Source organism: Leuciscus leuciscus, assembly GCF_965113295.1.
Source record: "Leuciscus leuciscus genome assembly, chromosome: 20".
Classification (NCBI taxonomy): Eukaryota; Metazoa; Chordata; class Actinopteri; order Cypriniformes; family Leuciscidae; genus Leuciscus; species Leuciscus leuciscus.
Genome location: NC_138744.1, coordinates 19,629,624 through 19,773,802, shown reverse-complemented (window position 1 = coordinate 19,773,802; position 144,179 = coordinate 19,629,624). Strand labels below are relative to the sequence as shown.

At 37.9% G+C, this 144,179-nt stretch overlaps 6 protein-coding genes and 4 long non-coding RNA genes across 13 annotated transcripts in view; 5 read left to right on the top strand and 5 right to left on the bottom strand.

Moving 5' to 3' along the window:
• The window catches only part of LOC309483928, a 32,375-nt gene extending 19,381 nt beyond the window's left edge, over positions 1 to 12,994 (top strand). Inside the window, exons 2-4 of one of the 2 annotated variants that reach the window (XR_014200667.1) lie at positions 5,028 to 9,029; positions 9,210 to 11,630; positions 11,822 to 12,994. This is a non-coding gene — a long non-coding RNA (uncharacterized lncRNA). The remainder of the gene's footprint in view (positions 1 to 5,027; positions 9,030 to 9,209; positions 11,631 to 11,821) is intronic. The other variant, XR_014200666.1, reaches the window with a different exon arrangement.
• LOC309483933 lies at positions 5,937 to 25,482 on the bottom strand. Its single transcript, XR_014200672.1, has 2 exons — positions 23,341 to 25,482; positions 5,937 to 6,585 (listed from the first exon to the last, which is right to left on the bottom strand). It is a non-coding gene; the product is annotated as an uncharacterized lncRNA (long non-coding RNA).
• On the top strand, positions 22,405 to 27,554 carry crabp2a (cellular retinoic acid binding protein 2, a). Its single transcript, XM_082150041.1, has 4 exons — positions 22,405 to 22,780; positions 25,489 to 25,667; positions 25,985 to 26,101; positions 26,223 to 27,554. The coding sequence occupies exons 1-4, from the start codon at positions 22,699 to 22,701 to the stop codon at positions 26,271 to 26,273; spliced, it is 429 nt and encodes a 142-aa protein (XP_082006167.1). The 5' UTR covers positions 22,405 to 22,698; the 3' UTR covers positions 26,274 to 27,554.
• A 9,482-nt stretch (positions 27,555 to 37,036) lies between these two features.
• On the top strand, positions 37,037 to 85,883 carry itga10 (integrin, alpha 10). Its single transcript, XM_082149968.1, has 31 exons — positions 37,037 to 37,377; positions 37,931 to 38,183; positions 48,091 to 48,202; positions 48,418 to 48,527; positions 48,627 to 48,715; positions 51,971 to 52,085; positions 52,179 to 52,306; positions 54,945 to 55,093; positions 62,446 to 62,596; positions 68,398 to 68,563; positions 70,929 to 71,002; positions 71,120 to 71,264; positions 71,394 to 71,542; positions 72,963 to 73,106; positions 73,421 to 73,624; positions 75,868 to 75,998; positions 76,170 to 76,336; positions 76,460 to 76,602; positions 76,796 to 76,906; positions 77,044 to 77,129; positions 77,378 to 77,519; positions 78,259 to 78,351; positions 78,460 to 78,536; positions 78,985 to 79,074; positions 79,330 to 79,414; positions 79,506 to 79,619; positions 79,701 to 79,808; positions 80,328 to 80,441; positions 80,597 to 80,692; positions 84,705 to 84,818; positions 84,960 to 85,883. Exons 2-31 carry the CDS (start codon positions 38,132 to 38,134, stop codon positions 85,014 to 85,016), a joined length of 3,516 nt encoding a protein of 1,171 aa, XP_082006094.1. The 5' UTR covers positions 37,037 to 37,377; positions 37,931 to 38,131; the 3' UTR covers positions 85,017 to 85,883.
• On the bottom strand, positions 41,708 to 43,137 carry LOC309484350. Its single transcript, XR_014200853.1, has 3 exons — positions 42,770 to 43,137; positions 41,980 to 42,699; positions 41,708 to 41,881 (listed from the first exon to the last, which is right to left on the bottom strand). It is a non-coding gene; the product is annotated as an uncharacterized lncRNA (long non-coding RNA).
• Positions 85,884 to 86,025: 142 nt separating the features above from the next.
• polr3c (polymerase (RNA) III (DNA directed) polypeptide C) lies at positions 86,026 to 97,487 on the bottom strand. Of its 2 annotated transcripts, none has more exons than XM_082149996.1 (15): positions 97,340 to 97,487; positions 95,686 to 95,832; positions 95,309 to 95,573; positions 93,691 to 93,891; positions 91,274 to 91,356; positions 91,079 to 91,180; positions 90,792 to 90,884; positions 90,606 to 90,686; positions 90,463 to 90,514; positions 89,793 to 89,853; positions 89,568 to 89,718; positions 86,824 to 86,925; positions 86,695 to 86,744; positions 86,455 to 86,604; positions 86,026 to 86,351 (listed from the first exon to the last, which is right to left on the bottom strand). In XM_082149996.1, the coding sequence occupies exons 2-15, from the start codon at positions 95,830 to 95,832 to the stop codon at positions 86,270 to 86,272; spliced, it is 1,620 nt and encodes a 539-aa protein (XP_082006122.1). In that variant the 5' UTR covers positions 97,340 to 97,487; the 3' UTR covers positions 86,026 to 86,269. The 2 variants fall into 2 exon arrangements, with proteins under 2 accessions (XP_082006122.1, XP_082006121.1); XM_082149995.1 differs by having other exon boundaries at positions 97,286 to 97,411.
• A 403-nt stretch (positions 97,488 to 97,890) lies between these two features.
• rnf115a (ring finger protein 115a) lies at positions 97,891 to 106,640 on the top strand. Its single transcript, XM_082150020.1, has 9 exons — positions 97,891 to 98,045; positions 99,096 to 99,154; positions 101,851 to 101,905; positions 102,043 to 102,311; positions 103,259 to 103,327; positions 103,639 to 103,711; positions 103,800 to 103,893; positions 104,151 to 104,266; positions 105,654 to 106,640. The coding sequence occupies exons 1-9, from the start codon at positions 97,968 to 97,970 to the stop codon at positions 105,771 to 105,773; spliced, it is 933 nt and encodes a 310-aa protein (XP_082006146.1). The 5' UTR covers positions 97,891 to 97,967; the 3' UTR covers positions 105,774 to 106,640.
• A 59-nt stretch (positions 106,641 to 106,699) lies between these two features.
• gba1 (glucosylceramidase beta 1) lies at positions 106,700 to 112,716 on the bottom strand. Its single transcript, XM_082150000.1, has 10 exons — positions 112,424 to 112,716; positions 112,125 to 112,319; positions 110,681 to 110,827; positions 110,474 to 110,607; positions 108,714 to 108,886; positions 108,363 to 108,600; positions 108,053 to 108,277; positions 107,521 to 107,684; positions 107,145 to 107,261; positions 106,700 to 107,045 (listed from the first exon to the last, which is right to left on the bottom strand). Exons 1-10 carry the CDS (start codon positions 112,476 to 112,478, stop codon positions 106,940 to 106,942), a joined length of 1,554 nt encoding a protein of 517 aa, XP_082006126.1. The 5' UTR covers positions 112,479 to 112,716; the 3' UTR covers positions 106,700 to 106,939.
• Positions 112,717 to 112,862: 146 nt separating this feature from the next.
• dap3 (death associated protein 3) lies at positions 112,863 to 121,043 on the bottom strand. The gene is made up of 13 exons (XM_082150015.1): positions 120,881 to 121,043; positions 120,539 to 120,580; positions 120,281 to 120,406; positions 120,061 to 120,162; positions 119,803 to 119,911; positions 119,619 to 119,711; positions 119,409 to 119,539; positions 118,135 to 118,215; positions 117,794 to 117,967; positions 117,629 to 117,688; positions 117,087 to 117,176; positions 116,726 to 116,843; positions 112,863 to 113,051 (listed from the first exon to the last, which is right to left on the bottom strand). Exons 2-13 carry the CDS (start codon positions 120,575 to 120,577, stop codon positions 112,966 to 112,968), a joined length of 1,209 nt encoding a protein of 402 aa, XP_082006141.1. The 5' UTR covers positions 120,578 to 120,580; positions 120,881 to 121,043; the 3' UTR covers positions 112,863 to 112,965.
• Positions 121,044 to 123,918: 2,875 nt separating this feature from the next.
• On the top strand, positions 123,919 to 138,596 carry LOC309484685. Of its 2 annotated transcripts, none has more exons than XR_014200938.1 (4): positions 123,919 to 124,433; positions 128,418 to 129,090; positions 129,826 to 133,342; positions 137,721 to 138,596. It is a non-coding gene; the product is annotated as an uncharacterized lncRNA (long non-coding RNA). The 2 variants fall into 2 exon arrangements; XR_014200939.1 differs by lacking the exon at positions 137,721 to 138,596 and adding an exon at positions 135,240 to 135,672.
• The last annotated feature ends 5,583 nt before the right edge of the window (positions 138,597 to 144,179 follow it).

The window sequence follows — 144,179 nt, the reverse complement described above, 5'->3', positions numbered from 1 at the left end:
AATAAATGGTAAGCTGATGTTGTGGTCGACCTAAGACATGTCCAAATATGGTAATGGTACAGTTAACTATTATTTTATTGAATTTACATACTAATGTGATAGTGTCTGTCTTGTGTTTTCTCCGCTTTTATTCTCACACTTACCAGCTAAACTGAATTTGCCGGTTTTAGTTGAGAGTGTGTGAAATGTTGTCTTGAAACCATTTCTACACTGAGCAAGGTAAGATGAACTTTTACACTTTTACTCACAACCTCCAAGCCAGACCAAAGCGTTAGGACAGCTATGTCACCTTCTGGGTTAGGACAGCTATGTCACCTTCTGGGTTAGGACAGCTATAGGTCACCTTCTGGGTTAGGAAAAATGTCCACTTATAACTTAGAAGATGCAGTGAGGTAAGTCCATCAATACACCTGGGACATTTGTATACAATACAACATAGAGCATAAACTTACTTTTTTTTACAAATCTACAGTAAACACAATTAATATCATTACAAGTACCTCCTACTAACTAGAATCACCAAATAGGATTTAATACTGTATTTGTCTAATTAAAATGTCATTTTCATTTTCATTGGGCTAATATAACAAATCCCAAAAAGGTAAAAGATAAAATAACAGATATTTCTGTTCAAAATAAAACTTAAAAGTATAAACTTAGCTGTTCAGCTGAGAGTGTGTGCTTCTCTGAAATCTTGTCTTTCCTACTTCTCAACTTACTTAAGTCATATAGATGGTTACCGGAGGAAAAACTTGTCATTCTCACCTTTGACCATAGTATTACTCTGACTCAGTGGGAAATCATTTTTGAGGTTTGAAGGTGCTGAAGATTGTGGGTCTACACAATCATGTCGGTTCTAAAAAGAAAAAAAGAAAAAGAGTCTGTGGCTCAGTAGGTGCACGTACATTTACAAGGTGTTCACGTGTCTGGCATGCTTCTTCTTAGCATCCATTTCCATGGTGATCCCAGAAATCAGTGATCCTTTGGCAATGTCTTTATGTACTCACCATGCATGCAACTTAACTCTGGGTTACCAATTGGAAGTTAATTGAACTAACTTTTCACAGGTCTTTTGGAACTGACATAAGCAAGGTTTAGGCTAATCAACCAAGAGTTCAGATTAAAGTAGGTTATACAGTATGTGGCCTTGCTTTCTGGAATATACCCCTGACCAATGAAAACTCACAAGCCAGGTGTACAACAAATACGTACAAGACCAGACAAGAGCACACACGGTGACGGAATAAACACTCGAACTGTGTGCTCACAGCAAAAGACAAAACATAGAGCATGAATGGCTAGACCTCGACACTGAACCAAAATCGAACACTGAATTCTGTGACCATAGTAGGCGCTGTAGTGATGCTAGGGTTAAGGACAGGGTTGGGGTTAGGGTAAAGGCCCCGATATACTACAAGCGAAATCGAAGAGCGAAATGTTGTGACATAATTTCGAACAAAATTAGGCTAAAATGAAATTTGTTTTGTGTTCGTTTCGGGAATTCAAAACAGCTTTTCTTACCAGCTCTGGGTGGTAAACACCTTCAAACTACCATTGGTCCATGGGGATTATATAATAGGTAGGTGTGGCTCTGAAGCTCCGCCTTCTTCGACGTGGAAATCTTCTCCAGTTCATTTCTACTGTTCAGTCCAATTATAACCAACTGCAGAACCGCACTGTTTACTGTACACTTTTTTTTTACTATAAAGCTGATTGCTTTTAAACAATCTATTGCATAAAGTGCTATAGATAAACATGACGTGACTTTGCTGGAGTGCCAGTTGCAGAGCTGGTGCAAACTTATCCACATCGCTATGATAAGATGCTTTCTAAACTGCTGTTCTCTCACCGCTGTCATTTTTGTTTTTTGGGGGTTTTTTTGTTATTGAAAGGAAAGCGTGCAGCACATATTTACATATTCATTTAAACGCCACTGTCAAAAGCGTGGGCGGCTTTGGGATGTTCGCTAACAGAATACTGGTCACGTATTTTGAACTTCTTTTTACCCCTAAGCAAAGAACTAAAAAGAACTTCGCAGTGAGAATATCAATGCCTTTAGGGTGACAACAGTGCCTTCTTCGGCCACAGAATTCGATAGGTCACAGAAATTAGTATAACACCGATCCGGACACCAAGCTCCGCACACACAATGCATTAGGGAGCACATGACCCGAGCAATTTCAAAGCCGCATGTCAAGTCAATTCACCTTTTTTTATATAGTGCTTTTAACAATACATACTGTTTCAAAGCAGCTTTACAGTGATAATAACAGGGAAAAAAATGCAACAAAGTTTGTTTCGGCTGTACAGCAGATCTAGAAGAAAATAGCGTCATAGTCCAGCTTAAGTAAGTTCAGTGATGGTTCATTTTTGTTGTAAAAAAGTTATTAATTTAGTCAATTAAGCCAAAGGCGACAGTGGCAAGGAACCAAAACTCCATCAGGTGACAGAATGGAGAAAACAAAAAACCTTGGGAGAAACTAGGCTCCGTCGGGAGGCCAGTTCTCCTCTGGCCAACAAACCAACAGTGTATGATTATGATTCAGGCAGCATTACTGGTCAGAAGTCTGATTGGATCAGAACATTCCCAATATTTATCCAGTTCCATCACACCGGTATGGAGACGGGTTTGTTGAGAATCAGTGCCGATGGCTGTCGTGTCGATGAGGCCTTCACAGGGGAGAGTCTAGTTGACACAATCTCTGCTGACACTTCAGGGATGCATTGTGCTCGTGTCTAGGCACAGGTCCACCATCTGATCTGGAGACGGCCTGGATCTGGCTGACTACATCATGCGTTGTGGTCATGTCTAGGCGCAGGTCCACCATCTGATCTGGATACGGCCTGGATCCGGCTGACTACATCATGCGTTGTGGTCATGTCTAGGCGCAGGTCCACCATCTGATCTGGATATGGCCTGGATCCGGCTGACTACATCATGTGTTGTGGTCATGTCTAGGCGCAGGTCCACCATCTGATCTGGATATGGCCCGGATCCGGCTGACTACAGTAAACCTCGGAATAAACAGAAAGACTATCATTAGCGTAGATGGCATTCTTCTTATGATGTAACGATTACATAATGTTTTATAGGAAGTGTTCCCGATTCCAGCTGACCTAGTTTATGCAGCCTAGCAATCTTTCAACTGGATTGAATAATATAAATTTATAATGTTCTATGTGTATCCCAGGTTAAAGAGATGTGTTTTTAGTCTAGATTTAAACTGACAGTCTGCTTCCCGAACAATGCTAGGAAGACTGTTCCAAAGTTTAGGTGCTAAATAGAAAAAGGATCTACCGACAGCAGTTGATTTTGTACTGGGGAGCTAAACCAGTTAGTGCTTTGTAAGTAATCAGCAATATTTTAAAATGTATACAATGTTTAATAGGGAGCCAATGCAGTGTTGACAGAACCAGGCTAATAAGGTCATACTTCCTGGTTCTAGTAAAAACTCTGGAGTTTGTTTATTAAGTGTGCAGGGCAACCACCCAGTAAAGCATTACAATAATATAGCCTTGAGGTCATGAACGCATGAACTAACTGTTCCACATTTTTCATTGAAAGCATATGTCGTAATTTAGATATATTTTTAAGATGGGAGAATGCGGTTTTACAGAAAGCTTTCAAATGAAAGTAGTGTAAACTGCTTGGGCATATTTACACAAGGTTCTGTCACCAAACTATGAATTAAACCAACTGGAGTGACAGACCCCTGACACATTGATTGTAATTGTCCTGTTTATTACTGTCAGAACCAGTCAGTATCTGGTGTGACCACTATTTGTCTCACGCAGTGCAACGCATCTTCTTTGCATAGAGTTGATCAGGTTGTTGATTGTGGCCTGTGGAATGTTGGTCCACTCTTCTTCAATGGCTGTGCGAAGCTGCTGGATATTGGCAGTAGTCTTTCCTATTTCTAAACTTTAACAAGTCATAGATGGTTAACAGAGGAAAAACTTGTCATTCTCACCTTTGACCATAGTATTACTCTGACTCAGTGGAAAATAATTTTTGAGGTTTGAAGATGCTGAAGATTGTGGGTCTACACAATCATGTCATGATGGTTCTAAAAAAGAAAAAAAGAAAAAGAGTCTGTGGCTCAGTAGGTGCACGGGTCAGTGTCAATACATTACAGATGGCCACTAATAAATTATCTGCCTTATTCCAGCATTTATATCATAAAATTAGTTTTTTATTCTCAGATTAATCATAGTCATTATTTTATTGTGTTACAAGGTGTTCTTAATCTAATACACTTAAACTGCAAACTTTCACGTGTCTGGCATGCTTCTTCTTAGCATCCATTTCCATGGTGACCCCAGAAATCAGTGATCCTTTGGCAATGTCTTTATGTACTCACCATGCATGCAACTTAACTCTGGGTTACCAATTGGAAGTTAATTGAACTAACTTTTCACAGGTCTTTTGGAACTGACATAAGCAAGGTTTAGGCTAATCAACCAAGAGTTCAGATTAAAGTAGGTTATACAGTATTTATAAGCCTTGCTTTCTGGAATATACCCCTGACCAATGAAAACTCACAAGCCAGGTGTACAACAAATACGTACAAGACCAGACAAGAGCACACACGGTGACGGAATAAACACTCGAACTGTGTGCTCACAGCAAAAGACAAAACATAGAGCATGAATGGCTAGACCTCGACACTGAACCAAAATCGAACACTGAATTCTGTGACCATAGTAGGCGCTGTAGTGATGCTAGGGTTAAGGACAGGGTTGGGGTTAGGGTAAAGGCCCCGATATACTACAAGCGAAATCGAAGAGCGAAATGTTGTGACATCATTTCGAACAAAATTAGGCTAAAATTAAATTTGTTTTGTGTTCGTTTCGGGAATTCAAAACAGCTTTTCTTACCAGCTCTGGCTGGTAAACACCTTCAAACTACCATTGGTCCATGGGGATTATATAATAGGTAGGTGTGGCTCTGAGGCTCCGCCTTCTTTGACGTGAAAATCTTCTCCAGTTCATTTTTTTCTGTTCAGTCCAATTATAACCAACTGCAGAACCGCAGATCCCTACGTCACAGCAATGTGAGGACAGCAACGCCTGGCCAGCAGTCTTATATCAGTGTTGGGGTGGAGCTTATAACATCATTAAGGCTAGGTTTAGTGGTGGGGTGGGAATGGGCATTTGATAAGGTAGAGCTTTTAGTTATAAAGAAGGGTAGGGTTAGTAGTTTGGGCGGGATATGGGTTCGTCAGCACCACACTAACTTTGGGTCTGAGGCTGCTGGCCTGGTGCTGCTATTCTCACACTGCTGTGACATGTGGTTCTGCAGTTAGATGTACCTTGTTCAGTCTGTCGAGGTCAGATATCCGCGATTAAAAACATGAATACACTGGAAAGCCGCTTTATAGTAGAAATTGAATTGTAATTCTACAACTGTAAAGAGACACTGTTTACTGTACACTTTTTTTTTACTATAAAGCTGCTTGCTTTTAAACAATCTATTGCATAAAGTGCTATAAATAAACATGACGTGACTTTGCTGGAGTGCCGAATTGCAGAGCTGGTGCAAACTTATCCACATCGCTATGATAAGGTGCTTTCTAAACTGCTGTTCTCTCACCGCTGTCATTTTTTTTTTTATTATTATTTTTTTTTATTGAAAGGAAAGCGTGCAGCACATATTTACATATTCATTTAAACACCACTGTCAGCTGCGTGGGCGGCTTTGGGATGTTCGCTAACAGAATACTGGTCGTATATTTTGAACTTCTTTTTACCCCTAAGCAAATAACTAAAAAGAACTTCGCAGTGAGAATATCAATGCCTTTAGGGTGACAACAGTGCCTTCTTCGGCCACAGAATTCAATAGGTCACAGAAATTAGTATAACACCGATCCGGACACCAAGCTCGCACACACAATGCATTAGGGAGCACATGACCCGAGCAATTTCAAAGCCACATGTCAAGTCAATTCACCTTTATTTATAATACATATTGTTTCAAAGCAGCTTTACAGTGATAACAGGAAAAAAATGCAACAAAGTTTGTTTCGGCTGTACAGCAGATCTAGAAGAAAATAGCGTCATAGTCCAGCTTAAGTAAGTTCAGTGATGGTTCATTTTTGTTGTAAAAAAGTTATTAATTTAGTTAATTAAGCCAAAGGCGACAGTGGCAAGGAACCAAAACTCCATCAGGTGACAGAATGGAGAAAACAAAAAACCTTGGGAGAAACCAGGCTCCGCCGGGAGGCCAGTTCTCCTCTGGCCAACAAACCAACAGTGTATGATTATGATTCAGGCAGCATTACGGGTCAGAAGTCCGATTGGATCAGAACATTCAGAATATTTATCCAGTTTCATCACACCGGTATGGAGACGGGTTTGTTGAGGATCAGTGCCGATGGCTGTTGTGTCGATGAGGCCTTCACTGGGGAGAGTCTAGTTGACACAATCTCTGCTGACACTTCAGGGATGCATTGTGCTCGTGTCTAGGCACATCTGATCTGGATACGGCCTGGATCCGGCTGACTACATCATGCGTTGTGGTCATGTCTAGGCGCAGGTCCACCATCTGATCTGGATATGGCCCGGATCCGGCTGACTACAGTAAACCTCGGAATAAACAGAAAGACTAACATTAGCGTAGATTCCATTCTTCTTTTGATGTAACGATTACATCATGTTTTATAGGAAGTGTTCCCGATTCCAGCTGACCTAGTTTATGCAGCCTAACAATCTTTCAACTGGATTGAATAATAGAAATGTATAATGTTCTATGTGTATGCCAGATTAAAGAGATGTGTTTTTAGTCTAGATTTAAACTGACAGTCTGCTTCCCGAACAATGCTAGGAAGACTGTTCCAAAGTTTAGGTGCTAAATAGGAAAAGGATCTACCGACAGCAGTTGATTTTGTACTGGGGAGCTAAACCAGTTAGTGCTTTGTAAGTAATCAGCAATATTTTAAAATGTATACGATGTTTAATAGGGAGCCAATGCAGTGTTTACAGAACCAGGCTAATAAGGTCATACTTCCTGGTTCTAGTAAAAACTCTGGAGTTTGTTTATTAAGTGTGCAGGGCAACCACCCAGTAGAGCAGGGGTGTGTTTGATTAGGGTTGGAGATGAACTGTGCAGGACAGTCGATCGGCAGGAGCAGGATTGGGCACCCCTGCAGTATAGCATTACAATAATATAACCTTGAGGTCATGAACGCATGAAAGCATATGTCATAATTTAGATATATTTTAAAGATGGGAGAATGCGGTTTTACAGAAACGTGGCTTTCAAAGGAAAGCAGTGTAAACTGCTTGGCCATATTTACACAAGGTTCTCTCTCCAAACTATGAATTAAACCAACTGGAGTGACAGACCCATGACACATTGATTGTAATTGTCCTGTCTATTACTGCTTTGAAACAATCTGTGGCAACACTGTATTTTGATGGTCCACTTTGGACATTCTACTGGCTACAAAAGTATCTTTGCAACTACATGTCAACTAACTCCCATTAAAGTACACTGAACAAAATTATAAACGCAACACTTTTGTTTTTGCCTCCATTTTTCATGAGCTGATCTCAAAGATCTAAGACTTTTCTATGTACACAAAAGGCCTATTTCTCTCAAATGTTGTTCACAAATCTGTCTAAATCTGTGTTAGTGAGCACTTCTCCTTTGCCGAGATAATCCATCCACCTCTCAGGTGTGGCATATCAAAATGCTGATTAGACAGCATGATTATTGCACAGGTGTGCTGATTTAGGCAGGCCACAATCCGGTCAGTGTCTGGTGTGACCACCTTTGCCTCACGCAGTGCAACGCATCTCCTTTGCATAGAGTTGATCAGGTTGTTGATTGTGGCCTGTGGAATGTTGGTCCACTCCTCTTCAATGGCTGTGCGAAGTTACTGGATATTGGCAGGACCTGGATACGTATACTAGTAGTTTACTATTTTAATACTACTACTACTGTACATTATTTTAGTTTATGAAAGTACACTTTGAAGTAGGCCTAAACTAGTTTAACAGTTTTATACTGCAAGTATACTTGTATGCTTTCTTTAAATGAACATAACATCATACTTATAATTTACTTTTTATATATTATTTTTGCACTTTAAGTATACTACTATGTTACTATTTATAATTTTTTAATACTTTAAAAGGATTTAACTGTACTTTAACTCTTTCCATTTTAAAATTTTTATTCTAGCTTCATGTGTCCTTTTTTATCGACACTTTAATGTTTTGTTTCATAAAAAGGCAGCATTTTTAACAAAAAGAAAATCTGCACAATAATTTTTTTTAAATATAAATATCAAAATGACATCTGAAATTAAATGAAAGAGTGTAAAGAAAGACTAGATGCTTTACAGCCCACTTCCTGATTAACTCATTTAATCATAAACCACACACAGAAAGTGAATCAGCGGAGTTAAAGATCTGACAGCATTTGATAGCATTTGAGTGGACAAAAATACTCACAAATATATATAAACCATGTGTTATCTACTATATCCTGTTATGACAATAGTACTGCCAAATTATCCTCCTGTAAAAATCTGAGGGTTTATGTCTGCTTTTTGTTCTTTATTTAAACACTACTGCTGTCAGTGTTACATCTTCCAATACATATCAGAATTAACACAGCACACTCAAATTTCACTAATGTCAAAATATCGATACTGAGACCTGAACGTTCAGTGCATATAGCAAAAGGTGATTTGACTGACCGTTTGTGTGTGAAGCAATCTTGTATCACATCATGAAACTGCAAGTTTTGTGTAACCTACTTTGCATTGGCCTATTGTATAATCTTTGCACTGTATTGGCTTCTATTGCTTCACAATTATATACACAATTATATATAAAGCACAGCATAGCAATTTAATTAAACTGACAGAGTTAAAGATAGACAAAATGCTTAATAAAAAAGAATGGTGGTGTCCCACTTCCTGTTGACTTCATTATCAGCTACCCATTTCTCATGCAAGACCAGAAGTGAATCAGTAAAGATCTGACTGCGCCTGGTGTGACGGTACACTTCTTACAATATGGTAATGTACTGTTCCTAATTATGCATTGAATAGATATATGTATCATGTAAGAGAATGTGTAACTGTTAAATGGTCGGAATTGGTTTTATAAGTTATAGTGACTATCTGTAATTTCTTCGACATATCATACTGTATATGTAACTTTTTTCACATTTTTGATTTGATACAAAAAATTCTTAGGTTCTAAAAATGCTGTCATTCGTGATCATCTTGAATCTCGTACTCCACACCTGTGTGAGTGAGATGGACACCCTGCACCCGTCTCAGCCCTGCACTGAAGCGGAAAACAAGAATGGTCACAACACTTTTCTTAAACGGCACGTACGGAACGACACACCAACCGATCTGAAAAAGGAGAACTGGAAGGTGTTCATTAACAAAATCGGCACCTGGAACAGGCCAGTTCAGTCATTCTTTGCCTTCGGTGAAAAAAACAATGTGACAGCTGTGTGTTCATCAGGAGGAAAGATGTATAAGGGCAACCTCTGCATCAGCAAGAAGTCTTTTTCCTTCATCACTGTTAACATTGACTGTAAGAATAAAATAGTCAAAAGTGTCAAACGTCAGAAACAGCATGTTATTCTTGCCTGTGATAAATTTAAAAGCAAATGTCTCCCTGATCATTTTCAGGTGAATACAAAAAATATGAAACCAAACAATAACAAACCAGACTGCAGTAAACTAAAGCTCAAGTCTATTTATGAGGAATAAGTGTTTTTCCGGCTGTAATGTACTGTAACTCTGACCTTTTTCTGTTGGTTGATGAAAAAAAATGTCATCTGTCAATTGTAAAATGTTAATTTCACAAGATATCCAGTATAAAGTTCTCTGAATGCCAAGAATGAATGTCTGAATTTTTTTGTGATAGCGCCACTATCCAATTCTACTCCAACAGACGAGACCTGATTCCAGATGCAAAGACTAGACCCACGGAAATTATTCATTTTTTATTATCTTTCCAGCTTATTTGGAACGTAAGAGCAGGCGTGACCATTTTGAACTTTCAAGGCTTTTGGTGTCAGCAGTCTCCAGTTATTAGCTGTGCAAAAACCGTTCATTGTGCTGCTGGATGTTGTAAACTGGTATTTGTTTTCAAATTATTTTAATTTATTTACGCACTTATTAAACACACTAGTCTGTAGAGCAATTTTTTACCGTTCACTGCGCTTTGTCAGACGTGAAGCTAAAGAATTGAAGTAGGAGTAAGCAAGTTTAGAACGCGTACAAACAGAGTCCATGCAGACGGATGTAGATGCAAACAAATGTCTTTCTTTATTACTTGTGCTCCATTAAACATGATCTCAAAACTTGTCTTAAAACTTTTTGTGGCCTTTCCTTGTTCACACGTACACAAAGCCATACCTTGTGGACAGCGTGACTAAAATCCACCTTGCGAGCTACTCTGCCGTGCGGTCAAAAAACTGTGTGCTTCCCAATTACCAACACACACTTGTTGCTCAGGTGCTCTAATTATACACAGCCACAGCACCAGCCAGTGGACAAAAACTTTACCACCCAACAAATGGCTCCTACATGCAACATACAAAGACATACAAAGAAAAATACTAATTTAGGGCCCTATCATACACCCGGCGCAATGTGGCGCCAGGCAAGTGTGTTTTGCAAGTTTTAGCCCGACACAGTTATCATTTTCACGTCATTTTCACGTCCTGCGCCACGTTGTTTAAATAGCAAATGCATTTGCGCCCATTTGTGCGCCGATGGTCTGAAAACGATGTGTGTTGTTGGCGCTTTGCTATTTTGAGGCAACTGCAACTGGCAACTTTAAATGTGTTATTTAAAGGGCATATGGTGGGTGCACAAAGCGCGTACACTTTGTCCCGTAGATGGTCTGCTCACACGCTTTAACCTCGCGCATGAGCAGATCCGTTTCCTCGCTAGAGAAGCGTTCAGTTTTTCCGCTTGCAAATTCCACCATGTAATAGCAAATAAATCCGCCATGGCGCGAGTGCAACTGGCTTTTAAAGGGAATGGGAGATGATGAGACTCTCGTTGGTTTATTTCATGTTGTGCCCAAAACACACCCATTACTCATTAAGAGAATAGGGACAACCCTTTTAGACCATGCACCGGATCCGCCGACCATTTTTCCCGCCATTAAACTATCAAGAGTGGATTTGGACACGATCTAAGTGCACTTGTGCCGTGCGCTTTAGACCAAGCACTTAGATCGTTAAAATAGGGCCCTTAGAGTTATGAATTTAAATGTGAGTTTATGTTATTATGAATTTAGGTTATGAATTCATTATAAAAAACTTAATTTGTCGATCTTTTCATCAAATAATAGATACTATGTTTTCTTTATATAATAGGCCAAACATTAATATCCAAATAATAGAGTAGCTAAACTATAATTTCTAATCTGCCGAAAAAAGACAAAGAGTCATCCTATGGCTCACTATCAAAACTGAGGGAGCTGATGGTTGACGTGTCATAACAAGATTCAGGCTTTTGGTCATACAGATTGAAACTCAAAGAGAGAAATAGCTCCACACTAGATGAAAAAAAAGAAGAAGAAAGAGACTGTCCAGCGAAGGGCTTCGCAAACGTAGACACCATACCTAGGTCTGCAACATTTCGGTAAGTAATCATTAAATCCAATGCTCAGTTTGTTTTTTAGGGAGTGAACCACGCGCGTTCCACAGACGCCTGCAGAGCTGTTGTTAGCATGCTATTTTTAGATGACTATATGAGTAGGGACCACTTGATCATTAGGAACTGACTGCTAAGCATAATAGTTTTGAGAAACATCTACTTTTCTCTCTCTTTAGGTCTTCAAAATGTTTCCTTTTTTGGTATTTTTGGCATTTGTTTTGCCTCAAAGTCACTCGGTGGATCCAAACTCTAAGCCTTGTATGCCAGCGAAGTACAACAACGCTCATAATGTTTTCCTCAAGCGCCATATTCCTGACGGGGTGCCAAAAACGTGGGACCAAAACGCGTGGGAATCTTTCCTGAGGAAAATTCGAACGTGCGACAGACCGACGCAGTCGTTTTTCCGTGCCAGCGAGAAGCAGCGGGTGGAAAATGTGTGTACTAATGCTGGGGGCAAGACGATGTCCGGTAACCTGTGTATCAGTAAAGAAAAATTCTCCTTCGTTACGGTGCGCATCGATCTCACTGATGGCGCGTGTGGGATCAGAAACATTCGCAATGAAACCAAACACATCATCCTCGCTTGTGAAGAGATAGGGGATGCCTGTCAACCGGTCCATTTTGAAGGAAACCCACAAAGCAGAACGCCAAGCAATAACCAGCTGGACTGCGGGGCTAAGGGGAGCTCGGGGACTAAAACTACCGTGATAAACGTACTTTCTTTTCTGTGTACTTTGGTAGTGATGGTTTACATTTTGTAAGACTCAGAAAGTATGTTTTTAGTGCTACACATATAAAGACCTAAAAAGGCATCCTTTGTTGTAGCCTATTTATATATATTTTTTTGTGTTCATTTCTTATGATAAAAAGGTTTAAAACATATTATATGGTTAATAATTGTGCATAAAAATAATAAATGAAGTACTTTTAAATCGACTGTAATTGACGTTGTTGCCACAAACGACTGAACTGAATAACAATATTTGTCTCGGATGGATCTTAGACGCTCTTCTTCTTTTTCTTCTTCTTTAAATGTTTGGCCATGCAGCTGAAAGACACTGGTAAAAAAAAAAAAAAAAAAAGTACTAAACCTAATTTCATTCACGAAAATTGGTAGCTATTGCACAATAAGGTCCATTGCTATGAGTTTTTAGAATTGTGGTTTTAGACTTAAGAGACGTTCATGTTTTGTTCTACGACAGAAATGATAGGCTACTCAATAATACATCGAATAAGAATTTTTGTAACAAAAGGATTAGCCACAAGGATGTGAGTGTGCCTGACGAATCTGTAGCGAATTATAAGCATATTACCATATTTTGTTCATAAATAAAAAAGTGAAATATTTCTATTTTTGGTCTAGAGCTGTCGATTACTCTAATTTCTGTCTTTTAAGGTTTTTGTGAAACAGGTGGGTTTTCTGTTAGGAAGTTAAGGTTGAACAGAAACCATAACTGAGACGACCGAGGTGAGAGAGAAAAAACATTAAAAATGCAGAAGTGATATGTTGTGGTATTGTGGAATGTACTTTAAAATATAATTGGGTCATGAATCTTTGATATCTGGTCAACGTGAAGAGATGGAGGACTGTTAGCCAATTACACATTTGTGACAAACAAACAAACAAAATGTAACACTGTAATTCAGGTCTTAATTGATCCAAACCTCTTCTTTCACTTGAAATCTGGCTGCTGCTGGTGCAATGTGAAATGTTTGTTTCCCTCAGAAATCTTGAACAAGAAGTCTTGTTATTATTTCATATTTGCCGCCAGAGGGCTCTTGTGCTCCGTGTAGGTTATTAGGCTACTGTACAAATCGATTCAGAACCTTAACAAAACGCAAAAAAAAAAAAAAAAAAAAAAAAAAAAAAAAAATCCATACAAATTTAGCTGCTTGAGCAGGATGTATTTTACAAGCAAATACAGCAGTTGAGTTGTACTAAGAGTTGTGAAAGTAGGCTACTGATGTGCAACAGGCCTGGTAGGCTACTAAGGGTGTTTTTTGTTTTGTTTTCCTTTACTAGGCCTTCATCAAACTTCTCAACACACAGCCCACATCCGATTGTTTATAATCAATGCATAAATCACAAAAAAATAAAATAAGATAAAATAAAATAAACCCAGATTAATACTATCTGTGTCTAAATTCTGATTGGGTGGGCAAGGCAGACACTGCAAACTCCCTCTGTAAAGACAGATTATGTTACCATCCACAAGATGACACTAGTGCTCAAATTTAATCGCACAGCACAAGACAGAATTTTCCCATTCACATTAGCAGTCGTCCCTATATTCCCTGAATAAAATTTCCGTACAAGGTCATTATTAAGACTGCTCGACTGATGGCAACAGGATTAGACTTATATAGTACCCTTAGGACTATTATGAATTTTAACCTCAATACTATTTATTTCCTTCTTTTTCATCACTTCTATATTTTTTATGTTTTTAAAGTGTTATCATGTGCAATTTCTGTGCCCCTACCATAAGCAAACATAATTGCAAAAATGATTCCTTGCATTTAAAATATAGCATGCAAACAACTGCATCATGTGAGTACGACATCCAAATACGCAGTATTCATGAAACAAGCAAACAATACCCCGATGACTGACTGTATTTGCTAAGATTCTGATCTTATAATCCACAGGAGCTGAGGAGCTACCAGGTATTACAGACCTCCTTCAGTTAGGCTGGTCGGGATGCTCAAACAAACAGAGCAATGTTTTTATAGCACCACAGAGCCACAGTATTAACACTTTTTCTGGGAAATCAAGGAAAAAACATACAGCACCTTTAACCTCTTCTTCAACTCTCCACTCATTAAATCACTTCCCTGGGCTCTCCATGTGCAGTTATTGTAATGTGGTTCAGGAATCTGGCCTTTCTTTACAAGCATTCCACATTTCCACCCTTTTTCTTTCTCCCATTGACTCTCGCCTATTCATTTCTTTCTTTTATCCCATATGGGCACACTAAATGTCTAACTAATGTCTTATGGTTCTACACTGTTTTGAGTAATTAATTTATATATATATATATATATATATATATATATATATATATATATATATACATACAGTATATATATATAATAATCATTGAGACTCAGACACAATGTTGCTGTACATTTTATTCACTGAGATACATTTGATGCATTATATCCTAAGCACGCACCAGTCTTCAAGAGAACTCCCTGTTCATTCCCTTTGAGACTGAACAACTATCAATCATGCCTTAAGCTCTGGCAAGCTGGCACTAACTTCAGTCAATAGGTCATGACACAATTATGACATTAGGCAAATCAATACATGCACACACCAGGCAGAGCCAGAAAATGTAACAAACAATTGGTTTGGAGGAGAAAGGAGGAAAGAATGAACTGAAAGAATGAGTGAAGAGTGAAAGGCAGGGGTGTGCTGAGGGGTGGCAGTAGGGTAGAAAAGGGTGGAGTGTTGGAAACCGGGCTTGCACTTAAATTGAACTTTTATAGCCACAGAAAAGCAAGAAAATAAGAGGTTTGTACATAAACTAAGGTGAGAGGCTGGGAAAAGCCTCTTGCTTTTCTTCCCATGTCAGTTTCTATAATTATAGTTATAATTTTATTGTCATATTACGCTACTTATTACTTATTACTTTTTAATGCCTACTTATTACTATAAGGATTATGGTGAGCTATAAAAGTAAATAAACACATAGAGATAAAGAGTTGGTTGTACATGTAAGAGCAATGATGAACTGACTCGGATCTTGCAGATCAATAAGTGAGTCAAGATTCAGTGTTGATTCGGTATCCATTCAGACTTTTAAGGAAATAATTCATTAAAATAATTGACTCATAAGACTTGTTTGTTCATTAACTGCACCGATGAACCTTTACATACTCTTTAGAAGACTGAAAGCTGCAGAAAGATGTGGGTGGAAGAGTTCATTTATACGGCATTTTGGATCTAAATGAAGGCACGAGGACTCATAATAAAATATCAGACTCAGAAATCCCCCATTTAGAGAGACAGAAAGAAAGAGAGGAACAGATCTACCATACATTATAATTAAATTTAATGAACTCAGGTCAACTGCCTGTTTTATTGGCAATAGTGACCAAAAATGTTTTAGCTAAGGTCCTATGATTCACGGACTCTTTACCACTATAGGTTATTAAACATCCCTGTTTGTTCTTTCTGCATTGTTCTAATATAAAAAATGCCTTTCAATCTGACTTTTAACCTTCAGACTAAAACCAACAGGGAAAAATAAACACGAAACAAATGCTTTGGCACAGAAAGCGGCTAACCTGGATGCCTGGTGGGTAAGGAACAAGCCTTTTCATTTCAAGTGCCAGTTGTAACGCACACACTTACCGCAGCCTCAGATGACTGAGGTTTGTTGAGGTAAAAGAGTTCATTTTATGCAGCATTTTGGATCACATTTAACAAACAAAACTGGAGAACATTCACTCTGGTATGTTGGATTCTGAAATGCCCCTTTTCAGAACAAGGGGAAGAAACAGCCTGATAGTAATTGGTGTCATAGGACACCAAGATCAAAGGTCGGGTCAAGTTCAGTGCTTGAGTGGCTGTGGTTTGCAAGAAGTGTGACCAAGAAGAAGGTGAACAACATTAACAAGACAATCAGCGTGTGTGTTTGAGCTGAGAGTTTTATTCAGATGGAAACAGGATGGAGAACCAAAGACAGTAGGAAGTGATTTAAAAGATAAGAAGCCAGCCAATAATGTGTAGACGAATGTTTGGCTATAGCCTCACTAGTCCGAGACTGATTTGACTGTAGGATAGAGACTTAATGATTAGAGGGAGAGAGAGGATGTGTGTGTGTGAGTTAGAGAGACAGAATAAAGGAGGAGGGAAGGGGGAGATGGAAAGTGGAACAGTTTGATAATGAGCAAAGGGTGGACTGAGAGAGAATGAACAACACATGGTGTGGAAAAAAGGGAGGAACTTGATGTAGTATATAGAAGGAGAAAGAAAAAGTAACAGCTTGATTGAAGAAATCATGCGGTTCATGTTAAATTTCAGTTGGTATTAATGGATATACTGTAAGAGGTAATGAGTCAAAGTAAATTAAATACTCAGACATGATCTACTTCTTCACCCAAATTCATTTAGCTTCATCCACACTATAAATCGGCCCTTTATCGCATGCATGATGCATGTGTGAGTGTTTGTGTGAGCAAGACCGAAAGAGAATTATTAAAAAGTACCATTTTTAATGTTGATGACGTATAAGTTAAGAAAGAAAATAAAAGATTTTTTTTTTTTTTATCTTTAAAATTAAATCTTTCAAGATATAATGAATGTTGAAGTTGTTGTGGAATGCATAACATTATAACATTTTACAACCTGAACTAACCTTGTCTTGACATAAAAAGTGAAAATGAAGTGAAAATTTAAATTTTAAGGGAGCTATTGATCTTTACACAAAACTATGAGGTTCTCAGGGGTCTCCACTTTGATTGCATTATTTTTTGCATATTGGTTGGACGACTTAATATTAAATAAATGATATATGTGTGTGTGTGTGTGTGTGTGTGTGTGTGTGTGTGTGTGTGTGTGTGTGTGTGTGTGTGTGTGTGTGTGTGTGTGTGTGTGTGTGTGAGTATGTATATAGTACACACACAATTATATTGTATATTATTATATAATTATATAAAATTTTGAGAATAAGGTTTTCCCTTCAAGAATTGTTTTCCCTTATTATTATGTAAGGACAATTGTTTCACCCAGACATTTTTTATACTTTATGCCCTTTCAAAAATATCAAAATTACTTTTAATGCAAAAATGTAAGACATGTTTCCAAGTATTTGAATGTGAATAGCTTTTTTAATGTATTTATGAATAAATGAATTGGACGAAAACATATGAGCATCACATCATTGACCTATTTGTCAGTCAGTGTGTGTGTGTGTGTGTGTGTGTGTGTGTGTGTGTGTGTGTGTGTGTGTGTGTGTGTGTGTGTGTGTGTGTGTGTGTGTGTGTGTGTGTGTGTGTGTGTGTGTGTGTGTGTGTGTGTGTGTGTGTGTGTGTGGGTTTGGCTACACTTGTGAGTGTCAAATGTTCTCACAAACAGTGAAATAAGTCGAGAATCAACTTGTGTGGACTTTTGAAGTGGTCTTCACTACTTGAAAGGCTGTTTAGCTTTCAAACCAATAATGTTGACAGGACGGTGTGAGGTTTTTTGGGGCAAGTTAGGGTTTTGGAAACACCATATAAAAATCATTGTGTCTGTATGATGCCTTTTATAACATAATGAAACCAACATACAGTATGAGTGTGGCGTCATGGATGAGAGAAGGTGCAATTGCATGTGGTGTTCCAGGCGTAAGCATGTAAACCGATGTGCTGGTGGCATGTGTTTGGGGTTATGTGAGTCCCCGGAGTGAGTATCACTTACCCTGCTGAGCTCTTGGCAAGACGAGTGAAAAGCAGAAAGAGAGAGAGGAAGAGAGGGAGGGAAAGTGAGAGAAATGTAAAATGAAACCCTAATTCCTCTTTCAAAGCACACAGAAATATTTATGCCCTCATTGCCAGGCACCTCTCCTTATTCCCTTCAACTCTCTCTCTCTCTCTCTCTCTCTCTCTCTCTGTCTTATTTGTCTCTCATCCCTTTCTCCATCTTTGTCATTCCCTGTTGGGCTTTGATCTCTTTCTCTCACATATTCTTTCCTCTTTTCACCAGGCCTGAACAAAGTAATAAAAAATGACCTAAGCACAAAAGAACAAAGATAAGTGGGTGGGAATGAAAACGGGTAAGGCGAAGAGGGGGGAAAGGGGGATGAGAATAGAAAAGAAGAGCGTGAGGGTGTTCGGTGTCAAGGGCCACCCAGGACAGGCAAGATATTGTAAATGTTAACCAGGAAACAACAATTGAAATGCTGTGCTAATTTCCCATTTCACCTGTTTTCAAATCACCAGTTTGTCCTTAGGTCAAAGTGTGTTTCCTATGCAAGAATGCTTTTATCTTTGAATTTTTTTTTGATGGTGGGCACAACCCACTAAGTGTCTTGACTGGGGTATTTATATACCGTTGATAACTCTTCTTTCTACCTTACAGGCCTGCAGCTAACAAGTCATTTACAAAGCAGAGACAGCAGTGGATGCCGTAGAGGGGAGATTAGAACAGCGATAAGATGACAAATAGCTCCATTGATATGAGAGTGTAATGACTATCGTCTGTGTTGTTGTACGAAGAGGAGCATGTGTGGACATGAAGCTATTGTGTGAACACAATCGGCAAGGTGTGTGATGTGTGACGCATCGCCTCGCGCTATCTCTCTCAAGTGCTTGTAATACAAGCGTCGCGCTTTGTACACATTCAGTGAGCGACCCCAGCGCTACATTCCTCTCTGTGAACGGGAGAAGTAAGTCCAACAATAAGAAACAACGTTGTGTGGGATGTTTCAAACTAATAATCGTAAAACTAAAGTGTGTGGGGGGCTGAGAGTAGAAAATATTTTGAAGCGTGCGATTGAGTGATTCGGTGTTGCCAGATCTCGCAAGAAAAAGCAGTTTGGTTTATGAATCAGGAAAGGTAAATTGCTTAAATTCACCGATCAAAATAGAATTATATATATATATATATATATATATATATATATATATATATATATATATATATATATATATATATATATATATATATAGCCTAGTTTATCAAAGCTAAGCTAAATTGTGACAAATAATACAAATCTTTTTTTTTTTTTTTTTTATAAATTAACAAATTTACAAATACAAATGGACACCTAAAGGTAGTGTAGGCAATTTTCGGAGAGGCTAGCAATAGCTTTGAAAGCATAAGATCCCACCCTCCCTTCAGAGCATCTCCAAAGCTCCAGAGCTCCTTCAAAACACATGAACGTATAGCAGGGAGCAAACAAAAGCGTCACAAGAAACGGGGTTAACTATGTCTCAAAGCACATAACATTACAATAATAATTAATGTAAATTACTGAAAGATCACTGACAGCTGCAGGCTAATTTCAGCGTTGATAGTGTTGCCACTGAAACGCATAATTTCAAGTCACGAACCGCTCCGAATTTAACGTCACTCTTCCCAATTACATTAGGTAGTAACGCTGCATTCACACGGGGCGTCTGCGTTAACACTTCTCATTTACTTTGAATTGGTGAAGTCATGCGTTGCAGAACTGAATTGTGGGTTCCATTGCGTCCCACTGGCATTGCTCATGGCAAAAGTTGGACAAATTTCAACTTTTCAAGCGCCAACCCGGGCGTCAGCCAATCAGATCGCCTATGCAAATACCCTAGTGCAGACGATAGCCAATTGCGTTCATGCAACACCGGAAAAGTAATGTGATTGGCTGTTGTCATGGTGGTCGGGTCAGCACCAAGCTTCAGGCACGCCCTCCGTCATGCGTCAACGCCCCGTGTGATTGCAGCGTTATGCCGTGAACGCAGTATAAGCTGGTTGTTTTGGTTCAGGAGGAACTGTAAAAGGTGGCTGCTGTTTTGGTTGCGGTGCTCAGTGACTGAAGTCTATCTAACTCTGCATAGCATGAAACTCGCTGGTGACGCGTGATGTCTGGGCGAGCAGGGTGCGCGGAGTTATGGAAACACATACGTTGACAGGCAGGAACGAATGCGATGATTGGACGAACATTGTATGGTCCTATGCCTTCCACAGATGATGTGTAATACATATAATTTAGATAGACCACTTAACTTAGTTATTGCTATCAGGAAGTGAAGAGACTTTCAACCAGCATAACAAAAAAATTCTGGAACAAATCACATTTACAACATTAATTAGCCTAAAAATGTATACCTATAAGAAATTATTTATGAATTATTAATAAATCATTCTATACATCTATGGTGACTTATACTGGCATTGCATTTAGAGTGCATGGCTTGAATAGTATGGGGTCTTGGGGATATTGGAAAGCTGCTATTAGTGGTCATACTTTATTATCAAACATGCACCAGCAATTGTCCATTTTTTGTGAACGACTTAAAAAAAAATTTTTATTCGTTTATAATAAGAAGACATGGCAACACTGGAGTGACTGCAAACCGCGAGCAGTCTATTCTGTCACCCGGGTTACCCGCACATTAAAATCTGCAGCTCGCTGTGGCTCGGAAGACCATCCATCAAAAGTAAATGGTTAACGGCTTCTTTGTACGACTCACATTCATCATCCAGTCTCTATGGCGCACGTCTTCATTAGAGACCCAAACTTCGCCTCTCCACCTTTTACCAAGCCCCTACCCCCCATATGCTCAGCTCTTTTCTTCCGGGAAACAGCAGGGGTGAGGGGAGACTATAAAGACCCTCGGGGACACTGGTGCAACCTCCTGGCCTCTACCAGGTCACCTTTTGTGCCTGCGTAATTCTCTTCCCTCGCGTTCTCTTGCTTCCGTCACCGTCAGGATCTCTGGAATTTCCACCTCCCTCAGAGGACCCTCCATGTCTCCCTCAGCCCCAAACGGGGAAGACGGTAACCACAACGGAGGCAGATCCAGTTACAGGAGCTTTGAGTGTGCGTTGATTTAGATAACCGCGGGAATGGACAAGAGGGACTGAACTTGACAGAGCTCTGTTTTAACAATCAGTCTGACAAATTGCCCTGTATGCTTATGCTCATATGTGTGTCCTACTTGTACACAGCTTGTCTGCCACAGAGAGAGACATCTGTACACTACATTGATATTGTGATGTCTAGACTTGTTGAATGTTTATTCTGTTCTATTCTATTCTATTCTATTCTATTCTATTCTATTCTATTCTATTCTATTCTATTCTATTCTGGGCCTACAGCTTATATAGTATTATTATTATTAATATTGAATGGAAAACAAACACGCCAATAAAGTAGGCTATATAGCAGGGAGGGTGTAACAACACCGCCAATAATTTCGTCTATTACGTCAGTGGGTCCCAAATTTCACCAATATTTTTAAATATCATATATTTTTTTATATTTTGTAGTCTATATAACATATTTGTATAAGTAAATCCCCATTTTATTTATTTTAATCATTACGTTGTCACCTTTTATTTTTTTTATGTTTGCCTACTACTACCATGGAGTGCAACCAAAACTCTTTATAAATAAATAAAAAATAAATAATAATAAATAAGATAAAGAATGTAAAGAAAGTTTAGTTAAATAAATCAATAATGTTAGATAACAACAAATGATAACAAATGGTTATATAATAAATAATAATAAATAAATACATTACTAAATTAATTCATCTAACAGTACAATGCTATAATGATTAGGGCAAAGTTAATAGAAACTAAATATATTCCAAATAATATTTAGACATAATATTTTTTTTTTTTACAGTATAAATGTATAGGCTATAGAGGCCTTTTAAATCGGGGGGCCCTCGCACGACTCGAGGACGATCAGGTGGCATCTAAAAAGATTGAATAAGATCCTTTGGCACAATTGTGAATAGCCTATGCCAGCAAAATAGGAAAAAAAAATAAAGTTTTAGCAATAATTTTCAATTTACAATAATAAACAAAGTTGTATTCATTTATATATTTAAGGAAAACTGTGCAAATAAATAAATAGGCTGCATAAAAATGAGCTCTAATGGGCGTTTTCAAGTGCGCACATGTTTTCAGCGGGGCGTGGTGTGGGCGGGACAAGATCATCTCGAAGTATCATTGGCGCCTTGATTTGACAGGGCAAATAGAGGGTGGGGTTTCTCAAAAAAAGGGGTGTGTGCGCTCACAGATTAAACGTGATAACTGGCCCAAATTTTAGGTTCAACCTATTCACCACAAGCCATAACGTTTGGAAGAACTGAATGAAAGTCTTAGACGGGTAGTAAAAGGCACCGATTGACATCTTCAGTTTATCTAGTCAACGGCGGAAGACAGAGAGAGCCATAGAAGGGTAGAGGAAGGAGAAAAATCATTTTAACTTTAGCAGTGGGAACACTGCTTTCAGAATCAAAGTTGCAGGTACTTTTAGAGGGTGTCAGGATCAAGGACCGTCACTCAGCCACACACCAGAGAGAATAATAGTGGGATACACTTTAAGGCTCGACAGAACGCACGATGGATCGCAAAATCCCCGATTTTGCTGGTACCTGGAAAATGAAAAGCTCAGAGAACTTCGAGGAGCTTCTCAAAGCACTGGGTAAGTGTTTATCATGATGCCGGCGAGCGCGCAGAGAGAGAGAGAGAGAGCGCGCAAATCATATATGGATTGCGCTACAGACCAACACATTCATTACCTCTCTTGTGTGAATGCAAACCGCTTTAATATTTATCCCGTAAAACTAGGCCTAACAGTATCTGTTTTTATGCAACTTGTTACTACTTATTTAATACGTATTATTTAGGCTATATACTAATTATATTCCAACTTTAGTGCGTTATTAGAAACAAATAGCCTAAATATTATTAGACACTATTCATTTTTTAATAGTTTTAATAAAACTAGTCAGGTTAAAAGCTTTTGGCATTTAGATTTGACAGTGCTGAGCTTATTTCACTTAATTTCCTTGAGCAATATGATACTATCCTGACTGGTGCTTTAAAGATCCATTCACTGTCCTTTGCGTTTTTGTGCAGGATAGAAAAACACCTCGTGCTCTCAATTTGTGGGTGCGTAAATTGCATATGTGTGTTTGGAAAAGTCGGTTCACTTGCTGTATTTCTCGGCCAACTCGGAAAATTCTTTTTTTAAATGCTTACCATTGCTCAAGCCAGAATCCAAGTTTGTTTGTGGGTTCCCAAAATTTGACTGACGTCCGATTTAATGAGGGCACCCCTCTTCAACAGTCTGTGTCGAACAAAAGAAGCAGATTCCCTAAGAAGGGAGAGTGGGTCCTTCATGTCACCATTCAAAAGAATGATGAAATGAAGCAGTGAGGTTAAAGAGGGCGGAGAAGGAGCACAATAGAGGGGGAGTCCCGCTGCTTTTGACATGGGAACATGATGTATTACCAGTATATGAATACGAAAAACTGCAGGAGATGAGATCTGCAGCCACACGAAGTTCTGAGGACAAATGTCATCGAATATGCATGGAATGTGGAATGAACTTTGCAACTTGTTTCAATGTTTTGCACAGACACACATGCACATAACTCTTAAATTCCCACGCAGTAAAATTCTTTTTCATCACACAAATGTTCCTGTGCACAGCTGGGCTCGACCTGTCGCCACACCCTGTCATCCACCCTCCTCCATCTCCTGTCCTCATCTTCATCCCTCTATTCTGAAATGCTTCCTTTGACCTTTAACCTATGACACTGACCCTGACCGTCTGACTCCTAGCATATTTTCTCGGTTAGTTGTGGAGTTTGAAACAGGGCTTGATCTGACAGGAGTCAGTCTAACTTTATTAAGGTTTTGCCTGCCTCAGTAAATTGTAAATAGGTTTAGATTTATGTTTTCTTGTGTTTATCACACAAATTGTGAATGTGTGTGTGTGTGTGTGTGTTAATGGATTCTGCTAAAAGTCATTTCCGTGTCTCTGCCTGAATGTGTGTCTAAATTTTGGCCTCCATCTTGTCTGCCTTCATGTGTATATATTTACCCATGGTGACAGGTGGGAATGTGTGTGAGGTGAGTAGTGTGAAATTCTACTCGATGCACAGAGGGGCACACACACACACACACACACACACACACACACACACGCACGCGCGCACACACACACACACACACACACACACACACACACACACACACACACACACACACACACACACACACACACACACACACACACACACACACACACACACACAACAGAGACTGGCCTCTTTATATCTAGCTGTCTTTTCCCACACTTGAATACCCCTTTTCTATGTCTTTGTTGCCTTTCTTGCTTCTTTTTCTTCTCTTGTCAGTAATCTTGCCCTCCCTCAACTGTGCCATGCTTTTTTTTTTTTCATTGTTGCCTCTGCCCTTCCCTACTTCCACTCTGCGCTCTATCCATTTCCTGTCAGGAAGGTTTAATAGATTACAGCATCCCCTGTGGCTGGTTGAATAACTTCCCCCTTTCAATGAGTTCACCCACCTACACACACACACACACACACACACACACACACACACACACACACACACACACACACACACACACACACACACACACACACACACACACACACACACACACACACAGCAAGAGTGAGCATTCTCCAAAAAACTTACCAATATTCAGCTTTTTTCTTGGTTATAGTTTCTTTAAAGGGATAGTTCACCCAAAAATGAAAATTCTGTCGTAATTTACTCACCCTCAAGTTGTTCCAAACCTGTATGAATTTCTTTCTTCTACTAAACACAAAAGATGATATTTTGAAGAGGATGAAAAAAAATTTAAATACTATGGAAGTCAATGCGGTCCCTCAGCTGTTTGGTTTCCGACATTCTTTAAAATATCTTCTTTTGTGTTCAGCAAAAGAAAGAAATTCATTCTGGATATTGGTGACTATTAAACTGGTATATTAATTAAATTGGCATATTAATGAAACATTTAAATATGTGTTAAATTTGTTGTGATTGTAGAATATCAGGCCATCTTTATATGTTAACATCATTGAAAGACTATGTACGGGTAGTACTGTGTGGATTACCATGCTTTTTCATTTTCATTTTTATGGGCACCTGACCTCATCTTGTCAAATTGCTTTCCCAATATATGCGGGATTATATCAGGTGATGTCATCAGACATTGTCGGCAGAGAGCGCAGATGTATGGAGCACGGCCAGTCTTAATAACATCACTCTCAAAAACTCTATAAATGAAGACTTTCTCATAGCTTTTTTTGGACGTCAGAGTTCTCGCTGTTCTTCAAGAGATTGTTCTGATGTGCATGTGTGTTTTTTCAGGTGTGAACGTGATGCTGCGTAAGATTGCAGTCGCAGCAGCGTCAAAGCCATCCGTGGAGATTACGCAGGACGGAGAGACACTTTCAATCAAGACCTCCACCTCTGTGAGGACCACCCATGTCACCTTCACAGTTGGACAGGAGTTTAATGAGGCCACTGTGGATGGACGTCCCTGCACGGTATATACACACCCATATAAAACACTTCAAACGTCATCCTACATTTGTCGATCTGTGTTTTCCTATTCCAAAATGTTCAAAAAAACAAGAACCATATGAAAGGTCTGTGTTTGCAATCTGATGTGGACTCAATCACACCCTCCATCTCAGAGGAGCTATCAAACTCAACACACACCCTTTCTCTGGAACTCACATTCTCATGGGCACTGATCTGTTTCTCAATCGTTCTGTCTCTCTTTTACAGTCACACATTAAAACAGACCAAAGAAAAGACTGAAAAAATCCTTTACATATTTGTCTGTCTCTGTTTCTCTCAGAGCTTGCCTTGCTGGGAAACAGACAGCAAAATTAGCTGTGAACAGACTTTGCAGAAGGGTGAGGGTCCAAAAACCTCATGGACCAGGGAGATAACCAACGACGGCGAACTGATTCTGGTAAGATTCATTCCTGTTATTATGTGTTATCCTTGTGATTCTTACACACACATTGGTCTTCGATCATATTTTTCCTTTTAATAGTCTTTTTTCCTTTTTTTTTTTTTTTCTTTTTTTGCAGACAATGACCGCAGATGATGTGGTGTGCACAAGAGTTTACATCAGAGAGTGAAAGTATGAGGAAAAAGGAAGAATATCCATCCAGATCACTCTCTTTCCTCATTAACCATTGACTGTGATTTTATATCATCCATTTCCTTTCTCCCTCATCTCTTCTTTCATGCTTTTTTTGTTGACAATGTATTTGAATAATACATGACAGAGCCATGCAAATAATTGATGCGAGGTTCCAGAAATCCAAGCAAAGATTTTTTTTTAACTGGGACCTGATTGGTCATTTAACAAATACATAATTTGGGCTCAAAAGCACTTTTGAGGTTTGGTCTGCACATAGATGAAGACCTGGATAACTAAAGCTTGAAAATCAGCCTTTGGTAAGACAGTCCATAATCACCACTGTAAAAATCTCAGAAAAGGTGCAGTCATATTTTTCATAAATCGCAGAACTTTCACAAACAAAATCCACATGATTGAGAATTTCGCAAGAGGGTGGAAGATTTCCCCATTCAATTTTCGCAACGGATTCAACTGACAGCGTTAACCAACATAAATGACTTGTGTGGGCTATGCTTCATACATCACCACACTGATGGCAATAGACAATGGACTTTTCTTTTTTTTGCCTGCAATATTTCGTGAATGTAACCGTACCTTAAGAATGTACATCATTGTACGATATTCCCTCGGAACATGTTATGTCTGTAGTTTAGTCCATCAGTTTTTTTTATTTTCTCAGTTGACCTTTTGCTTTGCTCCATCTTAAAATGTTACTGACCAATCCTAACTTACCAGCTGTTGCAGGCCTCCATTTTCTCAGACAGGCTTTTACTCTCTAACTCTATGGAGAATCTGTGTTTGGATAGCTTTTAAATTGAATTTTAAGGTTTGATTCAGTTAATTGTGAGAAGTGTATGCCTTCATTCTGATTTGCTGTGGCCAAAGTTTACACGTTACAGCATAATTTAACAATGTGTTTAAAGAAACATGGCTGATAAAATGCTTTTCCAACTTCAAGTCATTCCAGCCCAAGAAAGGACAATATTCAATCTATTAAAATCCTGCAGTTCATGGAAATCTCCAGTTCATTCCTATGTGACGTTCTGTAAATCTTGTAAGTTACAAAGTTACAAAGGGGGCGGAGCTAAGCAAATGGTCAATTGTGATTAGAAACCCCTGAATCTTCAATCCCAACCTATTCTTTTCCTCTTTATTTTTGTATATATTTTAATAAAAGCTGAATCTGAATTTACATCCAATTTTTATTTTTATGTATAAACAATTTCAGCAATCATTACTTATTTCTGTGCATGGACAATAAAGGTTACTGCCGAGAGTATGTGTCTTTCTGCCATTCAGTTGCATTTATCCACACAGAAGCTTAGTGGTGGTTCCATGATGCCAATGGAAGGAATGTTCGTTGATTTTATTTTAAAATAAGAAGAAATTAAAGAAATCACATTAAACTTTATAAGAAACCCTCACTCTTTCTCACTCTCTTTTCTCACTCAGACATACTGCTGGGTTCACATCTTATTTTAGTATTTCTGCCAGCTGGCTGTAACTAGAATAACTTGTCTGTCCCTCTCCACCCCTTCGTCTCTCCCTGATTTTTCCATCTCAGTCTTTCTTTCTCATCATTATTCACACTGTCTCTGGTTCCTGTCTTTCAGCTTTCTGTTTTACAAGACCCTACACTTTAAATTCACTAATCACTGTTCAAATTATTGGAATGTAAATGTATTGTAATGTAAAAATGGATGGAAAACCCACACAACAAGTCATCAAAGAAATGTCTCCAGTAACCTAATCTAAAACATTAACATTTCCATTTTGCCATGCCGGAAAGCATAGGATGTGTTGGCCAAGGGTCATTTATTGGAAACTAGATTAGCAAAAGGGATAAAGCTGTTAAATAAAATAGATCCAGGCAAAGAAGCCAACTATCCATTCTGAGCAGGAAATGCCAGTCGGATTACAAAGTGAAGATGATTAACGGCAGATGTGCTTTACAAGGAGCAGGATCATAAGACGGAATAGAAACTCAGGGTCAAAAAATTTAATGAGGACCAACAAACACCCATATGTATATATACTGTACATATATATCTATAATACACTGTACACCCATCCAGGACAGTTAAGAACATAAATATGAATAGACGTAATCAAGTGTATTCACACTTACAAAGAAAAACAAAGGTAGGAATGGATGTGATGGTGGAATGTGGAGAGGTTTAGGGGTGATGCCTGCAGCTGTACTTGGTTACTGTGTGACCCTAATAAAACCAACCCCTCTCTACCTCCTGCCCCTATAAAAGACCCCAAATAACTGGCTCTCTTTCCTCCTTTATTACCCCCTGGGGCAGTAAAAGGCAGCTGTCTCTCTCCTCTCGAAAACCACCCTAACATTTGCACACATATGAAACCAAACATGCACATTCTTTAGAACCTTCACATGTGCCATCAAACACTTTGGACACTGTGAGCACAGACCATAAAACCACACACATACACACACTCACACATGCGAGTGCCCACAGCCAGTGATTGGCCCTAATGTACCAGAAACACTCGCATATTTGGTCATTAACTTCAAAGGAACACAAGCAGATAGTCTAACAACTCATAAACACCCACACACACACATACATATGCTGATTTTGCCCAGCTATGTGCAGGGCAGGTAAATCTGGAATAACAATCTCTTCCCAACATCTATTCTGTTTGCTCTGGATTTGGCTGGCAGGCAATTTGACAATCAGATAAGCATTTATGCAGCAGAAAACACACACACACACACAGTTACTGTTGCAACTAGTGAGGTGACGTGAAGACCAAGTATGGCAAACCATACTCAGAATTTGTCCTTGCATTTAACCCATAGAGCACACACAGTGAATACACACTCACTGCAAACCGTGGACACACACCCAGAGCAGGGCATTCACTGCGGCACCCGGGGAGCAATTGGGTGTTAGGTGCCTTGCTCAAGGGCACCTCAGTCGTTTTCTGCTGGTATTAAGAATCAAACCCACAACCTTCAGGATACAAGTCCAACTCTCTAACCATTAGGCCACAACTGCCCCAAAATGATGTCCAGCATATGCCATTACTCAATATTGAAGGGACTATTTTCAAAGACATCCAAGAGCAGACTTCCAATTCTAACATTCAGCAAGTTCTCAAGACAATTTTCATATTTTGCAAGTAAAATCTGAAACAGCAGTAACCCCTTGTCCAGTAGTCAGGGCACTGATCAGGGAGTCGGCCATTTTAAGGGCTGTTTCAATTCCAGTGCACCAAAACGTTTGCTCCCTAAAAAGTCTCACAATGCACTGGGAAAACCAGGGAGCATCGATGATAGTGACATTGTAGGCTACAATGAGGATGTTGTCATGTCACAATCAGTGCGTAATGATTCACGACCTAGGAGCTAAGGAGCTGAATGAGACACCAATTGAAATACCACACTAAACAATTTTGCCCCAAATAAAGTTTTTTTGAAATATTTTGAACATTTTGTTCTAAAAAAAAGGCAACGTTAAATTTTCAGCAGCCATTAGTTTAGTCTTGACTCTTGAATTTTACATGATCTTTCGTAAATCATTCTAATATGCAGATTTGATGCTCATGAAACATTTCTTGTTATTATCAGGGTTGAATTTGTGTGTTTTTTTTTTATTTATTTTTTTACAAAGTTCAAACGAAAAGCATTTATTTGAAATAAAACATTTTGTCAAACCGTACAAGTTTTTACTGACACTTTTAATAAACGTATTGCATCCTTGCTGAATAAAAGCATTCGTTTCTTTAAAACAATATTAAATGCATAAAATCTTACTGACTCCAAATTCAAATAGGCATTTTTTTTTATTTTTATGAAAGATTAAACAAACCCGATGTTGTTAGTAACAGCTCTTTAAAAATCACTCTAATCTCTCAAATCATTTAAATGGACTTGTAAAATAATGTGTGTGTGGCATAGACAAACCATGGGATGTGAGCTTGTGATACTCAAACTATGAGCTGGCTGTCATACAAAGTCAGATCTTAATCTCAGTTGTTGAAAGATAACAGATATATCAGATCCGTGTTAAATCTGACAGCACTGTGTGATTTGGATCAGATTTATGCATGTAAATATATGGACAGACGGCTTGGTATGATAATATTTTGTGCCCTGCAGCAAAGACTGCACAGGACATTGTGAAAGATAGAAAGATTTATATGACTGTATGTATGGTTGTGGATATACAGGCAAAAACAATTTGTCATGGACACTGAGTGGCAACAGAGAGGAAAACTGAAGCGGAGGGTGTGTGTGCAGAAACTGTGTGGGCACAGAGTTTTCCAAGTATGACATGTACAAGCGTGTGTGTGTGTGTGTGTCAAACAGTTAACAGTAAGAAACGGCTAAGAGACAGAACACGCCAAAAGGCCCTGTGGGCTTAATTCAAAGCAACTACTGTCACCTTACAACCGATTGGTGGATCACAGCTGGCCCTGCTCCATGAACCTCGAGGGCAGTAGTCTGCGACATACTTATGCACACACACAAAAGTAAACAGGGTTAAGGTCGTATCAAATATGTTTTTCACACCCGTCACGCTACACATTTTGCTTGCACACTACCAAAGAGGCAATTCGTACACAGCTATACACGCATGCACTTGGGCATTTACTTCCAGCCGAAAAAGACAAACAGTCTAAAACATTTCTCACAGTGGTGCTGACTCAAAGTGAGCTGGTGGTGAGGATTCCAAGATTCCAGACGTGCGGAAAGAGTGAGTCCCGCACTGAGGTGTGGAGAGCAGAATCACACGGAAACAGTCACATCTCGTGCCCAGGCTTCTAGGTCAACTGTCAGTTTAAAGGAATATTCTGGGTTCAGGATGAGTTTAGATCAATCGACAGCATTTCTGGCGTAATGTTGATGTTGAAGCTTCACATTTCTACTTTTAAATCCTAAAATGTATATAGAAATCCACTTCCATTGCAAGTGACTCACTGTATAACCTCACTGAGTAAAAATTACTTTTGGTTAGTTATCATGTTGCAAATGCTGTCGACTGAGCTTAAAGGAATAGTTCACTTAAAATTGTTTAATTCTTTCATCATTTACTCTCCCTCAAGTTGTTTCAAACCAGTTATAATTTCTTTCTTCTGCTGAACAAAAAGGAAGATCTTTTGAAGAATGTATAGGTAACCAAACAGTTTATGTACCAGATTGACTTCCACAGTATTGTTTTCCTAATTTGAAGTGAACTATTCCTTTAAGCTGTATTTAACCTAAAATATTTCTTTAGACCTCTGGCTCATATGGATATAGAGATTGAAGAGTAGTTTTGCAAAGTGTCCCTTTTGCAACACAATTTAAAGAGAGCATACTCTTAAAATAGGATCAGATCCCTTGCAGTATTTTCAGCGAGAAAAACATATAGGGAAAATTACAGATGCCCGAAAGGGTAGATGAGATCAGCAGACATTACCAAAAGATCACAGCATTGACCCCAGTGACTCACTGTGGTTTTTATAGGGTAAGATATCATTACATGGAGCTCAACGCATGAAGGGGAAGAGTGCAGACAATAATAAGGTGACATTTAGGCTACGTTTACACAGTCAGCATTTGGGGCTGATATCAATGTTTAATTTTATTATGAGAGAGTCTTAAACTGTCCCGTTCACTCAACAGCTTTCATACAGCATTTGACTACGAGGTGAATCACAACAAACTTTAATTGAACCAAAAATGTTTTTGAAAATCTGACAAAAAGACAAAGGTACAAGACTGTGTAGCTTAATGGCTTTAGCGAGGCATAGAACTACAATCTCATTAAGCACTGCGAATAGCATAATCTTATTAAAAACGATGGAGAAATGTTCTCAAAACTATTCATTTACAAATGTTGAATATATGTATAAAAACAATATATTTTAAGTTTGTTGCAAAATATGCATATATACAAACATTTCAGCATTTTGAGAGCGTAGGGAGATCGACTTGATTACGTCATTTGCAGTGGAGTGGGCGGAGCTAAAGAGCTATTTTGGAGTGTTGCTTGACTCTGATTGGTGTCATTTTCTGTACGGCAGGAACGTGCACAGGAAGGGCTTCAGACAATTTTTTTTATAAATAAATGCTATTGGTCACCCTTTACTGTATGTCTGTTTATACAAATATTTAGCCAATGAAAGTTCTTAAAAAGAGCTTGTGTAAATCTTGTTCATCCTCAAACTGTCAGTAAACTGATAACTCCGCCCCCTTTATCTTGACTGAATGAACTGAAGTTCCGCAGCAGCCGCACCGCAGACAGCAGCTGAAGTTTTGCAAGGGTAAACAAAGATCTTGTTGTTTGAATAAGTACTAAACACTTTGTCTATAAAGGCTCATATTTGATTTATTTGATGTCTGACTGAGACATGTGGGAGAGAGAGGTCTAGCATTTGCCATCTAGTCATAGCCAATACATAGCCTACGTAGCATCTTTTACAGTCTATGCGTAGCATTCAACTTTTATAAAATGAGATTTTGGCCAAATGTATTTTACAACAGAAAAAACTGAGCACCCATATCAAACTCAAATGTAGTTACGTGGTTTTTGACCAGCGAATGTGTGCAAATGTGCATTTTGTCCGTCGTTAAAACGGAGCCGGCGGCAAGGCATCACATTAGATTTTCATTAACAAGTTACAAACTAGTTTGTTGTAGCTCTAAGTTACTTCTGTAAAATGTTAAAAATATACTGATAAGTATGCTAATACAACAACAACATATAATTTGTTTTTACCATCGGAAAATCATAAGCACAGGTTCGCCCCCGCGCTGTTTCGTACTGGAACTTCAGCGTGAGTGATTCTCCCCAGCAAACACGTTAGTTGTGGCAACGCTGTGACACGTTGCATTTCTGCTATGGCAACGTCGCTGTCTACGTGCTCGCAACATTGAAACAACGTAGAATTGTAAGACGCGACATTCAGCAACTGAGAGACGACGTTCTGACAAAAAAAATTTTTTAATGCTAGATAGGCCTATAGATATCCCATTCAGCATTTTATGTTTTGGATAATTTTTAACCCCAAAAAAGCTACGGACTGCAGCTTTAAATTATGGTTAATTCAAGGCTGTTAATGTGCACGTATTCGCTATCTAGCTATTTTTTTTATCTATAGTATTCTATACTCTCCGCTCATCTTCACATGTATAAATGTAGTAAAACATGTTTTTTTTTAGGCCTTTAGCCCTTTAGGGGTAAAAACACCCCCTGTATATTTATATTATTATTATGGTTGTTATTAATACTGAATAAATCTAAAGCTTTTGAGACTATTATTTTGTGTTATTGAATTTGTCATGAAGATGTGACCATCTTTTCCTGTACAGCATCATGTTCATGGGTAAAGTAGTTTTTCACCAGGAATTCCACTGTTTAAAAAAATAAGCTGAAATAATGCAGGCTCATGACTTCAGCAGAAGCAAATACCATCGATTAACAACCTTGTAGCTCACAGTAGGTCTGTATTTAAAGGTTTATAAGTTCTCATTAAAAATCTATTTTTCTTATGGAGAAAATGAATAGAGTTTTTACATCCGGAACACAGCTGTTACACTATACCATCTAAGTAATGCGTAAACCACAGATATTGACAGGAACAACTCTGGTTGAACACCTGACTGGATCTAAAACTTTAAGATGACACACATCTCCATCTTTGTATGTTAGTGAAACCACACTTGAAAAGCACGCAACACACACAAGGCTAGTTGTCAATTACGGTTGTGTTCAAAGAGCAGGGGTTTGCTGTAAATATGGTTGCGAGTCCTACAAATTCACAGGTTACAGAATGCAGCTGTCATTCTCATAAATAACCAAACTGTACATTAACTTAAAGTCGGCATGAAAAGTAAGTTGCAATAGTCTTTTCTTCCCTATTTGTTCCAACTGAAACAGCTTCACAAACAAGAAAAAATGTAGGGCGGTACTTGATTTTGTCCATTTGGGAATTGATTGGATCATCGGATCGTTGTATTTACTTTTTACTGTGATCTCATGTGATTGACAGGGTGTCCCGCCCTCACGCCGAAAAACATGTCATCAAAGAAGAGAAGAGATTGGAAGAGGGAGGGGAAGATATTTTGAATAAAGATTATGAGGGCATGTGAATTTAATTTAAAAAAGGTATGTGCACTGATAAATAATTCATAATAAATACTGCAATATTACATTAAAGAAACATAAATTGTCAATTTTGAATTCATGGTGACTTTAATTGTATTTAGCACTGAAATATAGGACTGACAACTGAATGCTTAAAGTTGAACATGTCTTTTTTTCTCTCTCTTTCTTCATCACTCACATACTGTACTGAATGGAGTCCCAGGTTTCATGCAATGCTGAATGGTACCATATCTGTGGGAAGCCACATTGCTAGTAACAGCAGGCATCTGGCGGGGTCAGGTGACCGCTGAGTTTTGATTAGTTCAGAGAACTGAGGCAGAAGACAAGAAACGGTCAAAATCTGTTCCTTTGTTAAGAGTACGTTTTGGCCTCAATGCTCACTCTTTAATGGCAAGAGAGTGTGTACTTGGAGAAGATGTGAACACCCAGTAAAACATTTATTTTTATTTTTTTTATTACATAAGTGTGAGTCAGAAGGAAAATCCTGCTAGTCCAGTTAATAACCATTGATTTGAATTGTAGCTTTTGCATGTACATGACTAGTGTTTGTGGGTACTTGTGTCCATGGTGGTGTGGTGACATCACTTTTGTTTTAAGACCAGATTCCTTTACCTCTCCAAAATGTGACAGTATTAAATATGAGCTTTTAATGCAATTATCTTTTTCTCTCCAAACATAGTCTATTTCACATTACTCACAAACTGTAAGCATGAACGCATCCCCCCCCCGCCCCCCTCCCGTCTTCTCTCTCTCTCTCTCTCTCTCTCTCTCTGTGTGTGTGTGTGTGTGTGTGTGAGAGAGAGAGAGAGAGAGAGAGGTTAATAACAGGGAGACATTTCATTCGTTTCCACTCCCACATAACTGTTACCTGTGTGACATTTCATAATGTGACAAGCAGTGCATCACATTCCCACAGGTGAATTACACAATTTTCTGCGGTTACAAATATTAAAATTTGTTGTGAAACTTAACACCCTTGGCAACGCTCCATGCTGAAGGAAGACTGAAGGAAATCATCACTCGTAACATACAATTACTTAAAGGGATAGTTCACCCAAAACTGAAAATTCTATCATAATTTACTCACCCTCAAGTTGTTCCAAACCTGTATACATTTTTCTTTGTTCTGCTGAACACAAAAGAAGATATTTTGAAGAATGTTTGTAACCAGTTGTGGGGCACCATTGACTTACATAGTATGGGGAAAAATACTATGGAAGTCATTGGTGTCCCACAACTGTTTGGTTGCCAACATTCTTCAAAATATCTTCTTTTGTGTTCAGCAGAACAAATCAAAATGTATACAGGTTTGGAACAACTTGAGGGTGAGTAAATGATGACAGAATTTTCAGTTTTGGGTGAACTATCCCTTTAACGCCGGTGCGCTCAGATCGAAAACTGCGAAATAGCGCCATCTCAAGGATTCTTGCTGAAAATGTTAGAAGAAACTAAATTGTTTCAAATGTGTTACTCTGTTGCCATCTGCTGGATGAATATTGCAAGTGCATGACTGAAATTCACTTCAAAGCACTTGAGTGCCAAGGTAGCAGGCAAAAAATAGCACATAATAATAAAAAAAAAATTGGTATGAAATAAACGTTCAATCACAGTCAGTTGTTAGTCAATAACTGCACCTAAAATGTTTTCAAACATTAGAGTTTCTACTTTGTTTACTTAAGAGACAACAACATTGTCAGTTAATAGCCTACTTAAAGTTAAAATATGACACATGAAGTGTGAAGAAAACAAAGAAAAATCAAGTTTTCAAAAAGGTCAGATTTCGTTGTTCATTAATTTTCAATTAAGCTTTAATTTTGTGTAGATATGCAAAAAAAAAAAAAAAATTTTTGCATATTGGCCTATGAAATGAAATTACAAACATTTTAAAATGTGGTGAAATTATATTGTGATGGAAATTTGGTGATGGAGAGGAGCGAACAAGCAAATAAATTACAGTAATAACCCTATAAGTAGGAAAAAAGAAATAAGATACAATTGTTGCTTTTTTCATAGACCTCTTACTCAGGCAAAACTAAATGAGTTTTCTGGGTTGTGGTGAACCCAGACATGACCCAAAGCACTACAATGTTTTGACAAAGTCTTAACATAACAGAGCTGATAATATATGTGGCGTGACTGTGGCGAGAGAACAAAATCAACCCAATCTTGCTTTTTTAAATAGAAGGTCAGTCTGCTTTTCATGTTTCCGATGCTCTTTTATTGCGTTAATGCGCATTGATGCGTTGGAAAACATGTGACAACACGATTCTGTTATAAAAACAAAAGGTTTATCTAAAGGGAAGGGCAAACTAATTGGTCTCTGTTATCGTAACCAGAATCTACTTGGAGTTGGCAAATCCATAATATATTTGTTATTCGATTCACTCCGGTTGGAAACTGTAATACTATTTCTTTTCCCCTCAAATCTTTCCAACAAAACCGCATCTGATGTAGGCTACTTCATGTACAATAAGAGTAAAATAAAGCGTGTGTGTGTGTGTGAGAGAGTGTGTGTGTGTGTGTGTGTGTGTGTGTGTGAGTGAGAGAGAGAGAGAGAGGTTTGTGGGCTAGGCTCAAAAAAAGGGTCCAGTTTACTGAGGGAGACTCATGGTGCAGAATCAAGGCGCTCTTTAATTTTTCTAGTAGGCTAGGCTATATATTGGATACACGGAGCGGTCGAAGGAAAGCAGCCAGGAAGGCAATTTAATAAATTTCACCTCAGGAAAATAATATTTATGATAAATTCCACATTTCATATCTAAAGGATAAAGGCTTCTGTAACAACATTGAGAGAAAATCCCTGGATAAAGTATTTTTGTCGGTTGTTGTTTTGTGAAAGAATTTATTTTGGGAACCGCTCGTTTGCAAGAGCTGGACTAAACTCATGCGCGCGCTTATTTAACGACAGCAGGTGTTGGAGGCGCGCAAACCTGGATTTTGATTAGCATAATCGTTGTTTATGTGGGGAACAAGACGGTAAGTTAACCTACGTTTTTAATTTGTTTGTTTATCGAGTTTTTCTTAATAGCTACCGTTAAACTTCGTGTTTGCACAAATGCTGAAAATTAGCCTATGTCATGACTTGACCTCAAGTTGTTTCAAACAGTCTTATTTTCTTCAGTGAGACACAAAATCAAAGTTTAAGTCAGTATCCACTTTATTTAAATATAAAAAAGTACACTGACAGTGTCAGTTCCTATAACAGTCTGCCTATCATCTCCATTTGTGCTTCCCTAAAGGAAAAAAGGTCGGTTTTGGAAATTTGGAATAACATAGGGTGTGAATTTTAAATTAGTTAATTTTCATTTTAGGTCCCTGTAGTTTGCCATTTATTTATCATTTATAATTATTAGAAACTTATGAGCGAAAATCGATGTTGTTATTATGAAATAACACACTATTCCGTGTAGGCCTATTGTTAGGCTACTTATTACATGGTCAAACGATTTTTAAATACTTGTTTGAGCCAAAATGAGTAAAAAGGTGCGACAAGGCCAGAATATCATACAGTGATGTCTTTCATGCACAGGGAATGTGAGAGCGGCGCGCGTGCTGCGTACTGCACTGTGAGCGCGTGAATTACAGTATGCCACTGGAGAGGAAGCACATCTCCACCTGAGAGAACACGCGCGTGCACCCCCTGCCTCCGTGCGCGCGCTGTATTTACAATCACTGCTGACATTTCCAAATTGAAGAAGGAGAAAAATACACTGAATCACATAACTGGCAAATGGAGATCCACAAGTACCTGCTGTTGTTAAAGATCACTGTTCTTCTCAAAGGTGAGTTTAACCATGTTAGGCATGTGTGTTTGTATTGATTTGTGCTGTATACCCTCTCAGTCACGTGATGTTCATGTAGTATAATTTCTTAAATAATTTAAAACATGCAAATAATGTAAGTAAAAGCATTTGAAGCTGTCATCTGTAAGATCTCTGCACTTACAAGACGTGTACTGTTTTGACGTGTTGCGTGACTCCAAGGACATTATTTGTTCAGCTAAAGTCTTTTCTACCACATGTTTTCTACCAATGTTGTATAGAGTAATTACTAATTAAAGTGTAAAGCATGAAAATGTTTAATCTAATCACAACAACATCACTTTCCTTGCAGTAGTATTTTTACTGGAATTACTTGCAATATAGAGTTATATTGTCTTTTAACCGACTTCATCTAGACATCAACAGATCAAACTATTATGAGGGAGACTTTTGTTTAAATTCACTGAAAGAAACTAAGATTTTAGATAAAGTAGCCTACTTATCACGGCACAATTAGGTCACATATCACATAGCAAATTACTGTAAATGCTATGGCTTTATGGACCACAACAGATATAGTCGAAGTATTTCCAGACTTTAGAAGTGCAATGCCTCTAGCTGTATTGTACACACTTACTACCTATTATACATATTCTGCATGACATGTTTATATACAATTTGTTACCTAGACTGCATACTGTAGGCATTGGTGTCTGTTTTTGTGCATATATGCTGCTGTGGCTGCTGATAGATTCTGCAGATGCTCAGTGATGAGCAAGCTGTCTTGTGTTTTGCTATGTTCTTCTGTGCTTTAGATAGAGAACACAGGTGTGGACTCTGGGAATTCCACCCCCTTTTACCCCCTCATCTCTCCTGGCATTTCTCACTCTCAAGCCCCCCACTCCACCCCACCCCACCTCACTCCACCTCTTGAGAGGGTTGATTGAGACATTACATGAAAAACAGGGGCAACATAAGGCAGTTAAGGAAAACAGTAGACAAGAAATCCACTCAAATGGTTTTTAAAGTGTGTGGAGCAGATATATTAAATCTGTTTGGAAAGAAGTGGGATTTAGAGTAAAGTGACATGAGAAACCAGTGTATATCCTTACACTGAAAGTGAGGATAAATGTGTGTCTGCATGGATATTTCATTGACCCAAAAATAGCTGTCAGAAACGAGAGAGACAATAGACAATATAGGGATAACTAAAGAAAAGAGAGTAATAACTAAACTGCACCATTTAAACTTCACAGTTTAAATTAAACATGGATAAAATTGTTTCCTATTTCAGTGGGTTTCTTGGTAACATGTTCTCTCTCAGTAATGTGTCCCATATGTGTTCGCATATTACTCACTGGCATGGCTGAACTGTACATACTGGCATGGCTGAACTGTACATTTACATTTATAATAAGACTCATTCAGTGTGACAGCGGTGGGTGAGAATTATTCTCTCAGTGTGGTTAAGGAAAACATTTATGTGTGTAATAGTGTATATGTGTGTTTTTGTATGTAAGGAGTGAGAGAATCTCTGCTGCTTTTCCAGACTGTTCACCACCAAGTTACATAAATGTTTACAGTTGTCATGACAGGGCCCTTTAGGCATGGACCAAGAAAACCCACAGAGCTGAAACAGAGGACCAAAGATACTCCAGAACTCTTTCACACACAGAAACAAACATTGAAGAATTGAGAGCAAAACAAGTGTGAACGAGAAGAGGGGAGTTTTGCTGGGTGATTTTGGATGAAGATAATTTGGAAGAGATAAATGTCCCCCAAAAGCCACTTTTGGACATTTAAGTCGCACTTAAACATGTCTGAATATCATTGGATCAGATGCTAGAACTCAGAATTTTTGCCATTTTAAATGAATGTATGAAGTCAGTTCACTTCATGTACAAGTATCCTGCAGAATAACCACAGGTGTAGTTCATCACATTAACTATGGACATTTTCCACTAACACATTGGTTCTCAACCTTTTTGACTTGAAGGCCGCCCACTGTCCAACACAATATCCTAACCTAAGATATTTCCTCTGCTATTTCTGCTGTAATTACGGCAGTGCTGCTTGGCCAATGAGAACTGGCTAAAAGGAGGTTGCATCCACTCCTTCAGATTTGTCTTTGAGCCGCGCAAGGGTCACCTACAAGCTCATTCCATTCACTTCGACTGACGGATTGCTGTTGTTATGGTGCAGTTTAGCAGTCTCTCTCCACACCTTGCAAAGTTAAGTGCAAAAAGAGCTTCCCTAAGCGTTTCAGCAATTTAAAGGAGCTACTTTCCTTTAAAATAGAAAAACACTGGCAGAGAGTGTCTTTTTAAAGATGTATTTCTGCCTGTGTGTTTCTGCGTGCAGTCGATATCTCTTGTCCTCGGATGACCACAATCTCTCTCACGTGTTTGAGTCGCACCTATACTGACACAGCATTCATGGATTCATGTCCTCACAGCGAGAACATGACCATGTCAACGTTGTGATCGCGACTGTCTTTTCTAGTAAAAGGAGTCACCTCAGCTGCTCCTTGTCCTGGTCTGTCTGTAATGCACAAGGTTGCGCCGGCTAGCGCTCAGGGTGATCTTCGGTCCAGGACTTTGCCCAGCAGTTCTCGGCAGAAAATAAGCAGACGGAGGCCATTAAACACATCTTGCCTCTGCGCGATTCCTCTGCAGGACGCAGAGGCCGCACACCGTGTCTATTCGTCGCAAAGCGCGTCCACCTGTGGCTGCCGCACATGCTCCACCGCAGACCGAGCAGCCCACCACTTATTCAGCCCTTGGATAGACCTTGCATTTCTATGGGCAGGGGATTCCCCAGAATAAATGTCCATGCGGGTTGTTGTCACAACAGACTGGCTGGGGTGCCATATGCAATGGGCACACAGCATCGGGCTCCTGGACAGGACCTTTACTACAGTGGCACATCAACTGCCTTGAGTTGCTAGTGATATTGCTGGCCCTGTGGAGGTTTCAACCGTTGATCCAAGGCAGTTTATGCTTACAACGCATGTCACAACTCGTTCATCTCGTCCTCTAGAGTCAGCTGTGACTGAGGTCGCTGTGGGTGACTTACATCCCAGTCTAACTCAATCGCGCAGCGGACTTGCTCTTGCAATGAGTTACGCTTCAGGGGGAGTGGAGAATCCATCATCAGGCGGTCCGGCTGATCTGGAGTTGATTCAATTCCTTGGAATCCTCCTATTGCCCTCTGTGGTATTCCCTGACCAAGGCCTCCCTCGACACGGATGCGCTGGCACACAGCTGGCCCCGGGGCCTTCGCAAGTATGCTTTTCTCCCTGTGAGCCTAATTGCACAGACATTGCACGGAGAACAGGTCTTCTTGTTTGCGCCATACTGGCTCACCCGGAATTGGTTCTCGAGCTCATGCTCCTTGCGACAGCCCCTCCCTGGCGAATTCTCCAGGAAGTATAGCCTCTCACTTTATTCCCCTAATGTATAGTCTCTCACTTTTTTTTTCTTCTATTTTAGAACACTTGATGATTATCTAATCAAAATCACAATATGTATTGTAGTGATAAAAAAAGAACTGAAATTGAATGCGTTTCTGATTTGTTTATGTTTCTGTCGGCTACATGAACATATCAATATTTAGAAAGCAATCATATCAATAGCTTTAAATTTGCAACTTCGCTGGCTAATGAATGCATAAAAGTGACCAGCTGGATATAAACTAATGCAAGTAGATGGTAACAATTGCTACATTAAACATTTGGGTCAGGTTTGCGTGTGTTTTTGTCACATTGTTTAAACCGCTTGAGGAAGCCACTACTAATGTTAGTCCTCTCAGCTTCGACGACAAACATACTGCTGCACTTTCTCTGCTAATGCAGCATCTAGTCAACAAATTAATTATTTTATAATGATATGGCAATATGTACTTTAGTGTTATGTATTCATACCGTTTCGCTGTCGGTGTTTTAAACGCGCATCTGAAGTGTCAGCGCTCTCCGTGAAGCGTGTTCTCTCCGTGCTGCGTGCAGCCTCACGTGTTAAAATAAACAATTCCAGGGGCCTCATTTATAAACGTTGCGTACGCACAAAAGAAGGCGTACGCCGCTCTCTACGCAATAATTGGTATTTATAAAAAGCAAACTTGACGGGAAAATGTGCGGTCCTTCACGCAAACTCTGACCCAGGCGTGAGAAATGGCGACACCGTCGGCAGATGGAAGAAACACGTGAAAGTGTGTGAAAGTGTGTGAAACTGTAGACCGTTGTGTAAAAGAAATGGCAATACTGCCTCTCATAAATAACATGAAGACTTCCAAGCAAGTCTTACAATTAACAGCCTACACGAACACCCGTTTGATCGATCTGCAGTGTAAAACAAACAAAATCAAACGAAGATTACAACAGAAATGCAAATTAACACATATTTGCAAAAAGAAAAGTGAAATATGTTCTGCAATAACATTGGCATGTTATGAGTTAAGAGGGGTCAGCTCCGGTGTCCCCTTTCCCCCACCCGTGGCAGACACACTCTGGCGATGGAGCGCTAGATGCTTTTTTGCATTTCTTTTTTATTTCGGCCACGGTCCGAGGTTGTGAGGCTGCAGCATTAACGGCGTCTGCAACTTTTGGCCACTCAAGTGCCTTTTTGGCATTAGTAATGCCCACACTGTGCCCTCCAAACAACATTTTACTCCTCTTTTCCACCTCGCCAACGATAATTTCTACTTCACATTGAGTGAAGTTACGTTTCTTGGTTTTCCTCTCTGTGTTTGCCATGATTTCGCAATCGATGAATATTAACTTGTGGGCGTTTCACGGACTATTTATGGGCAACTATGGGCGTGACATGAAGCCGCAAAAGCTGCGCTACATTTAGAATTGATTGTGATTTATTAAGGGAAAACTGCGTAGGATGTGCGTGCGCACGGTTTTATAAATCCGAATATTTCTGTGCGTACGCACGTCCTATGTTTCATCCGTACTCTGACGCAAATCCTACGCAAAGTTTTATAAATGAGGCCCCAGGTGCCAGTAATAGTTTTTATTTGGCCTCTAGAGGCCGCTCTCGCTCTGTATAATGCCAGCAGTCCCTTCTCAGCGCTCTCATACTGTGTAATGACAGCGCACCCTTCTCAGCCGCTCCAGCAACGGATGCAACCCGGAAAAACTATCGGTATGGATTTTTGCTGATAACCGATAGTTCCACCAAACAATTATTGGTACCGATATATCGGCAAAAGCGATTAAGCTGTTGACCTCTACCCTTTTCGAGACCAAGTGGATACTATTGTAACCTCCGTTCCATGTCCTCCTGCCACAAAGGGACACTGTCTCGACTCCTCAGCACAAACTTCAATGAGTGCCCCAATGAAAAGAATCCAAAAAGGAATTAAAGAAAATAAAAAGAATAATGACTTGTGAGCATAACTACAACAGAGGAAAAAGTGCAAAACAGGGATAAGGAGAAATATGAACACAAGAGAATTGTGGGAAGGCAAGTTAAGTTTTGTGAACATTTGGGCAGAAAAAAAGAATGAATTACAGAGCGTGTCCCATTTCTTCTTTGATCCATATGGATCCCCCTCCATGTTCTCTTCCACTGGAAAGAGAGAGAGAGTGAGAGACTAAAAGAGAGAAATGCAGGCTCCCTATTTGAGGTCTGTGGGGTTTGGTTCTCTGCCTGCCCCCTTTCTGAAAGCCTCCCCCTCTGCTTTTTGGGTAAACAATCCTAAGAAATCCACTCAGAGCACAACTTCACCCATAGTGAATGAGACCTCAGTGTACTTGTGGGACAAAACCGTATCACACAAAACAGAAAAAAATCCCTTCAGATAGGTTTTACTGTTGGTATTATGCTGGGAGTGTGATTGACTGGTCATCTTTGTTCCACACATCTGTTTTGGCCAATCGGGTTGTTTTGAATTACATTTGCCATGAGTTACAAATCCATGTGTGAACTTTCCCTTCAGCCTCTCTCTCTCTCTCTCTCTCTCTCTCTCTGAATCATATAAAAGCCAGGTCTGTATGTCATAACAGGGAACCACTATGTTCGGTAGTTATTGCAACCGACGCCCTTCCTTCTCTCTTTTGCCAACTCTTTTTCTCTGGCCTTTTCCTGCCTGTCTATCCATCCATCCATCCATCCAGTTCATTCATCAACTACAGCTGTTCTTTAATGCTCTTACTCTCCAGCATATAGGACACTTGAGATGCCAATATGAGTCGTTCTTCGGAGCCCAGGAAGTCACCTGTGGGGGGAAAAAAATCGGTGGTGACGGTTTTGCAATCCGTCCCCTCAGTTTATAAACAGTACTCACAAATTCTTAAACCGTTCCCTCGGTTTAACAAATCGTGCCCATGGATTAATAAACTGTACCCACGAGTTCCTAATCCGCGATCTCAGATTTGTAAACCGTGCCTTCCGTTTTTGCAATCTGTACCCACAAATTCATAAACCGTGCCCACGCTGTCGCAATCCGTTCCCACGGGTTTGTAAACTGTACTCACGGATTTGTGGTCCCTCCCCCAGTCTGTGCCTGATTCAACCAGGGCACCTGTTTAGGTGCGGGATGCATTGCATTGTGTTGCAAAATGGATAATTTCCTGAATTTTCTAAAAAAGGATTTAGGCATTTAGGCTACATATTTAGAAGACGCTTTCATCCAAAACGACTTACAAAAACGGAAGAAATTTTTCGTCAAATGTCAGTCATAATACATATTAGACAATAATAATAAAGGGCTAGGATTATCACTAATAACCACAAGATTTTGACGCTCATCGTTCATATTAAATCATCTTTTCCAACATATTCCACCATTATTGTGGAGTGCGCTTACTGCATGACATGGAGGCGCCAGCGAGATCACTTGCATTTTCCTATCAACAGCTTAAAATACTCCATAATTTCTGGTCATACCGAAAAGAATAATACATCATTCGCAACTACTTTTATTTGTGTAAACTCACAATAAAAAGAAAACGATGTCTTTTGTAAAATAAAATAAAACAGGGCGGGCTTTCATGGTCTTCGTGAACTGGAGCGCGTCTCATAAATGAACTGAAAAACAGCGTATACTAGCCTCACAGACATTAGAAAATACCTATATGAAGCTTGAAATGTCCACTTTTAAAGGCACACTATGCAGTTTCTGTTTTTCTCAAAAAGCGCCCCCTAGAGTCGTTGTGGAGTACATGTATTTAACGTTACTGTTGTAAATACTACTCACGCAGAGCCGTCTCTGCACTCTTCCGACCGCGCTTTATTCGCTTTCTTCGTCGACTCTGCCATGATTCACGTCTGAAATGCGTGCTAGTAGGTGTTTCTCAATGTCAAGGATACTTCCTTGGCAGGACTGGTCCTTCCACTCAAACTTGCATTGCTGGTTTTGTAAGTGCTTTGTGGCAAGATTTATGCATGCGCTTGACCGCGGGATAGGCTATATTCCTCCATGCACCCAGTATTTAAGCAGAAATTAATATAAACGTGCGATTAGTCGACTAATTGCTTAAATGGATGACTAGTAGTCGACTAGAAAAATCTTTAGTCTGTGGCAACTCTAATTAATACATTTAGTTGACATTATTTACTTAGTAGCCTAACTAGTATCCAGCTCTTTACATTAAATTAGTTGAGTTTACATAATTAATGAACTAATAAAATGATCAAATAAAGATTAAATTAAAATGCTAACCATATATAGCATTGCTTGTTCCACCACACAAAGGACTGTTTTTAAGGTGACAATCCTTCGTACATGTGAAGATTGTACGGTATCTTGAAGATGGTTGTATTGTATTGCATCTTCTGTTATAAAGATGAAGATTGACATTTTGTAAATTAAAAAAATAAGCACATAATGTTGTAAAAATATAAACAACTTATGCTCTGTTAGATGTGTTTTTACTACTTTTTGTATTTTGTATAATTATATCTATATGTAATGAAGATATATTAACAAAAAATATTGTATATATTAATATATTAGGCCTATATATAAAACTTATATTATTATATATAAAACTTATATATAATTACTTATTTATATTTAAAAAAGGGCCTCATTGATTAATTTTGCCTGGGGCCCCCACTCAGTAGGTTCGCCTCACCCCATACCCCCTACAATTGAGAATCACTTTAAGCATTTAAGCATCAGACGTAATTAAGACAATGTGGGGTATTCCACTTAATACACAATAAAACAATAAGATTCGTTAACAACGTACCGCTTGCTTTTCTTCTAAAATGAGGGCGGGCCACAAATCCGTGAGTACAGTTTACAAACCCGTGGGAACGGATTGCGAAAGCATGGGTACGGTTTATGAATTTGTGGGTACAGATTGCCAAAACTAAAGGCATGGTTTACAAATCTGAGAGCGCGGATTAGGAACTCGTGGGTACGGTTTATTAATCTGTGGGCACGATTTGTTAAACCGAGGGAACAGTTTAAGAATTTGTGAGTACGGTTTATAAACTGAGGGGACAGATTTTTTTTTTTTCTCCCATAGGTGACTTCCTGGGCTCTGTAGCTTTACATTTTGGCCTCAGCATAGATCATTTTTGAATTAATTCAAAATTTTTGTGTAGAAATTTGAAGAAACGAAGTGGAAGAACTTCACAAAGCTGTCTAAACCCTAATATTTTCAACATAACTACATCATTTTAGTAGAAACTATGGTTCCCTTACAAAAAATAAGTATACTTCAAGTTCATTTTATTAGGTATAGTTTTCTGTTTGTACTGCAACTATTCTACAAGTGAACTACTGATAGTTTACTAGTCAAATGTTTTAGTTTTTTAAAGTACACTTTGAAGTATACTCTCATTAAATTACCAGCACTAATTTAGTAGTTTTATACTGCAAGTATACTTGTAAATTTTCTTTAAGTGAAGATAACATCATACTTATAGTTTATTATTTATATATTATTTTTGCACTTTACTGTAACTGTAAGTACTACTATGTTCCTATTTAGGGATACATTTTCATACTTGAATGCATCCTTTTTTCTCAACACTTGAATGCGGGTAAGTTTCATAAAAAATAAAAAATAAATTAAAAAAAACATTTTAAACAAAAAACGGAGAAAATCGTATATTTTTGTTAAAGACTACATCTGGCTCAGATTCATAATGATGATCAAAACACAGATGGAGTAGATTGAGTCCATCAACACCCCCAAATCTTTACAGTCATTAACCCTTTCTGGGTCGACATTTCATTCGGCAACGTTAGGCAGTTTTGAACTTATATGCTGTTTAATGTTTGGCGATCGCATTATTTTACATTTGCGTAATCAATCTTCTATCACTTGTTTCTGCGTCTTCATCTGTGTTTTGATCCAGATATTCCAATAGAATCTGTACTATTTCAGGATATGCGTAATAGCACCCCCTACCGTATAACAGTGAAAATATGGCTAGCCGGTTAATTCCGTCAATGGCAGAGAAAGAATAGAATGGATTTAAAGTAAATTTGTACTTTACTTGTACTTTAATTAAAATCCAATTTGTAAGTCGCTTTGGACAAAAGCGTCTGCTAAATGACTAAATGTAAATGTAAATGTAAATTCCTACACTCCTGACTAGCCTGCACAAAAATTTAGATACTCAGAATTAGGAACATATCTGTTTTTTAATAAATCTATATTTTCAAATAATATAAGTTTATAAGACAGTATGTGAAAAAAAGTATTGAATAGGCTACTCAATCAAAAGAGTAAACACAACTACAAGCCAAGTATACTTAGCTTCATTAAACTTTTAAGTATATCTCAATCAAAAGATTGAGTACAAGTATATGCTTAGACTTTTCTGTCATGTATTTATTTCTATGTAGTCCATCTATTTATCTAATGCATAATCTTTTAGTGAAGATGTCTATAATATTTACTACTACATAGCCTAAAATACTATATGCTACTTGTAAGACTCAATCTCGCTCTCTCTTTTAGGGCTGTGTGAGTGTTTTAATATTGATGTGAAGAGGCCACGGATCTTCAGTGGGCCTGAAGATGCTCTGTTCGGCTTCTCTGTGCTACAGCACGATGACAATGGAGAGAAATCGTGAGTACTTTTTTGGTACTTTTTAGTTTTTAACTCACATTTAGAGGTTCTTGATGATAAATAAAGTAACATTATATTAAGATGCTATCAGGCGATTAAGACCTATAATATAACAAGCTTATGAATGCATAATGTTTTGCATTGCTCTTTGAAGGTGTCCTTGGTAAAGGTTATTTTGTAATTGTATTCTGAGTGACTCATTGTTTTATGAACAGAATTCTGGTTGGTGCTCCATGGGACGGACCACAAAATAACAGAAAGGGAGATATTTACAAGTGCATTGTGGGAGATGAGATAAATTCCAATTGCTCAAAAGTTAACCTAGGTATTGGATTAACTCTTTGGCTATCAGAATTTACTTCAATAGCAGTGTTGTGCGTGGAGTACTAGTTTACAACATGTTTTTGTGTTATTCTGTATATAGGTGAAAATGCATTTCAGAACGTGTCTCGAAATCTTAAAAACTCTCATTTGGGGATGACGCTGACCCCTGCTGCTTCAGATGGCTTCCTGGTGAGATTATATTTGAAACTCTTCAGACGGTATTTAAAGTCTAAAAAACATCTCATGTTTGAGCACTGACATCACAGCCATTTTTGGATTATTCAGACATGATTATGTTTTTATATATATGTGAGTGAGCATGAGTGTGTACATATTTGTGGTATGGTGTGTAGAATGAGTGGTTCTTCTGTAAATTCCCCTTCTCTGTCTCATTCAGCCACTACCATCTGCTATGACCACCATCTTTGTGCATGTGACCACCTGCAAAACAGTGGCCACTATTTAAATGACACATTATAGAGTCAGTTTTGTCTCTAAATGGATGTTCTTAAAGAGACAATTCACAGAAAAATGAAAATTCGTTCATAATTTACAAACCCTTGTTTCATTCCAAACCATATGACTTGGTGTGCAAAATTAGAGATTTAGCTAAATGTACTCAGTTGCCCAGTTCCATTGCATGTCTATTCAACTTGTGTGCTATAATCCAGGTCTTCCGAAGCCATATGATAGGTTTGTGTGAGAAACAGAACAATGTATGTCAATATTCACTGATAATCTTCCCCTCCATTATTTATTAAAGGAATAGTTCACCCACATTTTTTTAATTCTGTCATAATTTACTCACCCTCATGTCATTCATCTTCGGAAGACACAAATGAAGATATTTCATTTTTTTTTTCATCCATTCTTTGAAAGTCCATGCAACCAAAACTGAAACAAAAAGTACAAAATAAGACATCGTACAAGTAATCCATATGAATTGAGCAGTTTATTCCAAGTCTTCTGCAGACACTAGTGCTTTATATGATGAACACATTCAATTTGATTAAACCACTTGATTCATATGGATTACTTTTACAATGTTTCTTTCTGTACTTTTTGATACATGAAAGTTTTGTTGAATGGACTTTGAGTGGAGGGACAGAAGTCTCAGGTTTTATAACATATATTTCCATTTATGTTTTTCAAAGTTGAACGAAATACATATAGGTTTGGAATGACATGAGTGTGCGTGACACTCACAGATTTTTTTATTTTTGGATGAACTATCCCTTTAACTACTGCAGTTGGATCATTGTTTCAATGAGTTGAACAAGAGAATCACATCAATTCGTAAATGTGTCATTCAGACCACTTTCATTGAAAAAAATCCAGCAATGATTCATTCACAAACCCATCAGTGTGCTTACGAGAAGTCAGATGTCAAGACTTCCAAAGAACAACAATGTAATATTTTATTTTTCTCTTATAAAGCTATCATATGACCTCAAGAAATCTTGAAATATAGTAGACAAGTCTTATGGAAGTCCCAAGGTCCAAGTCCTGATTTGCATATAAAGTAAAGAAAGTCATACAGGTTTGGAACAATGTAGAATGATGGTTTCATTTTTGAGTGAACTATTCATTTAAAAGCTATAGGGTGGATGGATGAATGGATTAGATAGATAGATAGATAGATAGATAGATAGATAGATAGATAGATAGATAGATAGATAGATAGATAGATAGATAGATAGATAAACACACAAAACCAGCTAGAACCTCACCTGACCTAAAATCCGACCAGAACAGCTAGTTCTTAATATATTCATGGTTTCAGCCTCTAACATTCTTTTACCCGCACACACGCTTCCACATACACAAAGCTTTTTGTATGGGGCAGAACGCAGTGAACCAGATCAGTCCAGTTCTGGAGCCGCTCCGCTGTGGCTTTGGTGGAATTGCTGGGTGGCTTTCGCCAGTAGTCAGACTTTTTATGAGAGCGAGCAAATGTTTTGGCGGGTAGAGTCTGGGTATGTGTGTTAAAACAAAAATATGTTTTTGTGTGTGTGTGTGTTTGTGTGACAGAGGGGTTAAACGGAGAGCAAGTGAGCACAGCTTTTGGGATGGAGTCACACATAGTTCACCATGGTGTATGCCAACTAAAACTAGCACTCACAGTGTGGATGTAATGAGCCCTCACATTGCACATTCAAATATCACTAACCAAATCATCTATTTGAATGTACCTGATTGAGGATTTGTGAGGCTGTGTTTGTTCCTTTGGTCAGTGCTATAACAGGATAAGAATGTGACTCAAGCCCTTTGTAATGACAGACCGGGGAAAAGCCATAGCACCTCTCACCCTCATTGCCACTTCAATTCTGTCTCTCACACTCATTCTATCCTTTCCCTTTCTCCATCCTCCCATCCCTCTGTTACAGGCTTTCATAATAACAGGGTGGGGAATTGCAGAACCTTTACCCCCCCTTAACCACTTCTTCCAAACACGTCTTTCTTTATTCTCATTCTCCCTCTTTCAACTTTTGGTATGTTTTCTTTCTCTCCATTCTTTCCCTCACCAATCCTCACAATGGTTTTTCAGGCACATAAATGGTACGCTTTGAAGATGTACTATTTTTATGTGTTTTTTTTTTTTTTGCCCTTCTCCCCCCAATTCCCACCAAGTACGTTTAAATTGCTTCATTGCAGGAGCAGCCGCCAACTCTGTTAAAGCATTTATGACAATAACCGACATTTATCAACAATTCTCTGTTCATATTGTTCCCTCTCTTCTCAGTCTCATTATTTCTCTCTGTCTAACCCAATTTAGTGATTATTTCCCAAAGGGAAGAACATTTACAAATTCTCATAGGCAGCAGTGAAATGAATTGAAGAGCAAATGCAGACTGTTGCTTAAGTCTTCTGCTTTTTAGATGTTTCTCCAGAGAAGACCAAATAATTCAGACTCAAATAAAGAACCAAAGTTTCAAAAGGGATCTCAACAATACCTGAACTCTGGTCCGATCTAAATAATTTGAATATGAACTTAAATATTTTTCGTCAAATGATTCCAAATGATCTGAAATCCACATCCATTTTATACTGTAGCTCTATATTATATTATAATAATAATATGTGAAAGTATTTTGAAAAAGATTCATTGATTTGAAGAGTATCTTATGCTCATCAAGGCTGTCCTTTCTTCTTTGCTTCTCTCCTACTTTCCTCTGGTTCACTTCACTTCACTTCAGTAGATTTTATTGGTCTGACCAGCACACAGCTTTTCCCTCCATTTAAATAGAGGACATTTAGACTTAACACAGAGAATTTGATGTGCAATACTAAAAAAATCCCTTATATGTGCACATATCAACATGTTCTGTGAGCTATTGTGCATAAGTCTACAGTGTACCACGAGTGTTTAATATTTAGTATAAAGGTGGTACTACAGAATGTTGGATGACTTGTTTAAAGATACTTTTTTCTGTGTTCTTTTAGGCCTGCGCTCCACTGTGGTCCCAGGAATGTGGTACATCTCTGTTCAGCACAGGAATCTGTGCGTCTGTCACCAACGACATGGAGCCCAAGGACATCATTGCACCCACTGCCCAGAGTGAGATAAACATCCTCTGTCCATCTGACCTGTTCGATTGAATGAAACAACCATATTTAACTGAACTTTTTTTTGTGTGTGTATTTTTAACAGGATGCACCACTTACATGGACATAGTGATTGTTTTAGATGGTTCTAATAGTATCTATCCCTGGTCTGAGGTGCAGAACTTCCTTAGCAACATTCTCAGCAAATTCCACATAAGCCCTGAGCAAATGCAGGTATGTTTTTTTTCAAATTATGGAGTTCCTGTTTATTTACTATTTTCGTGTGTGTTTTTAGGGATTTTTTTGTGATGAAAATGCCTTAAAATATGTTTTTTCTAGATTTGACTTGCACAATGGTTCCTCTTTTTGGCCCTGTTTAATATGCGTTTCAGTCAATCGTATCACAAGTGGACGACGCTAAATACAGGTGTAAATGGGGTCTAAAACGTTTTGAGCTTGGCCACTTTTGACCACTTGCATAGGTAGTCGAAAAACACATTCGACCGAATAGCTTTCGTAGTGTAAACGCTCATGTGGTCGAATGTGTTCGAACAGCTGCAAAAGGCCACCTACTGACCTAAAGCATAAACATTACGGGCAGAGCGCTAACCAGACGGGATTTAACGTTTTTGGCTGAAGACCCAAGTTTGGTTTGAAGACGAAAAACACACCAAGCACAATGTTTTCTCATCATTCCTGATTTCTGATTTCACTCACGGCATTCGGTGTAGTCTTGCGGCTGTCAGAGCAGAAACGAATGTTCATATGTAAATTGCGCAAGCTTATTTTGTCCATTAGATTAAAAGATCTGAAAAAAAAAAAATAATAATACATTTACCCTCCATAGATCCTCCCCCTAGAAGAAATCAGGGCAGAAGTGGTTGAAAAGAGACGAATTAAAACACCAGGTGTAAACGGGAATGTGTCTCCCTTGTCTACTTGTGATCCGATCGACCAAAACGCATCTTAATACCAGGTGTAAACAGGGCCTTTAATTTAATCAAGTTCAGAAGAAGATCTGAGCTTGAGTTAAACATCAGTTTTGATTGAGTAACTCATCTTAGTGTGACAGTTTGACACATTCTGCAATACATTTAAATTTTTTATTTTATAATTTCAAGAATATATAGCCAAAAGAAAGGCTCCTATGTAAATAGCATGGAATTTTAAATGCATATTTTCCAGGCCTAGAAAATATTTGACAGTTTTTAACTTAAAAAAAAAAAAAATCTGTAATTAAAAACCTTAATTTCACAGTCTTTACAAATGACTGGAAAAATCATTGAAATTCATTGGTCAGAACATGATATGCAAAAGCATAGAGCAAAGAGAGTTAACAAAACCTCTACTTTTAAACGATGTGCTTTTAGGTAACAGAGACCTGGCTGAGGTTTTGACAGATGTGTAGAACTGACTTTTAACCTTAAATCCTGTCAACGGCAGCTCTAACACAGATCTAGCTTTGATGCATTTATCCGGGATATGAGCGACTGTGAGTAACAGAACCACAAGCCAGTCTGCATAGAGAACTGATCCCAAACAGAAAAAGGGGAAAATAGATGACAATGTTAATGTGAATAGACAGAAGTTGTGGTTTCTAGAGGAGAAAGACCGAAGGGACAAAATTAGAAATGTATGAATGTGTACTTGTGGCAGTGTGTGAAACCAGAAAGTAATAAAGAGAAGATGGACTGATGGATGCACGAATACTGTAGTTGGATGGATTGAGAGAGAGACGGATAGATAAATGTGTGTATCTATGTTCCTAGCTTGTATATTTTTTTTATGTGAGATATTTAAGGCGGTAGGCAGGATGGGGGCAACACGAGGTAAAAGGAAATTCCTCTGGTTTGTGGCACATATCTTGCTCCGGCAGATTTGGGCCTTCATGTTGGTGGGGCGGAGCGCATAGTGGAGATGTTCATCTACATCTCATTCTAGAGTTATCCACTCTGCACAAATTACTGCTGCTGTGTTACTTACAGCAAATTACCTCAAACATCTGCTAGTCTTTTTAAAAAATTATTATTATTATTTTATTTGTACTTTTTAATAGCAGGGAGCCCATATTGATGATCTTCCTAAAATATAAAGGCAGATAAATACACTACTGTTCGAATGTTTGGGGTCAATAAGATTTTTACATTTTTTTTATTCAGTAAATGACAGTATGACAGTAAAGACATTTATAACGTTACAAAAGGTTTCTATTTCAAATAAATGCTGTTCTTTTGAAGATTTTATTCATCAGAGAAACCTGAAAAAATATTACACAACTGTTTTCAATATTGATAATAATAAGGAATATTTATTGAGCAGCAAATCAGCATATTAGAATGATTTCTGAAGGATCATGTGACACTGAAGACTCAAATTCAACTTTACCATCACAGCAATAAATTACATTTAAAATATTAAAATAGAAACAGTTTAGAATATAACCAAAGTCATTTAAGACTAGTCATTTCACTCAGCAGGTTTTTTTTTTTTACAAAAGCTGTCACTGGAACAGTACCCTTTAAAAAGTTTCTAAAATGTACATTAGAGATACTAATATGCATGCTTTAGGTACAAAGGTGTACATTTTAAAAGGGTACCTTTTTTCTGAGTATTTCGAAGCAGATTTACAGCTATATAAGTCTACAGTACCAAGCATTTTCCAGGCGTTTCCCTGATCAGACAAATAGATAGCCCTGCCCACAGAGTCCCACTATTGATTGAAACAATGTTACTGTGTCAAGCTGGTCAGGATATTCAAACAAACACAGAAACAGTCCATGTTTAAGCATATTAACTGAGATGGGGAAAAATGTTAACATCAGAAGTGACACTTATCAACTTTAACTTCACTGTTTGTGACTATGGTGTGTAGGTTGGTGTCCTGCAGTACGGGGAGATCTCAGTACATGAGTGGTCTCTCAGGGACTATCAGACAACACCGGATGTGGTTGAAGCCGCCAAGAACATCAGTCGCCAGGAGGGACGGGAGACCCGCACTGCGTACGCCATTCAAATGGCCTGGTATGGCGACCCACTGCTCATTCAAAACAAATGTAGCACAGCCCTCCCTCTCTCTCACTCCTTTTTGAAAGGTTTCGCTTTATGTACATTCTGCCCTTTCCCTGATCCCCACCACATCTAGAGATAATGTAACGGGTGTAGCATAGTTGAGTCTGTCTGGTCAATAGTGCCTTTGTTTTTATGTTGATGCTTTTGAAGGTGCCTCCTCAAAACTGTAATTCCATTCTTTCCCCAGAGACTTGCATGCATGAGCAAAGATTTGTTTAAAGAGGCTCATATTCATTCTCTGTGTCCCATTCACACTCCTTCCATTCCTGTCATTTCTGCTTCTGTCATTCTTCTTTATTGGCATCCCAATGGCGAATCCCTCCAGCACACATGCATGACACTAACCATAGCTGGCACTTGTTGACCACAAAAGCAAAAGCTCACAAAATGAAACTCTTCTCAAATTTTTCAGTGACTGCTGGAGAGAAACACTACTATCTGAAAATGAGATTTGAAAAATCTATTCTAATTAAAGTCAAGCTATGCATTTAGGACCATTTAATTGAAAACATAATATAACTTGCTTTTTCGAAAAGAGAAAATAATTAGAGGAACCAAATGCAACACCACTTCTAAATCTACAACGCGAAACAAACTGCACCACCTGTAGTTTGTAGTCTGATACGGTAACGGGAACAAACCACTCTTATGAGTTTGTTCTTTTTAGTGAATTGAAAACAAACAGCGTGACCAGTGTGGTCTGATTCCTGAAAGAATCTCTGTTTTGATACTGTTCTTTTTAGTGAATCAAAAATGAACAGTGCGACGAGTGTAGTCTGATTCCTGAATGAATCACTCTTATTAGATGGTTCTTTTTAGTGAATCGAAAATAAAAAGCATGACCACTGATAAGAATGTAAATGTGTACCTTGAAATGCAATGTAAGTCGCTTTGGATAAAAGCGTCTACCAAATGCATAAATGTAAATGTAATGAATCAAAAACACAGTTTGAACAGTATATTCTGATTTCCGAAACGAATGGCTCTTATAAAGTTGTCCCAAATAGAACACTGTAAAAAAAAGTTTCTGCCTTAAAATTTTAAGTATAATCAACTTGGATGTTTTAGTAATTTCAACTTAAATTACATTAGAGATAAATCTTGTATAATTTATTTTAAAAAAGTTAAAAATTGCTTAACCTATTTTGATGAGTTAAAGCAATGTAAAAACATGTCATAATAATTTTTTACAGTGTATATGTATACTTAAGCTGCCGTTAAAATGTATGAATGTCTTAAAATGTATGAATTAAACCATATTTTACAGTAATATAGGACAAAAACACTATTCAAGCAAAACTTCGGGGTTTACAGTACACGACTACTACAGCAACAGCGATAATAATAACAATAATAATAATAACAACAATAAGCAATTATATTTAAAACAATAAAACAACATTTTATCTATTTTATTTCTGAAGCATTTTACTTTTGTGAGCCGTTTCTTTTTAGTAAATCAAACACTCAGTTTAAATGGCTTACAGTGTGTGGTTAGCAATGAAACTGAATAAAAAAATGTTCAGGAAATATTCTAGTCAAACATCTCTGTCAGTGCTGAACACAATCCTTCATTTTGTATTCTCCACAGAAGTTGAAGGGTTTCATAGACCTTTTATTTTTTATTTTTAGCAGGTCCTTCAGCTCTTTTACTGTGTGAGGGATTGTTTATGTGTTTGTGGTGTGTGTCTTTGTTTCTACACAATTAAATACTCATTTAAGACTTTCCATTCTCTAGAAGGGACACAAGGGAAGGGTAGTTGAAGTGATAGCAGTAGTTGGGTGAGGTGAGGAAGGTTGTGATAACATTCAGGTTTGCTGATGCAGAGAGAGGAGAGAGCTGGCTCAGCAGAGCCGCAGGTGTGGTCACCATCCAGTAGACTTTGCCTTCGCCCGTGCAGCTGTTCAAACACACATGACCATGTTCAGACATTCTCACACACACACACACACACACACACACATGAACGTGAGAGAATTCAAATATAGTAATTAATTCAAACACACAGTAAAATGAAAGAGAGTGTGAGTTAAAAACCACATAAGTCCAGATGTAGCACTCAATAAAAGCACAGCAGCCTTTAAATAACACCAGCCTCGGCAATTAACAGACTTATTTGCTCAAATCACTTTCCCTGCAACTAACTTTCTTTCTTTCTTGCTTTCTTGCTTTCTTTCTTTCTTGCTTTCTTTCTTGCTTTCTTGCTTTCTTTCTTTCTTGCTTCCTTTTTTGCTTTGAAAATGAAAATGTATGAGTTTAAATTTGCATTAAATGCAATTAGTTTAACAGTTTTTAACCTACTTAAGCAGGATTTAAGTACATATTATATTTCAATTCATAATTATTGTCTTTGAAATATTGTTAAAGTGTACTGACTATTGAATGTTACTGACAAGCATTTATGGTAAGCTAAAATCTACTTTAATGTCATTTCTATTGAAACCTGTTCGTACGTCATGTATTTAAATATTTTTGTAATAATGAAGTTGCAATTTAGTACATTTAAAACAAAAGAACTTTAAATGTTATATTGAATAACACACTACAATAACACAATACTTTCATTTAATTTCAATGATTGAGTGCACATTCAATACAATTGAGCGCACATTTTCTTGCTTGCTTTCTTTCTAAATCCCTTTCTAAATCCCTTTCTAAATCTGCATTCATAACTGAAAGACCCAGTCTGAAACATCTGTGTAACAAATTTTTCTAATAATCGAGACTTGTTTCAAGATGTCTGACCCTCACAACAACTTGTGTATAAATATCGGCATGAAACAAACATTTTTCTCCACCATTAAAACCTGCTCTCTATTTTTCACATACCACATCAAAACAGTCCCTTGCTCTTTTGTCAGATCTCCTTTTGTCTCTTTGTGTGGAAAATCAGAGAACCATTTTTCGCATGATTTTGATACCATGTCATTCACAGATGATATTTTCAAAAATATTTGTTTTCACTTTTGTTTCCTTCTTTATTACATACCATTACCATTACCATTACTCTCCTCTCCTCTCCTCCTCCACTGGATGTAATTAGGCGGAAGGCTGCTGGTTGTTTTTAAACTCTGCACTCTTGCGGGTAGCCACATAGTTATATTTAGCTAGAGTCTGGACGACCGCCTGAAAATCACTAAGTTGACTAACGCTGGCTGTGCCACGAAACTTACATCTTGAAAAATGCTGGTCACCCTCACACAAGCAGCACAGAAACCTGCATGTTATATATGCTGCATGTTAGTTTGTGTTTGTGTGAATTTTAATAAGAAATATGGACAGTTTTCAGATCGATATACATCTTCAAATTGAAGGAATTATACAGGGGCCCCTAAAAAGTATTTGGAAACTTAAGCTGCACTTAAAATGTATATTTTGTTATACTCTATAACAAAATATTAAACCATACTACATTTATTTTACTTAAATATAGAACAAACAAACTATTCAAGCAACACTTTTGGGGCCACTATACTTAACTCTAGCTAAATAGTTATTTATTCCTGTATTGGCAAAGCTGAATTTTCAGTATGATTACTCCAGTCTTTAGTGTCACGTGCAGAGCCGATCCTGACCTCCCTGGGGCCCTAAGCAAAAAAAAATTAAGGGGCCCTCCTACCTGACTCACACTAAATAAACAATAAGTAAAATTTACTTCTTTTTTTTTATTTCACACGCATATTTTTTAAGTTAATTTCACATATGGAATTAAGTATACGTTACTTAACTAAGTTAGGTGAAAGTATTTTAACTTGGCTAGTAAAAGGTTGGGTAGTATCAATTTAGTTGAAATTTCCTTTGCATTACATTTCACTCAAACAATATAATATTAAATTATACCACACATTTATGGTATGTGCTTTACTTGGGAAATCCATGTACTTTATACTACAGATATTTTTGCGAGGCACCATATCTACATGTCAGATGTTAAGCATAATGTGAATGCAGAGACCTCAATACTTGTAGACAATACACAATGCCAATAACATTTGATAGAAAATGAACTCCAAATGTCACAAAATGGCAAGTTACTAATCCTGACAACAAAAGCAAAGATAAAACTGTAAATACAGCTGGAAAACAGTGAAGAATTAACCTTGTTAATTAATCAAGGTTCAGTGCATGATTGGAACCCCAATATCAGAATTTGTATTTTATTACGTAGATATTTACGCTTTTGTTTACTTGCTGAGTAATAATATTATAAAGGTAATATAATAAAGGTAATTCCTGATATCAGAAATAGACAGTGTTACTAGTAAAATATTAAGTATTCACACTTCAAATAGAACAAATTGAATTCTTGAAATCACAAATGCATCCTGTGCTGTGAATGAATAAAAGTAGCTAAAATTGCCACAGCATGTCACTGTGTTTTAAATGATAACAGCAATACTTAATACTTGAAGGTTATTATTTACTGAGGGATGTGCATCCATATTGACCAGTATGTCCAGTCAATCAGCATCTTAATTGCAATATAGACTATAAAGCCAATACATTGTTTTCCATCTGGCATGGCAGAGTTGTAACTTAACCTTGACTTGGAGAGTAGATGATCATTGTCTTGTTTTAAAAGTATGTGTGCCTACGCCTACAATGAGGATTGTCATCCCGCTATTGTAGTTTATTTTGGAAAGTGCGCGTTTCATTTCGTGCACGCGCATATGAACGCATATGTTAACGTGCGACGCGGTTATCTTTTCCCAGCTGCAGTTTATAAACAAGCAAACTCAGTCTACCTGATTGCTGTTCCCACAATTCACTCGCATAGTGTTTTTTCCTCTTTCTTCGTGACCAGAAGGATAGTTCCGCTTCATTTTCTCACGTCTCAACGATGTTGTAATCTTTGATTGACGCGCTTTGACACGAGGGGGAGGCGGGGCCTTGAGTAATTTGCGGGGCCCTACGCAGCTTGCGTAGTGTGCGTATAGGGCGGATCGGCTCTGGTCACGTGATCCTTCAGAAATCATTCTAATATGCTGATTTTCTGATTTTATTATTGGTGGTAAAAAGTTGTGCTGCTTAATTATTATTATTATTATTATTATTATTATTTTCAGAATTCTTTGATAAATAGAAAGTTAAAGGGCACCTATTATGCAAAATTGAACATAAATGTGTGTTGGCAGTGTGTGAGCAAAACCACCCTAGAATGATAAAAATCCACCCAGTGTTTTTTTTACAATCTCAATAAATCATAAGCATTGTCTCAGAATGAGCTGTTCTAAGATTCTATGCAATGTGATGTAGAATTGCACAGGCCCCTCCCACGACTGTTGATTGACACTGCAGTTTGAGCATAGACCCGCCCTGAGGGAGTGGGACACAGTCCGCCATTGTTTCGACGCTTGAGCAGCTGTAGACAAGAATGTCTCCTAAGCGACTGAGGAGTGTTGTTGTTGGATGTAAGAATGAACATAGCAGTCTTCATTTACTCTCGTTGTTACTCGAGGATGGATCTGTACTGTTTGTGATCCAGCTTACGGTCTTCAGAGCGACAGTCCTAACATTACTGATCACGGCAGAAATGAAAGTGAGAGCGCGCTCTTTATGACAGCTCATCGAGTCATTTTACGGATATAAGGTTTACCCGTTTATTTAGCACCCACTGAAAAGGTGTGTTTATATTTGTTTACTGTTAGTTGTAACGAGTCTTTTGTGTACTTCGCTGTGTGTGTTGTTGATAATGTGAGGGAGAGAGAGAGAGTTTATGGATAAGACTTTAATGCTCACTTCTTATACTGTGTTTATTCAGCTCTTACTGTGGTTCTCTGGAGTAAAACTAACGCTTCATCTTTTGTGTCATGTACAATAAACTTCACTGAACTCATCAGTATATTTTGGTCATCATTCGGACAGGGTCTGCTACAGCAGGCTTGTATTAATAGTGGATAAAAGCAGATGACAAGTAAATTATAACCATAATTAAACTAAACTATACCTGTTCTATCTCCATACAATATATATTCTGTGGCGCTGTGGGCATTATTGTCCGACTCCGAGTCGAAATGAACACCGTAACTGAGAGTTTCTGTTCTGATATCATCAGAGATTGTCCTGGCTCTGAGCGCGAGCTCGTGACGCTCCGCCCCCTGGGCCGGCAGCAGCAGATAATTTGCATTTAAAGGGATACACACTAAAACAGCGAATTTTTCTGAGCCCCAAAAAACGACAATTTAAAGCTACACTGTGTGATATTTTCCCCCATCTAGCGGTGAAATTGTATATGACTACCCAGTGAATATTAGTTTCTGTTCCTTTCAAATTCCAAGGGCGTTTTAACTCCTACGGTGGCCGTATTATTCCAAGATTAACATGGCTTCCAGTTCGACTTCGTCCAATTGCGCCTTTAAAACTATCACCTGTTATCCGTCGCAGCACAGATTTATGTTACAAGGTAAACAATACTTTTTCACCATTGACGGGAGGAAAAGTAACACAAGTTATACTAGAGGTCGTTCTGGCGTTATGCACAACCATGCTATGGTTAGACAAGCAACTATAAAACTTCGAATTTACACAAATAGGCTGAATTACCTGTCGAGAAGAAAGCAGGCAACTTCGGCGTCCGTTTTAAAATCTTTGCTCCTCATGAGCTCTTTCCATCTGGGAAAAGTTACTCCAGTATTGACTTTGGTCTTGCTGATTTGCCTGTCGCGTTGACGTTTTAATTCTTTCTTTCGCTTCCTTGGCGACTCTGCTACATAGGCGTGATCCTCCATCAGCAATCTTTCAAATCTGCCGGCAGTCGCGAGTAATCTCCCCCTCGCATTCGTCTCTGTGTCACTGAGTGTAAAGCGCGAAAGGCGAAGCTTGAATTTACAGGTATGTCCCTCTTTGGCTACATGGTGACCGGCATTCGAACCCCTCACCCGGATGTACTTTCAATGGCAGATTATAAACTTACGAGAATACTTTATTACTTGAAAGAAGTAAATATACATTAATGAGCACATATATTTTTTAAAGAACTAAGTGTTTTTTGCTAAGAATCAACTAAAAAAATCACACAGTGTAGCTTTAAACATGCTGTAAAAAATGATCTGTTGGGTATTTTGAGCTAAAACTTAACATACACACTCTGGGGACATCAGAGACTTATTTTACATCTTGTGAAAAGAGTCATAATAGGTGCCCTTTAAAGAAAGCAGCATTTATTTGAAATAATTGAATTTTGTTTAACGTTTCTTAAATGTTATGTTTACTGTTTTGATCATTGCTGAAATTTCTTTAAAAACATATTACTGCCCCAAATGCTTGTGTTTAACTGTCCTATCTCTTTCTCACTCACGTCTAGCACGGAGGCCTTCAGTCCAGACAGAGGAGCAAGGGAAGGGGCCACTAAAGTGATGATAGTCGTGACAGATGGAGAGTCCCATGACGGGGAAGACCTTCCTGAGGCTCTGTCTGAATGTGAGAAACGTAACATCACCAGATATGCCATCGCTGTGAGTACAAATACACATTCATACCATAATTAAACCTGACCCCTGATGTAGGCTGGAAAAACCTACAACCCCTCCCAAAAAAAACAGCGAGCATCAGTCTATGCCTGAATATCAGATCTCCACTTAAACTGACCATAATTGGCACTGCTCTATTTTCAGTGTCTCTGCTCAGCTCCACCCGGTTCTCTCACTCTCTGTCTGTGCTTGAATGATAAAGCTGTCTTCCCGCATTCTTTAAACAATCATAACCACGTTATTTCTGCTCAGAAATAGACTTAAACGGGGTTCCTTACCATCAGAGGAATGAACCACACCCTAAAACCTCTCCACACTGACACCCTGCCCCTCTGCGCTGGTCAGTAGGCAGACTGCGCCCCTTTACTGCCACCCTAAACCACAATAGCACAAGAAAAAGACAGAGCGAAGCTGCCTCCACCAGAGCCTGGGGTGTCAGTGTAGCCATGGCTTTCTCCCCTTTAGTAATCTATTTATCTATATCTTAAAGAACACAAATACATACTAGCAAACAAAAAGGGCGTGTTTGTTCTCACAATTTTCTGCCTATATTCATGAGCTCACAATCATGAACTGTTAATTATGGACAGTGGGGTCTATTTTGCATTAGTTTCGAATTTATTACATAAACAATATAGTATCTGACTTCTTAGAGGGTCTTAGGGGACATTTAAAATGTACATTTTCTGAAGAAAATGTGAGTGGTGCTTGCCGTGGCAAAACTCGGCACTAGGCAGTTACTAGGGTCTTTTACGTTATTGCTAGAAAGCTAGCTCTCAAGTATGTGCAATATTCTGATCAGGGGCGGCGCTATGACAGATTGACAGCTTGCCTACCCTGTCAGATCCATGGAAATACATCATTTTTTAATAATACAATTTTCTTAACGATTAACATTATTTTAAATGTGATTTATTTTGTCATGCATTATTTAGCACTCTATCCTAATATTACATAGGGCTGGCAATTCCCACACATTCAGCGTGACTCATTTTCTCAAGCCAAACGTATATTTTCTCACGCAGTGGAAAAAAATACATTGCAGAGCATAGAAAACACTGACAGCACACCGACAAAAAAGACAGAGCAGGCCACTTTTGAAATGAAACAAACTCTCAGCTTTCAAATTATGTCAATTTTATTATGAAATACAAATAAAGAAGGTGGTTTTTGCGCTATGTTTTAATGTGTTGTGACAGATCGCTGTAGCGTCTCAGTTCAAGTGGCATGTGAACAGATCATCTTGTCCTCTTTTACTACTTGTTACAAGACCAAATAAACATGAATGAACATCAGAAGGTATTTTGAAAGATACAGTACAACTTACTGAAATGTATCATGTAATCGCCCAATCCACTGCGGGAAGAAGTCAATAAAACAGCTTGTAAACTATATGTCAGATGCTACATTATACATATTCAGGCAGATAGCAAAGTTGAAGTGTCGTTTTAAAGAGGATATGGAATTGTGAGAAATCAATTACAAATTACAATAACAAAGTGAAACATGGGTACGTTTTTAGTCTGGCAAGCCGTGGCATGGTTATGCAATATTTGCATAACGTGTGCATAGGGACTGTACATAGGTCACATACAGTAAATGTACTGTATTCGCAATGGTAGGTTGTCGACACAGGACTCGGACATTGTGATTTCGCTTAGTAATATAGCGGTTGTCGGCACTCGGGTTTGATCTCGATCCTCTCCTGGTTTGTTTTTGTTTTCATTTTTCCACATGCAGTTAAATTATGAGCAATGTGAAACGTGAATCAAGATAACCCACTAAGTGTGAAAATCAATTTTGTCTCGACACCCGGACACCCTTTAGACTCAGGGCTGTTTGTGGATCTGACTCAGGACTCTGCGGCCCAAATGTTTGAGTTGATTAATAAAGCACTGTTGATTTGAATTCCTTGCTCTCTGTTGCTGAACCTGACAGTGCTGAAGTCATAGGAGTTTATAGTGCCTCGCAGGGAGCGGTCCGAAAATTTTTTTCTCGTAAATTAAGCCAATTGAATTATTCCTGCCCACTCACACTTTGAGAGGTCCATCCATCATCTACTGTCTGCGTCCGCCACTGGTTCTGGTGTTGAGATATGGCGTGTTCATGTTGCTATACGGTTGCTAGGGTGCTTTAAATGGTTGTTAGGGTGTGGCTACAGACTTACCATAGTGATACAGATTAGTTTCCAACCAAAACAAAAACCCAACCACTGTGTCTCTATGATGATGTGGTACTGCTGTTGTGAAATGCTTATTTATGCTGCCGTACAGTTGCTAAGGTGCTGTAAATGGTTGCTAGGGTGTGGATAGACTGTTACCAGGGTGAGACTAATAGACTGGATGTCAGCCTGAATCAAAGGAGCCAATCTCTTGTCTTAATGATAATCTGGTGCTATAAGTGGTTGCTAAGGCGTGGCTATGAAGTTAAAATGTCACTATTTATTGGCTGCTTGCTAAACCGAGTGTATTGAGCCCACCATCAAGACGCTGCAACATCCATGATGTCACAAAAATCTGTCCAATGTTTAGTCTAACAGATTTTTCGCCCGATTCTTCGCCTGCTGTGCGCACATCATACGCCCGATCGCTTATAAACGTCATAGCGCACTTCTCAATAAGCCACATGATTTGACACCTTGTTCATTGGTCTACGACAAGCAGTGCGGGACAAGTTACGTGCCAAAGTTTTTACGGAAAAAATAATAATAAGCAAATGAGATAGTAGTAGTGATGCTTCATTTCGCAAGCACCACTAATAACATCTACAACACCTATTTTTATATAGTACATATTCACATTGACTCAGTCATTTGGTGTAGAGTTAACCGACTGTCTAACCAACTGAGGACGGGTTATTTTAAACTCACAAACTTGAAAGCAGTCTTTATTTTAGCATTTCTGTTTGGTGTCACTAGTGGTTCAGAAATTAGACACTTTAAAATAGTCTGACAGTGGAACTTATGTTTAACAGATATTGGTTTCCTTTCATCAGGCTGTTCATAATTGCAGTCATATCTTGTAATGTCTGCAGGCAAACAAGTTTTCTTTTTTTTTTTTTTTTCTACAATCAGAGATCAGTCCAACAGAACCTATTTTTCACAGGAGGAAAGCTGATAGTTTTGTTTAACTCATGGAGGATTCATGGAGAGCTCTTGCATATTTTAATTGTGGTATTTGTAATAAGACCATGGTAACCACATGTAAAACCATCCATTGCTCATCATTACCATGAATAGATGTGGCTAAAGTTTCTAAAATAAAAAACAATCACATTTGTTATTAAAAAAAAAAGAGTAGTTTAGACATTCAGAATGTATTAATACAAGTACCAATAAATGTTGTTCGGTGTTATTTTAGTATTATTTACTGTATATCATAATAGGCATATCTATCAATATTTGTAATTAGCTTTTATTTCATTCTCATTTTAGTTTAAATTTGAGTAATTGTATGTGCTTTTGTCATTTTTATTAGGTTTTTTTATTTCTATTTAGCTAAATAATTTTATTTCAGTTAGTTGCCAACTTTCATTTCTATTTCATTTATTTTATTTCTACTTTATTTCAATTAACGGAAACAAATTCTTAATAGTTTTAGTTACAGTAACAACACTGATTCTGTTATTCATATAATGAATTCCTATTCTCTCATATTCCCTCATTTCCATATTAAATGATAAAAATAAAAAAACAATCATATTAAATATATTTAGTAAGCCTTCTAACATTGTCCATTTGGCAGTGCTGGTAGTTGACTAGTGCTGTTTTGCTTATTGTTTTACCCATAAGCCACAGTCATTGACAGTAGATAATCAAAAAAGAATGGTGCAATTTGGATCGTTCTCCAGTACAAAATTTAATATAAACCCATTGGATATACAGTGCAGCAAAACCACTTGAAAGAGTCCAAATAATTAAAAACCATAAAAAATGTCAGACTGTCTCAAAGTTTTCAATTTTAAATACCCCTGAACAATTCAACATTTCTACTGTACTCTTGCTCATTGGAACGGAGGAGAGCATGTAAACCTGCTCCTGAATGAGCCCATGTTTTCCTCTCTTACACAAACAGTGCCAGAATGGTGTCTGGATTTGCGGAGTCATCTGGGTAATATGTCTTTTTGCATCTCCTCAGGGGAACTGTGGAATAAAATTATGACAGCTGGTTTTGATGCTCCGCCAGCCAATGCATAGCTTTCATGTTTTGATGTGTTTTATGTTCTCCCTTTCCCCTTTAGAACTAGGGAACGGATGGAAAAGTAAAGCACTCGCGGGAGAGTAGAGAAACAACCTCACTGTATTGGTCGTGTGGCTCAGCCAGGATATGTTTTAGACATTACAGGATAGAGATGCTGGGAATGTGAGTATGGTGGGTGGGGAAGTGGGTGGAAGTTCAGAACAAGATACTAGGAATGTGCAACAATTACCACGGCAAAATAAAGCAGATTAGTACTAAAATGCATTAAATATTATAGGTTTGATTGCTGAATGATTGCTTATTAACTCAAATACTGTAAACCAAGTACTAGTTGGGACTGGGAACATGCTTGGAAAGTTTCCACCAATTGCTGTCTGATTGTTTTTGAGAGCAGGAATGCACCCCAGCCTCAGATGAGACCCAAATAAGAAATCCTCAGATCTCTGTCCAGGGTGCTGAGCCATCATCTCTTGATAGCAGGAACACTCCTCACTTCCAAGGGGTCAAGGTTTGGCTGGGTAGCATGGACCAATTCGCCCTTGCTGGTAGATGCTGTAACTGCACCAATTTGTGGGCAAAAAGAATCCTACGATAATTTTTTTAACCTTTTTGCCTTTATTGGGATGGGTCAGTATAGAGAATTGACAGGAAGCAAAGAGGGAATGAGAAGGGGACAGGATCAGGAAAGGACCACAACTCAGGTCGGCTGAATAGCAACTGAGCTACATGTTATAGCGCTTTACATGAGGCTGTCGGCACCAACCAATAATACAGTAAATTTGGTGGATTATTGTGAGGGCTCTTAAAACTTTGCAAACTGTAAACTACTAGAGATAAAGTCACATTGATATAAGATAAATAAAGTCATTTTGCGATATATAAAGTTAAAATTGTGAGATATAGTCAACTTTGTGAGATATAAAGTCACACTGAGAGATATAGTCACAATTGTGAGATATAAACTCACACTCAGAAATAAAATCACACTGTGAGATATAAAGTCACACTAATTGTGAGGTATAAAATCACATTCTGAGATATAAAGTCACACTGTGAGAAAAAGTCATATTGTGAGATTATTATCCTTCAGTATCCCAATAGTTCCAGACCTTGGTCATACATTTTAAAGATGATGACCAATACATGACTGGACAAAAAAAAATCTGATGTCTCATATTGATTAGTTGGAGTTTATCAAGTCAGCATATCCAACCAATGGTCTTGTTGGGAAAGATATAAGTACATAAGTCAATGGAGAGTGAACTCATGATCTGGCACCAATGGTTTTCAAGGCTTGTCATAGTGGTGTGCTGCCAGTGGGTGTGAGTGATATTCTCTCTGTTTCCTCTGCGTAGGTGTTTTGTTTCTAGGATGAGTTTCCTCTGAGTCCTGTATCCCTTCATTAATTGATCTATCAGATCATCTGCTTTCGCCCCAATGGTGTGGAGGAGGTGTTGGCTCTACCGATGAGAAAATCTCTGTTGTTATTCCTCTCCCTCTACTATGTGACTTGTCTCAAACATGACTCTGAGGAATCAACATGTTTGATTAATTTTCAATAAACGAGTGACTCTCTCTCTTCCACAGGTATTAGGTCACTACATCCGCAGACAGCAGGATCCAGAGACCTTTATCAATGAGATTAAGTACATTGCCAGTGACCCAGATGAGAAATACTTCTTCAATGTGACGGATGAAGCTGCACTAAATGACATTGTAGATGCATTGGGAGATCGCATTTTTAGTCTAGAGGGTAAGAACATTCATTCTCAATGGCCAGAGAGAAAAAAGGCTCTTCCTTCCCTTGAAAAGCAACACTCGTGGTAAGGTGAATTTTAATAGTTTCTAATACCAACGTGTTTCGGCTTAAGAGCCTTCCTTAGGGTATACAACAGACAAAATACATGAACATTTTAGGAAAACATCTCCATATTAAGTTACTCACAAGCTCCACTCAAGACTTCACACTGATTGGTTAAAAATGTTAATTATGAAATGAAACAATCACCCAATCAGTTAATGAACTCAACAGATTTAATCAATCAGTGTGACATCTTGAGTGGAGCTTGTCAGCTTTTGTTAATTTTCTTTGTATGAGTTACTTAATATGGAAATGTTTTCCTAAAATGTTCATGTATTGTGTCTGTTCTATACCCTGAGGAAGAATCTTAAGCTGAAATGCGTTGTTGTTTTTTTTAAAACTATTAAACTTCCCCTTACCACGAGTGTTGCTGGATTCCCCTTTGTACATGTATATTGTCTGCTTCTACGCACCCTGTGAGCTGGTAAAGTTGAGCCAGATCTAACCTTACTAGTACTTCCCTTGAAGAGCAACAGTGGTTCTTTGACCTAAAAAGAACAGAAATATCAGATTTCCTTTTGTTGGTGAAGGATGTTGATGCTGTTTTTTCAACATATTTAGACACGTTTACCACACTTGACAATGTATGCAAGTACACAAGCAGCATTTATTTAATTCATACATTTTATGTGTGTCCTAAGTCCCCAAATACTTTTGGGGCTATTGTATAACATCTGATAGCAGAACTGATATTTACCATGGTCCAATTTTTTTGTCACTCATTTAGACATAAAGTGCCTATGAACCCTGTATTATATGAATGAATATGTTGCGAGATATTTTACCAAAAAATGTAATGTAGGCCTAATAGGTGACATGGACATCACAAAAAAATATGGAAAAAGACAGGACAAGATGTCTTTTCATAAAACAGGGTGTGATGCTTGTGCCATCTAGATTCTGAGGAAAGCCATGCAGGAAGGGTGGAAGGGAGGAGATGGATGACCTTAAAGTTGGCACAGCTGTGCATCCACAGGACACATAGGTTAGATGAACAGGAAGAAATGTGATTAGCCAAGGCTATGCACTAACTAGAATTCACAGTGCAAGTAGGCCTATATTGTACATTCAAATATCTTGTACTGCCATCCTGTATTGATAATGTTTACCTTAGCAATCCTTAGCTATGTTTTAGACATTTTTTAAGACGAGTTTCCCAGTGTACTCTTTTCTTGAACTTTTATTGTCCAGGTTCAACAGATTTCTGCACAATTACAGATTTTTTGGTAATGTTTTTGAAAGAAGACTCTTAAGCCCGGGACACACCAAGCCGACTGTGTTGTTGCCTCTCGTCGGCTGCGTCTCGGCCAAAAAGCGCGCTTGAACACACCAAAAGACCTAAAGGCGAATGTCACCTTGCACATGTGTTCTGCACCTGTGTGCAAGGAAACAGCAGGTATCAGTAGTCTATTTTCTTTATTCAAAAATGGAATCCGAAACTAAGACTGCAGATATACAAACCATAAACAAACCAACACTTGCTTACTGTTGTGAATAGCAATCACGCGTATCACTTGCTTCGTTCCAGTCGGCTCATGTTATTAAGAAAATATTTGTGCATTCGAATGCTCAGGTAAAATGATGTAAAATTATAACGCTTTTGCTTTTATTCTCGTGCACTGACTCATTCTAAGCTGAACAGACAATCAGAGTGCTCTCTCTCACCAACGACCCGGCGCCGATTCAACATGCTGAATCGGCCCAAACAAACCTTGACTGCGTCCGACTAGAGCCAACGGTGCGGAACACACCGAAAAAACTAAGCTGACTGACGCTCAAAAAACAGCCCGACATTGCCCAAAGGCCGACCGTCGATTTGGTGTGTCCCGGCTTTTATAATCACCAAGCTGCATTTATTTAATGAAAAACACCATAAAAACAGATTACAAATAGATTACAATGTAAAATAACTAGTTTCTGTTTTAATATAATTTCAAAAGTAATTTATTCTTGTGATGAAAAAGCTGCCAGGTTGATTTCAGTGTCACATGATCCTTCAGAAATCATAATATGCCGACTTGCTGCTCAAGGAATTTCTGATTATTATCAATGTTGAAAACAGTTTTGCTGCTTAATATTTTTGTGGAAACTGATACTTTGACACGATTCTTTGATGAATAGAAAGTTCAAAAGAACAGCATTTATTTGAAAGAAAACTTTTGTAACATAAACGTCTTTTCTGTCACTTTTGATCAATTTAATGCTTCCTATTAATTTACAATGTGTAATTCAATGATAACGTGTTGTGCTGTTACAGGGACCCTGGGATACAATGAAAGTGCCTTTCTCATGGAGATGTCTCAGATTGGTTTTTCAACACACATTTTGGATGTGAGTCTAAATTAACTTTATGTCCACGTGTACTTAAGCCTATTCAAATATTTGAAATGACAAACTGAGTATAGAACATGCAATCATGCTATAATGTGCTATATCATTTTGGACTAGGATGGCATCTTGTTTGGCATGGTGGGAGCATATGACTGGGAGGGAGGCGTCCTGAAGGAGAGCAAAGAAGGGCAGATTAGGCCCTCACGAGAGGCCTTCGAGAAAGAGTTCCCACTGGAGCTAAAGAACCATGCAGCCTACCTAGGTAATGTTTCATTTCATAAAAACAACCACCAAATAATCAATCCTTCAAGTTTTTATCTTAAAATAACATTTGCAGCAATTTATTAATATTTAGTGATGGTCAGATTCTCTGTATGTACATCTGTTGCAGGTTACACTGTGTCATCGGTGGTTGTAGGTGACTGGATGAGGTTGTATGTTGCTGGTGCGCCCAGATTCAAGCACAAAGGAAAGGTCATCTTGTTTGACCTCACCCCTGAAGGCGATGTCATAATCACACAGGCCTTAAATGGAGAACAGGTGGCGATCTCTCCTTCATCGCTCTATTTATTTACACTGACACCCTCCCCCTTGACACACATTGTCTCTGGTACGGCACAGAATAGATCTCTATCAGAGCCTTGCGTGAAATCCAATTCTTTGAGTTTTCCAATATCCTTCTTTTCTTAGTTGATCTTTAATTGCTTTTCCTCTCTCTGTCCTTCTTCTTTTACACCACATTCCTGCTCTCTCACAATTAATGAGTTTATTTTTATATTAAACAAAAGCAGACAGGTTTCATTTTCTCAGGCCGCTCCTAAAATCAAAGTGATTCTCAGAACAAAATCCAGAGTCAGGGTTCCCACAGTCATGGAAAACCTGGATAAATCAGGGGACTTTTAAATTGGGTTTCTAGGGCCTGGAAAAGTCACAGAAATTAATAAAATCTTAAACATTTCTATGATAAATATATTTTGTCTAAAATATTTCATCAGCCAGATACTGCTTTTGTTTAGAGCTTTTGTAGAGTAAAACTTGCTTGCTGATTTGTTGTTGTTGAGTCGGTTCTTTTCGCTGTATCATTCAAATGGGTTTACATATTAGTTTGAATGATTAATTTAGCGAATCAGTCTAAATCAAGATTTTTTTTTAATTCTTAACAGTCACAAATGAGTAGAAGGTCAATGAAAAATTATGAATATTAGGGATGCACAATATATTTGTGCATATTCCTATTTTTCATTTTCTATCTATATTGTGAATATCTACCAGACAATACAGTATTGGATTTTTAGTGTGCATGCTTATTTCCTCTATTTTTAAATTTAGATAACCTTTTTAATGTAATCTTTATCAGATCTCAACAGGAATTTTAAAAGGAGATTTAAATTATAATACTGAAATGTTACGATTTGAAGTAACTGTTTTTTTTTATTTGTATATAAATATATTCTATTCTATTTAAAATGTAATTTATTCCTGTGATGGCAAAGTTACATTTTCAGCATTATTACTCCAGTCTTCAGTGTCACATGATGCTTCAGAAATCATTCTAATATGCTGATTTGTTACTCAATAAACATTTCAAATTATTATAAGTGTTGAAAACAATATTTTTTGTGTAAACTGTGATATATGTTTTCAGGATTCTTTGATGAATAGAAAGTTCAAAAGAACAACAGTAATTTGTAATAGAAATCTTTTGTAACATTATAAATGTATTTACGGTTCAGTTTCATTTAATACATCCTTGCTGAATAAAAGTATGAACTCACCCCAAACTTTGGACAGTGTATATATTTCAATATATGTCATTTATCAGTTATCGGCCATAACATCAAAATAATTATTGCCTTATTATATCCACCAGAGTTTTAATATCGGTGTATCCCTAATGAAAATACATGCAAGAAGTGTGGAAATCTTCAGATTGCCTGACATCTTTTCTCTCTCTGTCCAGATTGGCTCATATTTTGGCAGTGAGGTGTGCGTGGTGGATGTGGATCAGGACGGAATAACAGATATCCTGCTTATAGCTGCTCCAATGTTCCTGGGAGCAGGAAACAAAGAAACAGGCAAAGTCTATATCTACTGTCTGGATGGGGTGAGAACCACAGTGGCAGTACTGTTTGTGTGATGTATATGTGAATGTGAGAGACATACATAGTGAAAAATTAAACATCAAGGGTATTGTCATGATCCCAGCCTGTGTTCCCCTGTTCTTGGGGGAACACAGGCTGGGATCATGACAGATATTCACCAGGGCAAATCCCCTTCATGCTAAACAATTTATTCCTATTTTTAGTCTTAAACTTATACCCTTTCAGTTATAAATGTATAAATATTATAAATAAAGTGACTGTCTAGATTGAATGCTATAACTCTCTCTCTGTCTCACTATCTGCCTCTCTCTACCAGGATGGTTTTGCACCTAACGGTACGCTGCATTCTCAGCAGAAGGCACAGGATGCACGCTTTGGTTATGCTATGGCCGTAGCCACTGACTTAAACCATGATGGATACTCTGACCTGCTCGTGGGAGCTCCGCTAGAGGATGACCACCAGGGAGCTCTTTACATCTACCATGGCGACGAATACTACATCATACCACAGTACAAACAAGTAAATATATACCACTATTTCATGTGTATAGCCAAATATGTCCACTGAGACCAGGTAATGGTGGGAGTGGAAAGTTCTGCGCGTGATCTACTGACGATACGCAAATTAAAGAACACTGACGCAGCCGGATCATTTCCATAATAACCAACGCAATCTAACTGTTACTAGGTAGCGTCTGGTTTAAGACGTGCTTTTTTTGGGCAGTAAATAATGGCGCAAACACCAGTACATTGACGAGCGCAAACCTTAGTAAATCACCTTGCATGTGTAGTACTCCCTTTAGCAATAAATGAGAGTGAGAGAGACGAAACTGTGTTATTTCAGTGGTCCTCTCTGTGTTGTTTTTATTATTTAAACATAGTTTTCAATACCATGAAACAAATGTAATTTAATTTTCTTAACTCTCAATAAATAAGTAAACAAATATACACACAAAGAAAACAACAAATATAATAATAATAATAAATACAATATTCCAGACTCTCTCACAGTTGTTTCACACAGTAGGCTAGATGATTGATACACTAACAGATTTTCTATAATAGAACTATACCAAAATCATTCATAAAACGAACATCCAATTGAACGAAAATAGTAGACGCCAAAGCATCTGAATAACACTTCTTTTTCTGAAATCTTATAATTTTTTTACTAACCTTTAGCAATAAATGAGAGTGAGAGAGATGAAACTGTGTTATTTCAGTGGATGTAACCTCTGTGTTTTTTGAGGATGCCAGAGTCGTCATGGCAACTCCCAACTCCCAACTGCCACTCCAAATGCAATTGTCCAGTGCAAACTCATTATAATTAAAGTAAGTTAGTTTAAATAAAACATACATAAACTGTAAATAAATTGAAATAGACATATATAAATACAAAATAATATATATATATATATATATATATATATATATATATATATATATATATAAACACTTAAATATTTTTGTGACCCAAATACACAGGGTGGTCATACTCTCCCCAACAAACTAAGATGTCGTCCCGACATCAATACACACAAAGTCATAAACCAATCCACCAATTTAGTTTCACTTAAATCTCAAATAAAAGTAACAGGTCACATATATAGTTTTGCAATGCATATTTTCTCTAAGAAATGCATATACAGTATTCCATAAACACGTGACATATTCCTGTAAAACATACATAAACTGCAAATAAATTGAAATAGACATATATTAATACAAAATAATATATATATATATAAACACTTAAATATTTTTGTAATCCAAATATACAGGGTGGTCACACATGATTCATTTAAATACTCTCCTCCCATGAATTTTGCTCCTGAAAGGGAAACTCCTACTTATTGCAGGATTGCATATGCAATAAGGTCAACTGCAAAAATAACTATGTCCACGCTTTTTCAGTGCAAATTTTTCACTGCGTGTCTTTAGTAAATTCTGACAGTAGTTTTTTAACGGCAAAAAAGGGGTTTGCGCTGGCGTAAGCTGTTGGTAAATCTGGCCCTTAATAAATGGAAAAAAAATACCAAAAATAATAGACCTCTGCAATGAAATTGTTCTGATAAGCATTTAATTTGAAATGAAAAATGTTATTGTGAGAATGTATACAAAAAAGCTTTCCTGTAGCTCAGTGGTAAGAGCATTGCGTTAACAACGCAAGGTTGTGGGTTCGATCCCAGGGGATTGCACATACCTATGTATAAATGTATAGGATAACGCAGTGTAAGTCGCTTTGGATAAAAGTGTCTGCCAAATGCATAAATGTAAATGTATACTAACGTTCAAATGTTTGGGGTTGGTAAGATTTATTTGTTATTTAATTATATTTAATCAAAAATATTTTATGAAGAAATATTATGTTTTCAGTTGAATTTTCATTAATCCAGTCTTCAGTGTCACATGATCCTTCAGAAATCATTCTAATGTGATGATTTGCTGCTCAAGAAACATTTCTGATTATTATCAATGTTGAAAACAGTTGTGCTGCTTGACTTGTGGAAACTGTGATACATTTTTGTGGGGATTGTTTGATGAATAGAAAGTTCAAAAGAACTTTTAAACCTTTTTAACATTATAAATGTCTTTACTGTCTCTTCTGATCAATTTAATGCGTTCTTGCTAAAAAAAATAATCTTTGTGACCAATTTTTTTGAATGGTAGTGTTAGTCTAGTGACCACTTTTATTAGTGGTCTTAGACTCTTAGACCCCATATTACTTCACACACTAATAAATCCCTCTTTTTCTCTCTGTAGCGTATCCCAGGCTCCTCTCTCTCTGCAGGGCTGCAGTATTTTGGCCGTAGCTTGAGCGCTCTGCTGGATCTGGATGGGGATGAGTTACTGGATCTTGCTGTGGGAGCACAGGGCACTGCCGTCCTGCTGAAGTACTCTATGCCACATAACAATCTTGTGTTTTTATGCATCGTCTAAATGCTGCCGTCATACAAGTCAACAATTCGTCACATTAAATTGTGTCAAACAGTAGTAAAGTCAGGTCTGATCATGACCCGTGGTGATAACTTGCTCTCCTCCTGACCTCTGTCTGTGCTCTACAGATCTCGCAGTATAGTGCAGATCAACGTCAGCCTGTCCTTCCAGCCACACTCCATAAATGTGATCCAGAAGAACTGCCATAGGGCTGGCCGAGACTCCGCATGCCTTAACGCCACGGTTTGCTTCCTGGCCCTGTCTCGCTCTCCTGGCTCTTATGGCACATATTTTGGTAAAGTGTCATGTAACCTTTTTACTCTTTCATTGCTGTACTAAATTCTGCTTATGTACGGCAGTTCTATTAATAGCAACTCTGATACACTTCCTAAAGTACCACATCGGCTTATTTGTATAGATATGCAGATGGGGGCCATGCTGGATGACAGAAAGATCTCGGCTCGTGCTCTATTCGACTCTAACTCCCAGCGGCAGACCCTTATGGGCGTCAGTGTTCGTGTGGGGGAGACCATGTGCTACACACTACCATTTCATGTCTTTGTAAGTTCAAATGTCTTTCAAAAATCAATAAAGCAAAGGATAATGCCCAATTAGCTGGTCGATATCGCAAAAAGGGGGTTGTTTTGCTCTAATGGTTGGCTCACTGTGCATTATCCTTCTCATTACATGACTACATACTGATTGTTTTGAAGGAAAATTGTTTTTCTCTCTCTTTCATACTTTGTACATCTAGGATACAGCTGATTACATCCGACCAATCAGCTTCACTTTGCGGTTCAAAATCAATGACACAGAGAGCGGCCCGGTATTGGACGAAGGCTGGCCAACAACATTCAAGAAGTCTGTGAGTGCTATTAAAAAGCTCTATTCCTTTTTGAAAATTGGAATATGAATGAATGTTGCATGTACAGGGTGGATTAAGGTTTTTCCCTTCATACAGCTGGTTTTTAACAGACATTTTTGATCTTTTTTTACCTTTAGATCCCATTCTTTAAAGACTGTGGGGAGGATGATGTGTGTGTTACTGATCTGGTTTTACAGGCCCATATGGACATTTCCGGAACAAGGTATCAGAGAAATTGTCCTCCTGCTGTTGGCATGTATGGAATAAGCACAACTAAAGTCATGGGATTCACAACTGCTGTGACTATGACTATACATTTGAACATACTGGCAGAACTAGTTAGTTCAATCCCTAGTGCTATGGTATTTATTATAAAAAGTTTAGAGTAGCTGACTACTAAACCTGAAACGGTGATTGAAATAGCATGTGTTGTGTATGTAACTTCAATGTTGCTCTTCTCTGTTCTTGTAGGCAACAACCCTATGTTATACGCAGTCCCCGGCGTCGGCTTGCAGTTGAAGTGCAGCTCCAAAACCGACTGGAAAATGCTTATAACACTAGTCTCACTCTTAATTACTCCAAAAACCTGCATTTCAGCAGCCTGAGTATACGGGTACCAACATGATCTCTCCTCTTAAAACATAAAAGCTTATTTATAGGACAATTATTTATCATTTACTAATAAAGATCATAATTATGTATACAAAATATACATTAACGTTCAATAGTTTAGGAATCAGAAAGTTGTTTGAAAGAAATTAATACTTTTATTCAGTAAGGATGCATTGAATTGATCAAAAGTGAGAATAAAGACATTTATAATGTTACAAAATATTTCTATTTCATATAAATGCTGTGCAATTATTTAAGAATCTTGAAAAAAATGGATCACGGTTTCTGCAAAAATATTAAGCAGTACAACTGTTTTCAATATTGATAAGTGAAAATGTTTCTTGAGCAGCAAATCAGCAAATTTCTGAAGGATCATGTGACAGTGAAGACTGGAGTAATGATGCTGAAAATACAGCTTTGCCATCACAGGAATAAATTACATTTTACAATATATTAAAATAGAAAACAGTCATTTTAAATTGTAATGTATAATATGTAATATTACTGTTTTTACTGTATTTTCGATCAAAAAGTTGCAGCCTTAGTGAGCGTAAGAGACTTCTTTCAAAAAACATCAAACTACCCCAAACTTTTGAATGGTAGTGTAATTATTTAAACAAAATATTTCTAGTTATACATGTCATTTATACAAAAGTACAGAATATTCTCATAATCTAAAATGTTGTCTGGCCTCTTCATTTCTCTTTCTGCCTCATGTTTGTCTCATTCTCTCTCTGTAGGAAGACGCCCAGTTTAAGATTGAATGCACGGCTCTAAGCTCCAACAGTCACTCCTGTAATGTCAGTTACCCAGTGTTCCGCTCTCACACGAAGGTAAGGCTGTGGAAGAAGAAAGGTTTGTCGTCACGATTCATTACAACAGTCACTGAGCCGTTTCGGTTCATTGACCAGTGTTTCTCCCAACTGCCTCGTTTTTCCCAGGTGAACTTCATGTTGGAATTTGAGTTCAGTTGTACGTCTCTCATCAGTAAGGTCCAGATGAGGCTCGTTGCTTCCAGGTACACACAAACACACACTTAATACTATCCAGATGGTACTACAAATGGTACTATCCAGGGATGTCATGCACATATGTTTTTGAGGGGGGCACCAGGGTGGTCCTGGCTCAATTGGTGTCCTAGACAAAATAAGACATGACCAAAGGAAAAAAAAAAAAAACGTGCTGATTGGGCAGCACTCCTACTTATGTGTAAGTTTACTTTACAAATCAAGGATAATTTTTGTATTATATAATTTGACAGTCACTAATCACCATGCATTTTATCTAGCACAAGTAAGCAACTTAATTATCAAAGACATTTTTGGCATTACACTTCTGTGCCATTCTGCGCACAGTGCACCAATATCTGTATACAATATTGGAAAATACACATTCAAAGATGTAAATAATGGTATCTGTTGATATGTTAAGATGAATACTGAATGTGTATCTGTGTGTTGCCACAGTGACAGTGTGGAGAAAGAAGGCACATTGTCGGACAACCGTGTGCAGTTACAGAGTATTGTACAATATGAGCCTGATCTCTTCATCACAAGGTGATATGAACTTTGAGACTCTTAAAGATTTTAGTGTTTGTCTTCACTAGTATAGTAATAGGAGCTCACATCTTTAATAATATCAATAATAATTATTATAATAATATTTTGTATTAACTATTGTTATTATTATTATTCAAGTTCACATTAGTTGGTGACAATTAAGAAAGGCCATCAGATATGTTTATTATTATTATTATTATTATTATTATTATAAAATATGTGGTGGTCTTATTTCGGCTCGATTCACTACAGTGACTCCAACCTGAACCGCTATGAGGTCCATCCAACCAGGACAGTGTCAGAGGGGACTGGACCCGAGTTCTTCACACAATTCAGGGTGAGTGAAACTAAACCTGATAGGCTCACCAGCCTCTGTTTAAAATCAAACCAGAAAGCTCCTGACTACATGTGAGTATGTTTGTTATCAGGTGCAGAATCTGGGTTGTTACGCCGTCAGTAACGTGGAGCTGAGCGTCAACTTGCCCTCCGTGGCTTCAGGAGACAGAGTGTTCGCCACTGTGGTTGATGCATTCTCTCATAATGTTAGAGTCTCACCGCAAGTCTTTCTGTAATTCTTATACACCTTTGTGTGCTTGATTGTTTTTGTCTGCTATTATTTGTAGGCTTCAGGTGTGAACTGCAGTGTAGTCAGTGATCTTTCACAGCTGAAGTCCAGTCAGAGAGATGTACGTCCACTTCACCCGGAAGACATGAAGAAAACTGAACTATTGGTGAGAATACAGACACTATGTTCGCACACAGTATGGTTATGAAAGAAATTGAAAACCGGATAACTGAAGTTAACTCCAAGTTTTCAAGACTTACAACTGAATTTTGTGAGTGAGTTCAGTTGGATTAAGTTCACTATGGCCTACGTTACTATACTGTATGTCTTATCTCAGCAACGGTACACAGTGGAGAAATATCCACCAGTCACGGAATGGTACAATCATTAATCAGGCTGTTCTGTTTACATGGGATGTATACTTTCTTGGTATATGGGATTAAATATTTTCTCTTTTTTTCTTTTAACGGTATGGTATTTTTCATTCATTTATTTATTTGTATCTTATTTTTACTACTACTTTTTATGAATTTTTTTATACTTTCTCTGTAAACATTTCCACAGACCCCCAATTAATTCCTTGCAGACCCTGAATTGAAACCCCTGATCTAAAGCACAATGGCCGTAACCACCATAAGAAGATGCATGAAATGTTCCCTAAAAATAATTTTGTTTTCATTTATAGAATTGCACTTCCTCATGGTGTGTGGAGGTCGTGTGTCACATCCAGCAGCTACTGAAGGGAGAGACAGCCTTGATCCGCATCACCAGGAGAATACACGACAACTTCTTCAGACAGGTGACATCTCTCACACTTACGGTATTCACACACACTTTAGTTATGTGCTGGCAGATGGTTGCAGAGGTCAATAGAAAGACATAACACACAAAATATGCACTGGGATCTGTTTGTGTGTCAGTCTCTAACCTATAACTCCTGTGTGCTTCTGGCAGGCCAAGTTTAAAGCAGTAACAATTGTGGGCTCTTACCAGCTGTCTGCTCGGGAGTCCAATCTGATTACAATGGGAAATGCTGCCCTCGTGAGGGAGGTGAGAGAACTGACGGGACATAAACACAAATCATTCACTAAAAAAAAAGTGTAGGATTTACATGATTTAATCAACATGAATCAATTAAGTTAAACAAACATAATTATATGTTAACTTATATAACTTTGAGCTTTGAGGGCTGATTCAATGGCCAGGAAACTTTTTTGTAACAACACGCATGACTTCTGGAAGGAAGTGAAAGGCATGACTGCCAGTTAAATGTCACTACCATCCCAGCAAGCAATTTTGCGTTTAAAACACGTACTGTATAATAGCTGTCCAAACACAGCCCAGACGTCTAGGCTAAAACAAGGCAGAATTTGGGCTGTCGGTGAAAATTTTATAAACATCTAAACCATCGCTCAAGAATAGACTAGTCATCAGTTAGATAACAAAGAAATGAAAAGAGTGAAGAAATGAAACCAAACACCTTGTAATCACTGTTTACTTTGCTTACATGATGGAATATCATACATCTCACAAGTTATTTTGGCAAAAACGACATAAACCAAATTTGAGGTTATTTTGGCTAGAAGTGTGTTACTCATAGCTGGACTATATCGGGTCTATAGTTAACCTAAACGGTGAAATGACGGCTATTGCTTGCTGGGATGTGTGGTTGATGGCATGTCAGGTACTGATAATATCTTAGAACTTTGGCGACAACACTACAGTAGTTCCCCTTCGAGGGAACTCGCACTGCGTCGTCGTAGTTCGTTTAATTGTGTTAAGAGTGAGTGCTATACTGTAAGTGAAGTTGACAGCACAGATATAATTCTGTCACTTGAAGTTTTTAAAGCAATTTGCAAATTGTCTAATAATAAAGCTAGTGGGTTGGATGGTGTTGCTGATGAGCATTTCAAGTTTGCAGGTGCGAGGTTGGCTCCACTGCTTTCTATCTGTTTTACTGCTTTTCTTGTACATGGTTTTTTACCCGACTTAATGTCAGCTGTCATGTTAGTTCCTGTGGTCAAAGACAAAACTGGGAAAGTCGGCAGTTCTGACAATTACAGACCATTAGCATTGGCCAGCATAGTGTCTAAAATTATGGAAATAATCCTGCTGGACAGGATCTCAGAATTTGTTAAATCTATGGATAACCAGTTTGGTTTTAAAGCTATGCTGGGCACAGACATGTGTGTACATATGCTTTTAAAGAGATAATTGCTAAATATAATATGACATACAGTATAATGCAACTAAGAGTGTGGTCATGATCTGTAGGACCTAGGAAGACAAGTTTATGAAATTTCCGGACTTCTTTCTGTCAAATGTTGTGCTTGAAGTCACAAGGAAAATCAAGTATCTTGGGCATATCTTCACAGAGGACATGTCTGATGATGAAGACATTTTTAGACAATGTAGAACTTTGTATGCCCAGGCTAATACTCTCGCACGGAAGTTTGGACACTGTACAGACAATGTTAAGATGACTGTTTAAGACATATTGTACATCTCTGTACACGGCCCATCTTTGGACTAACTATAAAAAAGCCAGTCTGCAAAGGCTGCAGGTGGCCTACAATGATGCTTGTCGTGTGCTTTTAAAGCGACCAAGATGGACTAGTGCGAGTGAAATGTTTGTCACAGCTCGAATTAACACTCTACAAGCAACTTTGTGAAAGTTAATGTATAGCTTTATCTGTAGGTTACATTAATCTGAGAATGAAATAATTATGTCACTAACAAATATTGAATTTAGTGCAGTCCGCTACCAGTCCAAGCTGTTGGAGGCACTGGTACAGCTGTCTTTTTAAAATGCCTATTTAAATTGTTGTTTTTTTTCTATTTGGTGTGTGTGTGTGTGTCTTGTATCTATATTGGACCATAAGTCCAGAATAAAGTTGAATTGAATTTAATTGAATTTAATTGAAATAAGTAGTTGACGTAATTTCAACATCACAGAATAAGTCATTTTTAAGTGACCCAAGAAAGTAGTACCAAAGTGATCTTAAATGGCTCCCTGCCAGGATTAATTCAATCAATATCACATATTTTCGTGTCCTGTGACTGAATTTTAAGGCTGCGTCCGAAAGCTTAAAAATTATGCCTTCGGAAGTCGCATTTCAAGGTAGGAAGGCATCAAGGCACATCTGAATCCAATGTTAGCTTCACTTCCTGTCTCTTGATATACCTTCAACTGATCCATTTTTGAAGGCAGCACACAAGTGTCCTTCGCTGCCTTTGATATCCCACAACACTGTGCTTTCCATTCTGTGACAATTGAGCTAAAAAATAAAGATGGCGTCTGAAAGTTGCGGTTGGTTGTTTTTTATGTAAATTCACGGTTTTGACCAACGTTTTCCACTTCTGATGTCATTTCTAACCAGAAATTACTATTGTATTTGCTTAGTTATTACCAAAGCTCGCTCTATTTTGCTGTAGATCATTAAACTGTTACGCTGCCTAAGAAATCTGTCCGAAATCAGTTTCGTGAGAGATCTTTGTGCGCAAATGCTGCCTTCAAAGTCATTGCCTAAAGCGGTTTATTGCCTAAAGCATTGCCTAAAGTTTATGAATGCAGCCGTAAGATTGGACTAGTAAGCACATACTAGCATGCTAAGTGTTCAGTATTAATCATTCCTTGAGCAAAGCAGAAATGGAATTAGTTGTACCAGTCCACATTTAAATGGTTCTAATAATTCCAACAAAATTGCACATTAAAAACTATCAAATCTCCCCCTTTTCTCATCTTGCTAAAAGAAACCCCATAAAATAACACTTTAATTTTCTATATTTTACCCTCCCATTAAGTCCCAAGCAAAGCATGCTGGGAACCAGTTTCAGAAAAATCATCTTTGAGTACTTGATTAATTAATTTAATCTAGTAGATTGCACATTTTAGAGAATTATATTAATCAAAAGCATAGAAATCAAGTTCAGAAGAGAAAAAAAATGTGTTGCATTGATCACAAGCAAGCAATATGATTGAGTAAATTGGACAATATGTGTTTTCCTGTTTTTTCAGCATTTGCAGTATAAGGGGGTCCAAAAGTGCGAGACCACTCGTGAAATGTTTCCGTTTTACTTTTTTTCCATCACAAATTACACTGCAAGCATGACAATTTAAGTCAAAAGTTTAATTTAAAACAATTCACGATCACAAATTTACATATTTGATCAGTGACCTAATTTAAATTTTTTAAATACTACAACTTTATTTCCAGGTTTAAATTACATTTTGAATATAAGATTTTAACCTTTTAGAAGCCCACTGTACATAAAATCATGTAATAGAGAGCCTAAGTCCCTCCCCTTCCGGTGGACCACCATGGGACCTTATTTCGGAAAAATATTGTATGGTAGTCAATGGCGAGAGACAACAAATATTTTGATCTCGTTTGAATTGTGCCCTAGAATTACACATATGATGTTTGTCAATTTAAAAGATACATTTTAAAGTCAAGAAAGTTTGATGTAAAACTGATGTAAGACTGTGAAAATACGTAATTACAAAGACTACAAACCCAAAAGGCGCACATGTGACGTCATACCTTTTCTCTCAATGAATGAAGTAACTTTACTGAAGTCTGTCATTTTTTCTATAGTCTTACGTTATAAGACTTAAGTTATAATCGTAACGTTACGCTGTCATGCCTGAGTGTTTTGTACCAGACTGCACACATACGTACATAGTACTAGACGAGAGATGTAGTTCATTGAGCGATTTTCACATAAAACTAAATGTTACTCTTCTGTTTTATGACAAACTGCGACTTTCTTGACTTTCATAATTATCTTTTAAATTGACAAACATCATATGTGTAATTCAGGGCACAGTTCAGACAGAATAAAAAGATAAGTTGTCTCTCGCCATTAACTACCATACATATTTTTTCCGAAATAAGGTCCCATGAGCCGGAAGCGGAGGGACTTAGGCTCTCTATTTCTATAGTATTAGTTGTTTTTTCAACCTGCCAAAAAAAAAATTTATAATAATGAAATCCTTACCTACAACTCCACTAACATGCACCTGTAAACTCTCTCGCTGTCTCTGTATCTGTGTGTATAGACAGTTTTGGAAGTGCTGAAGGGGCGTTCGATCCCGATTTCTCTCTGGATTCTGATTGGCAGCATCATTGGAGGACTGCTGCTTCTTGCACTCTTAGTATTCATTCTTTGGAAGGTACGGAACACAACAGCTTTACACATAAACAGGTGTACAGCAGAGTGAATTAGTACTCAAAACACTGAAAAAACACTTTATATATATACTAAATACTAGCACTTTGCAGTCTTAACCAACGTGTCGAATGTTTCTTCACAGATGGGGTTTTTCACAAGGAAACAGAGGAAGGACGAGGATGAGAACGATGACAACTGACACTGCAGCACAGATTGAACAGAGTTTCCTTTACATGAAGGAAATATGCCTTTTGCAGCCATTACTTCCCCTTTGAGACATGACACTTCTGCTCTAGGACCACAAACCATCCATTATCAGGTCCAGCTGGAATCTAGACTTCTTTTTGTGCGCTGAGTTTGGGGGGAAATCTGCAGAATGGATTTAAACCGGATAAAATATTTTACACGGAACTGAGAGCACTAAACAAATGTGCCAAAATAATAAATAAACACGCAAAGGGGTGCAGGATGCGTAAAACTTGATGAATGAAGGTTCTTGCGGTTCAGTCGAGTCTATTATTCACTTTCACGCCCTGCCGGGTCATAGGGTCTCACACCTAATATTTTATTTGGATTCTATTGAGGCAAAAACAACACATGAATCCCAGCATATCGCAAAAGAGAAAAAAGAAGGTTATCTGGGAGATTCTCTGGCTTCACAGAGACAGATCATTTACAACTGCATTGCATTGATGGACCGGAAAACAAGCAAATGCACTATTTGTAAAAAATAATTAAATATGTATTTAAGTTGAAAACATATGGTTTAATACCAAGGTCATTGATTTTGCCAAGTAAGACATGTTCCTGGATCAACATATTTAGTTGATCCTGGAACAACATTTCTGTCCAAAAATGTCCTATCCCTACCCATTAATTATTCCTAAAATCAGAGGGAAATGACAGGTGAATGACACTGATATAGAAGCACCTAACCCTGGTTGTAAGCCTAAACTTGACATAAATTGTAAACTTGTCCCTCAAATCTGATCGGTTGATTGGAATGTAGTTCCAGGATCAACAAAGACATTGATCCAGGAACATGTTGTACTTGGTGAAATCGCGTTCACCATAATACCAAATTATCAGTTTATTTAATTTTTGTTTCCTTAACAGAAAATCACAATGTTTCAGTCAGCATGGCCAATGCACAGGTTTGAAAATTGTTTTTCATTTTTTGACAAATTATTAAATAAAAATTTGTAAACTGTTATAAAAAGAATTCCATCTTTATTTTTCCCCGTTGAAAACAGAAATAAAAATGCATTCACAGCTCCACAAAACACACACACTGTTAAATACAAATCAGTCCTTGTTGCAAATGAAACATCTGTTTGAAAATAGCATGAATCTCAAAATAATAACTCCATCGACTCTTATTTATCCACCTCTTTTCACACAAAAATAGACCAGTATGTCTTCTTGAACTAGCCTACAGTTGTAAAATAACTGTCAACGAGAGGCCTGTGTAGAGGTAATGTAGGATTCCAGAAGAAACATGGTCTCATCCACCTGGTTTTCACTGGAATCCAACCTGCCCCCATGAGCACAGAGAGAAGAAAGGAGATTAATGATTGGCTGAACATGAATCACATGACTTTTATCCATGTGTAGAGAGCAACTGGTCTGTGTAGTACTTGTTAATGTGGTGTCGCAGGGACTCGAGCTGCTGTTTTTCTGGAGCTGTGATCATCTCCTCCACCTCCGTCAGTTGTGTCGTCTCCGCCCCTGTGGCCTGCAAGGATGCCAGGATGGCCTCAATTCGCTGAGACTTTTCCAAAAGTCGCCTGTCAAAAACAACAAACGGATTAATGACAATCAAAGACGACGACTACTAAGATGAAATGTTTCGTATTGTCAAAAAGGGAGGGACTTGCTTGTTCTCTTTGGTCTCGTACAGCCGCCTCTCGATCAGGTTCCCAACTGTCTGTATGGTGTCCACATACAAATATATATCAAAACATTATAAAAAGCATTTAAAAAGGATGCTCATGTGAGCTCTGTACCTTGTAGCAGTGTTGCAGCAGCAGTCTGGCGGTGGGCAGCTGATTAACGGTGTACAGGTAGAAGGTGCGAGAAGGGGCGTGGTCTGGCGTTTTTGGAATTTCCTTCAAAGACAATACACAAAGAGTGATATGAAGCCTGATCATGATAAAAAGAGACCCCGTTTACACTTGGTACTAACATCCATTTCAGATGGTCCAATCACAAGTGGACAGTGCTTTAAGAGTGGTAAATAGTGTCCAAAATGTTTTGTGATCACTCAACTTTTGGGGGTAGTCAAAACATGAATAAATCGCATCGTAGTGTAAATGCAAATTCATCCTGAAGCAACCCAGACAAGAGCCAAGGACCGCCTACTCACCCGTCAATCATCAACTGTGCTAAAACAAGGTGGTTACATGAAGCTTTAAATTAAAACAACCATCCATTCACATATCTTTTTATTAAATCCAATCGACCATTGACTTTTTTTATTTATTACATTTTGTATTAGTGGTGTCAATAATTATGACATTTTTTATTAAAAGTATATTTGTTAGAAACAGTCGCTGTGTTCAAATATGTCTATTTTCCTACTGCATGGTATGTAAACAAAAGTACGCCAAAAGAGTAGTATGTCAAAGAATATTCGAGGAACAGACGGTGAAAAGTACCCAGAGGACCTACTACTTCCGCCGAGATTCTGAAGTGTGTGTTCGATGGACACTTTACTATCCCATGATGAGGCAACAGGAGAACAGTTATTATTAGCAGGTAAACGATGCAACTGACAAAGAGTACGGCACATGACAAAGCCAACAGATTACTTTCATACTGCCTACATTGCAGAAATAAGCTATTTCCTGTGAACTTATGAGACTTTCGGTTCAATATCCGCTATAGCTAAACTATAAGCATACAAAGAGCAGTACATGGTAAAACTATATGTGCCACAAACCAGTCTGTTTATGATTACAATCATTTGAATTAAAATAATACCAGTTTGCAACAAGTAGCATAACGGACTGTTTTTGTACAACTAAAATAACTGGAAGCAGCTGATACCGGAAGCCTTGAACATTTGAGGTGAAAATGGCCGCCTCTGCTCTTCTGTTAAAAATAAGGTTAATAGAACACACTTTTTTAATGGTCGTAAAATAAGTCTGTCATCAAATGTAGTACTTCATGATCTTTTGACATGAGATCACAGCCATAGCAAACCACAACGATCCAATCGATTCCCAACTGACAAAAACAAGTCCTGCCCTACATTTTTTCTTGTTCGAGAAGCCACTTCACTCGGATATACGTAGTGTTGTTTTTGGCAGCCTGTTTTAATTTTAGTTTTAGTCTAGTCTTTGTGTCAAGCTGTCGTTTTAGTTTTTATTAGTTTTAGTCACGTTCATACTCTTTTTAGTCTAGTCAAGTTTTAGTCAACGAAAACTGATGACATTTTAGTCTAGTTTTAGTCGACGAAAACTGATGACATTTTAGTCTAGTTTTAGTCAATGAAAATTGTATTTTAGTCTCTTTTTAGTAATGCAATTCTATTTAACCCAGTCAATATAGAATTTCAAACAATGTTATCTTATTTAGTATATTTAGGGCTGTGACGGTGGCAGTTTTTTTAACACCGCGGTGGTAATGGACCAACTACCGGCGGTGGTGGGGTTATTTAAAAACAAAAAAACAAAACAAAAACTCGTTTTATATTTCCACACAAAGACGCGTGATATAGCCTACCACTCTGCTCTCTGAGAGGGATGTGGGACACGAGCAGGAAAGAGACCATCGATCTCTTTAAATGATAACTTCGTGTTTTCTACTTGATGTAAATTGGTCTGAAGAGCGAATTTTATCCTTCACAAGGGCGAAATATTTAGGCTATGTTTGAGATTGCGCTGCCAGAGAAAGTGAAACTAAAAATCACCCGCGCGTGTGGAACGCGCTTTACAACTAAACTTGACGCGCCTTACCATGTCTAATATAACAAGCACAAACTGTGTTAAAAATAATTTGACATGCAAGTACAAATGTTGGCTATCTGTCCTACAGCGTTTTTCTACTTTACCACAGTAAATAATACGAATATAATAGGCCTAATTAAAAGCGAACCAATGAAGAAACGTAACCAGAGACGCTGCCAATAACGCACATAACAGCTGTCACAAAGAACCGGCAAAAGTAATGATTATGAATGTGTCAAATATATCAATGAGACATTTTAATAGAATAACTATGGAGTAATATTGTTAAATTCGCTGATAATCGGGTGACCAGATCGCAAACCAGAATTTAAACCCGACAAAGCTATGGGTGCACGCACAAGTCTCTCATTCGTCGTGACGTTATAACATTTCGTCTCGTCTCGTTTTGGTCAACGAAAATGAAGAGACATTTTAGCATAGTTTTTATTTTGTAAACCACATTTAGTCTCGTTTTTATTCGTCAACGATATTGCATTATACATGTATTTTAGTCATCGTCACATGACCAGCATTTACGTCTCGTCTCGTCTCGTTTTCGTCAGGTCATAACGGTTCGTTGACGACAATATTTCGTCATAATTTTCGTTGACGAAAGCAACACTAGATATACGCCACAATGCGGAAGAAAAACTATCGCAACTTCCGTTTCATGCTGACTTTAATACCAGGTGTAAACTGAGTCAGAAGGACAAGCAGACATAGAACAAGAACAATGAAACAGAATTTTTGAGTGATTGAGAGATGTATATATATATACACAAGACCTGTGAGTGTGTTACCTGTAGCTGGACCAAGTTCTCGGATAGGAGTGTGTACAGCATGTCTTTGGCCTCTTTGGCTGGAATCATGGCAAAATCCTCCACCTGCTTCTGTTCTAGGTGTCTTTTCCGCAGTAACAGACGAAAGATGCGTGCTGAACGGGAACCAAACCTGGCGTAAAGCAAAGGATCTAAGAACAAAACCAAAAGAAGATTTCAGCCAGCTAAAACACTGAGTCTACTAACCTCTCTTGGACCACAGACTCCAGGGTAGCTCTGGCCAGGTTAGCCAGTGCACGGTGTAGATCTGACCACAGGGTCAAGGGTCAACCAATCCATTACAAGATTTCTACTATTTTGTTATAAGATTATTAGATATATACCATTCAAAAGTTTGGGGTTTGTTAATATTTTTTCAAATGTCTCCGTTGCTCACCAAGGCTCCATTTATTTGATAAAAATAACAGTACAAACATTAATTTTGTGAAATATTATTACAATTTCGATTAACTGTTTTTTGTTTTAATATATTTTAAAATTTAATTTATTCCTAAATTGGTTGAACTGAATTTTCATCATCATTACCCTAGTCTTCAGTGCCACATGATCCTTCAGAAATCATTAATATGCTGATTTGCTGCTCAAGAAACATTTCAGATTATTATCAATGTTAAAAACAGTTGTGCTGCTTAATATTTTTGCAGAAACTGATACATTACTTTCAGGATTCTTTGATAAACAAAGTTAAAGAGAACAGTCTTTACTGTCACTTTTGATTAATTGAATGTGTCCTTGCTGGGTAAAAGTATACATTTCTTACTGACCCCACACGTTTGAATGATAGAGTACATAATAAATAAATAAATAAATTATAATACAAATGATTTGCAGTTAGACATGGGACATGGGGGGATACTGACGACGAACATTCCTCCTCCACTGTCACCTGTCTTCCCCACAAATTCCATCTAGGAGAAAAAGCAAAGATATTGAAGTAATTTAATCCTTGGATAAATAGCAAATATAAAGTAGTGTGTATTTGTGTATGCATTGCTTTACCGGATCGTCAACCAGGAGAGTGAGGTATTGGTCTAAAATTGGCCTGGCGATGTTGTAATTGGATGGAAGAGCTCGGAAAATCTGATGAGAAACAATAAGGCTTGATCACACTTCATGACAGTCTGATTCAGTTTTCTCAGTAAGGGCTGTAAGAAAACAAAAATGAGCCTGTTCATCCATTATTACCTCGTTTGCTGAAAGAGCTTGTGTGAAAGCAGCGTTAGCCGGCGTTGTTACTTCACTCATCCGTAACATGGTTCTAACTATCTCACTGCTAGTCTACAGGGGAGAGAGAGAAAGAAATTTAGCCGATAAAGACCTACATTCTACCGACTTATTATTTCCCTTGAGGAGAAAGCCTAAATGTGAGAATCCAGAACGTTCTGTCTCAGATTCACAAGTGAAAGAATATTCAGTCCACAGCCTAATTATATCTCACAGCACACCTTAGATTATATGATGTTTATAGTCACCTGATCAAGTTTACAGGAAACAGCATTAATGATGGCCTGATCCCTGAAGTGCAAGTGAAAGCGTTCAAAATTCACCTGCCAAAAGATCCCTTCGTCCCCACACTGGAGAAAGAGAGATAAAAACAGATGTAAAAGACATGAAAAACTCAACTAATGAAAATGTCATGCGTGATGTCACCATCTCGATCGTAACACCTCATTGTTGTCTGTTTTGGCTTTCTTTGCTGCACGCAGGTCAGCTTCACCATCTTCACTTGAACGTCTGCGTTTTCCTTTACCTGGATGAACACACAATTTAACTGCTTAAATTGTAGTCTCAATGTGTTTAAATATTTATATAGAAAATATAATCTAGCAATATGCCATTTGGTACCCCCCAAAAAATGTGCTTCAAGGTTCTTGCAGGTTTCAGCAAGTCAAATTTAAGACCTTTTTAAGACATTTTAAGACCATAAAGATTGAAATTTAAGACCTTGCATTAACCAGCAAATAACAAATAAAATTTGCATCAATATGCACTTTTTGTTTACATAAACATTAAAATAATAACATTAAAAATGATGGCCAGATTTTAAAAGTGTCTTGCAACATGTTATCTACTAACATGTAACGTTACAAGTTCACATAAAGTTTTGACAAAAAAAAAAGGGTTTTATAAAAAGATAAACCTCACATATTTCAGACTTTAAATAATTTTTTATAAAAAGAATGAGTCAAAAAATATAAATTACTGACATTTACAATGCACATTAGCTTATCTTTTATTATTAATAGTAAAATTCGGTCCGATTTTCCCGTGGCGTCTGTCGTTGCTATGCAACCATGCACTGCGCTCTCCACAACAACAAAGTTTTAGTGACTAATGGATTTCCACCACCGATAAACGCTTGCTGTAGCTCTGCTACGAGATTTATTTACGGAGAAGAGAAAAACACCTGTAGTGTTTGGGTGCACCCCCATCCTTCATGGTGACTGAGCTTTCAATGTTGTTACGGTCCAGGGTGAAGCTGACTGGTTGGTTCTTGTTCTTGAAAAAAAGTTGAAAACGGCCGCATCGCGAGCGCGCTTGCCGCACGCCTAACGTTACATTTGAAATAACGAACTTGAGCGCACAAAACTTGAGCGCATCTGAAGTAAGGCGAGTGATCAGCACGAACACAAATCCTCTTATCTCGCTGAAATCTTGACGGATTTACAAACGGTTTGGTTTCTTACAAACTTTATTAACGTGGCTATAATTCCGAATGCTTGAACATGTATGTTATAATTATTCATATGTATGCAGTGTCAATAACTACATCTCTGACGTTTATAACAAACCAAAACGTTTGAAAATCGGTAGAAAATTTAGCATGTTATGGCTATTTAAAAGTACATGCACCATTAAAACACAATGTTACAAGTGAGCGAGCTCCCTGTGGCAAGATGGCCGCCGTGTGCGGACGTCGACCTCCATTGGCCAGCAGCGAGGACGAGACATCTAGCCTTTATTATATGATATGTGTTGGAGACCCCTGCTCTAGAGCTCCACTTTGTAGACTACGACTCCATACTTTTTTTGCTACTTTGTAATAACTTTCTGCGGCCCGCGTTTCTGGAAATGAACGAGGGTAAAACCTTTTTTAGACCTCGGATGAAAATCTGGCCGTTTTTAAGACGTTTTAAGGCCTTAAATTTAAAGTTCAGAATTTTAGACTTTTTAAGACCCCGCGGGAACCCTGTGCTTGTATTTTCCAATAAACAATACAATTATTATAAAATTATAATTTAACTTAACTTAAATAAATTACTGAAGCAAGTAAAATTGCGTCTTTAATGTAATTTACATCACAGTTAGATGATCTCAGAAGTCAGGGCTCGGGAGTTTATCACACTGACAGAGCATCTATTTACATTCTAACCTTTTACCAGATTTCGCTTCTCTGTTTGCGATCAGATGATTTTAAGCTTCTAAACTCTGGAAAAGTTTTCAGTTCAATGATCCAGTAGGTGAATTCATTCAAACAATCAGTCCAAAATAGCACTAATGTAAAGAAAACCAGGCTGATTACATCAGAGATGACAGAGAGAGTTTCTCGGCAAGATAAAGCAAACCAGCTAGTAAACTTTTGTTGGATGAGGATTACAAACAAGTTAAAGACGATTGCGGTGATCTCAATGTGGTCCTATTTGGATTTGAAACCTGACTTGTCCAAAATGTAAACAAGCTCTTTGCTTGCACTGTACACATACTATATAGGCTACACTGTTAATTCTGAAAAAATAAATAATAATTCTGAAATGTTTTTGCTTCATGAGTGGTTTGAATTGGACTCCTTATATCATTTGGTAATATGGTGCCCTTTTGAAGTCTCCAAGTCTCCTTTTTTGGAAAGACACCTACATTTACATTGAAAAACAGTGTAAATACATACAGTTTTTATACATACATACAGTATATATATATATACATACATACAGTATATATATACATACATACAGTATATATATATACATACATACAACCTTTATTGGATTAGCTAAACTTTTGACTGGCATTGTATACACCATATGGGTTGACCACTAAAAAGTTTTTTTAGTATGTGATTAGTGTTTTGACAGCAGTAACTGACCGGTGAGATTGATATAGGGTACTCTGTAGCAGTCTGGGTGGTTCTCTGGTTCAGAGGGTGTCACAGCTGGAGGAGGAGGGTCAACCGCTTCTGAGTTTGATGGTCCTGCTAAGGCCACAGGAGGACAACGCTGAAGGAAATGAGTCTCCACCAACTGGGAGAATGCAGAAACAACCTCACTGTAGTCCATACTCTGACCCTCTGGTACAAAAAAAAAAGTTTAAATAGGTAAGTTTCAAATGGAAATCAAGACACAAGAAGTTGGGTTGAGCATGAAACATATTTCAGATGCTATTTTAATTAAACCTTTTTACTATATTCGTCTGGTTATTATTATTATATTGAATGTTAGAGTACAATTATTTAAAAGTAACATGTTAATTAAATGTCAATTTAAAAATGCACTTAATAATGGAATAAGAAGCACTAGTATAGGTGTCCATGTTTAATAAATGGTGCTCTAAGCGATGTCACACGTTTTTTAGGCTGAAACATTTGTTGTCACATACAGCAAACATCTCCTCACTATCCGCTAGCTGCCTGTCCCCTGAACACACTGTAAAAAAACGCTGTCTCTGCAGACAGCCCAGGCTCCACAAACGGCAAGAAAAACAAACTGGGCCAACCTGGACCACGAAACATAAACAGTGTTTCAGCCAATAACCGACAAGAATGATTTGAGGGTGGGGGTTGGGGGGTTAGAGCACGTGCACATGAAGGGGGGTGTGGGGAGTGGAGGAGAGAGAAGCATGAAGAGGGAAGTTAGCTAGAGGAGAGATGTCCAAGACAACAACAACGACTAACATTAGAATAATATTCTCTTGAATTTTGATATGGCCGACACACGACCAAAGAAACGACGTTCCGATGAACAAATAGCAAAGAAGAGGGAAAAGGAGAAGGAACACGCAAAGTCCCGAATTTACATCAGAAAAGCCTGTTTCAGGAAGCAGGGAAGGGAGGGGGAGGGGACGGGATGAGGAGGAGGGAGGGTCGAGCTAGCCTCCGTTTTGTTTGACAATACTTCGAACGTCAACAAGAAGTGACGTCACCCAACATCGCTTAAAGCACCTTTAATAAACATCCAACATTTTTGAAACAACAAAAAGACATTTACATTTTTGTTTAATGGCATCTTTTTACTAAGCACTATGAATGAATGCCAGTCTCTATTAAACAGATTGTTTTCCTCAATTTTAGCCATTAATTATAGCCATTCAACATTACAGTATTATTGAAAGCTATTAATTTTATCATTAAATAGGCTTAAAAATATATAACAACTTTTAATTTAACTGAACTTAAAACAAACTTCACATAAAGCCATTGTAATTAATGTCACATTTAGCTATGGTTCAACGCTAGTGTTCAACGCTAATGTTTTTTCTACTGGCCCAGTCGGGCCGGTTCACATTTTTACCTGCCCTTCTAAAATGCACTAAAAAGTTAGTTTTCTTTGTTTTTTTACCCATGCAACCTTCATGCATGAAAGACTTCAAAGACCTTTGAGTTTACATATACTGTAAACCAAAATATTTACAAAAAAAGGTCCATTTTTTTCCAAATCCTGTTTTGTTTACATCTATGAATCAGCCCTTCAGTCTGCTTGTGTTCTTACCTGGCATATTGTGAGTCAGCCTGTCTGCTACAGTCTTGACTGTGCTGCTCATAGTCATCTGGCCTCTCTGCAGTATCTCCTCAACAATGAGCTCGCCTGTGTCCCCATAAAGACTCTTGGCAGTGTAGATGTAGCGTGGATAACGAAGCATGTGTATGATGCGCTCACAGCTGATGCGATATTCCACAGGTCCCGCTGGACCACGACGCCCTGCACCAAATGTACACATCCCATGCTGCACCAGCACACACAGAGATTTCTTGACCTAGCAGGAGGAGTGTGTGTCAAAAAGGGAAAATGAAGATAGAGAGAATGCGAAAAAGACAGTGAAGAATGGTATGTGGTGATAACAGAGACACGCAAGAACAAGACATTACCAGGTCAAGAGCAAGTTTGGTCTCATGAGCAAGAGCTCGCAAGTTCAGAACTCCACTGCGGATGAGATGAGTGCCCACTTTCTCCACCACATCTCCAAAGTGCTCCTGCAGTAGCAGCCCACACAAACGCACCTCCTGTGTTGTCATCTTCAGGAAAGAGAGGAACAACCAAATCACTAAACAAACCGCTGACAGAATAATGTATGTGTGATGTATGGTTTTATGAACATTTGAAACTGAATTTAGCTGGACTTGACAATAGAGTAGAACTGTAAGCTCAAATGGAGTTATGAGGTTTTTTGACCAGCGAAAGTCGAACATGTGTTGTATCTGTCAATAGAGATTTCCACCCTGAGAGCAACAATATAGCTTTCAAGACAGATATACATAAGCTCTGAAGTAGTTAATCTGAATCTGATAACCGGTCGCTTTAAAACGTTCCCATGCAAGCGCTCTTTGTAGAGCATCAAAGGTTTCTATTTACATGTTTTTTATAGCGTTGAGCTTTGCAGCAAATCCCAGACATATCTGTTGAGCGCGTGAACGCAATGGCCAATCAGATCTATTAAGTCAGAATCTGTTCAACAAAGCTCAAAACGCCGGAGGTTTTGTTCAGCATGAGTTGTGCACGCTCGCAAATCCTTTCATTATAACCAACCAAATATAAACAAAATGTCAATAAGAGATCACTGTAGACAGCTTCATTGATTATAACGGGTTTTCGCAAGAGTGCAGCTTTGTGTACATCGCGTTGACCTGAAGTAATTGACATCTTCAGTGATTATAATGGCAGAAATCTTTGCTCGCTTTCTGTATATATGTTTCATGCTGCTAACTAAACATTGCAAAGTTTCTGGATTGACAACCATATTTAGTTTAAATGCGTGATTGATTGCCCGATTGACAGTGAAAGCAATGGACCGAAAAAAACAATCTGATGATACAGTGTGTCAAATGATCTGTGCATTAAGCCTGGGAGTATAAATGCAAAATAATATACCTGTCACTTTTAATCATATGTTTATCAATATCAATGTGTTACTTTGTGGTTCATTTTATAACTAACTTCAAATCAGTCACTCACTGATGAATAATAACACATACCTTGGTTTAGAACAAAATACAATAGTGACTTACAACAGCTATTATAACTACCATAATCCTAATATATATATATATATATGATTGATCTATTCTTACCACTTAATTTTTTTTTTTTTTTTTTTTACAGGTATGTACCACAAACACATGAAAAAAAAATCACATTAACATGTACAGGTAGTCTGACCATAAGTGGACTTTAATTTAATAGACTTGTTAAGTAATGGACTTCACTTAACGTGCTGTCACATCATACCATGTTGTATGCTGTAACGTTAGCTAAAAGCGGCATACTGAAAGCATTAAAAGAGCATCCTGTTCACAATACAGGAATAATCATATTTAAGTTATGAGTGATGCGCATTACAAAAACTAACACATGAACGCTGCGTTCTGTTAGTTGCTTTCTGGCCTTTCTACAATTCATACATCTCACGTAAAGTTAGCCTAACATTGCACAAAAAGACATAGTCATGCACATACACAAAAATGAGCCTACCTCTAAAAAGTATGTAGCTCTACGTTTTTAGAGTTAAGATGAGTTTATTCTCACATGTGTTGTTCAGGCGGTGTGTAATGGTCAGCACCGAGCACTGACGAATTTCCGTAGTATGATCATGTGGCACACAATTGATTTGTGAACAAATCGTTGTTATGAATCGATTCTTTGTAATGATTCAGAAGAACCGAATGTGAATCACTCGACTGTCAAAACTATATTTTGAAAGTAAAACAATTAGATAAATGATAAATTGGGAACATAAGCATAATAATATACAGCAGTGTTTAAAAAAGATTTATTTTGCTAGAAAAATATACATTTATTGAGACACTGTAGGAACACATCAGGCGCGAATACTAGTGATATTTCATCAATATTATGGATGGATTGTTTAATTTAATTTTGTAATAATCATTATTGCAAATAAATCACTCTCTTTATTTTAACTTTTACTTTATTTTAATTGTACATTGTTACTGAAATAAAGCACAGTCTGAGGCTTGTACAAAGCACTGCCTCTGCCTGTGTAACAGTTCATTTAAACGAACCGCCCGAGTGAATCGACTCTGTAAAATGACTCGGACTTCCCAATGCTGATGTCAGAGCGCCTCCCTCTGCAGTGGGCGGACCGACGACCAGCGCTGCTGCTGTTTGGGACACAGACAGTCTCACGGAAAACATGGCGGAGGCTGCGGCGGTCCCTCCGCATCGCTTCTTCTGTCACTGTTGTAAAGGTGAAGTGAGCCCCAAGCTGCCGGTGAGTCCGCGTTGCCTGTAACACACAGTCGGTTCATCTTAGTGGGATTCTGTAGTTCTGTTGTCGGTCTCGCAGGTTTCGCTGTTGTGCTAAAGTTAGCATGTTAGCAGTGTATCAACCTGATGTAGGCGAAGGGCCTGCCATGGCTTGTTGTTTGTATATAAAAACCACAAATGTATGTATTTATCGATGACCAGTATTACTAAATGTAATACTGGTGCTCGTGCACGTAACTTACTCAAGGAGAAAACTAAAGTGTTTTGTCTTCAACACAAATGCTAACGTTACACTCATGTCTTGTGTTTTTGTTGGTATTGTTACAGCTTTCGTTTAAATAATGACTTTTTAATAGATATTAGACTTTAACAAGTGTTCCGTTCATGCTGTTACCGTTTAGAAATGTTTACAAAATATCTTTAAATGTACTCAACACTGAACTCTTATCAAAAGCGAAACTGGAATATTAAATGGTTCTGTTTCTTTTTCACTTAACTTATTTGTAATGTCGCAGATCACAGAACTGTCAATGACTGTTTAATTGCAGCACTTGTCGGTCAGTGTGTCAGTAAGTCAATCCATCATGAGCTGTCCCGATGAGGATGAGTTGTGTGTAATCCCTTGTGTACTGCCCATTTCACTAAGTAAACTTCTTACTGTACTCAGAAGATTAATCATAACTGGTTCTTGCTTAATGTATATGGTGTGAATGAGGCTGAACAGTGTTCGGAGTTGTACTACAAGTCAAGATAAGCAGCCATTGTCCTTCTTTTTTTGGAGACCCACAGGATGAAATGTTTTGACCTCTTCAAATCAGAGAAAAAATAGGGAAGCAACCTCTTGAATCAGCCAGAAATTGTTATGACGTGCATTACAGGGAGTGTCTCTCATTATACAGGACCATTTGCTTTAAAATTCAAATAAATGTGTGTTGTAGTGCTATGCAAATGTGGGTGTCCTCTCAAAACCACAGCTATGCCTTTGTTTATTTACAGTGTTGAGGTCAACAGTGTGATTGTTCTGTATTCTGATTCTGATTTTGCTTGCATTTAGGAGTATATCTGTCCCAGATGTGACTCGGGCTTCATCGAGGAGGTTACAGAAGACTCCAGGTGAGCTTTTCAAGGGCTGCACTTCCTCATTCGTTGTCTCTTATGGCATGTTGTAACTCCTGCACTGCTAGATTACCATGGCGGCTCTTTCAGGGCCTTCTGGTGTATGTAAATAACTCTATTGTGTCACCTGATTCATAGCTCCAGCAAACGGGCCTGAGATCAAAAAGCTGTCAAAATAGGTTCCTATGATATTTATTTTTTTAGTATTGATAAATCAAGCGTATGATCATTCATAGTTTGTGTCACCATGCTGCCAGCAGGACATCAATGAAATGAGTTAATTGCATTTAATTCCAGCTCAGTTTAAGTTTAATTTGTATTAGGCCTATATTGGAATTTATTGGGGAAATGTTTTAGATCAGTGGTTCTCAATCCTGGTCTTAGATTACTGCACATTGTGGATCTCCTTTATTAAGACAATTTATTTATATGATTAGGTCTTTAGTAGACGTGCTGTGTCCGAAATCATGTACTTTTTACAGTGTGCACTAAATATCAGAACCTCTTTAACAATGATTGAAATTCTTTGGAATAGTGTCAAGACATTGCTGGACATACCACATATCTCATGTCGCAATTGTCCACTGACTGTTCTTTTGGTTATGATGTACTAATAGCAACCGTGAAAATAATTTGCTTGAGTTGTATTCAACAAGTAATTTCAAATAACTAAGTACCTACAGCACTTAGGTTAATGAGCCAATCTATTCATTTATTTGAAAATACAATAAAAATGCAATAAAAAAAAAAAGGCAAAAATGCCTACAATAATTTGAATAAACTTATTAAATAGTTTGGTGTAATCTTGTATTATTTCCTAGAAGCAAAAGCAATGAAGATTTTTTTGTTGAAATTATAAATATTTGAAAAACTGAATGAAAGTCATGTGGTGCAACTGATGTGCATGGATAAAACATAAAATAATATCATAGAGCCTGCAGACCCTCATGACTGTGTGTCAAGGTCAAAAGGTCTCTTAAAATATCTGATAATTTGACCATTTTCTTACATGACAACTTAAGGTTAGTTCAAGTTGTGAAATGTCATGTGCTGCAACCCTCCCAAAAACTTAACTTAAGCTAGCTGTGCAATTAAACTATTTTAATGCATGGCTGGGAGGTAAAGAACCACCTGTTGTGAAGTGATTCAAATCGTTTAATGTACTGCTTGCCGTGGATTATCCAGTATATACCATGGTCATTTGACAGCATTGACAACTTAAAGCTGTTGTTGATGTTTACAGTACAATATTTGACCGGAAGGGTAAAAATGACAGTTATTTTTGTCAGTTACAGCTCGTTAGATCTAGCATTCTGTCCGCTCTGAGTAAGACACAGAGATATGGTAGTGCTGTAAGATTACATTTAAATGAATGAATGAATTGTACCGGCATGTATTTGAATGAATTATCAAGGAAGAGAGATGAGATTCCTGTGTGAATTGCCTCTGTGTGTGTGCAGCGTCTCTGTCTAATAACAATGAGGCTGTGAGTTCAATTACTTCAAAAACAACTGTGTTCCCCTCTTTGCTGAGAAATATAATGTAGTGATTCAGTTTTATTTATTAATAAAATCAGTGGTGGGTGTGTGTGTGCATGCGTGCGCGAGTGGCGTGTGTGTGTGCTTCAGTGAAAACCGCACATTAATATAGAACGGAGATTAAACTGAGTGAAACTACCTGTGCATTAAACGGTTTTAATGCACACCTTCCAGCCATTTAGAATCGAAGTATTCAGACAGACCATGGTATAAGTAATAATATTTCTGATTTAATAATTCATGATGCTATTTGCTTAAAAAAATAAGGTGCGCATTTACGTGTTCAAGATGTAAAGACATTTTGTTTTTACTTTTTTTAATGGTTACACCACAAAACATTTTAGGGTCACTCAATTGTAAATTGTAACTTGGAAATTGGATAAAAGTTTTTTTTTAAACCATCTTATGAATACAATAAGTTAATTTCTAAGAACTTGGAACATGAGTTTTAAACTAGATTATACATTTTTTTATTATTCTTTACGTCTTTATCTTGGGCACCCTTATTTGCCAATTGCCATTGACCTTTCACTTGAAAAGAGTCACTCAACTCACAGATCTCTCTTCAGTTTATTATTTTTCAACTTTTCAAATCTGATGGCTCCTTGTGGCATTGGTTGAACACAGTGTCAGCTGATGCAGTAGGTTATTTGGGTATTGTTCATGTTTCACGTTTTATATACTGCTTTTTGCACAGTATGTAGTGGGGATGTACTGGTCAGCTTTTAAAGGCAACATAGATGCCTGTGATATTGTGTCGTTCAGCTGTTAAATATAAATGGTATCTGATGCAGCGATTTAAAAAATTACAGTAATTTAATATTTGATTGGTTACTGGTCATAACTAAAGCTCACAAAAAAATACCAGTTTACTTAGGAGCTGCCTTTATACTAAAATGCTTCTGTCATTGACTGCCTGGGCACTGTGGAATAGCAAAGCAGCTGTCCTAGCTTTCTGACGCAGTCCTCAAATGGGTGAGACATCCAAAATGTGCATTTCGGGATCGATGACTCCCTCACTGTGACAATCAGCTGTGCTGCAGTTTATGTTGCCAAGTTCCATGAAACAATATGTTCAAGCAATATATTTGTAATATATAACAAATATGTTCCCAGTAGCCAGGTCTGACATGAATGTGATTGTTTACTCCTCAGTCTTCTGGACAGTAGCTCAAATAGCCTTGATGACACAGCTTCACAATTTGCTGAGGTATGTGAACCCCTTCCTTCCACAACACCGTCTTCTGTCTTGTGTAGCTGTTGATAAGGAGTTTTTGGATACGTTTGAATGAGGTACATTGTACTGCTCATTCATAACTATCTCTTTCACTCCCTCTTTTTCTGTAGCTATGGCAGCTGTTGTTCGTGGAGAGGCCGTTCAGTCTGGATCTAGAAAGTCCTGACTCTGAGCGGGTCCCTGGAGGGGGCAGTGGGTCTGGGAGTCTCGGAGCCGGACCGTTCGGCGGTTCTGTCCCAGGTGGGCTTAGTGGGACTCTGGGTGGCCCTCTAAGTGTAGCAGAGCACTGGGGTCCTGGTCGTCCTCCTCGTCTGCACACTCAGAGGAGGTACCGATCCAGAGGAAGCAGTCGGCCGGATCGCTCTCCCGCTGTCGAGGGGTAAGTTATATATCTTAGTTTTTCACTTGGTCATGGTCTGTATCCCAAATCTGTGGATGTCTTTTCATTCACTTTAATTTTTTGCAGGTTGCACTTTCATTTATCATAGTTTCTCTTTTGCATTTTGACTATAATTCGAACGGCACGAACAGTCGCCATGCTTAATGAAGACCAAATTATCTCCGATTCAGTGGATAGTGCTGATCTACAAATGCATATTTAGCTGACAGTCAGACAGCAAACATGCTGACAGTTTGCAGATTAAACAATGCATTTTGAGGAATATAGACTCATTTTGTTTGCAAGCATAAATATACCTCTGTGTTTGTATGTATTACAATCAATGTTTTCTCCAATCTATATGTACATGCTTGCAGACAGACACACATTATGCATTTTTAATGCCATGATAATAACACAAACTTAATCATGAACACTAGAAAAAACACTAGTTGAAACAAAATAAATTGCATTTAATTATAATGTATACAATATATATATATATATTTTATAGTTCAAATTTAAATAGTTTTTTAAACATTCATAGTTGGTGTGAATAGGCCATTTGATAGTGTTATTTCTAAATTACAGAATATTTAGATTTCTTCAATAACAAATGAATTCAACTTGGCAAACTGGATATAGGCATAATGATTATCAATAGATCAAAAATATGAGGTCTACCATAATATTACAAATGGTTTATGTCCCATTGAGACTCTTCTTCTCAAGTGCAACATATAAAACTGTTTTGTTCTACAATATATGTAGTGCTATTTAAAAAAAAAAAAGAGTTACTGGTAATATTTACATGTAATGTAAGTGAGTCAGCCGACTGATTATAACGGCTCATTTTTTTATGTCAGTAAAAAATAAAATTAAGGAAGTTGGCAGAATTCCCCAGTACTAATATCAGTTCCTCACTGATGTCTCTGCTCTCCATCTAGAATAGTACAGCAGTTTCTCGCAGGCCTTTTTGCCAATTCAGGAGTACCAGGCTCTCCTCCGCTGTCATGGTAAAGAAAACATTTTCATTCGATATTTATGTAACTAAGTAATTTACAGTTTGTACACACATACTGACAGCAAATTACAGCTATGTATATCACAATGCCCAATTTCAGTTTAAATATGGTAAAGCCGGTCATCTTGGTGTGTGCGTGTGTGTATACATAATTTATTTATTTTTTTTACTTACTTTCTATACAAGTAAATTAGCTTTTAAAGTGGAAGTGTGTATTTTTTTTGTTGTAATGTTTTTTTGTTCTCCAATCTCAGTTTAAATATGGTAAAGCCGGTAATCTTGATGTTTGTGTGTGTGTGTTAGGACGGGCATGCTGCACTCAAACCCCGGGGACTACGCCTGGGGACAGGGAGGTCTGGATGCAGTCATCACACAGGTAGTTGAGCAGGATGATGCGTGTGCATGTTGCCTGATCCGTGCCTCGGTGCAAACAAGCTGATCATCTCTGTGTTTCTCTCACTCAGTTACTGGGTCAGTTTGAGAACACTGGTCCTCCTCCTGCTGAGAAAGAGAAAATTTCCTCCCTCCCCACTGTTATCATCACTCAGGAACACACTGGTTAGTCTCTCCTCTCTCTTCCCTTTTCTTTGAAACTCTTGTCGTTTTTCTCCTCTGGTCTTTGAGGAACACCGTGTCATTTTAGTTATGATTTAAGGCTCACAGACTCGGTGGGGGTCATTGACCTACCAGTATGAGCCTTGTGTGGTGATGAATTATAATTCCTATTTAAGGCAACGCTCCTCTACCGAAATCTCATTATTCTCACCCCCTGCATGCTGTCTCTCCCTCTCTCTCCTTCTCCTTGTCTCTTCTAGACTGCAATATGGAGTGCCCTGTATGTAAGGAAGACTATACGGTCGGTGAGCCGGTCCGGCAGCTGCCCTGCAACCACTTCTTCCATAGTGACTGCATCGTGCCCTGGCTTGAACTGGTGAGAGAAACAATAGAGAGGAAGGAATGGGACAAAAGGGAGAGAATGAGGAAAAGACATAGGAAAACGTTCAGGAAAGAATTTAGATATGAGAATCTTTTGAAGTAGGAAAACAAATGATGTGGTTATGGAAATGTTTCTAGATACCTATTAAGCACAGAGTTTTCTGGAAAGCATTTTATTTTATCTGTGTACAATCATCTGATAAATAGAATGAAAAGAGTTTTAGTAGTGTTGTATTAAGGGACTGGTCTCGACTTGTCTACGGTCTCGACCGCATGTGTACTCGTTCTTGTCTCAGTATCAGACTAAGAGGACTCAGGATTTAATTTCATGACCAGTCAACACCACAAGTGGGGATATTGCTAAATTGCTGGTGCATTGTCTGATGTATTTATTAACATCACTAATGTGATTGGATGTAAAACCTCCTGCTTTAAATGCTATTAATAACAAATCTAATTAAATTTTTTTTGTTACTGCAGTGCTGGGTCATACATTAATGGGGAATTGTCAAAAATGTCACCAAAATTAATACAGATGCCCACAACATTCAAAATATGATTGCAAAACATGTACTTCTAACTTTTTAATTATAACATAGGCTTATGATATAATCAAGCAATATCACAAGAGCAAAAGAGCTGTTTCACGAAAATGAGCACGATTGTAAACGTGCTAAACAAGAACCAACCATTCTAATGGGAACTGGGATACCTTTTTTTAGGATTCTTTGAGGAATAGATGGTTCAAAAGCACAGCTTTTTATTTGAAATAGTAAAGACATTTATTTAATGTGACCTTGTGGTGTAAAAGGACTGTGTAGTATGATGTAGTAAAAAAGTATTTTATTATTATTTAAAAAGGCATTCAATTTAAACTTTTGAATGGGAGTGTAAGTGTGATATTAAAAAAAGACAGCGTTGTTTGTTTAACTAAATGATTGGCTTATATGTTGTTATTGTTCTAAACCCAATGCAATTTAAGTAAATATTATCTGGAAAATATTAACTTTTGTATTAAGTTGACTGGTGGTGTAAGTGTGTTCCTGATGCAAATGTTGTTCGAAGAGGTAGACAGAAAAATGATGCTAATATTACGTTTTAGCCAATTGTGAAATTAAATTGTAGGATAATCCTTTGTGGATAATACAATCCCAGAATGCATTGTTTTGAGTTCACGGATACCAAGATAGTGGACAGAGTTGTGGGTTAAAAGTAATTATATTTTGTTCAGAAGTGGAACGTGTATTTTTTTTTGGTGCTTATTAGATCCAATCTAACGTCAGACTCTGTTGTAATAAAGTTTTAAGTCACTTGAGAGGGTCCAGTTTAAGGTTATTACAAACATTCACTGACTTACCCTTCTGTCTTCTTCCTCCCTGAAGCACGACACGTGTCCTGTGTGCAGGAAGAGCCTGAATGGGGATGAAAGCGGCACTCAGTCCTCGTCAGAGCCTTCCTCCTTAAACACTGATCCTCGCACACCGGAGAGATGGTCCTTCTGAAACACACACACACGTCCGCCCGTCTCATCCGAGCTCTGTCTTAACCCAAGCTTGTTTGTCTGTCTTTCCTTTTTGTCAATACTTTGTGTTCATCCTACCATGATGGTATATTTTTACTATGGTTTATTTACTTATTTTCTCTAACACAGTCCTTCTTAGTTGTGTCTATGCCAATGTATCTATATCTTTCCCATATTTTCAGACGTCTTTGATTCCTTCCACAGTTTTCGGCAAAGTATTTCCTTTAGTTTATCCATTCTTATTCCTACCCCGGGTGAACAAACAAACATTGCAGGATGAGGGTAGGGTCGGGCACATATTGTTGCTTCAGCAGCACAACTCCCAACCCACATTTAGATCGTACAGTGTTTGGTTTCCCAGAGACGAGCTGTACTCCCCAGATAGCGCCTCTTACCGTTCAATGTGAATTCTCTTTGGGATGGGGTGGTGTGTCTTTGCGGTTTATAAACGTCGCTTTACGTCCACAGGCCTTTCGTTGTTCTTGCATCCTTTTTTTTTTTTCCTCCACTTGTCCAGGGGATCATGAAGTTTTGTCTCTCCCCTCCATCTCTGGTGTGTATATATCACAAACCCATCAATGTCATTCAGTTTAATTTGATTTAGTTCTTTTCACTCTCATTTCTATTACAGTTTTTTTCTAATGTAAATAATTTTAGTTGGAAAACTCATTTAAGGAAGACAAAAAACCATTGATGATGAAAATGACAATGAATCGCTAAATATTAAAGTATATAAATATATATTATATGATGTGTATGACCACGATGTATTAATAAAAAAACTGAATAAAAAACTGGAAACATGTTGATCTTGCTATGACACAGGCAAACAACAAAAGCATTCAGACCTCCATATTGATTTTTTTTTTTTTTACATGTGTATTCTCAGAAAAAAAGGGTGATAAGTTGTATTTGATCATTTTTAATTCATAATATCTTCAGTGCAAGAAATTTTATACATCAAGTTTTTTCCAGGGATGTTTTTTTTTGTTACATCATGCTATTTATTGCCTCTAAAACGTATAAATCGTGATTTCTTTGTAACCGTAGTGCTGCAGTCATTTGAAATGTTAAAGTCCTTAAAGCATGATTGAAATGATTTGAGTTAATCATTAAGGTGCATGTGTGGGTTATTGACCCAGCCAGTCAACGTCTGCTCCACAGTAGTGTGAGGATGGAGCGAGGTGAAGCACTTCCTGGTAAAAAGCCCAGTGTTTGATCCCAAACTTCAAACTGCACCTCCTCTTCAGACCTGCCGTTTCAGAAACATTTGATATCAAATTGAATTCATGTAATGACTGCTACGTAACAACACCAGTTGAGTGTAAATGATGAAATCCCAGTCTTTTACCTGTTGAGAATGATAAACACTGCTGAGGAATCAGGTCTGATATAGGCAGATATTTCCAGGTCGGTGTGTTGACTGAAGGACACGCCCACTCTCTGTGACCCCTCCCACAAGAACTTGCTGTCAGTTTTAAAAGTACAAAAACTTAGAAGTTGACACCCAGTTCACCATATACTATTGAAAAATGCTGTATTTGGATTATATATTCAGATTTATAAAATATTGTGTCAAATATGATACAAAAAAGTCAAGCGCCTACTTCCATGTTTGCAATTAAATTACGGCATTGGCAACATTTTAAAGCCAAATTTAAACTTTAGATGGCATTTTTGTGCAAGAGCTGAATTCTACCGTTAACAGTGCCTTAAATGAGTCGAACCTGAAGTGGGCCATGATGTAGAAGGTGGGCTGCTTGTAGAAGACATCTTTACTTGGGTCCACAATAATGGGGCTGTCCACAAAGTTCTTAACCCAATTTGGCCCTCCATCCTGATTAAGGGCCAAGTTCCAGTCCGTCCAACCGGTCACATAGTTATTCATGTCCTAAATAAAGAGAAAATTGGAGATAAAAGGTACATTATATAATCATTTTTAAATAATTACATTTAAAAATGTCTATATATTATATTGCAGCCACTTTGTATATTAGTGGCAGTGCAGCCTCAACAGTAACATATTTTAATATGGGTTTTATAATCCTTTTTGGAAAAAAAGTTGGGGAAGGAAAAGACAAATATTATTCAATATTAAATAATATTGTTAAATATACTCTATAGGTAAGCCTTTACTAAATAATAATAACAATATGTATTTAATATGTAAATCTTCAACCAAGATTATGTTGTTATATAGTATATAATCATTTTCATCTACATTGATTTTTCTACATTTTATCTACATTGATCAAGTACCTGTATGATGTCACGTCCATAGTCCTCTGCTCTGTCCCAGCTGCCCAGACGCACACCATGATCCCCCGGTTTCCATCCAGAACACGCCTCGGTTGCAAACAGGAAGTACTCTGGGTAGAGGTGGTGTGTGGTTGACAGGGTGATGTCAGGTGGTACAAGACTGTCCAGGTACCAGTGAACACCAATGCCGTGGACATAACGTGCTGCTTGCACGTCACTCAGAATCTGCAACAGGGAAGAGAGGTCGACTCCATCATCTGCATCTTAATGAACATCTTCCTATCCCACTTTTTGTCCACCCAACACTTACCACTTTGGCCCAGTGTGGAAGCAGAAGTCGGTTGTCATCGAGGATTATAAGGCGGGTCTTGGGAAAGGATGAGGAATGGAGTGCTGGACCCAAATCCAGGGCAATCCAGTCACGCTGTGTCTCCGGAGTAAAACCCAAAGCCTGAAAACTGTAATTTGTCATTTGGCCTGCAGTGGGCTCGTTCCCTGACGTCAACCCCCAGAATGAAAGATTATATTTCCCATACTCCTCTAGAAATCTGAATAGGGCACGTAAAAGCCATTATAAAAAGGGTTAAAAATGTAAAAATTTGTATAATGAAAAACAATAGTACAGTCCATTTAGTTTAGATATTTGTATTTAAATGTGCACCTAATGTAGTACTGAGCCCAGGTCTTATGCTCTTTGCCTCCTGGCTTGCCTTTGAGTGAGCCCTTCCCAGTCAATGCGCCATTGGTCTTCAGCCAGGCGGGGGCGCTCCAGGCACTGGCAAACAGATTGAGAGGCTGAGCAGAGAGAGCTTGTGCCCGCTGCAGCAGGGGAATCTGGAGGAGAAAGATTCAATTAATCAGAATATGACTGTGGTGTTGTGATTAGAGGTGTGCATTATGTATCGTCTACAGTAATTTTGTGATGGTTGTTTTAACGATGTACAAGCAGACATTATTGAGTCTTTATTGAGTCAAAATCGCACCTTGAGAGTCCAAGCATTTACTGTGTGATGTAGCCTATTAGAATCCATTTATAATGCCAACGAAAATAGTTAAACAGAACCGCTGCACATCTCAAAGCAACACACAGTGGTGTACATTACTGAATGAATCTATGTTTTTGAATTAATCGATTGAGTGAATGATTCAATAATTACTTATAAAGCACTTGCTTCTTTTCCAGATTAATCAGCCATTTTGAAATAATCAACTGAATGATTTAATGACTCACTCATTAAGACAGGGACTACTGGTGGTTTTAGGGTAATTCTACACTACAACGATGTAACAAAAACGGAAAAAAAAATTTCCTTTGTTTTTTGCGTACAGACAGCAACGTTTTCAAACTGATTCGTATTCACATGGATCAGCGAAAACGACTAAAAGCGATGTAATATGCTGCCAGGCCAGTAGTTGGCGATGTCACTTTATAAAGAAACACTATGCACCTACATAATAAGCATGTGCATGACATCACCATTTTCACAAAATTTGTTTACACAGCCCTTAGGGGTCATTTACACAACAGCATTTTCAACTAAAAACGGATAACTTTTTATTTGTTTTGGCCGTTCATTTACACGCAACAATGTTTTGGGGCGTGAAAACTGAAACTTTTGAAAACTTTTCAAAGTGCAAGTTTTTGAAAACAATACTGTTATTGTCTCCGTGTAAACTACAAAAATGCAAATTTGTGAAAAGGTGACGTCATGTGCATATGTATTATGTGTTCAGTCTAAAGGCATGTAGTGTTTCTTTACAAAGTCCCATCGCCAACTACTGGCCTGGCAGCATTTTATAGCGTTTTTCGGCATCCGTGTGCATGAGGATCATTTTGACAATTTTTTTTGTCTGAAAAACGTAAAGGAAAAACTGTTCCGTTTTTAGTACATCATTGTCGTGCAAACGTAACTTTAGTTTCATATTTTAAAATATCAATATATTTTTAATTTTTTTATTTCAATATTACTTCTTTTTTTTTAAACACTATAGTCTTATCCTGATTTTAATTATTGATTAAATGTTAGAATTTAACAAAAGATGACATTTAATAATTTTAGAAATAAAGGACTTGCTGCCATCTACTAGCCGTTTTAGTTTCATATAAAAAAAATATTAATAATTTTTTTTTTTCATTTTTAAAACACTATAGGGTCTTATTATTCTAACTGAATTAATTTATTAAATTACATTTCATAATTTTTGAAATAAATTGCTATTATATAGGTAAAAGAAAACCATGTGAACTAACCACAACATAGAATATGAAGAATATGAAAAGTTTTGTGAGACGACAGGCCTAAACCAGCCAAGGTTCCTGGCCAGCACAAAAAAAACAATCCACAAATGTCGAGTTATTATTTTTTGTCAATATCGCACACCCAAAATTTGTGATGGTGTGTTTCTGTTTGTGTATGATACCTTCATGTGAATATCCTCTTCGGCCAGGGTGAAGTTCTGGAGATCGTAGTCCCCTGGAGTGTCAGCGTATGTGTAGAGGCGAGTCGAAAAATCACAACTGGCCACTGGCACTCTCACGAAACGGTACTCTATACCTGTGACAGACAGAGATGTGCACCATTCAGAACTAAGTATGCTGAACACATTTTCATTCTCTGTCACTCTCACCGTCTGGGGAGAAGTACTGTCTGAGCAGCTGGTCCTGAGCTCCAGAGGACAGAGACAGAATATTGATAGCTGCCGCATCTGTCATGGCTCCGCCAAATCCTTTAGTGCGCTGGTACTTTTGACTGGGATTCAGAGTGATTCTGAGAGCTAAGATTCAGAAGAGAATGAAGAGAGGGGTTCAGCATTTGCCATAATATTAAATAAATATATATTTAATACTTCTTCCTCTACTTGACTTTTCCCTCTTTCCTTAAAGTCACCATGAAATAAAAACTGACAATTCTTATTTTTTATGGAATATTGCAGTATTTATTATAAATGATTAATCTGTGCACATCATTATTTATTTTTTTACATTTCATGTGTCCTTGTAATCTTCAATCAAAAAAAACTCTTGCAGCAACATTTCTTCTTTTCTCTGATGACGTGTTTACTGGCGTGAGGGCGGGGCAACCTGTCACTCACATGACATCATTTCATGACATGACGATTCATTTATTTATTTTCACCCCAAAATGAAAATACTCATTTACTCTGTCATTCCAAACCCATAAGACTTCATCTTTAAGGCACAAAATTCTCATATTTTTTGTCCATCCATTGAAAGTCCAAGCAACCAAAACTTTCATTCACAAATTAAAATTGAATGCAAATAGAGTTAATCAAATATGGTAAACACAGAAGCTCAAAAGAACAAGCATGATGCAAGAACCAACTTGGTTTATTCTCTCGCATCAAGCAATCACGGTTGAGCTTCAGTGTTTACCATTTTTGATTTACTATATGTTTACATGTGAATGAATGAATTAAATCTGTTTACTGTATAAAGTGATCATGTATCTTCAGAAGTATTTTTATATGGATTACTTTTACAATCCCTTTTTGCACTTTTTGATGCGTGAAAGTTGTGTACTCTCAATGGATGGAGAAAATATATTCATTTGTGTTACAAAGATGAATGAAAGACTTGTGTGTTTGAAATGAGATGAGGGTACTAAATGATGACAGAATTTTAATTGTGGGGTAAAATAACTCTTGAAGACCAACAACATAGAAATCTCAGTTGCACACGGTCTCTTAAAGTCGGCATGAAACGAAAGTTGCCATTGTCTTTTCTTCACTATTGTGTCATATATCTGAGTGAAATGGCTTATCGGACAAGAAAAAATGTAGGGTGGGACTTGATTTTGTCCATCGGGAATTGATTGGATGGGTTGTGGTTTGCTGTGATCTCATGTGAGTGAGTGAGTCCAGCCCTCACGCCAGTAAACACGTCATCAGAAAATAGATATCATAGCAAAAGGGAGGGGGGTGTTATTTTGATTAAAGATTACGAGGATGCATGAATTTTAAAACTATGGGAAAAGAAAAAATCACTAATAATAAGTGCTGTAATATTTAGAATTGTCCAGTTTGATTTCATGGTGACTGTAAGAGCACTCACCTGCACCTGTGCTGTTTTCCTGGAACTGGCCTTGACTTCTCACGAGTCTGCTGCCAGTTTTACTGCTGACATATGACACGAACTGACCGGGATCTGGCAACACAACTCGGCCCACCGAGTCGCAGTTTGTCGCATTGCACGCGCACACAACCGAACCATGACCGAAATTCAATGCTTGACAGTCATTACTGTCAGCTGGACAGAGTGACACAAACAAGCAGATACATATAATAAAGACAGCAGTGGTTAAACATATTTCATATATCACTTATCTGTTTATATTTAGATAATAAACACACCTCTTGCTATAATGATTAATCCAGTAAGCAGAATGAAAATAGCTGTTTCTCTCATTCTGTCGAGATGCTGCGGAGATTCTTGTTACATAGCCTAACTAACGTTAATCAACAACGCTTATTCAAATATTTAATCGGGCTCTCACGACCTATTATTAACAGACAACCAAAGTTTGTCCGAAGCCTAAAAACGGAAATATTAATATAATTACTGTCCTCTAAATGTTGTTTAAAAGACCACTTTCTTCACTTTTTCTGGGCTGTAAACAGTCAATCACACACCATGCGACCGAGTTCCGGGTGAGGCTGTGGCCACATGACCACCTCCTCCACCACGTGACTTCCAACAACAAACGTTTTTCAACGTTTATATACTGTCTATGCGTTTTTCATGAGAGCCATTTCAAGATACTTGTCATTTAAAAAAAAAAGCCTGTAAACGTTTTCCAAGTTTTTATTCCAAGTTTTTTATTATGAAAAATTCTGCATGCTTATAAGTTTATTGAATTCACATGATATACAGATCCAGGAGAGACACATGTGCATTACAAGAAGGCACACAATCGTTCCAGGATAGATGGATTTTTGTTGCTGAGAAAGATGAGCTCTTTCTTTCCTTCTTCAGTTAGACCTGTTGGTAACAGATAAGATATACTGAAAATGGGGTTTGTAACATACATAAAATGATCTTAATTCACGAGATGAACAGACATGAATATGGCTTTTTCAATTATCTGTTTTATAAAAGGCATTTTTTTGGTACTGTGGATATAAAATAGCGATAAAGCTCGTCAGAAAATACTACTGATTTAGACAAGAGGTTTTCAATCTTTTGTATGCCACGAACCCCAAATATGATCATACTTGTTCAAGGGACGCCCTTGCTAAGATGTAAAAGTATATATATATGTATATATATATATATATATATATATATATATATATATATATATATATATATGAATATGAAGAGTTCAGATGCAAAAGCTTCTAAGTGCCATCTGAAATTTTCTTCTAGAATGATCATATTTATCAAGCTCGTATATTTAAGTTCAATAATTTCACTTAAATGGCAATGCAAATTACCTATTAATTGTCATTTAAGTGAAATTACTGAACTTAAATATACAAGCTTGATAAATATGATCATTCTAGAAGAAAATTTCAGATGGCACTTAGAGGCTTTTGCATCTGAACTCTTCACACATATATATGTGTGTGTGTGTGTGTGTGTGTGTGTGTGTGTGTGTGTGAGAAATTATAAATAAGTCTAAAATATTATTTGGAAAATATTAGTTACTATTAAGCTATATTATCACGTGTTTTCACCTCATAGTACTGTACTGTTTTTATTTATTTATTTAAATCTAATTGTATTTATTCTAATATTTTACTATTTACATTTTTTCTCTAAACATTTCTATGGACCCCCTAGCACTTCCTTGAACCCCCCTCCCGAGGATTCTCAGACCCCAATTTAAAAACTCCAGATTTAGACAACAGGGAGAATGCATAAATAAAACAATTACACACCAAATGTACATCGCTTGCTGTTCACCATGTAGCATTAATACTAAACAAGCTTCCTACTTTGCCAGGAAGTGAAAAAGAGAGAATGAAAAAAAAAAGACATTGCCTGTCGCTTTCATTTTATTCAGTCCAAAAATCACTTGAATGCACATTAAATCATAATTATGACTTGAAAACTTGTAGGTACTAACTTTATTTTATATGACCACATTATTCTCTTTACATACAGCGCTGCCAGTTGCCAGTAGGGCTGGGTATCGTTAAAAAAAATTCGATACCAATACCGATACCTTGATTTCGATACCGGTTCCTGAACGATACTTTTTTCGATACCAATTTTATGAAATCCATTTTAACAATATTACATAACACATTACCTCAGAAAAACTTTGGTTTTATTTGTTCAGTTTGACTCATGCTCCTTAGCCAGTGCACAAAGGAACAACATTTTTTTATAAAGAGCTCATGCTCACCAAAGCTGAATTTGTTTGATCAAAATTACAGTAGAACTTGTAACATTGTGAAATAGTATTAAAATTTAAAATCTTATTTGAATATATTTCAGAATGTAATTTATTCCTGTGACGTCAAAGCTGAATTTTCAAAATGATCCTTCAGAAATATGAAAACAGTTTGCTGCTTAATATTTTGGAAACTATGATACATTTTTTTCATGATTCTATGATGAATACAAATTTCAAAAGAACAGCATTTATTTGAAACAGAAATCTTTTGTAACATTACACATGTTTTAAGGTCATTTTTGATAACTTTAATGCATCCTTACTGAAAAAACATTCTGACTAACCAACACATTTTTGAACGGCAGTGTACATTCAGTAGGTCATTATTGCAATATAAACACTATCAGAGTGATCAACAAGGTATCTCTTCATTTACCAGTCGAAGACGCAGCAACTTTCTGCTATTATGTTTACTCGTGCACTGTCAAGGGCTTCATCATATCTGTCGTGGTACCGGTCTTTGCAGCAATTATTTTACCGCAAATACTGCATCGCGCGCTGTTGGCATCGAGTCTGGAGAAATGTAGCCACACTTTTGATCGACTTTTCCACATCTTTAGGGTATTGAGTGTGTGTGTGTGCTCGCGTCTCATATGAGTATGTGCGCGGAGAGTTTGTGTGTATGTGCTCGCGTCTCATTGAGTATGTGCGCGAGTTTGTGTGTGTGTGTGCTCGCGTCTCATTGAGTATGTGCGCTCGCGTCTCATTGAGTATGTGCGTGGACAGTTTGTGCGCGCACGCGTCTCATATGAGTATGTGCGCGGAGAGTTTGTGCGTGCACGCGTCTCATATGAGTATGTGCGCGAGTTTGTGTGTGTGTGTGTGCTCGCGTCTCATTGAGTATGTGCGCACGCGTCTCATTGAGTATGTGCGTGCACGCGTCTCATATGAGTATGTGCGCGGAGAGTTTGTGCGCGCACGCGTCTCATATGAGTATGTGCGCGAGTGTGTGTGTGTGTGTGTGCTCGCGTCTCATTGAGTATGTGCGCACGCGTCTCATTGAGTATGTGCGCGAAGAGTTTGTGCGTGCATACGTCTCATATGAGTATGTGCGCGGAGAGTTTGTGCACGCACGCGTCTCATTTGAGTATGTGCGCGGAGAGTTTGTGTGCGCACGCGTCTCATATGAGTATGTGCGCGGAGAGTTTGTGTGCGCACGCGTCTCATATGAGTATGTGCGCAGAGAGTTTGTGCGTGCACGCGTCTCATATGAGTATGTGCGCGGAGAGTTTGTGTGTGCGCACGCGTCTCATATGAGTATGTGCGCGGAGAGTTTGTGCGCGCACGCGTCTCATATGAGTATGTGCGCGGAGAGTTTGTGCGTGCACGCGTCTCATATGAGTATGTGCGCGGAGAGTTTGTGCGCGCACGCGTCTCATATGAGTATGTGCGCGGAGAGTTTGTGCGTGCACGCGTCTCATATGAGTATGTGCGCGGAGAGTTTGTGCGCGCACGCGTCTCATATGAGTATGTGCGCGGAGAGTTTGTGCGTGCACGCGTCTCATATGAGTATGTGCGCGGAGAGTTTGTGTGCGCACGCGTCTCATATGAGTATGTGCGCAGAGAGTTTGTGCGTGCACGCGTCTCATATGAGTATGTGCGCGGAGAGTTTGTGTGTGCGCACGCGTCTCATATGAGTATGTGCGCGGAGAGTTTGTGCGCGCACGCGTCTCATATGAGTATGTGCGCGGAGAGTTTGTGCGTGCACGCGTCTCATATGAGTATGTGCGCGGAGAGTTTGTGCGCGCACGCGTCTCATATGAGTATGTGCGCGGAGAGTTTGTGCGTGCACGCGTCTCATATGAGTATGTGCGCGGAGAGTTTGTGCGCGCACGCGTCTCATATGAGTATGTGCGCGGAGAGTTTGTGCGTGCACGCGTCTCATATGAGTATGTGCGCGGAGAGTTTGTGTGCGCACGCGTCTCATATGAGTATGTGCGCGGAGAGTTTGTGCGTGCACGCGTCTCATATGAGTATGTGCGCGGAGAGTTCCGCACGTCTCGTGTAGAGTTTGCGTGTATGTGCGTGAGCGACTTTAGGTGTGTCGTTGTGCATTTCATATGTATTTGTTTGAGCACTGACGTTGACGAGTTAACCCCTTAGGTATCGAAATCTGGTACCGAAAAACAAGTCATTTTTCTATACTCGATAGTATCGAGGCAATTCGGTCGGTACCTAAAAAGTATCGAACTCGGTACCCAGCCCTAGTTGCCAGTGATTGCACTCCAGACACACAAATACACAAACTTACTGTGCTGATGCTGCAGCCAGTTCCGGTCTAAATAGTACAGATAACAGCTCTCAAACTCCTTCTCACTGTAGATGGGCACAGAAACTGGCACAAAAGGTTCCATCTGATCAAACCCCTCCTGATAGACAGAAATAGGGGAAATCAAGAGAGAGTGAGAGAAAGAGTGAGAAGAGAAAATACATTCAGCCCTTTTAACAAATCTAGACGATACATGCAACAGCCTCTAAAGTTTAGCAAATGCTTCAATGTCTATTGTTGAAGTAAAAAGCAAAAACAAAGCTTTGTTAACTTAGGGCATTTACTCTGCAGTTTAATGGGGGAAAAAAGGCATAATGAGCTTTTGTGTGTGAGGGATGCTGACCTCTCCTAGTAACTCATTGGGAAGGTAGGCAGACCGTGGCTTGAACAGGGACCCGGTCTGAGACAGTGCTGTGAGAATGGCACCTCCACTCTATAACAGAGCAATATAAAGTGAAAGTAAAAGCACGTTCACACCAAGGAAGATAACTAGAGCGATGACAATAAAGAGTTAGTTCTAAGAATCATTCTAAATATAAAAGAACAGCAGAGTCCACACCACAACTATGACGATAATGACACAGTGAAACGATATAGTTGAAATCACTCTCAGAAGGACTTTTTCCAGCTGATGAACGATAAAAACATTGACAGCCAATCAGAATCCATCCTGCTTTAAGAGCTCGAGCATTTAAAGCAGCAAACTTATAAACAGAATAAACAGAAGGATATGATCCGCTGGTGTGGACGCTAATATAGTTATCATATAGTTATACTTTCTTGGTGTGCACAGGCCTTAAATTGAGAATAAACAACTCACTGAGAGTTCACAACTCACTGAGAGTTCAATCTGTATTATAATATTAAGTGAGAGGTTTTTTTTACCCAATCGTTTTTCATCATCTTCCTCAGATTATGAATCAGAGTCAGTTCCTCTGGCTCACACTGCATAAAATGAATGATACTAATTATTTAATAACATTAATATAATAATGTTTTTTAAAAATGTATGAATTCATATTTAATACTGGCTAATTTATGCCAACGTACCATGGTCTTGTCTTCCTTTTTTAGAGATGTTTTTCCCCACAGAGCATTTACTCCATCCACAGCCACGGCCAGTTTAAAGGCCCCCTCGCCATCAGTGGCGCCCCCTGCTTGAAGCCTCAGCTCTCGCATCACTGCACCCACCACATCACTGCTGCTCTTCATGCGATTCACACCCTGTTCAAATGAAAAATGTAATTATTACAACAATAAACATGAAATAATTCATGCATATACAAGAATAAAATAATAAAACAAGGTGACAAAGACAAAGTTTATGATATCCTCAATTTAAGGTAATAGAAATGGGGAATTATTTGATGAAGATGATGAAGAAAACTCACCTGATCAACAAGCTCCCCTAAAGGCTGCCCCTTCTCAGTACTTTCTCTCTTTGTCCACACATATCGCTGTGTTGTCTTTATCTGTCAATTGACATCAGAGCAGCTCGATAAAAGAAAAAAATATTTAACCGAAATAATAAATATTATAAGTGATCAATAACATCTCTTTACATACACATGGAGGGAGATAGAGTATATTTTATGAAATTTTCTACAATTTCTACTTTTTTCATATTTTTACATTAGACAACTTCAGCAAGTCCATATTTTGTAAAAAATAAATAAAAAATAATTATAAATAAACAATTATACATAAATAATTATAAATAAATAAATAAATAAATATATATTCTAAAAAAAAAAAGAAATATTTCAGATGGCACTTAGAGGCTTTTGCATCTGAACTCTTCATACACTGCCTTTGCAGTTTTACAAAAGTTTGGGGTCAGTAAGATTTTTAATGTTTTTAAAAGAAGTCTCTTCTGCTCACCACGGCTGCATTTATTTGATTAAAAATACAACAACAAAAAAACAACAATAATAATGTTCAATATTATGAAAATTTAAAATAACTGTTTTCTATTTTAATATATTTCAAAAATTAATTTACTCCTGTGATCAAAGCTGAATTTTCAACATCATTAATCCAGTCTTCAGTGTCACATGATCCTTCAGAAATCATTCTAATATGCAGATTTGATGCTCAAAAAACATCCATTATTATTATCAATGTTGAAAACAGTTGTGAACAATTTTTTTTCAGGATTCTTTGATGAATAGAAAGTTCAAAAGAACAGCTTTTTTGTTTAAATAGGATCTTTTGTAACATTATAAATATCTTTACTGTAACTTTTGATCAATTTAATTCATCCTTATGAAAAAAAAGTATTGATTTCTTTTATTTATTTCCCGCAAAAAAATGAAATAAAAATTCTTACTGACCCCAAACTTTTGAACGGTAGATAAATGCTGCTAAAAATGTAAATAGCTGTTTTCAGCATTGATAATAATGAGAAATGTTTCTTGAACATTCAAATCATCATATTAGAACTGAACACATGTGACAGCCTTGGTAAGCAGAAAATACTTATTTTTATAACATTAAAAATCTTACCGATCCAAAACTTTTGACTGGTAGTGTACACACACACACACACATATATATATATATATATTTGGTTAAATAATTTATTTCCGTGGACCAGACAGTGTGATAAGGTGATCTCTCACCTGATTTCATACCCATAAACCCTAATAAACACATCGAGTCGTACCTTGGATAAAAAGCGTTCATTGGTGATTTTGAAGTTCTTCAGCCATTGGGAAGCCTGGATCGGCTGGTCAAAGCGTGAGGGGCGAGAAGAAGAGGGTAGCAGCTCTTTACAGTTCTTGACCCACAGATGAGCTACAGAGAGAACATCACAACATCATCAGACTCCAAACTTCACCTCATCTTGCATTTTGATTGAGTAAGTGGAGCTCACCATCAGGTATGTGCAGGATCAGCCAGCCCTGAGTGTAACAGTAATGCAGGGCGTGACACAAAGACAGGGTCTTTCCAGAGCCAGTATCTCCATCTAAAGCACATTGTCAAGGAATGTGTGAAGTATGGAAAAGGAATACGCACAAAGTAAAACAGCTCACTTGGAATTTTCTGTTTGAGGATACAGAGTATACAACGCAGGGGGGGATTGCTGTAATCAGCTCTTTTAAGATATGAGATAAGCTCCAGTGCCGGCGGCCTCACCATCACGCAGCCTTCATTAAACGTCTTAATCTGAAACAAGAGTACCAACATGTATTAGACATGTATAAGAGCACTAACACGTCCAGGCAACTTCAACCACAAACATCATGCCATTTCTATTTAGACTATATTAAAGCTATACTAAAGTGCTCCACACACACAGAGTACTATTCCCAAACCTGCAACTGGAAACGTGGAGGCAGTCCATGGGGGAAGAGTTTTTGGATATGAGCTGGGGGGATTGTGTAGTATTGCCCAGTATGTCTTTCCGAATGGCATGCCTGAGAAAGAAAGAAAGAGAGGGTTGGCGAGGAGGACGGAATGTCACAACATAAAGAGCTTTGAGCTTTCCATAACATATTTTCCATGCTGTACATTCCATAAGTTTTTAGGACGTACTGGATCCTGCTCTGAAGTTCTGAAGACTGACAGCAGATTCAAGTCAGCTGATGATGTTTCTGCAACAACCGCCTCCAGCTGCCGGCCACTTCCTTGGGTGTGGAGATGTCTGAATTTCTGTGTGACCTGAATATGACATCATTTATTGTTATGAGTGATCTGTCCTGTACAATGTTTTTATCTTAGGTATATATATATATATATATATATATATATATATATATATATATATATATATGAAAGGTTAATGAAACTTACTGTATGGCGCAATCGCGAGGACAGTTTGTGCAGATTCATATTCTGAAACAAAAGCAAATCAATTTGTATATTTAACCAGAGATGTTCTCTTAATGTAATCAGGTTGACAATCTATGTTAACATTAAAACTGTTAAGCTGATGATTTGTTATGCAAGCGTCAAACTATGGACATTAAGTTATATATTTGCCGAAATTAACTCCTATAATGTTATTCTCAGAGAGATTCTCGTAGATCTTCATGTCTTTCACCTTGCGAGAGAAATGCTGGCTGCATGAAAGTGCATGAGATATGATGCGGCTGCTACACCATGTACAAAAAACGAAATAAGACAATGACTTACCACTAGGATAAAAAGTCGTCAGATGCTTAGAAAACTACTTGTCAGTAAAATGCTACATGTAAAGCGATAACTACGATACTATATTGCTGCGAACGGTCGTACTGTCATGGGCCACGGCCGATGGAGGTCGCCATCATTGTTTCAACCGACGTCGGAAGTTACGTCATTACGCAAATGACGAAGACGTATGACCAAGAGGTCAAGCTTTGGCTGGTAAGCATCAGATTTAAATTATGTGAATTATTTATGAATAGTTGGTTATGAATGAAAGCCTCTGCTGGTTAATAAGTATACCATTATGCTTCATTTTTCTTCACTGACGGCCATTCGCAAGTAGCCGTATATTCTGACGAAATAGCCTAAATCTTTCTGCATCTCTTTATGTCCAATAGGTTTGAACTAATAATAATATATATATATATATATTTTTTTTTTTTTGCCTTTATAAAAAAAAAAGTAGCCTACTACATAATTGTATTCTTGTACCTTAGCTGTCACAGACCCATTCAATCTTTAAATCTGAAAATACAAAATGTTTAAACCCATTTTACATTTTGTGCCATTCATCCATTTTTTGGTTTGTTTAAAAGTTTATTTGAAAGTACTTGATAGCAGGGAATAAAATGTCAAAGATGTTAAAATCGATAGAAATACCACATATTTTTATGGTGCATCATTTCCGATTCAGGTTGTTGTTGTTGTTGTTGTTGTTGTTTGTGTGTGTCAATTTATGCTTTAGAGATAAAGTTTAGTGAGACGTTTTGTATCATAAAGACAGTCAATTGTCGCCATGCTGGCGCAACAATAAACCATAACCTTGTTTTATTACAGTCTATGGCTAGCTATAACCAGAGCCATTAAATATGTTTTTCAACGGCTCTGGCTATAACATACAATTAGTAGCCTATGTTATTGTTGCGCCAATAGGTGGCGACAATTGACTGTTTTGTTCAATGTGAATGAGTCATCATTAATTGATGATTATCATTTATGAATTTTTCATCATTAATTTAACTGATTTGTTCAAAAACACTAATCCATTCAGGAACAAAGCTGTGTGTTGCATGAAGACCTGCAAGACCTTTCTACAGCAGGTAAACAACTTCCATTGAAATTGTATCATCATGAGTTCCTTTTCAGAAATCCATGCACTTGGAAATATTGTATGTAGTAAGGTATCTAAACAATAGTTTTCGAGTAAATCTTATGCAATTAATGACGTTCAGTAATCAATATAGCCTATCTAATTTTTGTTAATATCTCTACTCCATCTAAATTTGTTTTGTGGGTCCGCTTTTGAGTGGGAAAAATATGTAGGCCTAGTTCTTCACTTTGACACAAATTAAACGTAAAGAGGTTATCTCTAAAATTGCCCACAGAATAGGCTATCATGTGAAAGAAACACTACGTGCTTTCATTTGAAACCATTGAATAGCCTACAATTGCTGGTTTTGTAATTCTGAAAGTGAAACCATTGTACATTTATTTTTTTAATGTCCCTGTTCTTCTCTCTTTTGGCCTGAGATGTCTCAATTTCTGATTTTTAAAATTAAATTTAAAATAGCCCTTAAATCTGTCAAAAGTTTTACTTCACTCAACATTTCAAACAGAAAATGGTTACTGTTTTTTTATTTATTTTTTTATTTTAGGAAATTTTCATAGCAGATGTAAAACCCTATTTTCTTTGGTTGCAAACAACCCCTGAAATAAATGTTGAAATCCCTAAAAATAAATGTTTTAGTAAATTTTAAATATAAACATTTAAACATATTTAAAATATATGTTTGTGATGCCCGTTTTTAAAAATGTGTTGAGAACTTAATTGTTGGAATTCAATAAAATAAATAAATAAATGACTTCCATTGAGATGAATGGGAATGTTAACAGATGGCCTTATAGATTGTAGACTCCAAAAGAAAGTGGAAGATCATTCATGGTTTTAGTCTAAATACAGCTATTAAAGGGTTAATTCACTCAAAAATAAAAAATCTGTCATTTATTCACCTTCATGCCCTTTCAAGACTTTCGTTCATCTTCCAGCACGCGCTCATGAGAGCACCACGATGCATGCATGTTGTGTTGACCAGAAAGCTTTTAGATTTCATTGAAAAAATCTGTGTTCTGAAGATGAAGTGATGTCTTACGGGTTTGAAATTACATGAGGGTGAGTAATTAATGTCAGAATTTTCATTTTTGGGTGAACTATCCCTTTAAGTCTTCTTAAGTCATTAACTTGTAGGCCTGGTTTCACAGACAGGGTTCAGATAAGCCAGGATTAGGCCTTAGTTCAATTAGGGCATTTAAGTAACTTTTATAAACATGCCTTAGAAAAAAAACTTTACTGGTGGTGTGCATGTTGAGACAAAACAATGGCACTGACATATTTTAAGATAAGTCAGTAAAGTTGCTTTCAGTTAAAACAGCTCAAACGTGCATTTTAGTCTGGGACTAGGCTTAAGCCTGGTCTGTAAAATTGGAGGAAATGTTTTCTGTTTTGAGTTTTAAACGAACCCCATTCAAATTAGTCTAATAAACAAGGATTTGATTCTCGATTGAAAATCCATTCTTGTTTTTTATATCATTGTTATTGTTATGTATTATAAATGTAATTTCATATATGCTTAGTGTAACATATGCATTGCATAACTTGCATATGTAAACTGTATTTTGCAGTTTGTCTAGTAGCCTATAGTAGATAGCTATTGTTTTATGTTTGAACCACCTATCGGTCACTCAGTCGCTGAAGTGCGCAGTTTCTCACAATATGTTCCATGTTATACAACTTAATGCAAATAAGTAAAGATACAAAATATGTGTTGGCAATAGAACGCATTTGGTATTTCAAGAGCCAGATGCCTGGGCACGAAGTTTTCAGATGCTGGTTATTTGTGTGTATTATATTAAATAAAATATAAAATATTGATAAATTCCAAAATATCGATAAATTCCCAAATATTCTTTCAAATGAACGACGCAGGCTGGCTCACAATTCAATTACATCATTGCTCATCGTTTCAAAGTCGGCCATCTCGGATTAGATTATTCAATATCATATTCTAGCACACACACACACACGTTAGATTTAATGATTATCGTTGCTTTGATCCGCTCTTTGATAGTGTAGATAAGAACAGCATCCGCTGGGGTGATAAATGTGCGTGTCTGTTTACATTTCTTTTTTCTCCTGTTATTGGTTGGTAAATTTAGCTCAAGTTGCAAGGATCAGCTCAGTAACAGAACATATACAGCATGGTCATTCCTCTCCTCCGTCTCCCCTCTTCGGTGAACTTGGGTTGTGGCTATCTGGGTACACAATGTACGACCATGCTTTTGATGTAAAACAACTGCGCAAGAGACGGATAGAAACAGGGGGGCTGAGAGAAGAAGAAGGGGGGACGTGAGTACCGTGTGGTGTTGCACAATGTTCATCTTCATGGGTCCTTCGCTTCGCGCAATGGACACGCAACATCCCTCCATTTATCGTTTCAGTTCGTTGCGCACACTTGTAAATTAGCTGTTCTTTTGCTTGCGATACCTCCTCTTTGCAGCTCGGGTAAGTCATTTTTCTTTTCGTGAAGCAATGTGGAAATGGTTGTTATTGTTTTCTTAAATCTCCGACTAGTTTTAGAGAACATTTTTGGAGTGCACTACTCCCCGTTGCTTAATAAAAATGTAATTTGAAACGGGACCTTTATCTGTTAGGCCCTCGCGCATGAATACGCAAAGACACTTTTTTATCGTAAACATACATACGCGCGTGCAGTGCCTATCGCTTATACAATTTGAGGTATTCAAATAATAATGCTGTAATATCGATAAACAGATCGAGCCTCGAGATAGCTGATAATAGATTAGAAAGCTAAGTCGCTCTCTTCCTTTTGCCACTTTCCCGAGAACTTTATATCGATTATGTCCTCGCGCTGCAGGATCGTATTGACATTTCTCGGTTTTCATTTGGAAAACCTGTTTCTTCAAATGATATCTACAGCGAGGGGAACAGTAACTTATTCGACTCCCTACTTATATGTCCCATCAATCAAGTCGTGTTCACACTGCATTGACATGCTGTGCTCGTCTTCTCAAGCGGCGAACCAACTAAAACATAAACACCTAATTAATTGACCATATCTCTGGTTCTTTTTCTTTAAATGTTCTAGTTTTCTGCTATTTTTGGAGCACCAGGCTATATCTAGGTCACAGAGGAGCCTGTAGAATTGAAAAAGCTTTATTCCTTTGTATTTTCAAATTTGGCAGATGGATTTGCGGGCAAATCATGGTCAGTTCTCTGAGTTTGCCCAGGGACCCCTTAAATCTTGTCAGGGAGAAAAGCTTTGCCAAATGAAGGGCAGTGCTCAGTGATGTCATCTTGTTTGCAACTCTATTGCACTTCAGTTTGCTACTTTCACATTGCACCGATTAACAAAATTTGACTAAATCTACTTGACAAGCGAAACAGAGGATGAGCTTCTCAGGTCTGCTTGCTTGACAAAGGCTGGTGTTAACCTGCGTATTGTTGTCTTAAAGTACATTAGATGACAGAAGACTCCAATGGGTTGAACAGTATAAGATAACAGTTTGTAATGAGATAACATACACAAACTGAAACATAGTGAAACCTAATAATAACTTCCTCATTGCACTTAACACTGAAGGGTTGGATTGAAAGTACATCAGGTAAAAATGAATAAAAGGGAGACTATAATGTAATGGAAATGAGAGGAGCAAAACGAAAGGAAAAATGCAAAGTTAATTGGAGATGACAAAAATGGTTATTTCTGGGAGATTTTCACTTGTTTGCAAAGATTTGTATCAGCAACACCAAAATAGAGTTTAAAGCAAGAGCATATGTTTTTGATTTACAGGGAAACAGTGACTTATTTAACTGCTCAGTGTGGCCTGCTTTGAAAAGATGCCTTAATGCCTTAAAGATAAATTGTAAAAGAGAGAGCAAATTATATATTGAAAGAAACAGTTATGAACAAAACCAGAAACAAGATGAAATAAAAGAATAGGAAAAAGGCAGAGAATAGAGGGGAAAGGAAACCTGTGGATAGATAACGTTGATGGAGTACAAGAAAATGAATAATTATGGTAAATGTTGAAAAGTAGGCTTATGTCCCAGGGAGAGAAAGACCCTCAAACGTCCTTCTCACTTTGCTTCTGAACTGTGCTACTAATAGCCACAGAGATCCCTCTTCTGCTCTCTAACACACACATCATTGTACTTTGCTCTCTCTCCTCTCCTCGGGCCATTTTTCTTTTCAAGCGTTCCATTGGGATTGTTTTCTTAGCACCAAATCCTAAAGGAGGAGCTGAGAAGATTGCACTCAGGAAGTGAAATGCTGTTGGATTTTGTCTTCTTAATGAGTATTGGCCAAGACTGAAACAACCTGCAAAGGGTGTTACTTTTACTAGCTCGAAATGGCCGCAAAAGCACTTCACAATATGATTCAAGAAAGACAGAGATTGAGAGATCAGTGTGGGACACGTTACTTTAGATTGTATGAGTGGTTTGAAGTTTTGATATTGGAAATGCTTTGACAGAGTCCAGTCAACAACCCACAGATGTCTCAGACTACCGATCCTGGGCTTTATTAGCCTGTTCTTCCCTGGAGCGTGGAGGTCAAGCCGCTGGATTTTACGGGTCCCCTGTGCAAGTTAACGCACTGAGGTCATTATGCAGAATCTTCCATATAATGACCTCACTCTGTGTGGGAAAGCACCTGCCTTTCAGACAACTCAAAACAGAGTTTCGGCCAGCTTTTCGAAATTGCTGGGGATTTTTATGTGGGTATGTCCCAAAGGAACTCGTATATAGAATATTGAGATGTATCATGCTGGTCATGTGCGTTATTGTGTAGGTTAAATGATCGGTATTGTAGATTCAGAGTTAATTTAAAAGTAGTCTCTACCTGGCTAACCTACTCACATTTAATGTAAAAGATTCCTTTAGAGTTACAATTTTTCATTTGACACATTCATTATTTATATTAAAGAACTAAACTGTGTTAGATAAAGCTATCTGGATTTAAAAAAAAAAGAATTCTTCATCTCATGCGTCATTACTCACTGAGCTGCCCTTCTATTACACCAAATTTGGAAGTATTCTGAGCTGCTCTGGCAGGGCAACAAATGGAGAAACCATAATACAACTGAAAATGTGCAGGTCTTAGGGGAGCAGAGATATCATTGCATTTCTAAATCAACAAACTCTGTTGAATATAGTAACTAGACATTTCTCCCTTCTTCTTCTTCTTCTTCTTCTTCTTCTTCTTCAAAAACAGGTTTCCACTTCAGGCTCCAGTTGAAAAGTACTGTTCTGACATGTAGCGAGATTGCGCTTTGCCTGAGTTTGAATCCCAGCTCGTGGTCCTTTCCCGATCCCACCCCCTCTCTCTCCCACTTCATTTCCGGTCCTCTCTCCATCTATAATTTCATCTAAACAAATGCAAAAAAGCCAAAAAATAAAGAAAAGTACTGTCGAAGTTGTAGCAATGGGTTACAATGTTTTTGACTCCAAGGCCCACATTGACTCTATTGTCCACAATAATATTGAACGTTAAATTGCCGGATTCAGAAAGTTTTAGGAGCTGAATATTCTTCAGTGTTTCCACAAATTTACATGACAAAAATTTTTTTTCAAAAAAAACAAAAATGTACAATCATCATAAAAATATTATGGGGTTTTAAGATTTCGGTTTAGATGATTTTAATGTTTTGTCTTAATTCAAATACTTTTATTGTGTCATCTTGAGGCCCCCTTGAAAGTTTGCTGAGGCCACTAGTGGGTCCTGACCCCACCATAATATACCATAAATCTGTCAACATTGAAAGATTTTCTGTCTGGAAGTGTTAACAGTTCAATAGATGAAATGTCCTTTAATTTAAGTTTGTACTAAATCATAGTTGAATGCTAAATTTGCAAATATTTATGATAAATATTTTACAACAAAAAGCAGAATGTTGCAACCATACATAGCTGAATACATCTACACATGCTTAACAGATTAATCTAAATTAATTCCTCTATATGTAAGCTTTTGTTGTTGATGTTTGTTTGTTTTAGATCAGTAATCAGACCAATTAAATGTATGTTCTAGAGATACAGTATAGCATGTCACACTGCTGGATATCTACTTTCTAAAAGTATTTTATGTCCTACTCAAAAACAGATTCCATTAGCATCTGAATCGGCATGTTCAGAGCCAGCTGCACATACTTTAATAATCCATGCCTCTAAATTGAGCACTCAAGTATTTGAACTAGTCAGTCACAGTAATAGCTCAGGTAACTCGCTAGTTGAATATAAAGTTGCAGTCTTTTTGAGCTGGATATGTGTTTTGATGTGGGTAAATGTTGAAAAGTGTAGCATTTTCTGTTGTACCACGTGTATCTAATCTTCTTTGTAATCTATATATATATCTAAAATAACTTTGTGCTGAGGTTTTCTGATGAAACATTTTGAATGTGTCATATTATGTGAGACACTGAGTAATCTGTGACCAATGTCTGTCTCTTTCTTGTTTTTACTTTATAGCCTCTTCCATGGTACCTGTACCTCATTACTCTCTCAAGTCAAGTGAGATGATAGAAGAGTATTAAATACATAACGTTATCTTTTCTCATAAGCTGAACATTAATTATCAACAAAACTTTGACATTAGTCAACATACTTTTCCCATGAACATATGTTTATGAGAGTTCAAATGGATAAGAAAAAGCAAAAGACAACACCTGCACCAAGCCTGGAGAAAGAAGGGAGGACAGAAGACGGGAAGAGGATGAGAAAAACCAAAGGGGCAGAACTAGAAGCTTCCTCAAAAAATACTAACAGTGAACTTGAGCACCAGCAGCAGACTAGGCCGGGGGAGATAAGACATACAAAGTCCGACCAGTCAGACGGAAATGTAAGAATGAAAATAGGGGTTGGAGCAAAACGGACGAAGAAGCCTCCAAAGAGCCTCGAGAACTTCATATGTAGGCCCACAATTAGGATCTCTCAGAGGCTTGCACATGGAGATGGTCATAGTTCATGTGGAGGTGTAGTCTCCAGTTCTGAGATCAGAGTGGGCAAGCAGTCACATCGAGAGATTAAGAAAAAAGATAGCAATAATTCCATTTCTCCAAAAGGTTCCACAAGGATGAGTCTCCCACTTCCCACTTCATCCAAAAAAGGGGACTCTACACCAGACATTACGGCCTATAAAAAGGTAAGTCTTACTTTTATGTTCTTTATTTCTTTCATGCTTTAGTTCTAAAGTTCTTTGAAAAATATAGAGACAAATGCTTGTTACTATTTTTGGCTGCATCTTGCCATTTTCAGCCACCAGCAGTTTGACATCTTTTATCTATTTTTACATCCCCTCCATTTATAACATGCTTCTCTCTGTCTTTTTTCTTTCTTTTTTTGTTGCTCACTCAGATCTAATTTTCTCGCTCGTTCTTGCTTCTTTTTGTCCCCTTCTCCCACATACTGAAAAATATCCATTTGGAAGTCTTCCATCTGTGATCTGTTATTTGTTTTTGTTGGTTCTTATGACCAGAAAACAGTTACTGGAAAGCCTACAGCTAAATACATTCCTCCCATTTGTTTTATTTTTGCTCAAGTGTTATGTACCATCTCCCTCTCTCTCATTCACCCAAATTCTTTTTAAATCCTCTGATCGTAGTGCCATGGAATGGTTACATCAAAGTAGTAATAAATAAAAATAATTAAAAACCTTATTTACCATTAGTGATGGGTTATTATGAAATGGCATTGAAATTAAGTCAGAGAATGTCAAAGTCATTATGTAATGAAGCCTGTTAGATATGTTTAAATGTATAGCTACTCCAGGCTGCCTTTGATTTAATTTGAATGGATATCATAGAGAGACCTGAAATACTGAATATCTTCAAATATTTCCTGATGAATTCTAGTCAGCACATATCCTCTCTTCCAACAGACACCATCAAAAAACACAAGGAAGACTGACTCAAAGTCATTATTCCCATCAGATGGACCTTCTTATGCAGTTCAACCACAGACAGATAGCAAAGTGCCACTTTCAGATGGGACAACCTTCTCTACCTTGTTAAAGCAGACGTATTCACCTCCAGCTGCCCCTTCTCCACCTCCCTCATTACAACAGAACTCCAGTCCACAAGACAGCACACAAGTTTTAAATGCTCAAAAAGAAAAGGGCAAAGATCTTCCAAGTGGAGAAGTAATGACCTCCTCCATCAGTTCAGAAGGTTCAAAGGTTATGACTCTGAACGCTCAGACATCTCACCAGTCTTCTTCCAGTCTTGAAAATGACAGCACATCATTTCCAATATCGTTTCCAATATCATGTAGTGAGAATTCACTTAAGCAAACTCCAAAAAAGACTTCTAGAATCAGGGAAAGTAGTGTTGACAAGGTTTCGAATGCAAATCAGAAAGAGGATGGAGATACTACATGTTCCAAGAACATGTGTAACACCATAACTAACAGTAGGAGTAAGGAAAATGGTTTATTGCATCAGGCAAGTCCCTCTATCAAGACACCTCTGCTCCTTCCTGCTTCAGATAAATCTGCTGCATCAGCAACTCCTGAGAACAGCACTTATACGAAAGAATTACTGGAGAGCAGAGAAAGAAACAAGAAGTATAATGAAAGTGAAATAATAGATGACACCAGAAAAATGACCATGGAACCTGCCCAAACTGTTACTGTCCAGTCAAATGATGGCACCAGGATGGGGCATATCATTGACAAGAATAAGAAAAGAGATAGGCATAGTTCAAACCAAGAAGAAGATGTGCAGTGTTCCTCTCAAACTTCCAGCTGTACAGATTCTCAGTTTAACAGTTCTGTTCTAAGTGATGAGTCACCTTTACATCCCAAACAAAACACCATCTCACAGAAAAATCTAAAAGCTGTTCAGATGACAAAGGTGGCAAATAAAGGGGAGAAGATGGATCTTGTGAAAACTGCTAATGTTAGTTCCACTGCCTCTAAAATTGTACCAAAAAAATCGAAACCTATAAAAGTTCCTTCCATGAAGTCCTCAAAGGCATTGTCATCACAGCAGGGTAAACCAAGACCAGTTGGCCGACCTCCTAAATCTAAACAACTGCAACATCCATCACCCAGATTAGAATCCTCATCCCTTGAGCCCCCTCCTAAGAAAAGGGGCCGTCCAAAAATCATCAGGTTGGATGAGTCTCCTCAGGGAGTTAAGTCTCAGAAGTCTTCTACTAAGCTCCCCATACTTGAACACTCAAATGTCCCTGATCCAGGGGATGGACTGAAATTCCCAAAGCCAACACCCAAAACACAAGTTCATCCCAAATGTTCCTCCTCTCTCCAGACAAAGAAATCTAAATCACAGGACTCATCATCTGGGAAGAAGGGTGCTGATGGAAAACTTAAAGCCTCCTTGTCCAAAGCTAGAGATGCTCAAATCCGCCGCAAACGAAATAGGTTAATAATGAAGACAATTATCAAAAATATCAATAAGATGAGAGTGAAGAAGAAGGATAAAGCACTCACACAGTTTCTTTCAGGGCAAAGCCAAAGTTACAAAACTGATTTTGCTCAGAAGAAGAATGAAGGTGATGCTCATTGTTCAGTTTCAGATGGTACACATGCTTTATCCTCACTTCTTACATCTTTTGGGGCAAAACTTGGTCCACAAATTAATGTTAGCAAACGTGGGACTATTTACATAGGAAAAAGGAGAGGTCGTAAACCTAAAACTCAAAGGGAAACTTCTGGCCAAGACTCTGGCCTAGTTCTGAGTCAAAAGTCTCAGCAGGTCTTGACAGAATCTTCAAATCAGTTGAACCCTTTATCCACCTCTGATGAACATAGCCATTCATTTAATGGCCAATCTGCTTTGTGCAGCTCCCCCTATTCGTTTAAACATCTAGAGTCCCCTTCGCCCGCTATTAGTTCTTTCCGGAGAAAACCTCATCCTGGCAACCATGAATATGATCAACATTCTGCTCCAAAGGCAACCAGTTCCCAGAAGGTTAAAGCAGTGCCTGAAGAGAAAACTAAACCTCCCTCCTCTTCGCAGTCAGCTCTACACCCTTCGGCCACATCCCAGTTAGGCTCTGTAAGGATTCAAGACCACAGAACAACACACCTTGCACGATCAGTATTGATGGAGCAGGAAAGACTTAAATACAAGTGCCATAGAAAAGGTCATAATTGTTTTAGCCATGATAAGACTAGGAGACATAAACACAAATGTAAGAGAAAGTATCTTCAACTCAGGGCCAAAAGGCAAGACCCAGCATTTCTGGCAGAGGTTGAGGAGTTAGTGGTCAGACTTAGTGAGATTCATATCGTGCATCATATATCATCACGAGGGTGTGGGGATGAAGCGAAGTCTGGAAGGAAGAGTGGGAAAGGCAAAGCTCATGTTCTTCAGTGTCTACCGCAAAACCTTCACCATCCGACTATGTTTCAAATCAACTTCAGTGGTTACTACTCACCTCAGTCAGACTTTTCCCGTGACTCTCTGCATTATGTTGGAATGACAGATTTGAAAAGGAACAACGGATGCCCCTCACAACCAGGTGAACATATTGTTACACATTGTCCGGTAGTGCACAAACTTGGCTTCCCTCTGTCAGGAGGTGGTTGTTACCACTCGCCCTACAAAATGCCACTCTCTACAACTTCATTTGGTTTTGGACTTTATAGTGGATACCCTCCATCTGCAACTATATACCCTTCGTCACCTTTTTTACCCTCTTTTGTGCACCCCTACTCCAAAAATCCAATTTTAAGCCCATCAAAGTTCCATAAAAGGAAGCACAAGTTTCTGAAACGTGACTCTGTACTTTGTAGCGGGAAGCCACAGGCGACGTACCCTAATGTAACATCTCATTCCTCTAGTGACTGGTTCAGTAGAAATAGCTGGCAAAGAAAAGACAACAGAGAGCAAGGTAGAGATAGAAGATTTGTGGATGATAGGCTTAGAGAAAGAGAAGGAACAGAGGGTTTACTAGGACAAAGTAAGCTTAGAAAAGACCATTTCAGAAGGGGTCTGTCCTCAAATTCTCCCTGCTCTTCCTCAACACCCTTAAAACAAACAGACAAACACAAAACTTCACCACTTTCATATATAGGACCTGCACACCTGAGACCAATATCAAAAGTTAGGTGGGCAGAGCATCAGCAGCAATGGAGGTGGAGAGAGAGCTTTCAGGTAGAGCAGAGGAACAGGGGCTTAAACCAAGAAGATGGGTCAGGGTACCCGGAGGACGATGATGAAGGGGATGAAGACATACCATCATCTCCCCTAGTAGACAGAACAATCTGCCATCATGCTTTCCTGAGGAACCCCAACCTTGCTAGCAGTGGGTACAGTCGAATGACAGGCCAAAGGAATACTGATGGAGATCAGTGTGCTTCAAGAAACTTAATGAGACCTGGAAGCTCAATGATGAAGGAGTCTTGCTCAGCTGGAGGAAAAAGAACATCAGGTAAGGTGGCATGAGATTATTTTATTTGTTAGTTTGCATGTAACAACTGTCACTGCTTGGGTGACATTTTATGGAAGACTATTCCATAATATATATAATCTAGCATTTTTTGGCATTGAAAAGTTCTATTCAGTATTCCTTCGTTCCTGTGAACTAAGTGAGAAAATGCTTGGGAATGCTTGAAGAAATAATTACAATCTTTGAACAGTGAAATAGGACTAATTTATTATAGGTTTAAAAGTCTATGGTCTTATTTATCTCCCACCGTTTTACTGGTGAGGTACCAAAATGGAGCTTAATTTTGTTCTGCGTGCAATTGGCTACACAGATTTTCCTTGGCAGAGAATCTGTTTATAAATCCACTGAGAGATATATGTTCTTTTTTGTATGTAAATATTTTTATGCATTAGCTGTACACATTATGTGGTATTCTGGCATTGATGTTGCTATCATTATTTAGTTGTTTTGTGTTATTTTCTCTTGGATAGTTTTAGATGGAGATTGGTGAGGGAACCGCAAAATCCATGTACATTTTTAATGTCTTTATAAATCTCATACTTTCATGTGACTGTGGCTAACTGTCCATAGTAGCACCAGTTGAAAACGTGATTTATTGCCAAGTTGAATATAATTGTATTTTTGTTCATACCACGGATATTTGTGTTATGACTCTCAAACCTGAAATCAAGAAATCCGAATCAGTCTTTTTATCTTCAAGTACACACCTTTAGAGGCAAAAGCAATGCATATTTTTCTAATTAGCATTGCTGAAAACATATGGTAAGAAATAAATGCCAGCATGCGAAGAACTTCTCACAGCAGGAAGATTGGGACATTTGGTGTAGCATAGTGTGTTCTGTCTGCTTGTCTTTGTGCATGCAGCTTTTACTGTTTATTAAGAATACCTGCCCATCAGGGGTACTTTCTCAGAGAAGGAGGCTGCCACTGCTGCAAAAAAATTAAAATATAAAAATAAATACAATGAGAAAATAATTGCAGGTACAAACATAAACAATATTATGTAACATGAGATCAGATTGCGATCATTTTTCTAAAGCAACAATTTCCAACAGCCTTCAGAGTGTCAGGGTTATGAGTCTATATCTGTTTATTTTCATTGTGTTTTGGTTTCCTTTTTCCCATTTTGCCTGTGTTCTTTGGTCATTAGTTTCTGATTAATCCTGCACCTGTTTCTGTTCTGGTTAATTAACTCTCCCTGTGTATTTAAGCACTTAGGCACGGTTTCACAGACAGGGCTTAGATTAAGCCAAGATTATGCCTTAGTTCAATTATGACATTTAAGTAACTTTTATAAACGTGCCTTAGAAAAAACATTACTGATGTGCATCTTGAGAAAACCCAAGTGCAAGTTTCTTTCAGTTAAAACAGCTCAAACATGCATTTTAGTCTGGGACTAGGCTTAAGCCTTGTCTGTGAAACCGGGGGTTAGTTTCCTTAGTTCCGGTATTGTTGATGGTTTAATGTAGTTCTGTTTCTCCCTGGATTTATTATTGCATATATTTCTCTGAATCTTCTGCATCGTGCGCATCATTACAGCCACACGTGTGACAGAATACCGGACCCAGATAAAAAAATTTGTTTGCTGCCGGTTTTTTTTGGGCTGCCCTCGACTAAAGATTTTTCTAGTTGACTAGTAGTTGTTCATTTAAGCCATTAGTCGACTAATCGCGCGTTTATATTAATAAACCATTAATCATAATAATGCGCCTTTAATTGCTTATATAAAATACATAGCCTAATCAGCGCTCAAATGCTCACATAAAGCTTGCCACAGCGCACCGGCAAATGTAATAATTTTTAATGTGTCGTGAGAAAAACAGGAGGAGACTGTTTAAACATTTTAATAATTTATTGGTAATGTTTTCTGTGTTTTCAGCTGCAGAGATTAAGTCAACGATGCTGACTCGTCATCCCCGCAGTAATGGCCTATGTGCACGCTTCATACGGATTACATAATCTGAGAATATTTATTTTCCATTTGAATCTGTTCATTCAAATGTAGACATTTCAAGCTTTCTATAGATACAGTGGGTACGGAAGGTATTCAGACCCCCTTAAATTTTTCACTCTTTGTTATATTGCAGCCATTTGCTAAAATCATTTAAGTTAATTTTTTTCCTCATTATTGTACACACAGCACCCAAATGTTGACATTTTTGCACATTTATTAAAAAAGAAAAACTGAAATATCACATGGTCCTAAGTTTTCAGACCCTTTGCTCAGTATTTAGTAGAAGCACCCTTTTGATCTAATACAGCCATGAGTCTTTTTGGGAAAGATGCAACAATTTTTTCACACCTGGATTTGGGTATCCTCTGCCATTCCTCCTTGCAGATCCTCTCCAGTTCTGTCAGGTTGGATGGTAAACGTTGGTGGACAGCCATTTTCAGGTCTCTCCAGAGATGCTTAATTGGGTTTAAGTCAGGGCTCTGGCTCAGCCATTCAAGAACAGTCACGGAGTTGTTGTGAAGCCACTCCTTCGTTATTTTAGCTGTGTGCTTAGGGTCATTGTCTTGTTGGAAGGTGAACCTTCGGCCCAGTCTGAGGTCCAGAGCACTCTGGAGAAGGTTTTCATCCAGGATATCCCTGTACTTGGCCGCATTCATCTTTCCCTCGATTGCAACCAGTCGTCCTGTCCCTGCAGCTGAAAAACACCCCCACAGCATGATGCTGCCACCACCATGCTTCACTGTTTGGAGACTGTATTGGACAGGTGATGAGCAGTGCCTGGTTTTCTCCACACATACTGCTTAGAATTAAGGCCAAAAAGTTCTATCTTGGTCTCATCAGACCAGAGAATCTTATTTACCACCATCTTGGAGTCCTTCAGGTGTTGTTTTAGCAAACTCCATGCAAGCTTTCATGTGTCTTGCACTGAGGAGAGGCTTTCGTCGGGCCACTCTGCCATAAAGCCCCGACTGGTGGATGGCTGCAGTGATGGTTGACTTACTACAACTTTCTCCCATCTCCCGACTGCATCTCTGGAGCTCAGCCACAGTGATCTTTGGGTTCTTCTTTACCTCTCTCACCAAGGCTCTTCTCCCCCGATAGCTCAGTTTGGCCGGACGGCCAGCTCTAGGAAGGGTTCTGGTCGTCCCAAACGTCTTCCATTTAAGGATTATGGAGGCCACTGTGCTCTTAGGAACCTTAAGTGCAGCAGACATTTTTTTGTAACCTTGGCCAGATCTGTGCCTTGCCACAATTCTGTCTCTGAGTAGTTCCTTTGACCTCATGATTCTCATTTGCTCTGACATGCACTGTGAGCTGTAAGGTCTTGTATAGACAGGTGTGTGGCTTTCCTAATCAAGTCCAATCAGTATAATCAAATACAGCTGGACTCAAATTAAGGTGTAGAACCATCTCAAGGATGATCAGAAGAAATGGACAGCACCTGAGTTAAGTATATGAGTGTCACAGCAAAGGGTCTGATATGTAATATGTAATATTTCAGTTTTTCTTTTTTAATAAATGTGCAAAAATGTCAACAATTCTGTGTTTTTCTGTCAATATAGGGTCCTGTGTGTACAATAATGAGGAAAAAAAAAGAACTTCAATGATTTTAGCAAATAGCTGCAATATAACAAAGAGTGAAAAATTTAAGGGGGTCTGAATACTTTCCGTACCCACTGTTTATATCGCATGTCAGTGAGGCAAGTATACGCTGAGTTTCGGTTCATTTATGTGATGCGTTCAAGTTTACTGAGACCAAATCGACCTTTATTTTACAAAAGCACAACGTTTTGTTGTTATTGTGAGTTTAAAAAAATAAAAGTTGACCCTTTACAGTTTGCATTACTCTTATCTGTATGACCAAAAATGACGGAATATTTTAAGTTAAATGCAAGTGATCGTGCCGGTGCCTGTATGTCATGCAGTAAGCGCGCTCTCCACACAAACACTTGGATATGTCCCTAATTATAGCGCACCTTTAGCTAGGTTAGCATTAGAGTGAGCGGACTTGTAAAGTTGCTACTTACATGTTTCAAGAGATAAGCCATATTTGAGGTTGAATGATTGATAGGTGAATGTTTGGATTTTCTGCCAATAACGATCTGTTCGTTACAGCCTGCGTGATTTCACCACTTCCTGTGGAGTTATTATTTTTTTTCTGCGACTAACCGACTAATAAAATCTTAGTCAACCAAGCCTGTTCTAGTCGACTAACGGTTAGTCAATTATTGGGGGGCAGCCCTAGTTTTTTCCTCCTTTTTTTTTGTTATGGACTTGCCTGCCGTCCAACTGCTTAACCTAGAGCAGAAGGAGCAAAAACCTGAGGACCACACCAAGGACTTTTTTAGATCTGGCGTGCCTTCCACACTGTCTTGATCACTCACTTTCTGTGTTTCATTATACCAGCCTCAGCAAGTGATCCAAGGCACGCCTGCCTGGTGTTGGTCCTCGGGTGATTTCCCAGCGTTTGTGGAGTGGGTGCTGGTGAACAACTGATCAGTGTTCTCGTGGAGTTAGACAGAATGGACAGGAGCCACGCCCACACTCCCGTTGCTGAAGATGAGCTTCAGCTGGCCTCTACATTATAAAATGAGGAATTGGAAAGGGATATTTCCCTTTGTCTCCTGTCTCCGTTGGTCCTGTCCAGCTCTATGTCTCCAAAAATCCCGCCCATCCTCCTCTCCCATCTCCTCTGCCTATAATAGCCTGTTCCTCGGCCCCACCTCCGCTGTTTCCCTTCAATCCCTCAGTTCCTCCTCTGAATCCACTCTACTGTGTGGATCTGCCTCCGGTCTTCCGGTCTTCAGCTCCGGATTTAGATGAGGATCCCCTGGCTCTGCCTCCAGTCGCCATGCTCGTCACTCCACCTCAGCTTCCCTTACGAAAAAGAAGTATACTTCAAGTTCATTTTATGAATTAAGTAATGTTCAAGTATATTTTTAAGTATACATTATGGAGTAAGTATACTAATTTCAATATGTACTAGTAGTAAACTTGTAAGTGTACTATTTTAATACTGCTTGGGACTAAATTGGCCCACTTTTAGTATATATAAAAGTGTACTATAAGTGTAACAGTAGTAAACTTTAAGTGCACAACTAGTTCATAATTACATTTCTCATTTGTACTGCAAGTGAACTTATGGGTATACTAGTAGTTTACTATTTTAATACTTATAGCAACTTTGAAGTATACTCTCAGTAAACTACTAGTTTAGTAGTTTTATACTATAAGTTTTCTTTAAGTGGACTTAACATCATACTTATAGTTTACCATTTATATATTATTTTTGCTCTTTTAGTGTACTCAGTAAACTACTAGTTTAGTAGTTTTATACTATAAGTTTTCTTTAAGTGAACTTAACATTATACTTATAGTTTACTATTTATATATAATTTTTGCACTTGCAGTAGGCCTATACTACTATGTTCAAATGTTATTTTTTTTATACTTGAAAAATACCTTTAACTGTACTTCAATTTTAAAAACATTTTATTAGCTTCATGCATCCTTTTTTATCAACACTTGAATGTTGGTAAGTTTCATAAATAAAGGCAACATTTTAAACAAAAAAGATGAGAAAATCTCATTTTTGTCAAAAACTACGCCTTGATCAAATTAAGAACGATGATCAAAACACAGATGGAGTAGATCGAGTCCAAATGTTTCATTTGGAAACATTAAGCAGTTTTGATTTACAAGCTATTTAATGTTTGATGATCCTCATTATTTTACATTTGAGTGAGCAATCTTCTATCACTTGTTTCAGCTTCTTCTTTTTCCGGTGTTTTGATCCGGAGATTCTGTAGAAGATGTGTCATAGCGCCCCCTACCGTATAACAGCGAAAACATGGATAGCTGGAAAATTCAGTCAATGGCTGGGAAAGAGTAAAGTAGTAAATTCCTATGTTTACTACCAGTGGACTAGCCTACACAAATTCAGATACGCAGAATTAGAAACATATCTGTTTTATATCAATATTTTAATCAATATTTTCAAACAATGTAAGTTTCATAAGACTGTATATGAAAAACTATGTAAAAAAAAAAAGTATTTAATAGGCTACTTGATCAAAAGAGTTAACACAACTACAAGCCAAGTATACTTTGACTAATTAAACTTTTAAGTATATCTTGATCAAAAGATTGAGTACAAGTATAGGCCAAATATACTTGGACTTTTCTCTCAATATAAGTCAAGTACACTTAAGTGTAATTAAGTATATTTCTGAGAAGTACATCAAGTATATTTTTGAGAAGTATATAAAATGTAGACTGAAAGTATGCTTTCTTCTTTTTAGTTGAAAAGAAGTATACTAATAGAACACTTGAATAAACTTATTTTTCGTAAGGGAATTATTATCGCTGTGTACAAGATCAGGTTCAGTTCCATGCTTATTTTATTTACTCTATAAGCTATTCCACCCGAAAGCTTGTTACTATATAAACTTGAACATGTTAGTTTATTAGACAGTGTGTAATATGTTTTAGATTAAAAAGTATTTAATAAGCTACTCAATCAAAATAGTAAACAAGTACAAGCCAAGAATACTTAGAATACTTAATTATACTTTTAAGTATTTCTCGATCAACAAGTATAGGCCAAATATATAGACTTTTCTCTCAGTATAAGTCAAGTATACTTAAGTGGAATTTGAAGTATATTTCTGAGAAGTACATTAAGTATATTTCTGAGAAGTACATAAAAAGTAGACTGAAAGTATACTTTCTTATTTTTTTGTTTAAAAGAAGTATACTAATAGCACACTTGAATAAACTTTCAAGGTTTATTGGTTCTGCAAGGCAGGTTCTGCCTTCCCTCTGGCTACGACTTGGTCATTAGTGCAATATACTATATTATCGCCATTTATTTATTTATTTATTATTTATTTATTTATTTATTTATATATATATATATAAATACGTGTTATGATGTGGTCAGCAGGCACAAAAACAAGGACATACTCAGTAACCAATGTAACCAAAACTAAACCGTGTTTATTAAACCAAACGAACGCAAACAGAAGATAATGTCAAAACAAGGGTCCACATAACAGAACATAAACCTGACAATAAGCTTGTTAGGCTATTGTTATATGTATAGCAGTTAGTTCCGATCCTCGTATCTGACTGGACAAGAGGCTTTTTGCTGATATTTCATCAGTATCATCGTCTCTGCGCATAGACAGGCTGTCAGTCAGTGCAGTTACATTGTTACGCCACTAGGTGGCGGCAAGGGACACTCTTTGAGTGAGTCATTAATCTGTCATTCAACGAACACGTTCAAAAACGTTAATTTATTCAAAGATAGATGTAATGAAACAAGGTTTTAATTATTTTAACTTTGAGCTCCACTTTACAAGGCTCAGCTGACCAGCAATGCGTCACATGGGTAACGCTGAAGCTGATGCTTCACTTAATAGAGACCAATGGCATTGATTCAGTGCATTGACCAGCTGATGCCGCAGGCTCCACTTCAGTCCTCTGGCTTCACCTCGGACCCTAGTCGCTGTGGCTCTGCCCTTGATCTCCAGATCCATCAGTGCCCCCGGTCTCATTGGCTCTTCGGCTTTGCTTGGGTCTCCACCTCCATCTACTCCTTCTCTGTCTGTCATCCCCCTGCTTAAAACCTGCTAATTGTCCTCCATGGCTCCTCCCTCCTTTGCCATAGGGCCTTCGTCCTGGCTGTGGTCTGGGTCCACGCCTGACTCCTTTTGCTCTCCAGCCTAGCTCCTCCCACAGAACCCCTCCGTGAGACTCAAGACCGGTGTGGTGCGCAGGTGACTGCCCTGCTTGCCACACTGTCATTAACACTTCATCGCTATGATTTGTTAAAGGTGTAGGGTAGGCAATTTTCAGAGAGGCTAGCAATAGTGAGCTAGCTTTGAAAGCATAAGATCCCATCCTCCCTTCAGAGCATCCCCAAAACCATGCTTCCTCCAAAACACATGAACAGGTACAGCAAGCGTCACGAGAGACCGCATTAAACTACCTCATGTCTTAAAGCACATATCATTACAATAATAATGAACAAACAACTTAAAGAGCACTGACCTGTATCACCTGACTGCTGCAGATTCATTTTGGCGTTGATAGTGCTGCCATTGAAACCCATGAATTCTAGTCACAAACCGCTCAGAGTATTACGTCATGGGTTTTCATCTCTTCACAATTACAGTATAAGTTATGCTGTGAATGCAGCATAAGCTTGTTGTTTTTGGTTTAGGAGGAACTGTAAAAGGTGGCTTCTGTCTTTGTTGCGTGCTCGGTGACTGACAACTGTCTAAATCTGCATAGCATGAAACGCTCTGATGATGTGTGATGTCTGAGCGAGCAGGGTGCGCGAAGGTATGGAAATACAAATGTTGACAGGCAGGTAGGACATTGTATCATTGCCCACAGAATGATTACATATACATATAAATATATTTAGAACACTTGACTTAGTGAGTGCTATCAGGATGTGAAGAGACTTTCAACCAGCATAACAAAGAAATGTTTCTTGAACAAATCACCTAACCTGCCTTTAATTACCCTTTCTATGTGGTAGGCGGGGTTGTGTTAAACTGGTTTAAATCCTTCCTAACAAACAGAACTTTTTCTGTCAAAATTGGAAATTTTACTTCATCATTACGCAAGTTATCCTGTGGCGTACCACAGGGATCTGTTCTTGCACCCATTCTGTTTTCTTTATATTTACTTCCCTTGGGATCCATTTTTAGGAAACATAATATAGCCTTCCATTGTTACGCTGATGACATGCAAGTTTATCTGCCTTTGACCAGCGGTAATGAGAATGCTGTTTGTAATTTATCAGCATGTTTGAATGATGTAAAGGCATGGCTCTCAAAAAACGTTCTTTTTCTGAACTCAGATAAATCGGAAGCTATTGTTTTTTGTCCCTCCGAACAAAGAAGACAATATTTACCTAACCTTGATCTTTTAAATTTCACTGTTTTACCAAAGGTTCGTAATTTAGGTGTCTAAAATCTTTAAATTAAATCTTTCCTATCTAATGCTTCTCTAGAAGTTGCTATTCACGCCTTTATAACATCCAGGCTAGATTATTGCAACTCTCTTTACTATGGGATTTCTAAGAATCAAATCTCAAGATTACAAGTTGTTCAGAATGCAACAGCACGTTTTTTGAAAGGAGGCAAAAAGTTTGATCATGTGACACCGCTTTTGAGATCCCTTCACTGGTTACCGGTTCAATATAGAATCAACTATAAAATTTTATTGCTAGTCTACAAATCCTTAAATAATCTTGCACCATCTTACTTATCGGATTTACTCCACCCATATACTTCAAATCGAGAACTGAGATCAGGAAACAAATCCCTCCTTCGTATTCCTAGAACCCGCTTGAAAAAGAGGGGAAATAGAGCTTTCGAAGTGGCGGGCCCCACTCTATGGAACAATCTTCCTATGCAACTTAAAAAGGCTTCCACTTTGTCCGAGTTTAAAACAGCACTAAAAACATATTTGTTTGGATTAGCTTTTAACGTGTAATTTACTTGAACTTATCATTTAATGCACCATAATTGACTGTTGATAGTGATGTTGTTGGTTCATTATGTATTTTGTCGTGATTATTGTACAGCACTTTGGTCGGCCAAAAACCGGAAGTAAATGTGCTCTAGAAATAAACAAACTTGAACTTGAACTTGAACTTGGTAGTGCCCCGCCTATCATTTTCGCATCCAGTCTGTGAATCAAACTAATGTGTCAAACTCACTAATGACAAAGTTAACATCTCATTTACTTGGACATCTCCACTTTCAGTCACGGCTGAATCAAAATTAACTTGAAATGATAATCTGTGAGTAACAAGTATTATGTTACTGATTGCTCATTGATAATCCTTAAGTTTATATGCCTATTACACAGAAGTCATCAATGGAAAATGAATCTGGAACATGAACTAAAAACCCAAACCCAGATAGGGGGATTTTCCTTCTCATTTCAAAAGTCCACCACATGCCACTCCTGCAATGATACCTTTTTCTAAACAAATAAAAAATGTTTCCTGATTTCCTCAATGAAATACCAGTTCTTACAAGGAAATAGAGTAGTGTTAACATTTCCGCAATAATAATCTTAGCTTTAGGGTTTGGGTTCTCTGTAATGAAATCCCTCATTAGAACCGCTTTACTGTTGTTGCACACAAAATCAAAACAGTCATTTTGTGGATATAAATGCTTAAACTAAAGTACTACAGGGATTTTCTTAGTCTAAGCAGCATTGGTCTTTTTCTGTCTTGCTGATTCAAATAGGGAATCAAAACTGCTTTTACATTTCAGTGAGGTATGAAAGTGCTTATTTTTATGTAAACACACGGTATAATCTTAATACTTGACATTTGAGTATTTCTGTAAAAGGGAACCACCCAGATTTCTGCTATACATTTAACCATTTTGAATTATATGCTTATTCTGTCATGTTCCTGCCAAAGAATTTCCATTTAAGACTCTGCCATAGACCTTCTGTCAGCCTGTGGCCAAAGCAGTCTGTTTGATTTGGAAAGGGTGAAAGAGAAAGAGCAGGCATTCAGCAGCGGTAAGGAAATTTGGTGATGCTAGTGGAAAGGATGAAATCTGAGTATGGAAATCTACAAGTGAAATGTGAAAAGTGATTGACAGAAAGAATAGGGGAAAGGAAGGAATGTTTTTGTAAGCGAAAGCGAATATATGGCAATAACACGTTTTGTAATCAGAGCCAGATGTGCCCTAAAAATGGCACTCTTGTGTATTTACTCTGTCTAAAAATGTTATTAATACTGAGTATGTCTGATATATCAGATGTTAATGTGTCCTCAGACATTCATTCAGAGGTGGATTTTTTTATTTTTTATTTTTTGTTATC

What these genes read in the sequence shown, in the direction of transcription:
- crabp2a (XM_082150041.1), top strand. Translation starts at nt 22,699, where the DNA reads ATGGATCGCAAAATCCCCGATTTTGCTGGTACCTGGAAAATGAAAAGC. An exon ending in GGAGCTTCTCAAAGCACTGG is followed by an intron (nt 22,781 to 25,488) that starts GTAAGTGTTTAT and finishes GTGTTTTTTCAG; the next exon opens with GTGTGAACGTGATGCTGCGT. An exon ending in TGGATGGACGTCCCTGCACG is followed by an intron (nt 25,668 to 25,984) that starts GTATATACACAC and finishes TGTTTCTCTCAG; the next exon opens with AGCTTGCCTTGCTGGGAAAC.
- itga10 (XM_082149968.1), top strand. Translation starts at nt 38,132, where the DNA reads ATGGAGATCCACAAGTACCTGCTGTTGTTAAAGATCACTGTTCTTCTC. An exon ending in TCGCATTTTTAGTCTAGAGG is followed by an intron (nt 68,564 to 70,928) that starts GTAAGAACATTC and finishes GTGCTGTTACAG; the next exon opens with GGACCCTGGGATACAATGAA. An exon ending in CCTGATCTCTTCATCACAAG is followed by an intron (nt 79,075 to 79,329) that starts GTGATATGAACT and finishes GATTCACTACAG; the next exon opens with TGACTCCAACCTGAACCGCT.
- polr3c (XM_082149996.1), bottom strand. Translation starts at nt 95,832, where the DNA reads ATGACAACACAGGAGGTGCGTTTGTGTGGGCTGCTACTGCAGGAGCAC. An exon ending in AAGCTCTTTCAGCAAACGAG is followed by an intron (nt 90,687 to 90,791) that starts GTAATAATGGAT and finishes GTTTCTCATCAG; the next exon opens with ATTTTCCGAGCTCTTCCATC. An exon ending in AGAACTTGGTCCAGCTACAG is followed by an intron (nt 86,926 to 89,567) that starts GTAACACACTCA and finishes TTGTCTTTGAAG; the next exon opens with GAAATTCCAAAAACGCCAGA.
- rnf115a (XM_082150020.1), top strand. Translation starts at nt 97,968, where the DNA reads ATGGCGGAGGCTGCGGCGGTCCCTCCGCATCGCTTCTTCTGTCACTGT. An exon ending in CAGCTTCACAATTTGCTGAG is followed by an intron (nt 101,906 to 102,042) that starts GTATGTGAACCC and finishes CTTTTTCTGTAG; the next exon opens with CTATGGCAGCTGTTGTTCGT. An exon ending in TGGATGCAGTCATCACACAG is followed by an intron (nt 103,712 to 103,799) that starts GTAGTTGAGCAG and finishes TCTCTCACTCAG; the next exon opens with TTACTGGGTCAGTTTGAGAA.
- gba1 (XM_082150000.1), bottom strand. Translation starts at nt 112,478, where the DNA reads ATGAGAGAAACAGCTATTTTCATTCTGCTTACTGGATTAATCATTATA. An exon ending in ACAGTACTTCTCCCCAGACG is followed by an intron (nt 110,608 to 110,680) that starts GTGAGAGTGACA and finishes TGTCTGTCACAG; the next exon opens with GTATAGAGTACCGTTTCGTG. An exon ending in TACATCATGGCCCACTTCAG is followed by an intron (nt 107,262 to 107,520) that starts GTTCGACTCATT and finishes TAAAACTGACAG; the next exon opens with CAAGTTCTTGTGGGAGGGGT.
- dap3 (XM_082150015.1), bottom strand. Translation starts at nt 120,577, where the DNA reads ATGAATCTGCACAAACTGTCCTCGCGATTGCGCCATACA. An exon ending in CCCCCTGCGTTGTATACTCT is followed by an intron (nt 119,712 to 119,802) that starts GTATCCTCAAAC and finishes AATGTGCTTTAG; the next exon opens with ATGGAGATACTGGCTCTGGA. An exon ending in CTGGCTGCAGCATCAGCACA is followed by an intron (nt 113,052 to 116,725) that starts GTAAGTTTGTGT and finishes TGTTACCAACAG; the next exon opens with GTCTAACTGAAGAAGGAAAG.